Genomic DNA, 139,856 nt, shown 5'->3' with positions numbered 1-139,856 from the left:
GGGGTCGGAACTGCCCTGGGGTCCCTTCACCTGTGTCATGAGGCTGAGATCTGACTACAGAAGTTTGAAGCCAGCCCAGGCGGACAAATCAGATCCTGATCTACCAGAAGGCCTAAGTGGAGCTGAGTGTGGCTCTTGTGGCAGAAAGCTAGCCTTGAGGGACCGTGGCCCTCCCTCTGTGAAAGCTCCATTACTGGCGCCAAATATTTATTTATTTATTTTGCGCCAGTCTGGGCTTGAGCTTAGGGCCTGAGCACTGTCCTTGGGCTTTCTCAAGGCTAGAGCTCTACCACTTGAACCTCAGCACCAATTCTTTTTTTTTCTATGTATGCGGTACCAAGGAATGGAACCCGGGTTTTTGTGCATGCTAGGCAAGCACTCTACCACTAGGCCAAACTCCCAGCCCCACCAAATATTTTTTAAAAATTAGGACTTTGTTTCCCCTGGTTCACATTACAACCCCCAGATCTTTGCCTACGAAGTAGTTGGGGTTACAGGAGTGTGCCACCTCACCAAGCCAGTCTTCTGGTGTTTTTACTGAAAGCTTTAGCTTCTGCAGGCTCCAGGCCTCCAAGAGGTGGCCGTCTGTGGAGCGGTAGTAGATTTCCTGGTCCTTACTCCATCATCACTTAGCCTGCTGGACCTTCTTGCCATTTTCTGCTGTTCCTCTCCTTAGAATTCTCTGAGCTGCTTTTGTAATACAATCTACCTATCCACAATGTTAAAAATGTATATCACTTCCATTATACTGTGCACCTCCCTCTCCGCTCAGCTTTATGCAACTTGTTTATGTTGCTACATAGAATCAAATCCATCTTTCTTAAGTCAGTGTTGATTTACCAGGGCAGTGCAGTTGGGTTATTCTATTTCGGCAATTTCCAGGACTGCCCTGGTAGTGCTACAGTAGTTAGCTTTGTATCTCCCAGGCACTGGTAAGAGAAACAGAATAATTAATTGTTAAATACTGAACGAAGTACCCTTCTCTGGCATTCAGTTTCTATTCTAGCAGTGAGTATGGGACTTTCTGGTCCTCATCTTTACCAGCACCAGAACTTGGCTCTCTTTCACTTTTGCTAGTGTGATGGGTTTGAAATGATACTCATTTTAATGGACCTGGCTGGAAATTCAGTTATTTGCCTCCGGGAACGCATTAGTGTAGTGTAGCTTTTCTTGGCTTTGTGGTTAGACACTGATAGCACTTGGTTTGTTTATAAACTTCTAGAATTTCCTTGAAAGTAAGTCCTAGGTATCTGAACTTCCCAGTCTGTGATTTGATAGGATTCTTTTTGTTGCTGTGTTCGTTTATTTGTAACAAAATCTTACTGTGCAGCCTAGGTTGTATGCAAGCTCACAGGCCCCCTGAGGCTCTGAATTGCTAGGATTTCAGGAGTGTACCACCACACCTACCTTTACAATCTCTTTTTTTTTTCCCTTGTCAGTTGTGGGGCTTGAACTCAGGGCCTGAGCACTGTCCTTGGACTTTCTTAAGGCTAGAGCTCTACCCTTGAGTCACAGCACCACTTCCAGCTTTTTTCTAAGTATGTGGTGCCAAGGAATCGAACCCAGGTCTTCGTGCATGCTAGGCAAGCACTCTATCACTAGGCCAAACTCCCGGCCTTTCTTTACTTTTTTCTTTTTTTTTTTTAACTTCTGGTGGCTTGGGAGGTTTGGGAGCTAGAAATCTTGTTTTAATTGCAGATGTGAAAGCAGAGTCACCTACCAGGTTTCAACCTTGTCAGTTGCTTGGATAACCATGGTGGAATGTCACCTGGAATTCCACCTCCTGACAATTATCAATCCCTACGTGCTTCAGGCCCACGTGCTCTTGTCTCAGCCTCAGTTTCCCTCACCTGTAAAATAGAAGCCTTGTACAAGACTGCAGGTCCTTTTGTGACACTGATATTTCACAAAAACTGGGTGCTGAGAAGGCCCTGCATTTATGCTGTCCTGCCTGTAATCTGCCTTTACCAGCTCCTTATAACCTAGTGATATCTTGAGGCTGAGTGCTGGGCTACAGCGTTTACATAGTCTAGACAGTTTGGGGGGCCCAGTGGGCCCGGTTGCTCCTGCTCCTGATCTGCTCATCTGGTCTTGGTCAGGCCGAGTCAGGCTCAGCAGAAATCACGCGGCTTCCTGGCTTGCGCAAGTCTGTGGGGCACTGGCAGTTCAGGGGCCTGCTCGCTACAGCTTCCTTCTGCCAGCTGAGGGTCAGTCAGGAGACTGGGAGCCCTCCTCCACCCCATTACAGCTTCTCTAGGGTTTGGGATTTGTTTTGACGTCCCCAGGTTATGCCTGTCTCAAGTGTTGGCCCCAGATGAGCTACTTTTGAAAAGTGACTCTGGCTGGGAGCCAATGGCTACTCAGGAGGCGGAGATCTGAGAGTGGAGACTGGAAGCCATCCCTGGCAGACTCTTACTTCCATTTAACCACCAAAAAACTGGAAGTAAAAGGGTGGCTCCAGTGGTAGAGCACCAGCCGAGGATGTAAACGCTAAACAAGAGCATGAGGCCCTGAGTTCAAATTCCAGTACACACACACACACGCACACACACACACACACCTCTGGCTGCGCTACGTAGAAGATGTATGTTCTGCCTCCCATGACCAGTCAGTAGTCTCCATCCCTGTGAGCAGCTGTATCAAGCTCGTTACCAGGAGACACGTGCCAAGAAAGCATTTGTCCCGCTTCCCTCAGCCTTGGGAGGGGTCATGGCTCCCGAGGTCCCAGGCTTTCCCACCGGGCAGTGTGCTCTGACCTACATTTGTATTCGAGAGCTGACATCACGGAGCTCCATTCATTTAAACCACACAGCGGTGCCCATTTTGGGAAAGTGCCTCTTAAGTCTCCCAGTAACGTACTAATTGAGGTCTAGAGCAAAGCTTGGGAGCAAAAGCTTCTAGAACTTTCCAGGTTGTTGGCTGCCTAATTGGTCTTACTTTCTGTCAGCTGCTGAGGGCTTTGTGCTGGCCACTGCTGCAAGCCCAGGGTGGTCACTTCAGTGGGTGTGCTGGATGTGGGATTGCTGGGCCCTTGACCAGTATGGGCCCTTGACCACTATGGGCATCGCAGCCATTGTCCGGGGCACGGGAGGGAGCCCTGAAGCAGGCTGGCCCTGCCTCACCTGGTGGGAGGGTGGCTTATTGGACAGATGATTGACAGGTGGCCATGGGGGAATGCATCCCTGAAGGCTGGGGAGAGTGTCCCAGCAGTCCTTGTTTTCCTTCCTGCTTCCGCGGAGGCTCCATTGGCTGCCCAGGTCTCAGCGGTGCAGCTTCTGGCTCATACTAAAGTTGTCCCACCAGCCTGGCAGTCAGTCAGTCATGTGAAGGTGCCACAGCTGTTCCCAGGAGGAAGATGAAGTCAGGGCCGGGAGTCCTTTTTGTGTGTGGGTTTCTTTTTACCGCCCTTGGTACTGGAGCCTTGCACCTGCCCAGCAGGCTTGGGCTGGGCTCCACCTCCAGCCTCCTCCTCCCCCCCACCCCTCCCCCCGTGGGTGTTGGGGACGCTGTGGGCAGCTCTGAGCTGGCTTTGTTCTTAAGGTCAATATGACTGATCCAGAACCTGCTGAAAGCAGACATGAAACCGGGCTGACCACAGCGTGGCTAGGAATGCCGTGGACCTCCATGCCTGGCCCAGCAGGGATTTGCAACGGTGGCCCAGCGGCACACAGGGCCAAGTCGGGGAGGCGGGGATTTGCATGGTCTTGTTCTGGGGGTGCCTTGAAGTGGTCGAAACCAGAGAAGCAGCTGCCTTAATGACAGGCAGAGCTAAGTGGAGTTTTTATGGAAGGAACCTCTAAAGCTCTCCAGCCAGGTCTCACATCTTCCCACCATCCCTGGTCTCCGTCCACTCTTCCAGCCGTGGGTGTGGTCGTAGGTGTTTGGCAAAGTGTGGGCCCTTCTTGTGTTCAGACTTGTGAAGGTGCCCGCCGTGTGTGCCGGCCCTGCTGGGAGATTGGAAGAGGGCTGTGGTCATTGGTTTGCTTTTCCTACATTACAAGAGAGGCAGGCAGCTTGCATGCACATGTCCTCTCCTACATCCTCCACAGGTTTGCAGCTAGTCTGCCTGAGGGCTTTGTTAACTCTCATCCCTCTTTCCCTTCCTTCTATCATTTCCTCCTTTCTTTTTCTCCCTCCTTCCTTCTTTCCTCTATGGTGGTACTGGGGTTGGAACTCAAGGCCTTGTACTTGCTAAGAAAGTCCCCTACCCCTTGAGCCAAGCCTCTGGCCTTTTTTCCTTTAGTTGTTTCTCATATAGTCGTTTGTTTTATTGAGTGGATGGACTGAGCTGTCGTCTTCCTACCCGTCTCTACAGCCACAGCTGGAATTATGGGCACCACTTGGCCTGGCATTTTTGTTGGAATGAGTTCTCGTTCACATGCGTGTGTGCATCTGTGAGCAGTGCCCAGGCTTGAGCTCAGGATCTGGACTCTATCACTGAGCACATAGATCCACTTTCAGCTTTTTGTTGTTTGAAATAAGAGTCAAACTTTCCTGCCTGAGCTGGCTTCAAACCTCAACCTGCCTGAGTTCTTAGAATTATGGCTGTGAGCCACCAGCACCCACCTGGAGGCCTCATTTATAGGTTTAGCTCAGGCCAGCCTCAAACGTGCTGTGTAGAACAAGTGGGTCTCCAATTTACCATCCTCCTAGCTCAGTCCCAAGTGCTGGGATTATAGGCATATGCCATCCCTGCCAGCCCCAAATTCGCTTTTTTCTAAAGGCGTCAGGACTGAAGTCTTCTCGCAGCCTTCTTTGTCACTGTTTCCTGGAGTCCAGAAACCATCCTGGTCCAGGGAGTCTAAAGACCAGTTTGGCTGGCCACACATCCATCCTTCGTGTATGTGTGCACGTGTGCGTGCGCGTGTGCGCGTGCGCGCACGCCTGCTCCCGCAAGCGTGCATGCATGCATGCCAGCTTCCTCGGGCACATCCACAGGGATGTCCATCCCAGTGCATGACAGATGGATTGGGAAGGAGGAAAGGAAAGGAGGAGCGCCTCATGCTGGTGGCCAGAGACCCTCTTTGGATGTGGTGGCCTCACCTGGCAGAGGAAGAGGAGGCTCACAGAACTGGGATATAAAAGAAAGCCCTTGGGGCCGGGAGCGTGGCCTAGTGGTAGAGTGCTTGCCTAGCTTGCACAAAGACTTGGGTTCGATTCCTACAAACTTCATACCACATGCACAGAAAAAGCCGGAAGTGGTGCTGTGGCTCAAGTGGCAAAGTACTAGCCTTGAGAAAGGCCAAGGCCAGTGCTCAGGCTCTGCGTTCAAGCCCTAAGACTGGCAAAAAAGAAAAGAAAGCCCTTGCCTAAACCAGGGAAATGAAAACCAGGTTGCTATCGTGGGCAAAGACCAGGGGAGCTCTGGCCATGTCACCTCCTGACCTCAGCTCTCAGCCAGGCTCCAAGCCCAGGGCTTCTCCCCAACCCCTAGCTACAGAGCTGCTAGAGCCTCGAACCCAGCCCAGGCATGTCAGGGGAGGAGCAGCGGACTCGGATGCCGCTGTCTGTGCCTTTGGCACGGGGACTAACAAAGCCTTCGGCTGAGTGCTGAGCCTAGCGTGAGTGGGGCAGGCGCTGTTCGTGTGTACATGGTGAGGGATAGGAAATAGAGTCAGCACACAGAAGTCCCCACCACCAACAGCAGGGGTGCTGCTGGTCACAGGACCTGCCGTGACTCCCGTGGCAGGCGGCACCTAAGTGACATCTGGGTGCCTGTGTTCCCCCATCACGGAGACCAGAGAAATCCTGTTTCAAAATTCAAGTTGCCATGGGAACACTTCTATTCTGGTTAGCCCCTTAGGCGTGCGTGACCCCCTCCCCGCCCTGCACCAGGGACATGGCTGTCCTCTCAGGGGTGCCCCCCCCCCCGCACCAGGGACACAGCTGTCCTCTGCGATTGGGATGGGAGGTGTGGGCAGTGGCGATGTCTACCTGTCAGCCCTTCTGCAAGCCCCACCTTTGCTGGCAGGGTGCGCCCTATTTTCTGCACCAGAACATCCTTTCTCATGAGAAAGGATGGAACACCAAGGCCAAGCAGGATGTTGATATCTGCCCAGGAAACATTTTTTTTTTCCAGTCCTGGGGCTTGAACTCAGGGCCTGAGCATTGTCCTTGGGCTTTCTCAAGGCTAGAGGTCTATTTATGTCAGTGTATTTCCGTCCTATAACAGAAACCCTGAGGCTGGATCCTCGACGCTTGTTTTGCTCATGGTTTGGGAGGCCGAAGGTCAGCCTGTGACCCTGGCTCTGGCTAGGGCCAGTCAGCACACTGAATGCCAGCCTCCAGCCCAGGGACCTTAGGGTGGCACCCAGGCCACACCCCCCATGGTACTGAGGAAGAGTACCCAGCCCAGCTAGCCCTGGTGCTAGGTCTTGATTCCCCGCAGCCCCTTGCTTGCAGGGACAGGGCTGTATTCACAAGCTCCGCATCCTGCTCTGACATCACAGGTCCCTGATCCTTGCCGCAGTGTGATTCCCTTCAGCCCGTTCATTCCCAGTGGCTACTTTGAAGTCTCTGTGACCACTGCATGGGCAGATGCTTCCTCTGCTGGTGCAGGCAGGCGCCACCGGCGACCGGTGCCTTTACGTTTTCCACCCTGTCTCTGCAGGGTGCATTTCTGAATGACACGGAAGGACACAGGATGACAGGTCTCACGAGGCTGTCCTCCAAGGCTGTAATTTGCCCCCACCCCCACTGCAGTGCACTTTCTGTTAACTTTGGTCTGTTTCCCTAAGAAGTGGCAAACCACTTGACCTTTGGCCATCTAACTCTGGATAAAAGTCTTGATTTTATCTGCCTCTTCTCTGAGGTTAGGCAATTTTTTTTTTTCTTGTCAGACAGTGGCCATTTGTAGTTTTTCTGTGGTCTCTGTGTATGCCTTTTCCTGCTGTGCTGTTTCCACTCTTCTGGTGAGTTCTGTCTGTCTCTCATTTCCCTTTGCTGGAATTTATTTCAGTGTGTGTGTGTGTTTTGTACGCTGTCACTGTCTTGCCCAGCACAGCCTAGCCGGAAAGTCATGGTCTCCTGCGCTTGGCATGTCTGCCCAGCAAAGCCATTTGCCTATGTCTGGATGCCACACGGTCATCTGACTCACAGTCATGTGGGTACAGCTTCCTCATGAGCTACTGGAAATGCAGACATAGAGTGTTGAGCAGAAACTTTGTAGTAAGGAAGTCTCTTAGATGACACGCAGGGTGCTAGGACACTGAAGGCCCTTGCCAGTGTTTGTGTCCCCTCAGACCCAGAGAAGGGCTGCTGTGGTCTGATCAGGACATGTGCCACAGGCAACACCGAGGCAAACCTTTATCAGAACTTTCCAGAACAGGCTTGCTGCCCTCATGTTTGTTCTTTCAGAGACGATTGCTTAACTTCAGACTTTCCTGGGGTCAGTACATGGCCTCCAGCACTCTGCTTTCTGCCACCTACTGACACGAATGTGTAACTGGAACTGAAGCACGAGCTAAGTTTGGATTTTTCCCTCAAGTAGAGTTGTGCGTCTATAATCCCAGCACTTGGGAGGTTGAGGGAGGAGGTTGGAGAGTTCAAGGCCAGTTTGGGCAAAAACAATGAATTTTTGTGTCTGGGACAGTCCGTGTTCTAGGCTCTGGTGCCTGGTTCCTAAGCCACACCTGCAGGTGTGTCCCCTGAGGACATGGAGCCGCAGCCAGGGCTCAGGACGCCCACCACACCAGCTTTCTTAAGCAGTCCTGCAGCGTCAGCAACCTGGAAACACATCTGGCTTTGGGAGCTGCTTGCCTAAGATGGTGATTCATGGGGAAGGCGAGAAGTCAGTGGTCTCCTGACTGAGCAAGTTCAGAAGTCAGAAGGCCAAGGGAGTCATGTGATAGTTGCCTTTCCCAGAAGCAGAGCTTGGCCAACAGGAAAAACCAGAGAGGTGCCTAGAGCCTGGTGCCGCTGGCACATTCAACTCTGCTTCTAGCCACACCCCTCCTGGCACAAACCTAGCTTGTGTGTGCTTGAAACCTGTGGGGTGGGCTCCTGGTACATTTCCTTCTCCCCTGGGCTCCCTAGAGCACAACCCCCACCCCCAGCTCTGTATTATTCCAGATCACTTAAGGGCAAATGTATTTCAACAAATCCAGGCTGATTAGAAACAGCCAAGTGCACTTGTAATCCTGGCTACTCAGGAGGCTGAGATGTGAGGATTTGGGTTCAAAACCAGCTCAGGCAGGAAAACTAGAAGTAGCTCTGTGGTTCCAAGTAGTAGGGAGCTAGACTTGAATGAAAAAGCTCAGGGACAGAGCCCAGGCCCTGACTCAAGCCCCACAACTGAGAGGGCAAAAAAAAAAAAAAAAAAAAAGGAAGTGCCCGTGATTCACACCCCTAATGCCAGCTACTCAGGAAGCTGAGATCTGAGGATCAAAGTTTGAAGCCAATGGAGGAAGAAAGTCAGGGAAACTTACCTTCAGAAGGCTGGAAGTAGAGGTGTGGCTCAACAGTAGAGCATCAGACACTGGATGTGACTGAGTCACAGCAGAGCCTTGGCCGCCTGGAGGGGCCCAGCGCGCTGTGGTGGGGGCTGCAGACATGAGCGGCTCCTGTCCCTCCAGGCGGCACAGAAGAGGGCACTCGTGACACATGCAGGATGCGAACATTGGTTTCTCGGCATCCTTGTTTGCAGGAACCAGACTGACAGCCTCCTGTGTGCCCTTTCTAGGTGAGTCTAGAATCCAGCTTCCAGAATGTGGCGCTCCTTGACCTCTCTGTGCTGCCTGCTGCTGCTGACCAGTGCCCGAAGCGGGCTCTCCTTCCACCCGCTGTCGGATGAGCTGCTCAACTACATCAACAAGCAGAACACAACGTGGCAGGTGGGCCTCGGGGCGGCTATGTCTGCTCGTGTCCGTGTGTGTCACACACATGTGTGTCCCCTCCTCAGAACAGATCTTGTGCATGCTGGCTCCCGATAGAGGTGATTCCAGCTGTGGCCACAGGACATTGTCTCCTGGAAGGTGAAGCTCAGGACCACACCTATTTTTTCTCTGGCACATACATGCTGTGTGTATGCGCGTGTGTGCATGCGTGCATGCGTGCATGCGTGTGTGCATATGCAAGTGCATAGGGAATACAGGAGTCCACAGCCAGCTGAGCCCTGTGAAGCCCTCCAGATAAGCTGTGGGTCAGCTGTCCTGCCCGCCCCTCCCTGTCTGCCTGGCCTTGCAGCCCAGGATTGCCAGCCTGCAGGTGGCAGCACTCGGTAGGTCTCTCGCTGGCAAAAGGTGGCACCTAGGGAAGGCACCAGTGGTGAGAGAGCCATGCTCAGCCCATGGCTCTCCTGACTGTTGCCCTGACCCCCATGTCCCCTTGCAGTGGGCAGGACCCCCTCCGTCTTCCAAGCCTGGCCTGGTGTGAGCAGTGTGCCAGGGTGCCCCTCTCATGGTGACTCATGCGTGTGTGGCTCTCTTCCAGGCTGGACACAATTTCTACAACGTGGATGTGAGCTACCTGAAGAGGCTGTGTGGCACCCACCTGGGAGGGCCCAGGCTGCCTGAGAGGTCAGTGTCAGCCTGGGGGCCCTGCACCTGCCTGCACGTCTGCACCCAGCGTGCGATGGAGTCGAGGAGAAGGCCCTCTGGGTCCCCTGCCTCTCCCAGGCCAAGGGCTCAGGCCTTGGAGAGGAGGTGTGCGCAGACTGAATTCCACAGAGTTCAAGGAGCATTAACGAGCCACAGGAACTGCCACTGATGTTTTGCTTTTCTAGAAAGCTCTGCCGTCACCCAGTGCCAGTGGCTCACACTTATATTCCACTTAGATCATGGTTTGAAGCCAACCAAGACAGGAAAAAGTCTGTGAGACTCTTAGTATCTCCACAAAGTGGAGCTGTAGCTTTGAAAAAGAGAATTTCAGGGACAATGCACAATGCCCAGGCCTTGAGTTCAAGCACCAGGACTGTCACACAAAAAAGAAAACTCAGTAATCCAGGGTTTGCCTGCAGAAACCATCCTCGAGGCATCTGAACGGGTGTTCATGCGTGGGGGCCGGGTGAGGGAACAGGAGAGCCTGTGAATGGATTCTTGCAAGTATTCATTAACCCAGTCCAGGAAGGTTCATTGAATGAGAGGAATCTGCATTTTGTTGTTGTTGTTGTTGTTGTCTTTTCTTGGTACTGGGGATCAAACCCAGGACATCGTACTTTCTAGGCAACACTTTGCCACTGAGCTACAATAGGAATTCTGAAGGAAACCTCCCTGCCTACTGTCCGCTTGTCATGCCGGGCCGCCCTCTGGACGGCCCAGCTCAGTCCAAGGCCAGCTGCTCTCAGCTGTGCTGCTTTTGCAGGGCCTGCGGAGAAAGAGGAGGAGGGGATGTAATGAGCGGCTTCCTTTCTCCAGAGTGCAGTTTGCTGGGGACGTAGATCTGCCTGAAAGCTTCGATGCACGGGAGCAATGGTCCAACTGTCCCACCATCAAGGAGATCAGAGACCAGGGTTCCTGCGGCTCGTGCTGGGTAAGGCCCTGCCCGCCCCAGTTCCCCATGTGGGAGGGACCAGCTGTGAGGGGACTGGGTGGAATGACGTAACCAGGGCTGTGTTGTGTGTCTGTGTTGTGACATTTGCTGGCAGCTTCTGAGTGGCCGTCTCTCAACAAACATCTTAGAGTTGCTTTTGAATTGTGTTTATAATGCAGCCAGCAAAACTATTTGTGTGTGTTTGTGTGTGTGTGTGTGTGTGTGTGTGTGTGTGTGGTTTTTTGTTGTTGTTTTTTGTTTTTTGCCAGTCCTGGGCTTGAACTCAGGGCCTGAGCACTTTTCCTTGGACTTTCTCAAGGCTAGAGCTCTACCACTTGAGCCACAACACCACTTCCAGCTTTTTTTTTTTTTCTATATATATGGTACCAAGGAATTGAACCCAGGTCTTCATGCATGTTAGGCAAGCACTCTACCACTAGGCCAAACTCCCGGCCCACAAAACTATTTTTTTAATTAAATTATCTTTAAACTGTTGTACAAAGGGGCTTCAGTTCAGCAAATGAACTAATGAGCACACTGCATCTCAACCAGTCACCCCATCCGTCCTTCTCCCTATCCTTACGTCTCAGTGTTGTGTGTGTGTATGTGTGTGTGTGTCTGTGTCTGTGTGTGTGTGTGTCTGTGTCTGTGTGCATGTACGCACATGTATGCACCACTTCTGCAGCTTGACCTTCAGGCCTGGGCCTTGTCCTTTAGCTTTTTCACTCAAGAGTCTACCACTTGAGCCACTCCTCCACTTGTGTTTTTTGCTGGCTAACTGGAGTTGAAGGAATCAGGAACTTCTGCCTGGGTTGCTTCAAACCGCAGTCCTCCACGCAAAGCCTCCTGAGTAGGAGGATTGCAGGCATGAACCACTGGTACCCACCCTCAACTATTTGTTTTCTTTCTTTTTTTTTATTGTAATTAATAGAAGGGTTACATTATATTCACCAGATAGAAGGTGCATTACTTCACACACATTGATACCCCTTCTCATGTTTTTGTCCCCATTTTCCTCCCCTCATCTTGTTTTCCCCCCTTCCCTATCCTAGGCTTCAAATAAACTTTTCTTTTTTGGTGGGTCATGGGGCTTGAACTCTGGGCCTGGGTGCTGTCCCTGAGCTCTTCAGCTCAAGGCTACCGCGCTACCTCTGGAGCCACACAGCCCCACTCCCCCCCCACCTTTTTTTTTTTTTGCATTTTTTTATTAAAGAATTTATTGACATTGATTTTTACATCATGTTTCAAATGACATGTTTAACAAACAAGTATTCAAGAAGGGAATCTCTATATACAACCACTGGCACTTAGATTTTAGAACATAATTCAAGTTAAGCTGAATCCTCAACTACTTTTAAGAGTGCTATTGAGAGGTGTTAAGTGTTTTCCTCCTCTCCATCCACAAATCTTTTCATCTCCCCAACCCCTCCATCCTGACACTGCCTCACCCACCCCTGCACCCTCTGCTCTCGGTGCTCTACAGGTTTCATATTCCACGAGCTTCATGGAGCTGAGTGGCGCTTGGCTCAGCTCTCAGGTAGAGCTCCGGTCAGCTGGGGTCCTGCTTTCCTGGTCAGCTTGCGCTCCAGGGTCCTCGCCTGAGACCCCAGGGGTGGGAAGCAGTCACCCGGAGGTCCTCCCTTCTTCCCACAGGCTTTTGGAGCCTCAGAAGCTATTTCTGACCGGATCTGCATCCACACCAACGGGCACGTGAACGTGGAGGTGTCTGCGGAGGACTTGCTTACCTGCTGTGGCAGCCAGTGTGGGGACGGGTGAGCGTCCTGCCCGCCTGCGGGAGACCCTGGCACAGACCCTGGGTCTGCACCGTGACGCGTGACAAAGCTCCTGGCCCCCACACCAGAGAGCAGCCTCACCAGCAGAGCAGGTTTTCCTAAGTGCCGCCCTGCTCGCCCTCGGCTGGGATGCGCCAAGCCCCTCAGGGGTGTGGCCAGGCCCGAGCGTACCTGGGTGTCCACTGCTCCATCAGCCCACCTGGCCATAACCCTGGCAGTGCCAGGTGTGGTAGGAAGCCTGCTTGCTCTGCCCTGGGGGTGAGAGTCATTCCTCCGACACCACTGATCTGGAGCCATTATTAAGTAAATAAGGGCTCCCTGAGGTGCCCTCCGCTGTGCCACACCTGTGGGGCTGAGATCTGGGAAAAAAATTCCATGTAATATTTTTTGATGACCTGGGTCCCTCAAACCTCAGACATCAGAGCTGTGCTGTGTCAGGAGGGGCTCCCCACCCCAGCAACGGAGGTGTGCTGCGAGGCTGCACGGTGCTGGGCTAGACAGGACACACTGAGCCTGTTGGGTCGACTTGAACGTGAGAGCCCTGCATCTTGTGGAGAGACCCCGCAGACAGGGCGGGTCTGGAGGAACACGGAACCGGGAGGACGGGCTGGGGGAGGCCAGCCTCTTGAGGACCGTGCAGCTGAGGGATGACCTTGGCCCTGGGCCAGGCGAGGTCTAGGAGCAGCTGGGACTTGGTGTGATCAATGGAACACTTTTTTTTTTTTTTTTTTAGCTGCAATGGTGGCTACCCCTCTGCAGCTTGGAACTTCTGGACCAAGAAAGGCTTGGTTTCCGGCGGCCTCTACAACTCCCACGTTGGTGAGTGCACATGTGTGGCCTGCCTGCAGAGGCTGTGGGTTGTGGTGGCTTCCATGGCCCCCGTAAGGGATAAGGGGAAGGGGGCAGAGGGCTGGAGGATAGACAGGCCTGCCCCTGTCCTGCCTGGCTGGCCGACCTCCAGGCGGAGGCCAGGGCTCACAGTCCCCTCGTCCTTCAGGCTGTAGACCGTACTCCATCCCCCCCTGTGAGCACCACGTGAACGGCACCCGGCCCCAGTGCACGGGCGAGGGTGACACCCCCAAGTGCAGCAAGGCCTGCGAGCCTGGCTACTCCCCGTCCTACAAGGAAGACAAGCACTACGGTAAGGCCACTGGACGGGAAGGGGGAGTGGGGGCAGCCAGGAGGGAAGGGGCCAGGCAGGCCTCTGCCTGCTGCACCAAGTCCAACCACAAGGGTGGAGTCCCCAGAAGCAAGGGGCCTCTTCAAGGCTCCCCTGTGTCATACTCGGTCCCAGGCCCCGCTGACCGCTTCCGTAGGCGCCTTCCTTGACCCTTACCTGGGCCTCACCAGAAGTGAGGGGATGACAGCCTCCAGAGGGGGTGCCGAGCCCTCACCCAGCCCCCTCCTCCTCAGGCTACACCTCCTACAGCGTCTCCGGAAACGAGAAGGAGATCATGACGGAAATCTACAAAAACGGCCCGGTGGAGGGCGCCTTCACCGTCTTCTCCGATTTCCTGATGTACAAGTCAGGTGAGGGGCACGGCACGCTTGCGTCCCAGACCCCAGACGGCGGCTGGGGCTTTGTGGAGCCGGTAGCCTGGGGTCCTGGTGGAATCCAAAGGGCCTGATTCTTCTGCCTTTGCTTCTGTCCTTTATGAGCACCCTGCCACCCTGCCTGCCATGGAAGGCTAGCACTTGAGCCGCAGCACCATTTCTGGTTTCTTGCCTGGGCTGGCTTGGAACCATGATCCTCAGATCTGAGCCTCCTGAGTCACTAGGATTACAGTGAGAGCAGAGCCACCCGTGCGTTGGCTTTCGAGGTTCTTAGTTAGATAGAAGAGTCATGGACCTGGCTGCCCTGGCTGGCTTTGAGCAACCCCCCGTCTTAGCTTCCTGAGTAGCTGGGATCTAAGCGGGAGCCACCAAGTGCCTGGCTGGCAATTCTTTCTGAATTCACATCCCTGAACTCACTGGGCAGATAGATGCTGTACCACTGGTCATGCCTTCGACCCTTTCTTCCACTGGTTATTTTGGAATAGTCTTGCTTTTTGTCCACACCCACACTTGGACCACGATTCTCCTGTTTTACACTTCCCACCATAGCGGGCATGGTAGGTTCTTCTGGTTGAAACAGGATCTCTCAAACTTACTCCCAGGTTGGCCTTGTATCTTGACCCTTCTGATCTCAGCCTCCCCTGTAGCTGGGGTTGTAGGCCTGAGCTCTCATGCACATCAGATGATGGTTCTTTTATCCATGCTCTGCCCATATACTTACTGAAGATCTGCTTCCACTTTGATAGTAATTCACGCACCTGTGAGGCTTGGCTGAGTAGCTGGCCAGCAGCTTGCCTGACAGCTAACCCCAACTCCTCACCCACCTCTCCAGTGCACCCCACAGTGGTGATTTCAGTACTGTAGGTGATTCCCTGCGTGGAATCCCAGCATGTACACTTAGCGTGGTTTGTCCTCGTGAGGTGGCCTAACCTGTGTCTAAGTCACAGGAACCCCTGGGACCTCTTCCTCCCCATACCCCGTGCTGAGGGTCTAAAGCTTGGAGTCTTAACATATTTGGGAAAGGTGTCCCCGTCCATTCCCCACCCCGCCCCCTCCTGCCCACAGAGCTGAGCTGGACCTTGTGGCTCTGTGCTTCTTCTCTTGCGGGAGGGCTGTGGTCGCTGAGCCTGTCTTCTGCCCGGGGAAGCTGGCTGGGTGGAGGTGGGGGTGGGCAGTGCCTGTCGGCCTCTGCCCGCTCTGAATGGCTTTCCTTCCTCAGGCGTGTACAAGCACGTGACTGGAGACATGATGGGTGGCCATGCCATCCGCATCCTGGGCTGGGGAACAGAGAATGGTGTCCCCTACTGGCTGGCAGCCAACTCCTGGAACGTCGACTGGGGTGACAATGGTGAGTGGCGGCGCCCTGCCACTGACCACGGAAGCCGTGGACTAGAGTGGCCTGCCATGTTGGCCTCTGTGCCCCATGCATGGTGTAGCTCCAAACCCCAAGCCTAAGACTTGGTCTTGACCCCCTAAGCACCAGGGGCGCTCTGAGAGAGGGTGGTGTGTACATAGCCCTGGGACACACCTCGCACAGACTTGTGAAAAGCAGACGGGAGGTGTGGTGGAAGTGCCAGGCTGCGGGGGGGCTGCTGACTTGCCTTAAGTCTTGAGATAGTCTGGTTGTACTGACAAGGGTCAGAGCCCCAATCAGCCAGGCATGCTAGTCCAGGCCTGTGACCCCTGTAGTCACAGAGGCGTCCTCTCAACGCATTTTACCTCTCTTCCCAGGCTTCTTTAAAATCCTCAGAGGAGAGGACCACTGTGGCATCGAGTCCGAAATTGTGGCTGGAATCCCACGCACTGACCAGTACTGGGGAAGGTTCTAAGGGGCCGGGGCCCAGCTCCCCCCACATCATCCTCTAGCTGGGAGAGGAATAGCTCTTATTCTTTGAGTTCACATAAGATGCAAGCGGTGTTAGACAAAACCTGAAGGACTGAATTGAACCAAACTCACGCCTGCTGTAGAGCGGCCTTCCTGGCTGCCCCCAGCTCGCGTGGGGGTGCACCCAGTTCCCAGCTAGATGAGTGCTGGCTGTAGCCTGCTGTGCCCGGCTGTGCCGCCTCCCCCAGCCCCGCCCCCCTCATGGAGCAAGGCCGACGTGCACACTCCGGGCCGTGTGCCACTCTAAGCATGTCACCTAGATCTGTGACCCCTGCAGAAGAGCATGCGTGCAGTCCACGCTCTGCACCACGCCACCGCATCCATCCCTCGGTCCAGGAACTCTAGTCTTGTCTTTGGCTTTTTGTTGTTTTTGTTTTTAAATAGGAGCTTGGTTTGTTTTGGGGTTTGGTTTTGTTTGTGAACCTCAGCTGATCATGTGAACAAAACTAAGACTTGGGAGATTTTCTCCTCATGGCGTGGTTTGAAACAGGCCACGGGGTCAAGATTTGCTGGCTGATCCACTGACCTCAACTATCACAGTGAACTTATTTTGGGGGGAAAAAAAACAGCTTTTGCTGTTTCTTAAAAAAAAAAAAATTCACTGCTTAACCCTGTCAGTTTTTAACAAGGAATGACTGTGCCAATAAAGATTTCTCCAGCTTGAAGTCTGCGCTCTGACAGCCTCTGACGCTGCCTCCGCCAACCTCTCACTGCCAGCCGCGTTCCTGACAGGTTCCAAACGCTTCCCCTCCCTTAAGAACCTGTGGTCTGCTGTACAAGCCACAGCCAGGGTCACCTGCCTGCACCAGCCCAGGGGACCAGGCTGTACGGGGCCCCTTGGCTCAAGGTGGGCACAGCCATGGTGCTGGCAGGCCGGACACTGCTGTTTACATGGCCAGTGAAGGACTGCTTGTTTTCTTAGCCGTGGTCAAGAGCCATAAGGAACAGGAGCTGGGTTCTTAGGGAAGAGGTAACAGCACCCAGCACTCGCCCAGCCGGCCTGCTGCTGGCTTTAGTACTCCATCCCTGTGGGCTGGGCTGCCTCTTTCCAGAAGCCTGGCAACTTCATCTCCCTGTACGTCAGGCATCAGAGTGCCATCAAAAAAGCACCGAAAGCCTGGTGAGAGCTAAAGGGCATGGTTCCGTGGCAAAGCACTTGACCAGGTTTGATCCCTGGTACCACACGTTTCTGATACTCCATTTGTCCACTTCGTTTCAAACTAAGTTACCATTCCAGCTCACCCTGGAGCCAGTGGGGGGGAGAGGGCTCAGTTGAAGGGGTTATGAGGGATTGGGGTACTGTCACATTGCCAAAGAAGGAAGCACTCCAGGTAAACCTGCTGACAGCAGTGGATCACTGCTGTAATCCTAGCTACTCAGGGGGCTGAGGTGTAGATGAAGGTTTGAAGCCAGCCCAGGCAGAAAAGTTCAGGAGATGCTTCTATGCAGTTAAACACCAAAAAGCCAAAAGGTAGAGAGCCGTGGCTCTGTGGTAAAACACCAACCTTGAGCAGAAAAAGCTAAGGGACAATGCCCAGGCTCTGAATTCAAGCTTCAGTGCCAAGAAAAACAAAAATAAAAGCTGCCTTGTGATAATGCATGTAAACTACCACAGGGATGATCACTCCCCAGGCCCACTCTCCAGGAGCTCGCACAAGTAGGTGGGTGGAACAGGAGCCGGTGGCTTGCCTCTGATCCTAGCTACTCAGGAGACTGAGATCTGAGGATCAGCCTGGACAGAAAAGTCCCTGCGAGACTTATCTCCAAGGAACCACTCAAAAACAGGAAGTTGGGGCCAGGAGTTTGGCCTTATTGTAGAGTGCTTGTGTAGCATGCATGAAGACCTGGGTTTGATTCCCTCATACCACATACATAGGGAAAAAAAAGCCAGGAGTGGCACTGTGGCTCAAGTGGTAGAGCTCTAGCCTTGAGAAAGCCCGAGTAAGCCCGAGGACAGTGCTCAGGCCCTGAGTTCAAGGCTCGGGACAACAACAAAAAAACCCACTGCTGTTCAAAGTGGTAGAGCCCTTTCCTTGAGCAAAAGGGCTCAGGAACAGTGCCCAGACCCTGAGTTCAGACTCCATGAAAGGCAGGTGGGAGGGGCTATGCCTTCTCCATCTGGTGATGGCTCATCTTATACCGCACTACAACGCAGGCTGGTTCCCAGGTAGGGTCAAGTTGGAGGGATGCCCAAGCCTGGTCTGTCTCCGAGCTCGTGCTTTAGCTGGCAGCCCCATGTCACCTGGGGGCTGTTTGAATAGGCAGTTAGGATGTCATACCAGCTCTGGCTGTTCACAAGCTTTCTGTCCTAGTATTCAGAGTAGTGACATGGAAGCTTGGGAATCATTTATTTCTAAAACTGCCAAGAGTGCCAAAGAGCACAAGTGACATACACTGTGATGGTTTTGCCATGACTTCTGGGCCCATCACGAGGTGGGGCCTAGGGCAGGGAATTCTGATGTCCCTCTCCTGGGCGGAAGAGACCCTCATGCCTGGCCCTTCCTGCCTCCCCATGCAGTGGTGCCTATACACGTCCACTCCTGGATGGCAGGGTATGGACCTAGAAGTCCAAGACTGATCTGGACTTGATAAGCCTCTTGGAAGGTCCTAGCCTCAGATAGCCTATTATAACAGACAGGCAAATGCACAGAGCTGTAACACTTAACAGCTTTGAGACTGACCTTTTTCCCAGACACACCCCTAGCCTGGGGACACTTGCTCCCACACCTAGCACACTGAGTCACAAGCTCTGGCTGTGCCAGGGGAGGGAGAAGGGCATGACTAAACAATCATGGGAGAATGAGTTATCATTTGACCTCCTGCTCTGTTATCTGAAAACTATCCTTCACCTTCCTTGAGTTTCAGTAAATAAACTGGAAATTTGAGAAAGACAAAAGGAGGAAAGAAGAAAAGACCTTCAGTTTATGAGACAACTAAAAGAATGATCCCAAAAAGGAGGCTGGCAGAGTGGATGCAGGGGGCAGACGGAAGTGGACTGGTGCTGGCTCCATGCCTCTGCCAGCAGGGCTGGGCAGCTGGCTATGCCCCTCCTGGCTGGCGCTGGCAGATGGCCTTATCCCTCAGTAACCACCTGCCACATAGTAGTGACTCGACAAATGCTTAGTTAGTACACAACTTACTCTGAAAGCCTCCCAAATTTTTAAAGCGGAGCCAGCAATTCCATTACCTCTTTATGAAAGCTAAGATTCTCTGCAAAAAGGAAGCAGCCCAAACACCCCAAGTTTCCTTCACAGCCCCCATGGCAGGAGACAAGTGTGCATTCTCAGGAAACAGAAATACAACCTAGAATGGGAGCCTTCACGTGACAGGTCAGGGTGGCTTCGAATTAACTATCTTTAATCATTATAGCAGGACTCGCTGAGTGCACCCCCATGTGGCCACACTTGCAGTGCAGCGGTGCACAGGTGCCCTCAGCCTGAGGAGACCTCAGCGCCAGGCTTCCAGGGAGGGCCAGCCATTCCTTCTGTTGTCATTGTCTCCAGTGCTTCTCAGTTTCTTAAGGTCCAAGCACAGAGTTCACTGAGGAGGAAACCAAAGGGGGACCAGGGAGCCGAGGTTGCGGGCTTGAGGGTCAGTGTTGGCCGGTCTGCACGTAGTCTTCTGTGGCCTGGGACAGGGCGCTCAGGTACTGCCAGCTCAGCGCAGCCACCAGCATGACAAAGGACAGGTAGATGGGAGAGAAGTGGCTCCGTGAGATCAGCTGGCAGTTGGGAAGGTGCTGGGTCCTGATCGTGGAGATGATGTGCCTTGTCTGACTGGAACATGGGTCTGAGGTGGGGATTCTGTGATATATCTGTTCAAGAAAACGGGAAGAGTGTCAGTGCTGTGTGTGAGATCAGGGTGCATTCATTCATTCATCCATTCATTTTGTCAGCTGGGGGTTTGAACTCATGAGTACTGTTCCTGAGTTTCCTCGCTCAAAGCTAGCATTCTACCACTTTGAGCCCAAGGCTACTTCCAGTTTTATGATGGTAAATGAGTGCACGTCACCACCGAGGAAGTGGAGTACCTGGCCCAGAGCACGCTGCCCCCCAGGCCTGTGCACTGAGCAAGCGTGGCCTAGTGTGTGCACTGCCCCAGGAGCTACGGGCACCCAGAGAAAGCGGCCAAGCCATGCTGACCTTCAGACCTCCGGGTCCCTGACTTAGAGCAGACGCCCAGTAAATGCTGGCACAGTTCAACCAAAGTAACGTGGACAGGGAAAATGATCCCAGAAAGACCGGGCAAAAGCAGCTTAGAGAAGCGAGACTCAGTGTGTGGTCTGAGCCACTGCAGCGGGGTGGCCCAAGGGTCCTCCTGGAGTCCTGGCTGGATGTCCCTTCCTGACAGTCCTGAGGGAGGGCGCCAAGTGAGAGTGCGAGGCCCTGAGTTCAAAACCTCGTAGAAAGAAAGAAAGAAAGAAAGAAAGGGAAAGGGGAAGAAGGGAAGAGGAGGGAGGAAGGAGAGAGGAGGAGGGAGGGAAGAAAGAACCTATAACAAATGGGTTACCAGATTTAGCATTAGGAGGCCATCGCTCGGTGATAAGAGCTGCAATGAACTCATCTCTTCCGGGTTCTACGTGCCCACGTGCCAGTCAAAGAGCCTGGGAGGCTGAGACGGGAGGCTTACGGGGACATGCAAAAGCTGGCCCTGGCCAGGGATTCGCTCTGGTGGAGTGGGGATCAGGCTTCTGCTGCTTGTCCATGCATTACTTCTATCCCAAAGCCACAGACTGCCGAGTGCCAGCAGCACAGGCTGTTGAGAACCAGGTCAAGTTGCTCCAACACAGACAAGGCCCCCACTGCCCAGCAGCCGTCCACGTCTTGAAGACAGTGCTCCAGCACCTTGCCATGAGGCCAGAGGACACCCGGGTGACGCCCGTCCAGGTGATCCTCCATGCCCAGCGAGCCCAGGGGAGGGGCAGGAGAAACATGCCCTCCCTTTTCACTACAAAGACAGCCTTGTCAGTGAGAAGCGTGCGCGTCCAGAGCACCTATGGCCTGACACACGTCTCCATGTACTACCCTGTGTACAGCGTCCTATGCTGATATTAAAGCCATCTTCACATCTCAGTGCTCGAGAGCTTCAGATCTCTCAACCAAATCCACCTAAAAGTTAGCATTTCCTTCAGAATTCCTGGCAGTTCACTAGAGTAACTTTAAATCTGGAGCCCTAGATCACAGGGCCAAAGTATATTTTTAGCTTTCTGGGTTGCCCTGTCACAGCTGTTCAACTCTGCCCTGAAATTGCAAAAGCACACATGGTGGTAAACAAATGGATGTGGCTGAATTCCAAGAAACATCCTCATAAAAACAGGAGGCCTGCCAAGGACAGCTGGCCCTCACAACCAAATCACGAGAAGGAATACTGTCTACTAGCTAAGGAGAAGCCAGATTAAAAACACAACCTTAAATTTTGATTTCCTAAAATCAGGAGAATAAAAATAGTCTGAGAAACAATAGAAAATGTGTCTGATTCATGTATATACACGAGGACAGAGCGCCCCGAGTTACAGCGCAGTCCAGTTGAGAAGGGGGAACTGAGCCCCAGCATCTAGCTACACACAGCAAGTTCTGAAGACAGACAGACCGAGTTCACGCTGTGGCTCTTGCCACTGACACCAGCAAACAGCCTCCTGTGTGGACACCATGCCAGTTCAAAATAGCACTGGCTGCATCTTCTGAGAGAAACATGTGGTGTAACTGTCACTTTGAGTCTTTATGGCTGGCGGTCTGGGTCAGACAGCTATGTTCTGTTTTATAGGGAAGTGGAAAAGAATCTGCAGAAGGACATCACGGTATCAAGACATCATGGTAACTCATGGATGTTCCTCTCCTCTCCCTTTAGCTTACATAAACCTCAATGGGACGCTCACCCATGGCACAGTGTGGTTGGCCTCTACATCAGCTCCTCCCCACCCCCCCACAGAGAGTTCTTCCCAGAAGCACCAGCCAGGGCCATATGGGCTCTGAATTTGTCGACAACCTCTTTCCTGTGCCTGCAATTTCCCCTAAGGGAGAGCAAGTCCAGCCTCTCTAGACCATAGTGCAGTGTCAGAGTCCTCTACAAGGCAAACATGGCCTCCAACAGTGGCAGAAACTCACCTCTTCTATGTACTGGTATATCATAGCTTTGACGGCTGGCATATTGGTGGCATTCATCATGAGGGTAACCGCTTGCCCCTTCCGGATCTTCACCACCCCTTTGAACACCTGCTGATTATTATAACAGGCAGCCAACGTGGCAATGGCCATGACCTAGAGACAGCAGGAGAGGGGAGAAAAGGAGTTCATGCACGTATAACCAGGAATAACGGCAATCACCGGTGGAGACTGCACGCTGAGCAATCAATCCAGGAAAAGGCCTACAACGTAGGCCAAGACTGCTGTCTGCGCTCTTCCTCTTCTCAGCAACATGGCTTACAATATTAAATGATGCTGCTGAGCCCAGGGTTGGTGGCTCTTAGTGTGAATCATAGAAACTCCAGAGGCAGAGCTAGAGGACCGAGGTTTGAAGCCGTCTGGGCAAAAAAACCCAAGAGACTCGAATTAACTAGTACAATGCTGGGCTAGAGGAAGGCCTCCAGAAGCAAAGCCCTAGCTGCATGTGAAAAAGATGAGCCAAAGCTCAAGGCTCTGAAATTAACTTCAGTGCCAGCACACACACACACACACACACACACACACACACACACAATCTGTTATTCAGCCACAAAACTCCCCCCACCGCTTTTTTAACAAACACAAGTACATGTGATATTTTCCACACTAGATCAACAGGTTAAACTGAAATATATATTTCAAAGTGTCTAGCAAGAGCTTTTGTATTTTAGTTGTATTATCGACAATGACTATGACAGACAGACAGACAGACAGACAGACACAAACACACACACACACACATACACAAGAGAGGAAAATAACAGAAGAAGAGATGCCTTCTTGTGCTCAAAGGTAAGCTATTTCTGGGGTAAATGGAAGCCTAAGGTGGGTACATAGACTTCCGTTCCACCACAACCCAGAGCTGGTCATAAGAACCACACATCCAAACCAGACACCCATGACTCTCTTAATTTAGTCAGCAAGAGCACGCAAGCACCTAGAAATAGTGAGTCAGGTTTTGTCATCCCAAATCTCAGACAAAGCCAAGAATAATCTGGTGTTTCGAGTCTTTATGACAATAACAGCGTCCTCGTGAGAGTAAGGGTCCAGCTGGTTTGGAAGAGCAGACTCTCAAGGAAGGTTACGGAACGGCTGGATGACCGTGAGCCTGGGCTAGGTGTGCTAGGATCCGGAGTCCCTGGGGAACCCTCTAGAGCCATCTTGAACACAGCAGAGCCACTGTGCTCTCCCACCCTTCCCTGCGCCCCGGCCTGTGCCCATCCCGCGGCCCCTCGGCGGTACCTGCGGAATCGCACAGAAGTTAAACACGCTCTGGTTCCGAAGCCGTGACAGGTAGGTGATGACGTCCGGGATGTGGTGCAGAGCGTTGGTGATGAGCTCGTTCAGGCACTGCACGGCCAAGTCGATGTTCTCCGGCTTGGTGAAATCCCCCAGCTTCTTAACATACCTGCCCCAAACCTGGCCAGGCGCAAAGGTGGAAGGACAAGTCAACCTGTGCCCAGGAGACTGGGGGTGGCTCGGAGGAGAGACACACTGAGCCCAAGGGAAGCTCTGGCTTCCATCCCTGCCACCACTAATGTCACACTCTGTGCAGAGAGGCTGCTTCCCTGAAGGTCTTCACAGGATCGAGTAGTTTCACATTGATGCCCACCCACCAGCTCCAGTCCCAGCACGGGAGCGAGGTGAGATGTCAGAGTGTCCCTTGGAGACAAGTCATGCAATAGGTAATAAGTACTATCCTGATGATCTCAGACTAGAGCGAGAAGCTACCCACAAAACCGGCTGCAGTACTGCAAGAGAAGCATTACAATTCCCAAGGTAGCCAGGTCTCAAACGCCTGAAGAATGAATTCCATATTTCCTATTCTCATAAGCTGTCAACAGCTTATCTGGGGGAAAAAAATGGCTATCAATTGTAAAAACATCATCTCCCTGAATCCTATAATTTGGAAATAAAGTAACACCCTCCATTCCAACAGTGTGATTAGTTTGCTGGTTCCCCCTTGGGTTTCGTTATTTTTGTTTAGTTCTGAAACAAGGCATCACGGATCCTTAGATAGGAAGCTGGCCCTGAGCTAGTTACGCAGCACAGGATGGCCTTGAACTCTCAATACTCTGGTCTTAAGTCTCTATCACTAGCACTACTAGATGCACCCCACCATCCCAGCCTGGGCTGCCATTAGAGCGTTTCTAAGGGCTAGCAAATATTTACTTTTATTGTTAGTTCATTCAGCCCTGTCTCATAACTGGCATTTGTTTGCCCTTCCTTGGAGGTACTGGGTCTTCAAGCCCTCTCTCCTGCTTCCTGCCACGGAATTCTCCATGGAGGAATCGGCTCTCTGGCTAGTGAAGGGGGATGCCTGGGAGTCCAGCCTTCCTGGAGACATTCTGTTTTCATAGAATCTAATGCATTTGTTTTCTTTAACTGGAGGAGAGCAAGGGAAGGGGTAATTTTGTTCAAAAAGAAATGTCTTCTTTACATAACTTATGTAACTCACCATGGTAATTATGATAAAAAATTTAATGGTTTTTCTCTAGGGAATCTACCTCCACCTAACCAATGTAAATACATTTTTAAAAAATCAAAATAAGTACAAGTACATACTGAACGTCTTTCCCCAATCCCTCACTGTGCCGCCTACCTCCTGAGGCCAGAACTCCCTTCCCTCCTGCTGGTCGTCCAGATAGTCCCGGATGATGTTTGTCTTCTGCAGGAAGAGGCCCATGGAGTTGGCACACTTCGAATCCTCACCCACCACAGGGTCTTCAAACTTGGAGGCGGAGAAGAGCTGCGAAAGGCCAATTCCCACCAGCCCGGCAACATAGTGACAGTACTGCAAGACATTGTTTTTAACAGAGTTTTCACTAAAATCAAAATTCTATGTATCATTAGCTACCAAAACAGAAAACAAAAACCACCACCAACAACAACAAAAAAAGGAACACATCCACACATCAGTAGCTCACATCTATAACCCTAACTACTCAGGAGGCTGAGATCTGAGGATCATGGTTCAAAGCCAGCACAGGCAGGAAGGTCCATAAGACTCTTATCACCAATTAATGACCAGAACCTGGAAGTGGTGCCATGGTTCCAAGTGATTAGAGTGCTGACCTTGAGTAAAAGCTCAACAACAACAACAACAACAAAGTCTCGCTCATCACTGGAGTCTTGTTAGTCTCTGGAGACTTTTTTTTTTTTTTGCCAGTCCCGGGCTTGAGCTCAGGGCCTGAGCACTGTCCTTGGACTTTCTCAAGGCTAGAGCTCTACCACTTGCGCCTCAGCACCACTTCTGGCTTTTTTCTAGGTATGTGGTACCAAGGAATCAAACCCGGGTCTTCATGCATGCTAGGCAAGCACTCTAGGCCACTAGGCCAAACTCCCAGCCCCAGTCTCTGGAGACTCTTGCCTGTAGCCCTAACTATTTAGAGCCTGAGATCACAGGATCAAAATTCAAAAGTAGCACAGACAAGAACATCTATGAGACTCATCTCCAGTTAACCAGCAAGAAGCCAGAAGTGGAGCTGTGGGCTCAAGTGACAGAGCACCAGCCTAGGGTGAAAAAGCTGAGCCAGTGCCCACTCCCTGGGTTCAAGCCTTGATGTGCTCACCTGCACACACACACACACACACACACACACACACACACACACACGCACGCACAGGATCAAAAATAGTACAAATATTAAAGAACATACACACTCAGACACTCCGGAAGGGAAAAAAACAATTTTCTTTTGAAAATTAAGAACTATTGGTATTTTTATATTATAGGAAACAATGTGGCCATTCACTGACAATTTCATAGCAAGGCGGAGAGAAACTTTAAAGTTACCTTTAAAACAAGTTAATCCCATTTTGGCCTTATTTCATGGTGAGATCTCCAGGACATAGTATATTTTAATGACAGAGCATTAAACATCAAGCACCTCTTAAGAGCATATGACGGCTGGGTGAGGTGGCTCACGCCTGTTATCCTAGCTACTCAGGGGCTGAGATCTGAGGATCACAGTTTAAAGCCAGCAGCACAACCAGAAGGCCTTGCGCTGATGGCCAGCTCTGTCCTGCTCTGAGCCTCTGGAAATGCTCGCTGTTCAGGCCACTGACCTTATCCCAATCCTGTTTGGAGGTCACTTCCTTATTCAAAAATTCTGCCATACCAAATCCCATTTTCTGGCAAGCGTCAGCAATCACTGTTTGGTATTTCTCAGCCAGATTCCTAAATTCCAAGGAGATCTGAAATGTAAGACATAAAAAACAAGGAATGCAAAATGATGTACGAACAGGATACTGAACAGAAACTTACACTCTCACACATCTCAGGGGGCAGATGAGCCAGCCCCTCATTATGAAGCTACTGAGACCCTCAGTTGAAGCTGCTCCTTTAAACCCCAGTTCAATATCAGATGCCAGATTTTTTTCTTTATAAGCCCTAGCTCTGACATAAAAAGGTAGTATTCATTGGTTTTCAAGCACATCGCTTCTGCTAAAGCTACATCGTTTAAGTTCAAAGAAGCGTCTATATGTTATCAAGATACAACATAGCTGGGAGTGTGGCCTAGCAGTAGAGTGCTCTCCTAGCAGGCATGAAGCCCTGGATTTGATTCCTTGGTACCACATATACAGAAAAAACTGGAAGTGTTGCTGTGCCTTAAGTGGTATAGTGCTAGCAGCCTTGAGAAAGCCCAAAATAGGAAGCCCTGAGTTCAAGCCCTGGGACTGGCAAAAAAAAAAAAGTTAAATATAATGAATCTCTTGATTTATTTTATATGTATATTTTTGATGGGATCTGGTTAGGTTGTTGCACAGGGTCCCCTCAAACTCACAATCCTATTTCTGCCAGCTGAGTATCTGGGATTGCAGGCAAGTGCCACAGCACCTGGCTCCTCCGGAATGCTTTTTTTTTCCCCCAGTTCTGGGCTTGAACTCAGGGCCTGGGCACTGTCCTTGGAGTTTCTCAAGGCTAGAGCTCTACCAGCTGAGCCTCAGCACCACTTCCGGCTCTTTTTCTATGAATGTGGTATCAAGGAATCAAACCCGGCCGGGTCTTTGTACATGCTAGGCAAGCACTCCACCACTAGGCCACACCCCCAGCCCCCTCCAGAATGCTTTTTAAATGAAGTGCTCTGACATGGACTGCCACATGGATACATGGATGAGTGTCCATATGCATGTGTGTGTGCACGTGTGCAGCAGGACATACCTGAGGCCTGGGGGTGCACCAGCTATTGCTGAGCACCCCTGCAATTCAGAAGTCTAAACAACAAATGAAGTGCCCCCCCTCCCCAGTAAAACCACATAAAATTTAGCTGGACTTCCCAGAAGAGCTGCGCCAAGTTGAGGCCAAAGCTGCCTGGCCTGAGACAAGCCTGGGCTCTACAGAGCAGCCCAGCCTGGGGCTGGAGTTGCCGCAGGGCTCCTCCACCACCCGACACATTCCATTTGGGAGAGAACAGGCCTACGAGGGCAGAAGCAGGCACTTGGGTTCTGAAAACACACTCCACCATGCTTCCCCTTCCGAATCAGACCCACCCCCTCTTAACCAGCTGGGGAAAGTGACAGGGCGAGCTGGGCCTGTTCTTCCCCCAGCAAGCTCCGCCCTGTGACACCAGGGTGACGAGGGTCCTTCCGCTTTCCCAGGATCACTTCTAGCCATTTCAAGGGCATGAGGGCAAGGACTTCCAGGTGCCTAGGGCACAGGAAGGGGAAGCTAAGAGCCTCGGCCTACTCCCAAACAGGAAAAATGCAATTTCAGGTTCAAATCTGAAACTTTCTGGCCAGTGATGGGCACACCTTCTAGGCCAGCCACAGGAAACGCACACTCTGGTCAGCAGGTGCCCGGGGACACTGACCTACCAGCACCTCCCTCGGTCTCAGCTCTAACTCCTCTCTCCATTCTCCACAAACTCTCTGATTCGTGCCTTACTGTATCACACAATATCGACTTAAGACTCTGGAGAAGTGTCCTCGGCTACCTGAAATATTTCTGCCCAGGAGTCATCCTCAAACCTTTTTCCACAATGGGTGGGTGTCCTGTCCACCCAAATCTCTCCTCACTCAGATTTACAGACTAGACTTGTCTTAATTAATAATAAAAGCCACATAGGATGGTTCTTCTACAAGACTCAGACTACCATCTATAGAAAGACAGGTTTCCTGTCAACCAGAGTAGAAAAAGCAGAATCGGGATGCAAAGCCCGAGTTCAGTCCTGGCACTGACATGAGAACCTATGGCACTGCTAAATCACTTTCATCTTTAAGCCAGGGCAGCCTCAGTAGAGGGGGACTGGGCACACGCACATGACTCGCTTGCAGCTATTCCCATAAAATGGGAAACACTTGCAGAACACGTGGATGGACTGTTCTAAGTAACCGATGTGAAAGTATTTAGTCCTCATAATTCTGACTTCAAAGCCGCAGGGGCAGATCAGGAGCCACTCCCAGCTCCCTCCATGTGTGAGGGCACCCAGGCACATGACACACTCAATAAGGCTATTGGGCTAGCCTGAGAACCTACTTTCTTTAAGAATCTATTTTTTACAGCACTGAAATTCAATGTAAACTTCTTTAAGAATCAACACTGCAGCCAGGCGTGGTGGCTCATGCCTGTCATCCTAGCCACTCAGGAGGCTGAGATATGAGGATCAAGGTTCAAAGCCAGCCTGGGCACAAAAGAACCTGAGACTCTTATCTCCAACTAACCTCTAGAAATGGGAAGTGGGACTTGGCTCAAGTGTAGGGCGGTAGCTTTGAGCTAAAGGAGCTCAGGGACAGTGCCCAGGTCAAGTTCAAGCCCTATGACCCACAAAACAAAAAAAAAGGAGAATCAACATTGCACTTCCAAACAGTAAAGGCAGTAGATGATGCACGTTAATTCCTTTTTTTTCTCCCCAGTGCTGGAGTTTGAACTGAGAACGCTGTCCCCGAGATTCTTTTGCTCAAGGCTAGCACTCTACCACTTGAGCCACAGCACCACTTCTGGCTTTTTCTGTGTATGTGGTACTGAGTAGAACCCAGGGCTTCATGCATGCTAGGCAAGCATTCTACCAGCCCCTGTTAATTCTTAACTCACACAAAACTAAAAGGTAAGAACTACTCTAATCCCTATATTATAGACAGAGAAACTGAGTCACAGTTGCTATAAAACTAACCACCAACGGACACGCTGGGAGGCTCCCGCCCAGGCAGTCTGTGGGGGAAGCTCAGCTGCAGGAATCCCCAACACACCACGTGCCCAGCCTGTTGACCTTCGGGACTCACACACGAGACCCCGCCAATCACACGCACACGTGCACAGGAGGGCTCATGGTTCCTACCGTGGGGAAGTCCTCCAGCACCTGCCGGTCCTTCTCTTTGCTCTCCATGAAGCGCCACTCTGGCTGGTAAAGGAAGGTGTGGAAGCTCTGCAGCAGGGGAACCTTCTTCTCCACGCTGATCGTCATGTCATCCTCCAGAGTGTCCAGAGCTCGCAGAACCAGGTAAAATATGCACACCGCATGGCTGCAAGAATGGGACACCGTGACCACACCGCAACATGCACCGGAGGACGCCTGCGTCACATCTGAGCAGGAGTGGAGGCCCTCACAAACAATCCCAGCACTTGGGAGACCGAGGCAAGAGAACCGTGAGTTCAAGACCATCATGGGCCACAAAGCAAGCCTTATCTCCAATTCACCACCAAAACAGCCAGAAGTAGAGCTGTGGCTCAGCAGGCCAGCCTGAGATGCTAAGGAATAGCACCCAGGCCGTGAGTTCTGGCCCGGTCAACACACACACACACACACACACACACACACAACAACAACAACAACGAAAGGATATCCAAAGCCTCACAGTCTTCATGAAACATTTTGGTTTTTCTGTCTTAAAGCAGAGTAAGCAGACTGCAATAACAATAATAAATTAAAACCCAGCCGTTGGCTGGGTCTACTGCTTCCAGAGTGTTACAGTTGTTGTGCAATGTGGAGGGCAGTAGGCCAAAGGTTTAGATGAGCTAGTATTTTGTAGACAACCAATGTGAAAACCCATAGTAACTGCCCAGCATGGATGCTCTGGCAAGGAACAAGCGGCCCCAGCCCTGTGTGGGGGCTGTGGCGCCCGAGGAGCTGGACAGCATGAACTGGATACAGCCAGTCAAGAAAGTTGCCTGGCAGTGGGGCCAGGGGCAGCGGCCAGGCCTGCCTGTGGGGGATAAACACTCCGCCCGCCTCGGCGGGGGGCCAGGCCTGCCTGGAAGGGTGATCACAAGTAAACACGGTGCGTGCTCCCTCCCCCCTGTGCGGGGCAGGGGCTCCGGGCGGACCCTGGCGCCCCTCCCCTGCGCCGCTCTCACCGCAGCTCGCCGTCCAGCGCCTGGATGACCGCTGCGAAGCTGCGACTGGTCTGGTTCAGGTACTTGTAGCAGGTCTTCAGGCTGCTGCTGAGCGAGTCCTGCGGGCAGAGCAGAGCGGGGACGGTGGGCGGCGCGGCTGGGGGCGGCGGGCCGGCGCAGGGCAGGGCGGGGGCCCCGCGGCCCGGCCGCCCTCCGCTCGGCCGGTGGGGCGCGTCCTTGGGGGGCCAGGGGCGGCCCCGCCGGGGGGCGCCGGGGCTCAGCACCCACGTGCGCTTCAACAAGGCCATGGCCTTGGTGCTGCACACGGCGGCGGCCATGGGGAGCCGGGCCGGTCGGCACCCAGACCCCAGCCGGCCTGGTAGGGGCGCTGCGGGCGCCGGGCACCCGCGCTGGGCCGGTCCTCCGGGCACGCGAGCGGGGCGCCCCGCCCCTGGCCCCAGCCCCGCCCCCGCCCTCCCGGGACCCCGCCCTCCCGGGACCCCTTCTTCCCCGGGACCCCGCCCTCCCGGGACCCCTCCTTCCCTGGCACCCCTCCCTCCCGGGACCCCTCCTTCCCCGGGACCCCTCCCTCCCGGGACCCCGCCTTCCCCGGGACCCCGCCTTCCCGGGACCCCGCCCTCCCGGGACCCCTCCTTCCCCAGAACCTCTCCTTCCCGAGAACCCCTCCTTCCCCGGGACCCCTTCTTTCCCCAGGGACCCTTCCTTTCCCCAGGGGACCCCTCCTTCCCGAGGACTCCAACTTCCCCCAGGGGACCCCTCCTTCCCCGGGATACCTCCCTGCCCAGGGAGACCAGCATGGTTCACCCCTCTCCCTTCCTAGACCAAATTTACCCGCCAAACTGTCCCCCCAACCAGGCTGGCCTTCACCAGGCCACTCTCCCCACACCACACCCCCACAGACACAGATCACCCGCTGAGATCCCACTCTCCCCACACGACCCCACTCTCCCCACACCACACCCCCACAGAGGCTGCCCCTGAGACCCCACTCTCCCCACACCACCCCACAGACAGAGGCCAATCGCTGAGACCCCCACTCTCCCCACACCACCCCACACACAGGTGGCCTGCTGAGACCCCACTCTCCCCACCCCGCCCCATAGACACAGACGGCCAGCTGAGACCCCACTTGTCTTGTACTTGTGGGACCAGCACATAACGGAACCCAGCTGGATTCTGAGGTCTCCTTATGGCTACTGCCAATGGTTTTCTCAGTAAAATTCGCTTTCTACTGTTGAACTCAACATTGGTAAACCTCCATTACCTCTGGGAAGCTAGCTGTTCTCTTAAGATTCCTGCAAATGCTGAAATGCACCAAACTACCTTGAACCAGGGAAACAGGACAGAAGGATGCCTTGTATTATCTTTTTCTAGAAAAAAGTGCTTATTAACAACGCAAACAAGCTAGATACTGACTCCAGCCTGTAGTCCTAGCTACCAGACTGAGATGATCACAGTGTGAAGACAGCCCAGACAAGCAGGTCTACAAGCTTTCTTATCTCTACCTACCAGAAATGCCAGAAGTAGACCTATGACTCAAATGGTCATAGCCTCAAACAAAAAAAAGCTAAGGGTCAGTGCCCCCACACACATACGCACAAAAGTAAACATATTAGAAAGGATTATGGTTGATGTGTGTGCATTTTTATATAAACGCTTTTTGCAGTTTCAGGTTTACAGAAAAACTGAACACAAACTATAGTTTCTATCTTTCACATACATGCGCACACACGCACGTGCACACAATCTCCTTACTCAGAAAGAGAGAAACTTGAACTATCTAGCAACAGGAGACTTTTTATAAAATATTATTTTATTGCTATCATTAAGGTATTGTACAGAGGAGACTTTTTAAACCAATATGCATCTACTAGTAGAAAGTCCCCTGAGAGGGCTGCAAGTTTGGCCTAGTAATATAGTGCTTGCTTAGTATGCATGAAGACTGGGGTTCGATTCCTCGGTACCACATACATGGAAAAAGCTGCAAGTGGTGCTGTGGCTCCAGTGGTAGAGCTCTAGCCTTGAGAAAACCCAAGGACAGTGCTCAGGCCCTGACCTCAAGCCCAGGACTAACAAAAAAAAAAAGAAGAAGAAGAAAGCCCGGTGAAGTCCGGCTGGAATGTTACTGCCCCTTGTACCTTCAGGTGAACTATGTCCTTCATTATTTGTATATGTTTTCTACATTTCCCAGCAGAGATACATACTGTCTAAACAGCAGAGATGAAAAAAGAAATCACATAATCCTGAAAATTTCATTACTATTCTATTGCTATTTCCAGTAAAAATATTAGTAAAAACTAATATTTACTGGACACCATATATTTAAAGTGGTACCTGACACATGAAAAGTGTCCTGCAAAGGTAGATGAATACTTTTACACACAACTCAAAATGTGCAAAGACAAGAACACACAGGAAACAAAAAGAGACTAAGTTAAACTGCTTGGAGCCCCAGGACAGCTCTTTCATGGCATTTTCCACCACTCACCCCTGCCCTGCCCTGTTGTCTGTGGGTTTTCCTTTCCTTCCCTCCTTCCCTCCTCTCTTTTTTTCCATTTTTTGCTTTTTTACTGGAACTGGTACGTAACCTCAGGCCTCCACACTTTCCCTGAGCTTTTCACCCGGAACTAGTGCTCCACCATCTGGTCCACACCTACACTTCCAGCTTTGCTGGTTAACTGAAGAGAGGAGTCTCATGGGCTTTTCTGTCACCTTTAGCTCCAGTGTAGGGTTTAGGGGCTGGTGTTTAACCAGGAGTTTCAATAAATAAAAATGCATAATCACATTGGAATTGAAGAGCAACAATTTCAGGAACTACTGGAACACACACACACACACACACACACACACACAACCTCACTCCTGTGAAGGAGGCAAGCTACACAACCTGCATCTCTTACTCTTTCCCACGTGGTTATTTTCCTAAATAACTGAACAGTCATCTCAAACTATTGAGAATAACAACATTGAGTTAGTGGAGTGGCTTAAATGGTAGAGTACCTGCTGGAGCAAGCATGACCAAAAAGGAAAAGAAAAAAGAAAACTAAGCCAGTGGTTCACGCCTATAATCCTAGCTACTCAGGAGGCTGAGATCTGGAGCCAGCCCATAGCAGGAAAGTGAGACTCTCATTTCCAGTTAACCACACCAAAAAGTGGTAGAGTGCTAGCCTTCAGGAAAAAATTGCTCAGGGACAGTGCCCAAACCTGAGTTCAAGCCCCAGGAACAACAAAAGGAAATACAAAAAAAAGGAAGACTACTGTACAGGAAAACATGACTACTGCATGGAAAACACAACTCACTCCACACATTTCCACGACTTGATTCTCCTGAGTGTGTGCGGGTGAGGAGGGAGGGCTCAGGCAAGCCTCGGTCTCCAGAGTTCTCCCTGCCCTCCCTGGGGCCTCCAGATGTTTATTTCTATTGTTGACACCAGATGCACACCCCAGAGCCTCCAGGTGAGACAACCCAGCAGGAGGGCATCTGGAGGAAGGGGGACAGCATTACAGCAGGCTGAAGGGCTGGCAGGCCCCTGGGAGAACGGCCACCACCGTCCCAACCCCTACATCCTGGTTTTTGTTTGTTTGGGGTTTTTTTTTTGTTGTTTTGTTTTGTTTTGCCAATCCTGGGGCTTGAACTCAGGGTCTGGGCACTGTCCTTGGGGCTTTTTTTTTTTTTTTTTTGCCAGTCCTGGGCTTGAGCTCAGGGCCTGAGCACTGTCCTTGGACTTTCTCAAGGCTAGAGCTCTACCACTTGAGCCTCAGCACCACTTCCGGCTTTTTTCTATGTATGTGGTACCGAGGAATCGAACCCGGGTCTTCATGCATGCTAGGCAAGCACTTTAACCACTAGGCCAAACTCCCGGCCCCCCTTGGGGCTTTCTTAAGGCTAGCACTCTACCCTTGAGCCATACTACCACTTCTGGCTTTTTCTGAGTATATAGTACCAAGGAATTGAACTTAGGGCTTTCATGCATGAGAGGTAAGCACTCTACCACAAGGCTACACTCCTAGCCCTGCAGCTTTGTTCTTAATAAAACACGTTTGCCTAGCAAAAGAAAACATGAAACCTACCAAATTCAGACAAGACTAGTAACTACCATTTGTGCTAAATACATTTATTTTATTTGTTTATTTATTGCCAGTCCTGGGGCTTGAACTCAGGGCCTGAGCACTGATCTTAGGCTTTCTCAAGGCTAGTGCTCTACCACTTGAGTCACAGCACCACTTCCAGCTTTTTCTATGTATGTGGAAGTGAGGAAATGAACCCAGGACTTCGTGCATGCTAGGCAAACACTCTACCACTAGGCCAAACCCTTGGCCCTAAATACATGTGCTACCTTTAATCCCAGATTCAACTGTTAAGAAAGGGATTACAGCTGGACACTGGTGGCTCACTTCTCTAATCCTAGCTACTTAGGAGGCTGAGATCTGAGCACCACCTCAGGCAGTGAATCATGAGAATCCTATGTCCAACTAACCATAAGAAAGCACTAAAACCCACTTTAATTTACAAGCTATTTTAAACTGAAAATAACAACAAACTGCTGGATAACTGTGGTAGAGGCTGAATGTATATTAACTTTTAGTTTGTATCTGCCTCATTTTCTTTAGTCAGAAATGAAGTATCCCCAGATATAACGAAAGCCCCCTCTGCATCTCTCCCTCCCTCCCAGCACCACCATCCCCAGGCATTTTTAAGTTAATTCAGTCTTATGGAATGGGACTTGGAGAAAGGACAGCATCTGTGCAGAAGGAATGGAAAGTCCAAACATGGTCAGACCACAGTGAAGAACTGACGCTAAGGAAGAGGCTGAGGTCAGTAGAGAATCTAGACAGTGTAACATATGGCAAGTAGAGAAAGAACAATACAACTTTTGCTCACTTAAAATGGAACCAAGTACGGTATTACAAAACAAGGATTAGGCTGGGAAGGTGGCTTAGTGGTAGCACTTGCCTATCGTACATGATGCCTCGGGTTCAATCCCTTAGTACCACACAAACAGAAAAAGTCAGTGGCTCAGTGGCGCTGTGGATCAAGTGGTAGAGCACTAGCCTTGAGCAAAAGAAGCTCAGGGATAGATCCCAGGCCCTGAGTTCAAGTTCCAAGACTGAAAAACAAAAACAAAAACCAAGAATTAGTCTCCCAGGTTCTAAAGGGAGAAAGTTCCAGTTCCCTCTAGGCACACTTCCAGAAAACGCCTGAGGTCAGGATTAAGAGCTTGAGATTATGAGGGACTAGGGGTATGAGAAATGGAACTAAACATGGAAGGGAATAATGTGTATATAACACACATACACACACACACACTCGTCAGAGAGCCAAAAGCTCCATTGACACAATGTTTTCAGGTTACCTGCACTGACCTTTCCTATGAAACCAAGTGTGGAATTTTCCACTTGTCCTACCATGTCAGTTCTCAAAAAGGCTTCTGATTTTGAAACATTTCATGTTTCAGGCTATGTGTGTCCAGCCTATATTGACAAATAATTTCAAGAGAATCCCAAATAAAAATCTTAACTATTCTATTTTTTTTTTTTTTGCCAGTCCTGGGGCTTGAGCTTAGGGCCTGAGCACTGTCCTTGGGCTTCCTTAAGGACAGAGCTCTACCATTTGAGCCACAGTACCACTTCAGGTCTTTTCTATGTATGTGGTACCAAGGAATCGAACTCGGGCCTTCGTGCATGCTAGACAAGAACTCTACCACAGGCCACAATCCCAGCGGCATTCCAAGTTTAAAAATGATCCAAGCCGAGCACTGGTAGCTCATCCTGTAATTCTTAGCTACTCAGAAGGTTGAGATCTAAGGATCATGGTTCAAAGCCACACCAGGCAGGACGGTCTGTCTATCAGACTCTGATCTCCAATTAACTATCAGATGCTAAGGGTCATTCAGGCTCTGATTTAAAGCCTCAGGAATAGCAAACCAAAAAAAAAAAAAAAATCAGCAACAGTAAAATGATTCAAACAAGGCACAAAAGCAATTGAAACGTGTATTTTCCTTAGGCAGCCCTTCAAAGATTAATCTCTACCTGAGCAAGAGGCAACTTTCTCCTGCCTGGTAAGTTTCCTTATGACATTTCTTATGTGCTGACGTTCCCCCAAGGCTATCTTGTTTATAAACTAATTAAAACAGCTTTCTTCATAAAGTCCAGCTTCGTGTGTATTGATAAACCAAGAGCCTGGTATATCTGAAGAGAGCTCTGGGAACACAAAGTTAATGCACAAATGACACAACCCAAGACAGAGTGACAGCTTGTTACAAGGTGCGAAGGGTAAGACAGCCAGTGAAGTGGTGGAACGCGGTTCAGAGCCGATCGGAACACACACTGGCGTGGGGCTGTGGTGGCTCACGGGGCAGAGCGCCTGTTGCAGAAGTTCAGATCCCAGGAACCACCTCACACAGGCACATTCCCCTCTTCTCGCTTTCAGACAGACCTGTGCAGTCTGCTTTGTAAACGCACCGCGAACACGAAACAACGTGCTAGAGAAGCACGTCCTGTGGTGCCCTCTTTTTTGCGGCTGTTTGTGTGACAGGGCAGAGTGGCCCGGAACGCCAGGCCCTCCCTGCTCCTCTCCCATCACAGGTGTCCAGCACCGGGCTCGTCCTGGCAGGACGGTCGACCCCGAGTCTTGCTCGTCTTTTTCCCACCTGCCGCCCACACCGCACCCGCACCAGAACCGGTGCGCGGTGCGTGTCGGCCCGAGGGTCCGCAGAGGCGGCCGGGCTGGAGCGGGGCCTTCAAGGATGAGGACTCTACGTCACAGGAGCACATCACTCTCTTCGGATGCGAGACTCGAGGGTGTCCACGGGAAAGACGCAGAGACAAAGCGCGGCGGGAAGGCGCGGGCGGACGGGTGGACTGGACACCGTCCCGCCCGACGCCATCCACCCGGCTCTGCGGGGAGGAGGGCGCGGGAGCCCCGACCGCGCTGGGCCCACCAGACACGGCAGCGGCGGGGCGCGGCGGGGCGGCGCGGCGGGGAGGGGGTCCGGCGGGTCCGGCGGGTCCGGCGGCCCTCGCCCCCCTCCCGCCCTCCCGCCCTCCCCGCCGCCCCGCGGGGACCCAGGGATGCTGCACGCACCTGGTCCATCTTGGGAATCACCTTGCGCCCGCCCCCCATGCGGAAGCGCAGCAGGTTGTAGAACTCCTCCGGGTGGCCTAGGCACTTGACGAACTCCATGCTGGCGACGGCTCCGGGACCCGCGCTGGGGACGTGAGGAGGATGCCGCCCGCGTCCGGCCGACTGCTGCGGCGGGAGGGAGAGGCGCCGCCGCGGGGGCGGGGCCGACGCGCAGGCCCCGCCCACCGCCTTCCGGCTCCACCGGCGGCGGCCGCGGCGGGACGGCGGAGTGGAGAGACGGGCCCTGATTGGCCAGGGCCTCTCGCACCAGGGAGACGCCAGCCAATCGGCGGCGGGATGGCCCTGGCGTGACAGCCGCCACCTAGGAGCCCATTGGAGGCCGGCGGACGCGATTGTTTTCCTCGGCCGGCGGGGGCGGGCGGCCGGGCCGCGCGAGCTCCGCCGCGTTCCGCGGGGGCGCGGGTGGGTGGCGCGTGGGCCGCTCCTGCGCGCCAGCCGGGGCTCTGGCCGGGCAGCCACTGAGATCCGAGCACTGCCGTGATTGGGGCTGGGCCGGGGCCTTGAACCCAGGGCCCTCTCCCTCCAGGCTAGCGCGCCGCCGCCGTGGTGGCCGATTGGACATCCAGAGTCCCACGACTCCAATCAGGCCTCCGCGGGCGGGGATGAGGGACGGGAGTCCCCGGAGCCCACCCGGGCAGTCAAGCCACCACGCTGCCACCAAGCTGCCACCAAGCTGCCAACCGCCCATCGGGCCGTGCTGCCCAGTGGGGCTCAGCCCGGGGAAGCCCCTCTGCTCCCTGGCAGTGGGGCTCAGCCGCCCGGTGGGGCTCAGCCCGGGGAAGCCCCTCTGCTCCCTGGCAGTGGGGCCCCCCCTAGCCGACCTGCTCTCTGCAGCTCCCCCTCAGAGATAAGCCCTAATCAGGTAAGTCCTAATCAGGACTGTACACCTCACCCAGAGCCTGCCCGCTAATGAAGCTGTGGCAGGCTGAAACATCACAGCCAACCGTCAGGCCAGGTCATCAATGAATCCCATAATCCATATAACTCATGACCCTAGGGCTAAGTGTTCTTTTTTGTGGGGGTTTTTGAGGGTTTTTCTTGAGTTTGAACTCTGGGGTATGGGCTCTGTCCCTGAGCTCTTCAGGTACCCTGGAGCCACAGCACCACTTCTGGTTTTCTAGTGTTAATTGGAGATTAAGAGCCTCATGGACTTTAGTGCCCCGGCTGGCTTTGAACCACAATCCTCAAATCTCAGCCTCCTGAGAGCTAGGATTTCAGGCGTCAGCCACCTGTCCTGGCTAGAAGTGTTCTTTTATGACAAAGCCATCCTGGCACTCTTCCCTCTGTGAGGTGACGATGAGAAGGGACCATCTGTAAGTCTGGAGGGAATGCTCATTTAGTCAGCATTGACCTTGGACTTCTGAAGGCAGACCTGTGCATCTACTGCCACCCAGCTTTTGGTATTTGGTTGTGGCAGCCTCTACCTCAACCTATACCTGGACCTTGCTAGGTCTGGGTTCTTCGGCACCTGCCTTCCTCTTCAGATTTCCATTTTCCTCACCATAAAATGAGGACAGCAAAATAGAGTTTAGCCAGGTGCTAGTGGCTCACACCTGTAATCCTGGCTACTCAGGAGGCTGAGCTCTGAGCAGCACAGACCTTGAGGCTGTATCTCCTATTAATCACCAAAAATCACCAAGTGGAGCTATGGCTGAAGTGGTAGAGTGTTAACCTTCAGCAAAAAGTTCAACTGCCCAGGCAGGACTAGCATTTAAAAAAAAAGAGGGACTGGGAGTTTGGCCTAGTGGTGGACTGCTTGCCTAGCATGCACCAAGACGCGGGTTCAATTCTTTGGTACCACATATAGAAAAAGGCCGGAAGTGGTACTGAGGCTCAAGTGGTAGAGCCCTAGCCTTGAGAAAAAGCCCAAGGACGGTGCTCAGGCCCTGAGTTCAAGCCCCAGGACTAGCAAAAAAAAAAAAAAAAGCACATAGTTCAGGAGCATAGCCTAGTGATAGAGTGCTTGCCTAGCATGCATGAAGCCCTGGGTTCGATTCCTCAGTACCATATATACAGAGAAAGCTGGAAGTGTCACTGTGGCTCAAGTGGCAGAGCGCTAGCCTTGAACAAAAAGTGCCCAAGGACACTGCCCAGCTCCTGAGTTCAAGCCCCAGGACTTGCCAAAGAAAACAAAAAACAAAAAAGAGCACATAGCTCCATGGGTTATTTGGCAGAGGTAAGCACCATTGGGAGGTGAGGTCACATGGGAACACTTAATACAGGGTATTAATAACCAGTAGAGGGTATTAATCATCAATACAGGGTATTCGTAATCAGTACAGGGAGAGACGGGCTCCTGGGGGCCCCTAAGTTCATCATGAACATCCCGTCCCTCTGGGATGGGTGCAGCGTGTGTGAGCCCTCAGTGCCAGGTAAGCACCAAGTGCAGAGCCGGCAGATGACCCCAATGCATGCCTCATGTGACTGTCACCCAAAGAATCTCCCACCATGGCATGCCTCCCCCGTGGGCAGTAGCTTCAGGTGGACACAAGTGAAAGAAAGCCCTGTTAGATTTCTCTCTCATCAGTCCCTCCCTCCTCCCACCCTCTCCTGCTCCTTCCAGGGGAATTCATCTGCACAGAGAGCCCAGCTATTCCACCTGGAGACCTTTGCAGGGCAGGGCAGGGACCCTATACAAGTGCAGCAGCTCTGGTCCAGCTCCAGCATGGCCAAAAAAGAACACACACATATACTCCAGTCACTGCCAAGTGAAGATAAAAAAAAAAAATACGTTTTATTTTCATATTCATGCTCTGGTTTCAGCTAGGTTTTGCTAACCACCAGAGGAACTTTCTGTACATTCCTCGACACCTGAATTGTTCAAACATCAACAGTCAACAGTCTGTCAGGTTAAGGGTAACTGGTAACTTTCCCTGGGATGCCATGGGCACACGTGGCCCTCTAAGTGGTGGAAAGAGCAGCCGGGCATTCCCAGGAGCAGGAACGTTTTCCTGTGTCTATACATACCAAACCAACAAAGGTGCTCAAACCCAGGCCGCATCACCGGCAAGTGGCCCCGGGCACAAGCCGTCCCAGCGCTCACGTGTGCCCTGTTGCTCCAGTTGCTCTTCTCCCCACTGCCAAGAGTCTGACACAAGGAAGCCCCGAGGCTCCCAAGAATGGACTGAACCAGAAAAGGGACATCTACCTCTATAAAAGCTCTGCCTTCAGCACAACTCCAGTGACATCAAGATCAATGACAGGGACCCTCCCATCATCCCTGGCTTTCCCCGCCCTCCCCTCCCCTGTCCTCTTCGCCCACGGGTACCATCAAGTCGCTCCTGAGAGCCCCAGCTGCTGCGGCTCCTCGGGAAGAGGTTGGCACTGTGGGCACCACCACGTGAGCCTCTGGAGCCCAGCTGGAGGCCCCAATGCCTCCTTGAGGACCGGATGCCCAGAGGGACACTGCTCCTTCTGGTAGATCTGTGTGTGACGAGGTGTGCCCTGGAACTTGTCCTCTAGCCACTCAGCACTGAACTGCATCACGTGGTCCACCAGGGCATCCAACTGTGGAGGTGCCAGGAGGGCCCCGGAAGAGAGGGGGTGGATCCCGGCTCTGTACAAGGCTTCATTCTTAATGATGTTCCCTGCAACAGAGCAAGCGGAGGATGCAAGGGGGCAGAGGGGGGGAGGGTCAGATACACTACCAGAAACCATCCCCAGACGAAGCCTCCTGAATTAGCAGGTGGGATGCAGCGGGCATGTGGGAAAACCTGGCCCTGCTGTCACAGGGGGCTTGGCCATTCTCACACTGGAGGTTGCTGTGAAGAGGAAATAACGTGTGGGTGACCTGTGCCACGGCTAAGAGGTTATTCAAAGGCCCTAGCGCCTGACTCCGCCAGCTCAACACAATCCTACAACGTGGCCCCCACAAGCTCCTCGGCTGCTTTAAGCTTCCAAATCTGAATCTGCAAGACAGGCATTGCCTACCGGGCTTTTATAAATTCAAAAATGGCTTGCTTAGCATTTGTGAGATCCGAGTTCAACTCCTGGCCACGTACATACATACACACACACTCTGAGCACAGTGGCTGGCACTTAGAATTCAATAATTACCAATGGAATTAAAATGTCGAGCACAAAAATATATCACATAGAAAGAGCTTAGCAGGCATTGCTTTTCTATCCGTGCCTCCTCTCTGCAGACCCCTTGATCCCTTCTTCCAGAGTCAGTGCCTCTCCCCGCTCCCAATCTCCCCTCACCACTACTACTTCACCCTTCTCTAGGCATGTTTGTTTGTCCATTAACACACACAGTGGCCTGGGTCTGGCGGCCTTAAGGGGAGAAGGTGATGCTGGCGGGGACAGGTGGCCATGGGAAGCATTCTAGTTCAGGCGGGAAGAGATGAATGGAATGACTACTTCCCGAGAGATTCATACACACACTCTGCTTACCCCTTTCCCACCAGTCCCCACTGACAGTCATCTGGGTTTATCCCAGCCACACCAGTGGCTGCAGGGAGCCACTGGCCTATGGAACAGTGGCAGGGAGTTCCAAGCTGTGAACTGGGGATAACACCGCCACCCTGCTGTGATCATTCTTGGCAGTATGACTGCTGGACATGGGGCCTGTGCTTCTCAGCAGACAGCTAGGTGGGGCCAGTGAGGTCCTCTCTGGTCCTCATGGGACCAGGCCTTGGATGTGCAGGAGACTTCCACTTTAGAAGCTAGTTGTGGGGACCAGGAGTGTAGCTTAGTGGTAGAGTGCTTGCCTAGCATGCATGAGGCCTCGGGTTCGATTGCTGGGGACCACATACACAGAAAAAGCTGCTATGACTCAAGTGGTAGAGCTCTAGCCTTGAGAAAGCCCAAGAACAGTGCTCAGGCCTTGAGTTCAAGCCCAGGACTGGCAAAAAAAGAGAGGGAGCTGGGAAAGCTACTTGTGGCACTTCCTACCATGCCTCCAGGGAGGAAACCAACAGACTTCAGCCAGGTCCTCAGTACGTTCTCTTCTCCCACCCAGCAGAGGGAACCTGCTTCTTCTTCATGGCTTCAAAGGACTTACTGCTGACTTGATGAGCCTCTGTACCCTGAAAGCAGGAAGCTCCCACCACAAGAGCAATGTGGACCAGCACAAGGGATGGAGGCTTCCATTCCAGTAGTCCCGGGCCCAACCCTCCCTATGTGCCACTCTGCAGAGGCAGCGGGAAAGGCAGGTGCAAGGACATGACCTCTGCATGTCAGAAGGTCATGCTCCCCTGCCACTGGCAGAGTTCTTGGGTCACGGGAGAAGTCAGGGGCTGTCTGATCAAACCCCCTCAGTTCAAAAACTAGGAAAAGCTCAAGAAACTAAGTGGTCACCTCAAGATGAGCAACACTGGTGTGGAGTGGGGGTCCTGAGGTCTGGTGACCCCAGGAGGGGGTTTCTCACTACACAGCCCCGTGGCTCAGCCTTTCCCCCCGGGTCTTACCTAACCCTGAGAAGAACCTCTGGTCCATCAGTGTGTAGCACACAGGCTGGGCCTGCCTCAGAGCCTCCAGGGCCTGTCCTCGGTGGAACGCTTCAGACAAGATGTCACAGGAGGGACTGGCCACTGGGGGAGGGCTCCATGACATCTGGCAACTGTAAAATGCCAGGAAGCTGCCACCATCAAAGTGCAGGACCAGCCTGGAAGAGAGGCGGGTCATGTTCACAGCAGGCCTGTGCTGCAGTGAGCACTGCAGTCAGATCACACACAATCCCCACTGCGCCTGTCAGGCCCCATGCACACACAACCAATACTGTAGGCTGATCACTTCTGTGCGGACACAGACTAATGGAGGGTCGCCTTGTGCGGGCAGCTAGTCCTCCACCAAGAGGAGGAAAGAAGAGAACCAGAAGAACTGGAGCCTGCCTCTGACCTAGTTAGAGTCCTGGAGAGGGCAGAGGGAAGCTCAGATGGGCATAAGCAGACACCCAGCAAGAAGTAAACTGGCAAAGACTCTTAGATAAGGAAAACAGGACAGAGGAGAAATGGCAAAGAGTGTGGGACTTCGTAGCGAGGGCAGTGAGGTCTAGACTTTCTACTGGTAGGTCATAAGCACTGTGTTGCCAGATGTTAGGTTTCATAATAAGCACTACTGCGATGTGATTATAGCAGTGAGATGATGAACTGATTATTCTGTTAGGAAAGAATTCTTGAAGCAAAACTGTCCAGTTCAGTAACATTTAATGCTAATTACATTATCCAAAATTATCTGGAAATCAAATTCCAAACTGGTATAGCAACCTCAAGAATTGGGGTGGATATCACAGAAAAGAAATACCAAATAGATATATGTTTTATGTGTTTTCATTTTTTTTTGAATTTTGCTTTCTTCTTTTTTAGACAAGGTCTCACAATGTAGCTCAGACTGGCCTTCAACTTGCAATCCTACCTCTACCCTGCCAAGTGCTAGAATTACATGTGTATGCCACTAAGCTTGGTGCACCATCTTAAAGGATTCATCTCAGTGGGAGAGGGGAGAGGAGTGAGCAAAAAAAGGTTTAATTTCTGATGTTAACTAACAGAAAAATGCAATTTAGCAGCCATAAAACAAGGAAAAAAAGGAACTTGATAATTCAACAAACTTTAAAAAATGAAGTACATCTGATCAATCAAGTCAATGTAGTTCATTTGCATGTATGAAAGTAGAACAATTCAATCTGCTGAAATTGTAAGAAGGGGAATAAGAAACCAGGGGGCTCAGCTCTGTAAACCTAGCTTCTCAGGAGGCTGAGATCTGAGGATAGAGGTTCAAAGGTAGCTCAGGCAGGTAAGTCTGTGAGACTCTTATCTCCAATCAAGCACAAAAAAAAAAAAAAGAAACAAGTAGAGCTGTGGCTTAAGTGGTAGAATGCTATCCTTGAGAAGACAAGCTCAGGGATAGTGCCCAGACCTTGAAGGCCCTTGGTGGGGGGGAGGGGGAGGAGGAAGAGAACAGGAAAAATGGTGAGGGGGAGTGGTGGAAGAGGTTGATGGGGCGCATTATAAAAATGTGCAAATGTCACAACGAAATCCCACCTTGTATTTAAAAAAAAAAAAAAGCTGGAAGTGAAGTTGTATCTCAAGTAGTAGAGCGCTAGTCTTGAGCACAAAAGCTCAGGAACAGTACCCAGTCCATGAGTTCAAGCCTAAAGACTGGAACAAATAAAATTATTGGGGGAGGGGCCAAGAAGGTGGGAGGCCAAAAGAATGGAGGAAGGAAGGGTGAGGGCATGCAGTTACTATGTTCAATTTTTCTTTTAAGAGTGAAGAGAAATACTGATAATTGACCACATAAAAATTCAAATCCCAAAGGCCAAGAAGCTTCATCAATCAGAGAACCCAAACAGGGAAACAACACTGGCAACACCTATCACAAAAACTACCAGTGTCAAGAGGCTTCAAGTCCATAGCATTTATACACATGACCAAATGCTAGCGAGAACTCAATCAAGTCCGCACTTCTGTAAGACCATAAGAATGTGCAGTGGTCACACCTGCAATCCCAGCTACTTAAGGAGGTAGAGATATGGAGCACAGTAGCTTGAAGCAAACCTAGGCAAAAGTTAGCAGGAACCCATTTTAATAAGCAAACCAGGCAAAGTGGTTCAATCTCAGCTATGCTAGAAGCCCAGGTAAGAGGCCAGCCTGAGGCCAGCCTGAAGCCAGCCTGGTAAAAACACAAGAACCTACCTGAAAAAGAAAACAAATGGGTTGGAGGCATGACTCAAGTGGTAGAGCCCCTGCCCAGAAGTTCAGGACCTTGAGCTCAAACCCAGTGTCATTAGAGTGTGCAGCCTTAAGAATGTTCCCTCTCAGCTAGCAACTCCTGTAGGAATCAATCCAAAGGAAATGATCCTGATGTAGGGGAGTTTTATGCACAAAGATACTATTTTTTTTTTTTTTGCCAGTTGTGGGGCTTGAACTCAGGGCCTGAGCACTATCCTTAGATTTTTTTTTTCTCAAGGCTAAATAGAGCTCTACCCTTGAGCCTCAGCACCACTTCCAGGCTTTTTCTATGTATGTGGTACCAAGGAATTGAACCTGGGTCTTCATGCATGCTAGGCAAGCACTCTACCACTAGGCCAAACTCCCAGCCCCAAAGATACTATTCTTAACACTCACAGATTTAAAACCAGGAAAACGCTGTCCCCCGCCCCCTCCCTTTTTTGCCAGTCCTGGGCTTGAACTCAGGGCCTGAGCACTATCCTTAGACTTTTTTTTTTTCTCAAGGCTAGAGCTCTACCACTTAAGCCTCAGCACCACTTCCAGCTTTTTCTCTGTATTCGGTACCGAGGAATCGAACCTGGGCCTTAGTGCATGCTAGGCAAGCACTCTACCACCAGGCCAAACTCCGGGCTCCTCCCTTTTCCCCCTGCAAAGACCCCAACGAAACAGCACATTACCTGGGCACAGGGTCCCTCCAGTCGCCTCTCTTGTTAGCCTTCTTTGCTCTGGAGAAGTTGTTCACCCAGATGCTGCCAAACAAACCAAACCTGACCTGCAGCCACCTCTGGGTACTTGCTGCAGGGCTGTGTCCTCCCTGGTGCTTGGCACTGCTGGCTCCGCTGGAACCAGGCTCTACAGACAACGCCGCACCAGCAGAGGTGTTCTGACTGCTGGACTCCAAGGCCAGCGTGGGGTCCACAGCCTCCTCCTTCTCGGCTCCTTTCTGGAGAGATTCTGGCAGCAAGCGGCTACCAGGCGGCTCCGTTTCTTCACCAGGATCAAATCGAAGGAATAATTTCTTCCCGTGCACCTAGGAAAATATAAACGGGGTTCCAAATCCTGTGGGCCCAGAGGGGGCCAAGGACTCTGCAGACAGCCATGGCCCCACACTGTCGCCTCCTCACCCCACACATTCAAACACTGCTTATTTGGGTCTTGCCCACTGCTCTCAATTCAGTGCTCAGGGAAGCTGGCTCATGGAAGCAACTGGAGGAATTAATTAGCAATAAGAAAGCACAGCCACCCCACTATATCTGACAGGTACTACTCCCAGGTTACACACCTGTTTTTGTTTTACTCACTTGAATGGATTTTTCTATGCAAGAACTAGTTAATCAGCATGCACACACACAAACTGACTACACTCAAAGACAATACATAATAAAACCCAGTGCCTTTCCTAGCAAATCAGACTTGCCTGGCTCTAGTGGCTCATGCCTATAATCTCACCTGGGCATCGAGGAGCCACAGAGACTGAAGGGCAGCAGGGTGGAGCTTCTTGCTGCTGCCCCCTGTCTTGACCACCTGCTGGCCCACAAAGGGGGAGACCAGGTGGTGAAATTTCCTCACAGATGGTCCTTCTGGCATCCCTGTGGACAGAAACAGGCGAAAGGGGCCTCGGACTTAAGTCTTTCCCTCCCCTTCCCCTCCTTTCCTCCCCTACACACTCGCACTTTTTGTGATGCTGAGCTCCAGTCAGCTGGTTTTTGCTATCAACTGCAAGAATATATTTGGCCAAAAGAGAGCTTGGCTGAGGATGAGGGTCAGACCACAGAACGGCCAGCTTCCCATGAAAGCTTTTGTAGCCCAGCCCAGACAGCAAGTGTACTCAGCAGACCAACAGCACCCTCCACTTCAAGGGCGGTGCATCCTAGCTACTTGGTGTGTATGCAAATGATAAAGTACTGGGACTTGAACTCAGGACCTCGGCACTCTCCCTTAGCACTCTCCGTGGCTGGTGCTCTAGACTTGAGCCACAGTTCCACGATCCACTTTTGGGTGGCTACTTGATGATAATCTCACAGACCCCGCCCCCGCGGGCTCTGAACTGTGAGCCCTCAGATCTCAGCATCCTAGGAGCTAGGATTACAGGTGAGAGCCACCAGCAAGCTAGCCATTGTAACTTTTTGTGTGGATCTTGGACCTCCTAACTCATCTTCTCTAGATTTATCCCCTCTCCTTTTCACCACCACGCTTCACGCCACTCTCCTTCCCCTGGCAGTCACTTTAACCCCTGGCTGCTGACTTATTCCCCAAGATGAGGCCCTGGCCCTCTAAGGGCCCACCCCTAGGTGTGTGTGTGGGGGGGGGGGGTTGCATGAGGGAGGATCCATGCAAGCAGAGCTGACAGTTGCAATGAGCTCAGAAACAATCAGGCCTCAGCACAGGGCCTGGAGGCCGTCTCCATGGTAACTGCAGATGATTAGTTAGCCCTGTCCTCTAAAGCAGCCACCTGGGCTTTCCTGGGCTCTGCAGAGTCATCTGCGACCCCTCCCACCCTGCTCCAGTCCTCCAAGGCTCTGTGGGAGCAGGTAAGCGGTCAGAGCTGTCCCCACCCGGTCTGCCTTACCCAGGGCTCCCTCATCAGCTGCTTCGCCAGCACCAGACCCGGTTTGTTAAGGGGAAAATTACCCAGGAGTGGGCGAAAACGTATTTTAAAATGTCTTTTTTTCAATTGCAAGAACAGGGAACCTGCTTAGGCCTCCCCAGTTCCAGCCTTCTTAGAACAAGCTTCTTCAGTGGAGACCGCTGGGCAGGAGGGTGAGACAAACACTGCCCGGGAAGCCGGCCAGGCACTGAGCCCCAGCTACACCTCGGGGCTCCTGGGCATTTAGGGGCGGGGGGCCGGCGGGGGGGTCCCTGAGGCTGCAGGATGCAAGGCAGGAGTGGACGGGGTGGGGGTCCCGGGTGGGAGTGGACGGGGTGGGGGTCCCGGGCGGGAGTGGACGGGGTGGGGGTCCCGCGGGGGTCCCGGGCGGGAGTGGACGGGGTGGGGGGTCCCGGGCAGAAGTAGACGGGGTGGGGGGTCCCGGGCGGGAGTGGACGGGGTGGGGGGTCCCGGGCGGGAGTGGACGGGGTGGGGGGGTCCCGGGCGGGAGTGGACGGGGTGGGGGGTCCCGGGCGGGAGTGGACGGGGTGGGGGGGTCCCGGGCGGGAGTGGACGGGGTGGGGGGGTCCCGCGGGGGTCCCGGGCGGGAGTGGACGGGGTGGGGGGTCCCGGGCAGGAGTAGACGGGGTGGGGGGTCCCGGGCGGGAGTGGACGGGGTGGGGGGTCCCGGGCGGGAGTGGACGGGGTGGGGGGGTCCCGGGCGGGAGTGGACGGGGTGGGGGGTCCCGGGCGGGAGTAGACGGGGTGGGGGGTCCCGGGCGGGAGTGGACGGGGTGGGGGGGTCCCGCGGGGGTCCCGGGCGGGAGTGGACGGGGTGGGGGGTCCCGCGGGGGTCCGCCGCGCCCGTCCCAGGGAAGTCGCTCTCCGCGGCTTTGTGGGGGGCTGTGTGGGGAGAGGGGGCTGCAGAGATGGCGGAGGGGCCCCCAGCCCCCCTAAAAGGCGGGACCACTCAGGACCTGGGCGGAGTCCTCGAGACGCGGCGTGTTTGCCCACGAGGGAAGCGCGTGACGGCGCGGGGGCGGCGAGGCGCCTCCCCCCACGCGGCACCGGGGCCAGGGGTCCCGAGGCCGGCGGCCGGGGACGGAGGCCGGCGGGACTCACCGGCTCCGCGGGCCGACTCCACCAGCAGGAGCTCCGCGCGCTCGCTCGCCCTCAGGCCGCCCGCGGCGAGGGCCAGGAGGGGCGGGGCTGTTAGTCCCGCCCACCGGAACTCCGAAGGCGGGGCTCCCGCGCGGGTGGTGCGGAGGCGGGGTTTGCTGTTAGTCCCGCCCACAGGAAGAAGACCAATGGCCGGCTGCCTGGGTGCGTGGTGCAGGGGACGGGTTAGTTTAGCCAGTTCGGAGAACGCCGTAGGCGGGGCTCCCCACCTTGGACGGTGCCCCCCGCCCGAGGACTCTGGAGGCGGGGCTACTCCGGTGCGTGGTGCTGGGGGCGGGGCCTCCTCTCCCGAGGACTCTGGAGGCGGGGCTACTCCGGTGCGTGGTGCTGGGGGCGGGGCCTCCTCTCCCGAGGACTCTGGAGGCGGGGCTACTCCGGTGGGTGGTGCTGGGGGCAGGGCCTGCTGTGTTAACCTGGGGATTTCAAGAAGCTGAGATATTCTCTGCCTCAGCCTCTCCAGCGCCGGGATGGTAGCCGCGTGCCACTACACCCAGAAGAGTTTCCACTCTCTAGGAGGGACAGGAGTGGGGTGCGAAGGCCGCTATCCTGCAGTCGAGTGTTCTGATTTTTCGCTCATCGGCTCACTTAAAACCCATGGGCTGTCTCTTCGTGTGGAAAGTGTGATGTGGAGATGCACGAATGGTAGGGTAGCTAAATCTACTAGCGGAGTCCGAGATGTAGTAAAGCTCAATATCAGCATGCGCTTTTGCTAGAACTTGGGGCCGATCTCAGGTTAACAGCTTGAAAGCTCAGGATGCGGGCGCCCTCACATGGTGAGAGGATGCACTGCAAGCGCTGGGCCCGTGTCCCGTGGGTCAGCCAGCCCCCAAATCTGACTTTCCTTCCTTTCTGCTCCATTCAGCTTTCTCAGAGCAGCTGTTGGAGACCTTGGTGACACCAGTTTTGCAAATCCTGTCCTCGAACTACAGTGCTAACAGCTGGATTTTCAGCTGTGGGGCCTCCCTGGCCCATCAGAGGCCTTGGTGACTGCCCCAAGCTGGCCTCACAGCTAAAAAGGGAAACTACTCTGCGTTCCAATGTCCCACCAAGCACCTGGGCACGGAAGACAAAATCGAACTGGTCAGCTGGATAAACCCAGCCTCAGCTCCTCACTAACACCAGAGTCGTGGAGCAAGGGTTCTTTTTTTTTTTTTTTTTTTTTTTTCCAGTCCTAGGCTTGAGCTCAGGGCCTGAGCACTGTCCTTGGGTTTTCTCCAGGCTAGAACTGTACCACTTGAGCCACAGCACCACTTCTGGCCTTTTTTTTTCTCTATGTATGTGGTACCAAGGAATTGAACCCAGGTCTTCACATCCATGCAAGGCAAGCACTCTACCACTCGGCCAAACTCCAAGTCCCAAACACTCTTAATTAGAGGCATGTAAAGAAGCCTCTGGAGTTCAGGAAGATCCCACTCATAACTGCAGCTACTCCTGCTAAACCTGTCAGCCCAACTGGGCTAGTAAGACAACAAGGTCATTGGGTACATTTAAGAAAACAGCTGAGCCCAGCCCATGGATGCTCTTCTCTCGGTGCAGCAACCACAGGCCTGAAACGGTCCCCTGAGCACTGCCTTAGCCACCTTTCTCTTCTTCAGCAGCTCCTTATGAAAGGGGATGGAAGTGGTATGGTTCTGTTTAGGGTCTGGAACTACTAATTGCTTATGACGCAGGAGGCCTGGCCCTCCACGACTATTTATAAGCCAGCTCAGGACAGCATCAGAAAGGAATTAGAACATGCGTTTTCTTTTGATCTCTTTCTGCAGTGGCTGTAACACTGGAATAAGGTGTTTTCTAAGGTGGTTGTGCTGATGGACCGAGCTCCCTGGGGTACAGTTCTAGAGTCATCTGCTAGTCTCACTGTATGGGTTCCAGGAAAGCTTCTACTTTCCACATTGCAGGGGAGGGGGTCATTGATGCTCGGATCCAGAGATTTCCTCTCTACCAACAAGATGGTGAGGGACCCAGTAGAAGAAGCAAGCCACTGTTCTGCCACTTGTGACGCATTAGGTAGGGCTGCTGCATCTAACCCAGTGCAATCCTGGTGGGTATTTCTTGGTCAACCCCCAACCACGCTCACAGCATGACAGAGACCAAAGGGAAAGGGGAAAGGAAAGGTGCCTTGTGAGCCTCGTGCCACAGCCTGGGCAGGAGGGACAGGTGTGCATTGCTTCCTACAGTCCTCCACTCCACAAGGCTCTGTGGGGCCCATGAGGATGCCAGCTAAGACGTCCGAGGACACTCGCTGGCCCACAGGTCAAGCACGGCCTCGAAATCACTGTCACACTGCCCAGGGCATTAAAGGTTATGGATACAATGCCCCTTCCAAGAATGTACCTGCAGGGACCCAGAGACTCAGGTTGGAGGGAACCACACATTGTATCCACCCATTCATGTTCATCACCAGACCATAGACTAGAGCAAACTCCCCGGTCCTATGTGATCTTAATGATCTCTCTCCATTATGCTTGTCACACTCTTGCCACTGAGCCATCCCACCAGACCTGTTTATTGCTGGTGGTTTCTGAGGTGAGTGTCTTGCTCCCTGCCTGGACTATGAGTGCTGGCCTGGGAACTATCTGCTTATGCTATGTCTCCAGTTACACAGCGAGGACAGTATACCACCTTTCCTGGCTTTCCCTCAGGAAAGGGGCTCAGAGACTTTCTGCCTGAGGTGTCCTCAGCCGTGATTCTCATCATCTCAGCCTCTCAGACAAGTACGTGCCCGAGCTACCAGCACACACAGCACTTGGCTCTTTTTAACAGAGAGGAACTGTTAAGAGTTCTCACTCTTTTAAAAGTTGAGAACTGGGGCCAGGAGTTTGGCCTAGTGGTAGAGTGCTTGCCTGGCATGCATGAAGACCCGGGTTCAATTCCTCGGTACCTCATACATAGAAAAAGCTGGAAGTGGTGCTGTGGCTCAAGTGGTAGAGCTCTAGTCTTGAGGAAAGCCCAAAGACAGCGCTCAGGCCTTGAGTTCAAGTATCAGGACTGGCAAAAAAAAAAAAAAAAAGTTGAGAAGTGAGCATGATGGCACATGCCAGCACTTAGGAGGCAAAAGCTTGGAGGATCATTAAGTTCAAGGCCAACCTGGGCTATAAAACCCTTTGCAGAGAGGAAAGAAAGTAGAATTCACATGCAGCTATGTTTTTGATGTATGAAAACAGAGGAAAACCCAAGTGATTAGCTAGAACTGCTGAAGATGTGGGAGCCATGGTGGGAGTGGGGCACGGGTTGCTGCAGTGGCATAGCAGTGGGGCCGCTTGGGGAAGATCCAGGGAAGATGCACACTCTGCTTGAGGGTGTCACAAAGGTGGGTACCTGAGGCTTGCTTCCTGAAAGTGTTCCCAACTTCCGTCTACAGCCACCTGGGGATCTTGACTCCAGCAACTCTTTCACTGGATGAGACAGATCTGCACCCCACCCTCGGCCATGCCATCTGGAAACTGCCCCTTTTATTGTATCTTGATGGTGAGTGTCAAGTCTGCCCACGCAAAAAGGCCACTCATTCTGTGTGGGGTGAGGAACTGGACCATCGTGAGGTGATGTGATATATGGAATTTGTTCTAAAGGAAGGACACGTATTTCAAGCAAAGATTCACTCACAGGCAGGCTTATTCTTCCTGTGACCACCCCAAGTCTTTGTAGCTTTGGGGTCCGAATCTCTTTGCAGGGTTGCATGATCTATCAAATTGTCTGCAATCTGTGTTCTTGGCAGTAGCTTGCTTTCAACCTCTTTGTTTCAATACTAGGGTTTGAATTCAGGACCTAGGTATTTGTTAGACAGGTACTCTACTGTCTGAGTCACACCTCCAGTCCAGGAGCTTTGGTAAGTTTGGCTATTCCTTTGCCAAACTTTTCTGGTTTTATAGAGAATAGTTGTTGTTGTTTTCCTGCCTGCTGTGGACAGTTATTAGCAAAAGCCACATGAGAGGCAAAATGGGGACAATCCGCAAGTCTGGCCAGACCCAGGGACAGAATCACAGTGAGTGCCTCAGGACCATTCCCTCCTGTGAGGAGAGCAGTGAGCTGTCCTGTCCTCTACAGAAGTGAAGCCCTCAGGGACAAATAAGACAAAGCTCCAGCCTCATCACGTGCTCCATGGGGTCACTGGATTAAGCTAGAAGGACAAGTAGAAGAGGCAGAAGCATTCAGGACCACCTTGAAGAAGACATATGCCTAGCCAGGCCTCCTGGAGAGGGAAATGGAGCCTTGGGAGTGGAAGGAGGAGCTATAAAAATCCCCCTTCAAAGGGCGCCTCCTGCTGGGAATTGGGCTAAGGTCACACCAGTCTTCTCAAGCCCATAAAAGCCAGAGGTGACCTGACCAAGGGCTGAGCTGGGCCGTGCACTCGGCTTGCCAGCCAGCGCTACCACAGGGGTGCCAGGTGCCAACATGAAGGGCCACGCAGCAGCCTGCCCAGATCTTGTGGAGAGACTCGGTGTCCCGCGAAGGCCTTGACGGAGGGAGGGCTACAGGGAAATTTATTAGTTAAATAGTGATTGTACAGACACTTCACCTTAAGACAATGTTAACAGGATTGCCAGGGCGGGAAGGGTGGGCGGGCGTCCTCAGGGAGAAGACAGCGTAGATGATGATTAAAACAGAATCTTGGTTCAAAGATATTCTCTGCTACGGCCAGGAGGCTTGGGGGGGGGCCTGGGTGTGGGAGGGGTGGAGTAACGCCACAGCCACGGCTGAGGACGAGACAGAGAAGTCTTCATAGGGAGGGACATGGCCAGTTCGAGGACAGCTCTGATGGCCCTGGAGGCCCCCGTGCTGTCTTGTATCCGCCACCTTCTTTCTTCCCGGGAGTTTCCTTTGGCTCCGTTTGCCTCTGCTGTATCTTTGCAGTCTTTAGGTCTCACCTTGTGGACGAAGGCTCTGCAGAGGATAGCTGCAGGGCCAGGCGTGGTGGGTCTGAGCCACCAGCTGACCTGTGGAGAGTCCTGGCAGGCTCACAGAGCAAGTACGCCAGAGTCCTGGGAGCAGGGGCCCGGCGGGGGCGGGGGTCCCAGGTGGAGGGGAGCATCGCCAGCGTTGCTGGAGCAGCAGGTTTTCTTCCTCCTCCTTGGAGCCCTCTGCGTATGGGCAGACCCAAGGGGCACTGGTACCGCGCTCTCCCGTGGAGGAGGGAAGGCAAGGCTTAGTCACTGAACAGCAGAGGCCCTGCTGAGGGAGGGCTTGGGAGGGCAGAGCGGCGAAGCTGTATTCCATGGAGTGGTCCTGTGTACCAGCGCGGGGTCCCCTTCTCCACCTCCCCAGGAACGGCTCAGTGACTGCACTGCACCCCGCGTGGGGAGGCAGAGCTACCATAGGGCGTGTCTCAGGGGGAGTGTTAGGCCAGGCCCAGGCTGCCCGGAGGGGCTGGCACATCTACTTCCGGCAAGGCAGAGGCACTGCTCTACCTGCCACGGGAGCCCAGAGTCCCAGGCCGCCCGGCTGTCCGCAGGACCCCAGTCCAGTACTGGAAGATGATAGAAACCCACTGCGTTGGGTCACAGTGTCAGGAAGTAGGGGAGATGCACCCCCTTGTCTCTGTCTGGGGCAGTCAGGGAGAATGAGAAAGGCGTCCAGCCCCAGGGCTGAGATCTGGCCTGTCCACAGCAAAGGGGCTCCTGGAAAGGGCAGCATCGAGGACAGCCAGCCCTGGCCGCCTCCAACCGACTGTAGGTTTCAAGTTCTTCCAGTGGTTCCTCTGGAGCCATTCTCAGACAGAGGGGGGAGGCCGGGGGGCCCAGCCTCGCTCCCTGCGGCCCAGGTCCCACATTGGAGTGGGAGTTTGAGGAGAGGAGGGGGGTTATGCAGTGATTATGTCCCCGTGACTGTCGGTCAATACCAGGCTATTCCAAGAGTCCTGCTTGGAGCTGGCCTGTGGCGACTGGCTGACAGGAGATGCATAGCCTTGTGGGGAGAGCTTCAGGGCAGACAGGACTGGGTGGATGGAGGGCCCATGGCCAGACACTGCACTGACCGAGAATGTCTGAAAGGCAGAAAGCATGACGAAGTCAATGGGAGGCTCTGAGGGCAGAACTGGGGAGGGGAGGGGACAGAACAAGGAGTGCTGCCCTCTGCCTCCACCCCTGTGGCTGGGATGCAGGGTCTGTCATCCACTAGGGCCGTGAGCCATAGGGTTGCAAATGCTGTGGGTTCTCACAGGGTCCGAGGGCCACAGGAGACACTTTCTACAATCTAATCACCGTCTCCTCATCATCAGGGGGTGTTCTCCCTGAGGGGCTCCCAGAACTATGGCTCTATGGGACCAGGTCCTCTGGGGTTCATCCCAGCTGCAGAAAGCTCGTTAGGACATGGCGCTGCCTCACTTAAGGGCAGAAAAGAGATTGGAGAGGCAGTAGTGTCAGGAGAACAGGGAGGTGGTGACATTTCAATCCCAATCGTCTTCTATAAGAGGCGCCTGGGTCACGTGCCCTCCGACTCCCATGAGGCTGGACCTCATGAAATGGTAACCTGCCCTTACACTTACCCTCCTGTTAAGATCCTTCAGGGCCAAGGTCAGACTGAGAGTCACAGTCACTGTGCAGTGCCCTGCTCTGCTCTAAGCCAGTCCCTACAATCGGACTGCATGTAGTATGTGGTCTCCTCCTCTCTGCCCCACATGGCAGCCCCTGGGCCCCTCTCCTTATCGCCTGAGGCCGCTGAGCAGCTCCTGCACATCTGTATACCTCAGTGGCCACAGCACTACAGCTGAAGAAGAGTTGCTGAGGGAACTGAGTAACTCAGAGGCCTGCCACCGTCAGCCCCTACTCGTGCTGGCAGAGCTGCCTGGGCTCCGTCTCCCCACCCATGAACGGACCTGGGCCATGGAGCTGCTGTGGCCATAGTGAGCGGACAGCCCGGGCTCTGTCTTGATGGGGCGAATCTCCTCGCTGCTGCCGCTGCTGCTGCTGGTGGCGCTGCTGGACGTGCTGGAGGTGGGAGGGAGGCTCTCACTGCCTGAAGGACCTGGAGCAAGGCAAGAGTCATGACACCTGACCCCAGGGCAGGGACAGAGGCAGGGCGGCCCTCGGTGACTGGGGTCACCCCAGAATGGCACAACTGTCAGAATTCAAAGGGTGCTTTCAAAAAGTAGTAGCAGTAATAGTCGTATAAAAGTGATACACAGGGGTTGGGAGTGGGGCCTAGTGGTAGAGTGCTTGCCTAGCATGCACGAAGACCTGAGTTCAATTCTTCAATACCACATACATAGAAAAAACTGGAAGTGGTACTGTGGCTCACTTGGTAGAGCTCTAGCCTTGAGAAAGCCCCAGGACTCTGCTCAAGACCTGAATTCAAGGCCCAGGACTGGCAAAATAATAATAATAATAATAATAATAATAACAATAACAATAATAAAATTTAAAAAATACACCAAAGGGTTACAATTATGTAAGTCAGGTATATGATTCATTTCCCTCATGCTCTCCTAGCTTCTCCCTCCCATCCCAACTCACAAATTGTATACTTCATTGTCCACATAGTGTCTGCTGAGGGCCAGTGCTGCATTTGTTCTTTTTCTTTTTTGCCAGTCCTGGGGCTTGAGCTCAGAGCCTGAGCACCGTCCTTGGGCTTTCTGAAGGCTAGAGCTCTTCCACTTGAGCCATAGTACCACTTCTGGCCTTTTCTATGTATGCAGTACTAAGAAACGGAACCCAGGTCTTCATGCATGCTAGGCAAGCACTCTACCACTAGGCCAAATCCCGGCCCATTTGTTCACCTTTTGCCCCTTCATTTTGTTGAAGGGCCCTTGTTCAAATCCCTCCCCACTCCCCAAAATTCCAATATTGAGGCACCATACATTTTAGGATCTAAAACTTCAATTCTAAAAGTGCAAATACTACATTGTAACTCCATAGAGTGTGGGACAACAAGTCATAATTAAATTCATTGATGTCTTTACAACAAAAGATAAATAGCAAGAGTCATTTGGACAAAGGGAGATTTTAAACAAGCTGGGTTAGTTCACAGCAATCGCTTGTCTTTGTACCCGTGACAGCAGTGGGTAGTGGAGAGGCTGCTATTGTACTGTGGAACACTACAAGAACCCAGCAGGACAATGGGAGTCAGAACACTCTAGGAGGAAATGTTTCTGCTAGCAGTATACTTCTGTTGAATCTAGAAAGTTAGAACTTGACCATGACTTTGGTCGTGGAAATGGGCAATTTATCTGACTCTGTTATGCTTTCAGAGAAAAGAAAACCTCTTTAGATCAGCCTGCTGGTTGATGCATGATGAGCAGTCACGTGCTGGACTCGGTCCAGTCAAAGTGGGGAGTGCTCTGGGTAACAGGGGGCATTCAAGACCCCCTTCTTAACCTACCAAATAAGAAGACAGCATGGTGCAACAAATAGACTATTGACCTTGGAGCATCATTCCAGATCCGCTGAGGACAAACAGTTTGGTGATTGTGGTTAAGTCATCACCCTCTTTGGGCCTCAGTTTAGTCATTAGAAAGATGGAGACAACAGTGAGAAGAGTTGAGTACCCCACAGTACTCACCCAGTGAGGAAACAGGAGAGGGCCCTGAGCACTAGGGAATAAACTGCTTTGATGTAATGGCTCTGGGTGTGCCTGCCTGCCTGACCTTGCAAGACCACCGGTCAAGACCACCAGTGAAGTCTCCCTGTCACTGCAAAATAGAAGTGGAGGGGGGAAAAGGGAAGAAGGAAGGAGGGAGGGAGGGAAGAAGGAAGGAAGAAAGGAAGGAAGAAAAGGAAGGAAGGAAGGAGGGAGGGAGGGAGGGAGGGAGGGAGGGAGGGAGGGAACAGATAACGATTTCTCATAAGAGATTGGGTCTTGTAAGGACCATGGACTAGGAGACACATGAAGCAGTTTCTGAAGTGTAAGACATCACATGACTCTCGTGATGCCTTGGTTGCAGATCAGTCTGCTGGGGACGTGGTTAATGGAACTCCATCCTCCAAAGAGAACAGAAACAGTTTTTGGGTGGCCACAGCACCAAAGACAGACCAACCAAAGTTCACTTCTCCTCTAAACACCCCCCCCCACCCAAACACACACACAGTCCACTGAAAGCAGCAGTAACCAGAGCACAGCTGCTTAAGTTGAGCCTGCTTCAAACATCTTGTTCTACGGTGATAATGGTCTTCTTCTTCTTCTTCTTCTTCTTCTTCTTCTTCTTCCTCTTCCTCTTCCTCTTCTTCTTCTTCTTCTTCTTCTTGTTATTATTATTATTATTTAACTAGGTAATTCAATCTGCCTTCAGAACCAAGGATGGACCTTGATGGTCCTGGATGGGTCTGGGCTGGCCTGCCTTCTCAAGAAGACACTGTGTGCACAATCTCCAGGGCTCTTGACCATCTACCTACTTAAACACAAAGCTACTCACCTGCTGGTGTCTTAGCTTTATTCAAGTTCTTGGGCTTCCGTTTCCTGGTTTGAATTCCTTCTTTCCTCATTGCAAGAGGCCTAGGGACCTAGAAGAGGGAGTCACAGGTCAGTAGGCTTCTCTCTTGTACAGTCAGAGTACACACACACACATGTACACACACACACACACGTACACACACATACAGAGTGAGAGCATCTAAGCAATCGTCTATAAATCTGGGACCTGAGACTAGGAGCGCAGTTTTCTGCTAAGAAAGAAATCAAAGCTGTCTCCTGAGAACCATGCAGGTTATAGCTGAAAGGATGGTAGAGAGCTGGCCAGGCATGCATGGGGCTCTAGGTTTGATCCCCAGTGCTTAATGAAATTACTACTGGGCATCAGTACTTCATAGTACCTCATTTATCTTGGAGAAGTGGAGTTTCTTTCCACCACAAGTTTGCTTTAGTGAGAAAGACAGATGGGTAGAAATAAGCAGGCAGACTAAGGGGGGGATACAAGCAAACAAAGGAGAATCAGAGGTGGGGGGGCAAAACAGGACGCTATCCAGGAAGGCTTCCTTAGGTGGTGTCGCTGAGCTGTCTGAGGCTGCAGTGTAGATAGTGACACAGTTTAGACAGCATGAACACTGCGTGTAAAACCCTTATCCCCCCCATACCAGGACACCGAAAATAAATCGGGAAGCTAGTGACGATGATGCTGGCAAGGCAGGCTCTGTGGGCGGAGGAAGAGGGCATAAGGGACTGCGGCTCTGCCCTGCCTGGGGTCTGGCTGCACAGGGCGAGGGGTGGAGCTCACTGGAGGATGAGAGAGCAAGGCTGGAGAGTGACTGTGTGCATCTTCCTGCATAACCTTCCATGTGTAGGCTACGGACAATGTAATATACAATGTAACGCACTGGTTGTGCCTACATGATTTAAGAAGTTTTTGCTTCAGAAGTTCTTTTACCATCCCAAGATTATATAAACATTTACCTTACATTTTCTGTGTGTGTGTGTGTACATGCCAGTTTTAGAGCTTGAATTCACAGCCTGGGCACTGTTCCCCTCAAGGCCAGCGCTCTATCACTTGAGCCACACTTCTACTTCCAGCTTTTTGGTGGTTACTTACTAATAAGAGACTCATAGGTTGGGCCGGGAGTTTGGCCTAGTGGTTAAAGTGCTTGCCTAGCATGCATGAAGACCCGGGTTCGATTCCTTGGTACCACATATATAGAAAAGCCGGATGTGGTGCTGAGGCTCAAGTGGTAGAGCTCTAGCCTTGAGAAAGTCCAAGGACAGGGCTCAGGCCCTGAGCTCAAGCCCAGGACTGGCAAAAAAAAAAAAAAAAAAAAAAAAGAGACTCACAGGGCCGGGGGTTTGGCCTAGTGGTAGAGTGCTTGCCTAGCATGCACGAAGACTGGGGTTTTGATTCCTCAGTATCACATAGATAGAAAAAGCCGAAAGTGGTGCTGTGGCTCTAGTGGTAGAGCTCTAGTCTTGAGAAAAACCAAGTATAGTGCTCAGGCCCTGAGTTCAAGCCCCAGGAGGGAGAGAAGGAGAGAGGGAGACTCACAGGCTTTCCTGTCTGAGCTGGCTTTGAACCTTGCTCTTCACCTCTCAGTCTCCTGAGTAGCTAAGATTATAGACACGAGCCACTGGCAGTTGGAGCTCCTTAGCATTTTTGTTGCCTGGTGTTTTGATTGTATTTAGTTTGTTGCAGCATTTTATTGTCTAGCACTTCCAGTATATTGTATTTCAAGTGTGCTTTACATTTTGTGTCTTTAATCTAAATTTACTTTTAAGATAGATGTGCGAAGATATTGCTTTGCTTTTACAGTTGAGTGGTTAATTGCACCAATTCATTTCTTCTTTTTTGGGGGGGGTCGGTTGTGGGGCTTGCACTCTGGGCTTGGGAACCGTTCTTCTTTTTTTTTGTCAGTTGTGGGGCTTGAACTCTGGACCTGGACACTGTCCCTGAGCTCTTCAGCTAAGGCTACTGCCCTACCCCTTGAGCCACAGCGCCACTTCCCATTTTCTAGTGGTTAATTGGAGATAAGAGTCTCACAGACTTTAGTGCCTGGGTTAGCTCTGAGATGCTCAGATCTCAGCCTCCTGAGTAGCTAGGATTACATACATGAGCCACTGCACCTAGCTCCAATTCATTTTTTTTGCCAGTCCTAGGGCTTGAACTCAGAGCCTGGGCACTGTCCCTGGGCGTTCTCAAGGCTAGCCCTCTACCACTTGAGCCAACACTACTTCCAGCTTTTTCTATGCATGTGGTACCGAGGAATCGAACCTGGGTCTTCATACATGGTAGGTATGCACTCTACCACTAGGCCAAACTCCCAGCCCTCAACTCCTTTATTGTTAAGCTGTAGCTGTACCCATTGGTTAGATGTCACTGCGGCCTACATGGAGCACCCAGGTTCAGTGCATGGTCACAGCGCCTCCCTGTCTACAAGTGTGATAAAGGTGCAGTGTGGAGGACAGAAGGGCGGGCGAAGGTGCTGTGCTTCCCTTCCTGGTCTACGGCTCTTTCAGAAGAGCCGTAGATCTGGATCTAAGGACTGCGGATCTGGACTGTGGGGACACAAGTGAAAACTGAATGGTGGAAGCGCAGCGGGGCACTGGCTCCCAGGAGGAGGCACAGCAGGGCGCTGGCTCCCAGGAGGGGGTGCAGCAGGGCGCTGGGGGGGCACTCACCCCATGGAGCTTCATGTACAGGCCACAGGCATTGCACACTGGCTCGCCCTCGGCGTTGCGACGCCACAGCGTGGTGGTGGTGGTCTGGCAGTTGGCACAGGAGAGGCCTACTCGGCGGGAGGCTGACTGCAACACAGGAAGCAAGGCCTTGTGTCCGGTGGGTGGGCAGGAGGCAGATGGGGCAGGGTTAGGTCCCTGGGCCCTGTGTGAGGCCTGAGACCAGCTTTAGCACCTGAGTGCTTGGCTAGGCCAGCGAGTGGGGAATGACACGAAGGCCTCCGCCCATGCGAGCAGGAACGCAGGCACCAAGACCTGGCTTGAGGTCCTGTCACTCTTCTCCCACAAATGTCGCAGCAAAGAATGGGCAGAGAAGTGCAATTCCCTGGGGTGTCTGGAGCCAGTGGTGTGAGCACTTGCATGGCTTCAGATAGGGAGCCGTCAGGGTTCACTCCCTCCCCTTCTCCCTCCCCAGTGAACACAGACGTGAGTGGGTGCTGGTCCATGTCAAAGGAAATGTGGTCTCCCAGGTCCCCAGCCACAGGCCAGCCGCAGCTATGAGGCTGTGCTGGGCTTTGGGTTTTATTAACTGATCGACTGAAGATAAACCAGTCTCTGGTCGGCCTTGGCCAGGGGCTGAGCCAGAGCTTCCAGACAGCACGGTCTGGGCACGGAGGGCCGGAGCTCTGAGTGGCTGTGGCCCATCCCCTCTGCAGCATGAGGATCACACTAAGTGCTGGAGCCCTCGCCTATTGCAAGGGGCAGGATGCCACCATCTGTTCCTACCTGCCTGACTCCTCAGCCACACCCTCAAATTCCAAAATCCCAAGCTATATAAGTCCCCTCGACCAGGCACAGAGCGGAGGGAGATGCTGGCACTGGCGGCCCTAGGGTGTCTGGTGCCTGCTTACCAGCCGGCGCTGGGGCTTGATGAGAGGCCGGTTGATGCCATTCATCTTGTGGTAGAGGCCACAGGCGTTGCACAGGTAGTGTCCCGTCCCGTCCCGCCTCCACAGCGGAGTGGACATCGCCCCACAGTTGACACACTCCCGCCCTTCCGAGAAGTCATCGAACATATCTACTGGGGGAGGGAACAGAGAGGACGGGACACAGAGGTCAAGGATTGTTCTATGCCATTCGCCTTCCACCTGAAGGTCTACAAGGCCCAGAAAGAAGGTCTTTCATTGGAGTCACCAGGGACCTGGGCTGGAGGGGACACTTCAGTTTCAGTCCAGGTCTCACCTCCAGTCATGACCTCTGGGATTCTCACGTAACACAATGACCTGTTCAGACCTTTCTTTTCCCTTTGGAAATGAAGGTTACCTTTTCCACTGAATGAAAGCATGATAAATATTTGCATTAGGAAAATTAGAAAGCATTCCCAGTATTGTGCATTGGGAGGGAGGTGGTGGGGGAGGGAGAGAAAGAGAGAGAGAGTAAGGGAGTGTCATGGGGGCCAAAGCTTTTACTGCTTTTACAGAGACTAACAATCTATCACTTTGAAGCACAGATCCACTTCTAGTTTTCCGATGATTAACTGGAGGTAAGAGTTTCACAGACTTTCCTGCCCAGGCTGATTTTGAACCACAATTTCAGCTAAGTAGCCAGGATTGCAGGTATGAGCCACCAGCACCCAGCACACATTTTGTTTTATTACCGCCTTTACAGAACTTTCTATGTGGACAACTTTCTGCCTTGTTAAGATCAAGTTGCATAATGTTGAGCTTCATTTTGTTGAACATAATACCAAAGCATTTTCCCATGTTAGGAAATCTTTATGAACTCATTTTAGTACGATGTAATATTCCATCATTTAATAAATTGTGCCATGTTCTTACTCTTCATTCAAGTATTAGTGAATCTTTATCTAATTTCTGGTGTTTCTTTCCTAAAATTTGATTCGTTTCATATGTAAATTTGAGAGCTTCCAGCTATTCTTTTGGGCTCTCTCCTAGGACTAGCATTTCTAGCTCAAAAGATCTAGATTTCCACTTACATTCTTGAAATCTCCAGATTGCCCTGGGAAAGGCTTTATCTCCTCGCTTCTCCCACGTGAATGCATCCTCCTGACCTTCCTGTCCAGCAGTGGCTGGACAGCTCCCCTGGCTCATTGACAATAAAAAATAGCATTGTAATAAGCAATAGCATCTTAAAGTTGATCAAGATGGACGCTCCAGATGAGCACTAACTTGCTTTCCCGCCGGCATCCCCCTGTCACTCACTCACTGCTCCTTTCTCTTGTTGGTGGAATTTCACAACGGACACATTCCTTACACCCTTTCCCTGCCTGGGTGAGAGAGGCGAGACTAGTTTTAGGTTCCTTGTGACTTATATCATGCCGGGCTCAGAACTTCCAGAAGTCTCTCTGACTCTGTGTCATCCAAGTTTCTCATCCCTCACTCTTGTCCTGCCGTCAGTGGCGATATAGAGGGCTGCGAGTTTGACCTAGTGGTAGAGTGCTTGCCTGGCATGCATAAAGACCTGGGTTTGATTCCTCAGTACCACATACATAGAAAAAAAAAGCCAGAAGTGGAGCTGTGGCTCAAATGGTAGAGCCCTAGCCTTGAGAAGGGGAAAAAACAACAACAACAACAACAACAAAAACAAAACAAGGAAAGTGCCCAGGCCCTGAGTTCAAGCCCTGGGACTGGCAAAAAAAAAAAAATAATGGTGATATAGATCTCCCTCCCCTCCTCACCCCTGAGAATGGGGTATGCACTGGGGAGGGGGTTCTAGCACTTTCTCCCCTCAGGCCCAGCCCTGGGAGTTAGGGCTGTATATATAGGTAGGTCTATGGCCGCTGGCTGCCAGCTCTAAGGGAATGTGAGCTGGAGGAGCTCTGGGTAAGCAAACAGTCACTTGCACCTGCAAACAGGTAGCTGTGTGTGAGTGTCAAGTAAACAACGTGCAGGTGTGCGGCGCTGTTTGCACAGGCCAGAAGCTGAGTGCAGCAGGTACAGAGGCTATTTTTATTCTCGGGTCACACTGAGGCCCCTTCGCCAAGGTCACCTGTCTCCAGAACCTGCACCACCAGCTTTCAACAGCATCATCACCACCCCTGCAACCCTTGCCTGAGGCCGGCCTGCCAACCCTGCCCCTTCCACCCAGGTCCTCACAGGAGGGAAATCACAGAGAGACCACCGCCCAGAGGGACAGACTGGCGATGTGACAATTTTATTTCCAATTAACACTAGATGGCACTACATCCTCAAAATTAAACAACACCTGAGTTGTTACTAAGCGGAACTCGGGGATGGAGGACTTTTTAGGTCATCTTTCCACTAAACTGATAAGCAATGTTCCATTTTTTAAAACATTATATTCAGAAGAGGGCAGAATATAAAACCACCACCATCCATCCAGCTTTCAACAATTGGTAACCGAAGTGAATTTTTTCTCATCTACATTTCTACCTACTTTCCCCATCCTTTACTGTCAAAGAACATCTGAGATATTATGTTATTTCTCTCATGGGTCTCTGTGGTTCTTCAGTAGGTAAGATTTTACTTTTCTGCCATAAGAGCTAAGCAGACCAGCTGCTCTCCCCAGTGGAAAACCTCATGGGACCCAGCAGTCTTTGGCCATGCCCTCTGCTCAGCTTCTCTTGCCCCAAGAAACACATGGAAGTTTAGCCCCACAACTCCCTGAAGCCTACCTTAAAGAATGAGTGATTGGTTCAACTGTTTTTCTGGTCATTGATGGTTGGAAGATACGTTTTTATCAGTGAGAATTACGTACTGAGCACCTGCTACTTACGTTATGCAGCCTCAGGAGCTGAGCCTTGCTCAGGAGCCTTGCTCAGGAGCCTTGCTTTAGAATGCTAATGATATAGGTGGCAAATGGGGCCTGAGTTATCCATCAGAGGTTACAGGACCACCCAATCTATTCTCAGAACAAACACCCTCCCCTGAATCCACGACTGGTGGCAAACTGTCAGTCTAGGACAGGAAGTGTGGAGTCCATCCAGACAGAAGGGTCAGCGCTTATACCACAGCCAAAAGGAGCTGGACATGAAACCCATGCTTCTTCAAAGCCTCCCACCAGATAGGCATCAATGTTACATATCAAAACTTCAACTGGCCAGCAAAAAGCTGGACTGGAGGTATGGCTCAAGTGTAAAGATTACCATCCACAAGTGGAAAAGGTGAGAATGAGACCCTGAATTTGAGCCCCAGTACCAGTGTGTAGGTGCACACGCGCGCGCGTGCACGCCACACACACACACACACACACACACACACACACACACACAGGGAGGGAGGGAGGGAGAGAGGGTGGGGGAGGGAGGGAGAGAGATCTCATTGCTCCAAGCTGCTCCCAATCTGTATTGAGGGAGTGACTATTTCACCCTCTCATATCTGACCCACTTACTTTTTCTCCTCCTCCTTTGGGCTAAAGAATGAAAAGAATGAAAGTCCACTGTTTAGCATCACCTCTAGGAGATGACAGGGTCACAGACTGAGCCCCAGAGAAACACTGTGTGAGGCTTGCTAAGAAGGCATTGCCACTCCTCCACAGGAAGGGCGCTGGACAAGACTTCCCCGTGGGCCTGTGCAATGGTGAGGGGACAGCTCCCCAGGGCCTGCATTTGGGGAACTGTCTCACCCACCACCCGCTTAGACCAGACCAGTGGGACCCTAACCCTTGGAAGTAGGTCAGGCCATCCCCACTTGGAAAGGACAGAGCTGAAATAATAGTTGTGAAGTACTTTGCAAACAAAAGGGAAAACTTGGCCACAATGGCTGAGGAGTGCTTTGCAAACACCAAATGAGATAACCAAGATGGGTCATAGTTAGGGGCTGGGTGGAGGGCTGGGAGCAGGGGCCAACCTTTGGTGAAGGCCTTGGGGGGGGGAGGGGGAGAAGAGGACAGATAAAAAGCTAGAGATTTGGGAATCTGACCTTTTCTCAAACCAGGGGGCCCATGGTTGGAGGATCATGGCTCCAGAATCGGGCATCACGGGCTTGGCCCAAGTTTGAGACTGCAGGTTGGGAACCAGCAAAAGCAAGGCCCGGAGACCTCAGACTTCCTGATCATGGGAACTATTATTGATGATTATTTTTGTAATCAAAAGGTCAAAACAAACTGTGCCCTAGTCCCACAATTGGGGCTCTAATTCCTCCTGCCATCCAGGCCAGGCTGCTTGCCTTCCATCAGGATGTTCTCCCTAGGAACCAGGGCAAACTGGTCCCACCCAAGTGCCTGGCAGGGAAACACAATCAGAAGCACCCAAGACCCCAGCCCCAGACCCCTGCAGAGGCTGCTCCACCCTCCACCCCATCCGGACCCCAGCCACCTCACACAGGACTCCAGAAGAGGCAAGTCAGGGTTGACAGAAGGAAAATGGGGCAGGGAGAGGGGAAGCAAGAGTCCCAGGAGCATCAGGCTGGGAGCACAGCCCCAAGAGCAGAATGTGCTGGCCACAGCTGGAGAATCCAGAAGGTGCCACATGCCAGCTGGCCCTGCAGGGCCACACCTTGCCTGGCTGTGGGCGTGCCCCGAGGGCCTTTCCCTAGCCCAGGGAGAACTGGGCCTTGAGTCTGAACCCACACTGGAGAGACCTCACTCGGCTGTGGAACTGGCATTGTTTCTGCCTGACACACCACAGTGCCAATATCCACAGAAGAGCGTCTGCTCTTCGCTTCCTATGATTTCGCTGGCCACACGGGTATATTAGAAAAGTAGCAGACTCTCTGGCAAGAGGTGCACCGGTCAAGCTGTGGCCAGGCAGCTCAAAGCATATGATTCTACCAGACATGACCTCCTGCAGCAGGCCTGAGCATTAGTCTCCTCCCTTGGCTTCTTCTGTCCCAGGTCATTCTGTGACCTGTGGAGGGAGGGAAGATACACATGTACCATGTCAGTCACCCATTTCCAGACAGCTGCTTGGTGCTGTGAGGTGGGCAACTTGTCCTTGAAAAGCCAGGCTTCACTGGCTGGTCAGGGAGAGAGGAGGTTGTCTGCCCAGAGGGGCGCCCCCTACCTGAACTGAGGGGCTTCAGGGACGAAGTCCCAGCCCCACCCAGTGTCTCTTGTTGAACCCCAGGCCCACAGTGCATCCAAAGTACACCAGTGATGAGGCCTGGATTTTCTGACTGGTACAGATCTGGCCCTGTGGCTGGCGCCTGGGTCCAGGGCAGGAGGTTCAAACCAGCCCTGAGATTTTCCTGGCAGCCCTGAGCCATCGCTTCTGGGCTTTGTCAGGATCTGGGCAGCTGCCTGAGACAGGAGGCTGGCGGCGAGAGCGACAGGATTAAAGCACCTATTTTGGAAGCTTGCTGGGCTGCGGAGAGAAGTGGCTATGACATCTGCGCCTTGCTCGTGGACTCGCCCTGCATAGCTGGGGCCTCAGTCCCTGCTTGCCAGTAAACATCATGCCAGCAATTCACCCTGCCTCATGCATGCGGAGGACTCGGGTCATCAACCAACCACAAGCAGGCCCAGGCCGGGGCCTTCTGGAAGAGAGAATGAAAGCACCAGGAACAAGAAGGCAGTAAAGACCAAAGGGAAAAGGAGGGAGAAAGAGGCAGATGGAAGAGGAGGGAAGCACTGGGGACACATCACCCTTAATAGACAAGGGTGCTGCAGACGACAGGGCAAAGTGAGCTTGAGACCCCACTGGGGATCCTCAGGGAAACCTTTCTTGAAAGCCATGATGGATCCATCTGGCAAGCCAAGCATCTGTCTTTCCTCTTTGTGAACTTGCAAAGTCCAAGAGTTCTCAGATGCCTACTTCTATTCCAGCCTGGTCTGCACAGGAGGAGGGCCAGCCGGGGGAGGGGGGTGCGCCAGCCCAGGGGCGGGGGTGCCAGCCTAGGGGAGGGGGTGCCCTAGAGAAGTGTTAGTGCAGCCTGTAAACAGCCCTTACCCGGGCTGAGAGCTGCGCTGCAGAGCTGGGCTGACCCCAGGCTTGCAGCCTATCCTAGGTACCCTCACTGTCCCACTAGACTCAACTTTTTCTGGCAGGGCCAGCGAAGGCCACAGGTCCACATTCTCTATTGTTCCACTCCTCTACTCTCAGACAAAGGTAAATCTGTATGTGGGCTCTGCAGTCCACCACCTGCAGGGCTAGACTGCCACCTGCATCCCCGTCAGGACTAGACCCTGGGACTGCCAAAAAGCCCCTCCTGTGGGCAGCAATCGCCTCTCCCTAGGGTCCAAAGTGAGAACTGGCACTTGAACCTGGCGATGAGTCTGTGGTGGACACATGCTCTGCAGAGCTGACTGGATGCAGGCTGCGGGCCCTGTGCCACCATGCACATCCTGAGATGCCCACAGATACTTCAGTGCCCCAGGAACAGATACACAGCACTGTACCATACCCCTGTGCCCTGTGGCCATGGGCACCTCCCACTCCTCGGTCCACAGGCTGAGCCACAAGCACCAGAGCCTTGCTGGGCTCAGCAAGTGGACACCAGGCTGCTTCATGGACTCTGTGCCTGGGCTTGCTGTGGCCGCCCTTCTTTGAAGCCAGCCTTGCCCAGTGAGCACTCAGTTAAGAGCTCCTCTCAGTTAAAGCCCTAAGGCTCCTGAAGGCCAGTGCCACAGTGGTCCCAGGACCAAGCCAGGACTACTCAGAGGAGGAAAGCAAGGTGCAGCACTGGCAAGCGATGCTCCCGAAGGTCAGGGACCCAGTCTCCACCTCCTGCAGCACATAGTTCCCTGCCGGGCCATGCCAGCAGAGGCGCTCTGCACACAAGCTTAACGCAGTGTACGCTGACCCCTTGGGTTACAACAGAATCAGTGCTCCACAGTGTCTTGTGAGCAGCAGAATCACAGGCAAGATGGGATGAATCTGAGAGCTCTGCTCCTGCCCCAGGGCAGAGATGGATTCGTTAAGACACACACCCCACAGCTTTAGTTTTAGGGCCAAGGTTTGCAAGCGTGCAGTGGCACACACTGGAGTGGCACATATGTGGATATGGAGAGTGCACAAAGGATGGAGGTCTACAAAGGACAGCGTCATGTGGCTCTAATCACCAGCACACCCTGGCCAAAGTAAAGCCACGCTAGTAATACCCTAGAACACATTCTGTTCTAGTTTGCTTTCCTCATTTAGAGTTTTTGTTTGGTTTTTGGTGCCGTACGGGGCTTGCATTCAAGGCCAGGGAGTTCTTCCTTAGCGTTTCCTGTGAAGACTGGACCCTATCACGTGAGCCACAGTTACACCTTAAGATGCTTGGTGGTTCACTGGAGATAAGTGTTTCACTGACTATCTCCCCACACCCCCCACTACCACTCAAGACCGGCTTCCAACAGCCATCCTCAAGTTTCAGTTTCGTGAGTTGCGAAGATTGCAAGTATTAGATAGGGGCTCACTCTGTAGCCTTAGGCTAGCCTTGAACTCTTCATCTTCTGGTTTCTTCCAAGATTTAAAATGTATCTTTTAAGATCTTTATGGAAAAATCCTGAAAACAACTGGAATGCTTAAGGATAAAAGAACTAGCAAAAAGAAAAAAAAAAGTAGTTGTAGTAAAAAAAGAAATTTGAGGGTTTTTTTCTTGGGGGGGGGGCGCAATCCTGGGGCTTGAACTCAGGGTCTGGGCACTGTCCCTGTGCCTCTCTGTATTCAAAGCTAGCACTCTACCACTTGAGCCATAGCTCCACTTCCAGCATTTTCTGCGCAGTTGATTAGAGATAAGAGTCTCTCAGACTTTCCAACAGACTGGCTTCGAACCGAAATATCCTTAGCTCTCAGCCTTCTAAGTAGCTAGGATTATAGGTGTAAACTGCCAGCATCCAGCTAGGAATTTAAGTCTTCAAATGATCACGATATTAGGCTGTGTTAAGATTTTTTTAAATTCAAAACAAAGACTTAGCATTAGACTTAGCCTAGGACTTTGGCATTAAAGATGTTTATCTCCCCCCACCAAACACCTTTTCCACTCTAGGCCCAGATGTCACCCCCATCTGGCAGGTGACCTCAGAAGGGAAAGGGAAGCCCCTCCCCCTGGGTGCACCCAGTACACGTGGGAAGAGATCAAAAGCTCCTGCCAACCACCTGTGGGCAAAGTCCAGCAGGGTCCTTGCTCCTCCTGTCACCAGACGGTGCTGGCATCCTCTCCAGGCCTCCTCCCAGTCTGCCTCCTCACTTTACTATGCCTGGGGCGGGAAGGGAGGGCCGGGAACCAAGCATCATGGGTGGCAGGAGTGTGACACAGCACTGCCCACAGGAAAGGAAACCTAGCAATATCTCATCAAACATGCAAATGCCTATGCCAATAGATCCACAAGTTCCACTCCAGGAATTGATCCCGTGGATGTCTGGCTCTGCAGAGGGGGGATTTGCTGGGATACTTCTTGCTATCGAGAAGTATCGCGAAGTTGCTTGGGAGCAACTGAAATATTCTTCGCTGTGAATGCGGGTTCAAGGAGGGTGTAATACTTGCCATGAACAAGGGCGATCTATATTACTGACACTATGAAGCACCTGGAGCAAAGTAAGGAGCAATACAGATGAAGGGAGGGAGGGTGTGTGTACGAGGAGATCCTTTGTGTACAAAATAAACATTTCTGGGAAGACAGACTGCTGATACTAACTGCGTCCTGAGAGGCATTCTGGAAGATTTAGCTTGGGAGTATTTTTCACTACCTGTCTTTATGGGGTCCCTGTACTACTATGTGGATTATTCTTGTGGACGGACTATTGCCAACTATTTCATGTCGTAAAATCTTTAACCTAAAGCTAGGCAGGCTTTCGCTGAATGTGTTTGAATTGCACGTGCCTGCAATCTCAGCTACCTGAGAGGCAGAGGTAGAAGGACCTCGAGTTCAGGGCTGGCCCAGAGAGAATTTGCAAAACTCTCTATCAGAAACAAAATACAAGGGCTAAAAGACAGCTCAAGTGGCAGAGTATCTGCCTAGCAAGTACTCCAGTATCAAGCTCAGGAATGAGTGAACCAAGAATATACAGAGTTGGCCAGCTTCCTTCTTCTGAGTGTTCCATAAGAGCACCTCGTCTCCACAGCTTACCATCCACAGAAGCAACCTGTCCCCCAAGTAAGGAAATGCACCTCAGTTGCCAAGGGGTCCCTTGCCACCCTTCCCTGTGCCCTGGCTGCACCCTGTTTGGTCTCTCATACCCCGCCACATACCTGCAATAGTCCTAGATCCTTTTCTCTTCTTGGCCCACCAAAGCGACTTTGCCAGGAGAAGTTCTGGCCAGGTCAGTCTGCCTGTTGGCCTGTGCACACCTATCCGGCGAGCTGCAGGCTGGCAGGATGGACGGAAACATTGAACAAATTGACAGGACAGCTCCCTCGGGACTAAGACAATGGGTCTGGGGAAAGGCTTTTCCTTGTGGGCCCATGGCCAGGGTCACAAGGAAGCAATTTCCCCTTCTTGGAGGAAAGGCAGCAACCAGCCAGCCAACAGGGAGATTTATGGAGATATAATGTGACCTCTTTATTGCCCTGAATGCTAGGGAAGTGGTTCAGGGGAGATTTACGCCTTTCAGAAGGGGAGGGGGGCAGGGGTATAGAAATTTATCCCCGGGGAAGGTTTCCTCTAGGGCTTTCACTAGGGTTACTTAATCAATCAGGGTTAAGCTCCCATGGCCAGCTCTTAACATCTTCTTCTCCTGCTAATCACCCAGTAACCCCGGCTGCTCTGCAAGCTCATTGCGTGAAATGCAGGGTCTGCAGCGAGCAAGCGAGCTGCCAGTTAGTTCTGAATGCCCTTAGCACAAAACAAGAAACGAGGATGAGACCAGAGCCCACAGGGTCAGGAGGCGGCCCTACCGGCAGTGGACTCCGTGCTGGCCACAGCTCACCCATCTAGGCCTGGAAACTTCTTTGGAAAGATCGTGCCACACTAATTAACTAATGCCCTCCTTGGTTCAAAAATTATCTACTTTAATATCAGGTCGGAGTTAAATCTACCCATAGCTCTTGCACCAGTGATTTTTAATGTCACTCGTTGCCTCTCTCACCCTCCCTCCCTGCTCCCTCCCCGCCCCAAGGCTAGCACTCCACCACTTGAGCCATGGCAGCACTTCAGCTCTGGAACCCGGGTCTCAAGCACCAGGCCAACAGTGAAGCCATTAGAAAAGTTTGATTTCTGGCTTCCTACTGCCAGTACAGTTGGCTCCTCCCTTACAATCTACCCTCCCGACTTTCCACTGCCCATGATGACCCGAGTTCTAGTCCTGTGGATCTACACGGACCTACTCTATCTACAAAGATTCGGTTTTCCATCATATTTTACACACTTGTTTCCTGGTTGTCACAGACAGAATATCTGTTTCCCACCTGTGCCTGCCCTGACATTCACATCCTAACCCCCGGGTGGTGGCAATGGGGGTGGGGCCAGAAAACCACCAAGTGCAAACCAGACTCTGAAGGAGCCGGGCCTTGATCTTAGACTTCCTAGATTCCATAACCGTGGGAAATAAGGATGCATTGTTAAGACATCCAATCTATAGCTTTCTTGTATAGCAATTAAACTAAGATACTTGCTGCTGTATACTCTGGTTGCTTTCCATTTTTGCTGTAGTATCAGTGCTTTAAAAGGTGTCCTTGTAATTATCTGTTTATGCAGGAGAAAAGTTCACTGAGGAGCTCCTAGATTTGGGAGGGCCTTGTTCAAAAGCACATGCACAGCACAGTCCTAGCTTCGTTTTGGTGGTAGTGAATAACGTGCAGCTGCTGCTGATTTATGCTGTAACACGCATTCCCCCCAAGTCTGTGACTTACAACAGTAACGATTTTTTTTGATGTTGATTTCTGCAGCAGTTGCTGCAGTTCTAGTGTGTGTGTACATGTGTACGTGCTTCATTCTGAAATTCAGGTTGATGGGAGTCTCCTGGCAATGGACAAAGTCATACACTAGCTCTTCAGGCCTCTGCTAGGAGGTTTCACTGTGACTTCAAGTCACATGTCATTAACCAAAGAAGTCCCCAGTGTCCCCAGGCCAGGGATAATATCTCCACGGAGGGGAAGGAAGAGCCCAAAGCAATCTTCAGGGGAGGGGCAGATACCAAATATATTCTTCTGCAGCTTCGTTTCTTTATGGAAACATCATTATTTAGAATTTTTTCCATGCCTGCACAGATCTATTTCAATCTTTAAAGAAGATTTATTAGTTTTACAAGGTAAAGGAACAACATTTACATTCTACTCCCTAATTCCCACCGTTGTTTAGCCATTCTTGCCATCTGAAAGGATCCAGTTGGAGTGCCAGTCTTTTTTATGCCCCGGTTTCCCCCAGCTCCAGAGTCTTGGCTGTGCTCCAGGGGGCCATTTTTCACTTTTCCACGCAACTGCACGGCAGTGACCAGCCCAGCATAAGTTTCTGCGCCAGCACCTCTTTAGTTTGTTTTGATTTCTGATAAGACCAGTTCCCTTTTCTTAAGTCTTCTTTTTAAAAATTATCTTGGCTATTCTTGTGCAGTAATGTTTCCATGTAAATTCTATAATCAACTTGACAAGTTGCACTTAAAAATCCCATTGCGGGGGAGGGGGGATGCAGGAGTTTGGCCTAGTAGTAGAGTGTTTGCCTGGCATGCACGAAGACCCCAGTTCGATTCCTCGGTACCAATGCATAGACAAAAGCTGGAAATGGTGCTGTGGCTCCAGTGGTAGAGTTCTAGCCTTGAGAAAAGCCCAAGGACAGTGCTCAGGCCCAGAGTTCAAGGCCCAGGACTGGCAAAATAAAAACAAATAACAATCCCAGAATACAGCATCTTTTCTCTATTCATTAGTTCCTTTTTTCCTTTTTTGGGAAAGATATTGTTTTTCTTTTTCTTTTTTTTTTTGGTGTTGGTACTGAGGCTTGGACTTAGCACCTGGGCTTAGCTTTTTCACTCAAGACTGGTGCTTCATTAAAATAAATAAAAATAAGAAGTGAGAATGGGTGAGAAATAATATACTTTCTATCTGGCGAATATAACTGTAACCTTTCTATATACTAAAATTAAAAAAAAAAAAAAGGCTGGTGTTTTACCTCTTGAACCACAGTTCTACTTCTGGGATTTTACTGGATATTTAGAGATAGGAGCCACATAAACTTTCCTACTGAGTCCAAACCTGGATTTTCGGATCTTGGACACCTGCTTAGCTAGGATTATAGGTGTGGGTCACCAGCCCCAGGCAAGAATGTTTCTCCAAAAAGGTCTGACTTATTTGCTTACTGAGTTGATCATCTTTCACTTGCAAATAATGAAAATGCCACTTTTTAAATTTTTCTAATCTCGGGCCGGGAGTTTGGCCTAGTGGTTAAAGTGCTTGCCTAGCATGCATGAAGACCCGGGTTCGATTCCTCGGTACCACATACAAAGAAAAAAAAAGTCGGAAGTGGTGCTGAGGCTCAAGTGGTAGAGCTCTAGCCTTGAGAAAGTCCAAGGACAGTGCTTAGGCCCTGAGCTCAAGCCCAGGACTGTCAAAAAAAAAAAATTTTTCTAATCTCATTCCTTGTGTTTGTTTTACCTTTAAAGGTTCTAGGGTTTGAACTTGGGATCTTAAGCTTGCTAGGCAAATGCTTTACCACATTCCCAGCCCTTTATTTTATTAACAGGAAAATTTACTCCCAGCTAGAAATCTGAGCACCACAGACCAGCTCTCAGTCTTTCCCCTGACCTGGCCTAAATTCCAGTGCATCTGGCAGTGAATCTGAGTTGGAGCTGTGAGCTGTGATCTAGAGAGTGGAAGGTTCTTTGGTTTGTTGGGGTTATCTTCTGTCATCTTTCTCCAGAAGCCTCCATGGCTCCTCAGGCCATAAACACAACCTCCTTCCATTCTGTCCCTGCCCTCCTCAGTGGCTTTTGGGTGCCAGGAGGGCTGGCCCAGGGTCTCCATGGCATTCTGCCACTTGTATTTGGAATTACCTGTCTTACCCTCACTTTGGAATATCATTTAGATCTTTTGGTGGCAGCTCACTCTTGTCTCCAAGACTTCAGTAATCATGCATTTTATTCTTCTTCTTTTTTTTCTTTTCTTTTCTTCTTTTTTTTTTTTTTTTTGCCAGTCCTGGGCTTGAGCTCAGGGCCTGAGCACTGTCCTTGGATTTTTCTCAAGGCTAGAACTCTTCCACTTGAGCCTCAGCACCACTTCTGGCTTTTTCTAAGTATGTGGTACCAAGAAATTGAACCTGGGTCTTCGTGCATGCTAGGCAAGCACTCTACCACTAGGCCAAACTCCCGGTTCCCCCCCACCCTTTTTTTAAGTGGGCCTCCATCTTTTCTCCTTTATGTGACTCCAGCCTCAGCGCTCTTTAACCCAAAAAACATTTACAAATCAAATAGAAAGCAAATGGAGTGGGGCTTCTCCACCCCCCTAGGGCAGCAGGAAGATGAAGCTCAGCCCCTCCCACCTGGCCCTGAGGAGCTCTCCGCAGAACCCAGCCTTCTACTTTCACTTTCTTAGTGGTTGTCCTGAGAAACAAGGAAAGAAAGGCCCAGGGCCACAGGAAAGACACCTTTGCCTTTGTCTACTGCAGGATTTGCATCTCAAGTGAGGCAACGATAAAATGTATGCATTTGTTTTTAAAGTCACTTCAAAAAATGTTAATGAAAATCATAAAACATAATAAATATGCAGGTTGAAATAGGTCTTTTCACACACATACCCAGGACAACTTTCTCATTAGTGACACAAAGCAGGCCACCTGAGTCATGAAGATACCAGAAAATAAAAGACAGAAAAGTTCTTTTGTAGAATTCTGGAGAGTTCTAGCAATTTATGTCAATACTCTTACACCTCAGTGGTGCAGAGTCATTTGCTCTCTGTCCACTAGGCTTCTCCACTGTATTTGCATTTCCAAAAAAAAAAGTTCCCTCTTTTTTTCTGTGCTAAAAATGAATTTGAAACCTTGTGAATGTCAGGCAAGAGCTCTATCACTAAGATATATCTCTAACCTCATTAAAAAAATTTTTTTTGCGGGGCCGGGAGTTTGGCCTAGTGGTTAAAGTGCTTGCCTAGCATGCATGAAGACCTGGGTTCGATTCCTCGGTACCACATACATAGAAAAAAGCCCGAAGTGGTGCTGAGGCTCAAGTGGTAGAGCTCTAGCCTTGAGAAAGTCCAAGGACAGTGCTCAGGCCCTGAGCTCAAGCCCAGGACTGGCAAAAAAAAAAAAAAATTTTTTTGCTAGTTAGTCCTGGGGTTTGAACTCAGGGCCTGGGCTCTGTCCCTGAGCCTTTTTGTGCTCAAGGCTAGCGCTCTACCACTGGAGCCACAGTAACACTTCCAACTTCTCTTTCTCCTACATCTAACAGTCAGTTTCTGGCAGAGTCCTTACAACATCCCCAAAGTCTTACCCCACCCTGATTCTCACAGATGTCAGGGCTGGAAAAGTCCACAGACGTGAGGTGCTAGATCTAATTCCTTTATTTTGACCAAGGACACAACCCACAGGCCACCTGTACAAATCCTCTAGCATGGTCCACAAATCTCCATCTGGGCATGTAATCCTAGCTACTCAGGAGGCTGAGATCTGAAGATCTCAAAGCCAGCCTGGAATACAGAAGGACCTGAGATCCTTATCTCCAATTAACCTCTAGAAAATGGGAAGTGGGACTTGGCCCAAGGGTAGAGTGGTAGCCTTGAGCTGAAGAGCTTAGGGACACCGCTCAGGCCCAGGGAAAGGACAGCGCCCAGGTTGAGTTCAAGCCCCATGAATCACAAAAAAAAAAAAAAAAATGTAGACAGAAGCACACAATACTTGGGCCCTGATTCCACAGTTCCACAGAAAGTATATACAGGATACCACACAACTTACCAATAACTTTTCTGACTCCACTTGAAGACAGCATCCACAGGAAGCAGACAGCAGACTTAGCTCAAACTTTTATCCAATAAATTTAGTCCTGTGCTAAACCCACCAGCAACACCAGGGAAGACTCCCCTTTGTGAATTCCCTGGGGGAGGAGTGTCTCAGATGCCCCCAGGGACCAGCCTAAGAGGTGGGCCACACACAGAATTCTACATCATCCCTACTGCCCTAGGCCACCCTGCTTACTTTTGGTGCAACTTAAGTAGCTCCTGGTGTTTTTTTGTTTGCTTTCCAGTTTAAATCTCCCTGGAGATAAACAACTTTCTTGGAAGGACGGGAAAGAGAAAAATCTCACTCTTTCAACTTCTCTAATCCCAGTTAGATTCTTCCTCTGTCAGAGGAAGGCCATAAATTGACCACTGACCCTATCTGTAGACTAGGGCTAAGCCACAGGGCAAATTGTAACTTGCACATTAACTAAGCCACCCTCTCTTTCTCTTTCTTTTCTTTCTTTTTTGTGGGTCTTGGGGCTTGAACTCTGGGCCTGGGTGCTGTCCCTGAGCTCTACAGCTCAAGTCTACGGCCCTACCCTTGAGCCCAGCCCCACTTCCCTAAGCCGCCACTTCTTAGTGGAACCCAAGATGTTCTATTTTAAGTAATCACTCTCCTACTGGACTAAGCTAGCTTTTTGGAAATGAGGTACATTTTTGGTAGGTAGTCCACAATGTCCTTGAACTCGACATCTTCCTGCCTCAGCCTAGGATTCTACGTGTGAACCATGTCTGGTCCAAGAGCTAGCGTTTCAAAATGAGTGACCGGTGGTTCATGTTCATAGACAGCACATACCAAACACTGCGCTTCAGGAACACGATTGGTAATAGTGTTTCCTGACATTTTAATAACCTCACGAAAAAGCTTCTGAATTGTTGCTGTTTGTGCTGAGGGCCTGAATGCGGTCACCTGGCCTCTCCACTCAGGCTAATGCTCTACCACTTGAACCACAGTTCCACTTCCAGTTTTTTGCTGACTAATTTGAAATATTATAAAGAGTAGAGCCAGGATTTTAAAATCAGACCCCAAATCACGTATCAGACCTCGCATCAGCTCCCTTAGCCACATGGTGCCTCAGTGGTGACTCAACAAGGTGTTTAACAGCTGGGGTCTCCGTGAGGAATACAGGCAGAATAAAAAGGGTGGCAAAAAGTCTGCTAAAAGCTCACCCTTTCTGCTCAGGGCTAGTTCTGGGGTCCATTTGGCCAGCTCTCCCTTCTACCCCTCTGCCCTGTCTGGGAAGAAAGGGTCCCTATTATTAATGCCATTCCTGGAGATGTGTTTATACCCGGCAAGAAACTTAATATCAACATTCCCTAAAGGAAAGTGTCTTCTCACGTGGGTGAAGCACTTCAGGCAGGGAGGGCTTCTCCTCCAAAATCAACAGGCACTTAGGTGCTTTAAACAGAGTCTGGCAGAGCGGTTCAGTCTGCAGAGAATCCACGAACCAGTCCACCCCCCCCCCCGGCCTGTGTGTTATAATGAGCTGACCCCGGGCACAACCCTCTGTCCTGGCACCTCAGGAAGGCCCCACACACAAGCAGACGGCTGGAGCACCAGGACTCTCTAGACCAGACCCTGACGACAAGCCCAGAACTCTAACAAGGAGCGAAGGCTTCTGGGAGCCCCTGAAAGCCTAGGAGGGTACCATGAGCGGCTGCAGAGCACCATGGCACCCACTACATGCCCAGCTGGCCTTCACAAAGTAACAGGCCCTACATGATGTGCTGGCTTTCTCTGCCAGCAGATTCTCCTGCCCTCCAGGCGCTCCCTCATGGGGTGGGGGGCACGGAGCAGGGAGGAGGTCCTGGCCTCTCTTCTGAAGCTTCAGCCTGAGGCCACGATCTGTGTACAGCCACCTTCACCCATTCCAGGCCTCAGATCCCCCTTCATGCCGTGATACCTTCGACAGTGTGCCGTGGAAGTGCCCATGCTGTCTCTTACCTCCTAGCCTTCTAGGTTTTGGCAATCTTTACACAGTTTTTATGGTGCCCTCAGTCTGCCCTTGGGTCCCTCTGTGTCCCTCTCCCTGTAAAACCAGTTATTGGGAACACAGACAAGTTCAACTCTGGCCCCTTTTACAAAGATGGCTCCTCTCCTTCCTGGGGATGTCTGGGCAGCGCCACCATGCAGGTGTGATTGTGGACGGAGGCAGGTGAATGCCGGGCTTTCTCTCTTCCTTTAATGACATTTGTCTGGCATTTTCTAGATAATTGTATGACAGATCCCAAAATGATATGAGGCGCCATTCTTGTCCCAGAAACCCTTTCAGTGTAGAGCAACTTCAAGTAACACATGCACCATGGGATGCCATGGGCTGATCTCTTTTTCTTTTTCCTTTTTTTCCAGTCCTGGGCACTGTCCCTGAGTTTCTTTTGCTCAAAGCTAGCACACTACCACTTGAGCCATAGCACCGCTTTCAACTTTTCTGTGTATGTGGTACTGAGGAATCAAACCCATGGCTTCATGCATGCTAGGCAAATGCTCTACCAGTAGGCCACCTTCCCAGCCCCCAAAGGCTGATCTTGACAAGGCAGCTGGAGACCCCACCAAAAGCTCCCCACAGAGATAGAAGAGAGGCCACCTGGGCTTGACTGCACCCACAGCCAGCAGCCTTCCCCATTCTCTTTGAACTTGAGCTCAAGGACTCTTCCCCTTTTCCTCTCAGGTTTTCCAGTCAGGTGACAGGGAACAAATACATGGAGCCTCTACATAAAGTCACTAAGAAACAATGGCACCAGAGAGTGTAGCGCTGCAGGGCCTTTAACCATAAAACCTGACCTTTCTGATCACCAGCCAGACACAGACTTCTGTGCATTCTAACAAAGACCAAGACTTACCTGAACCCCAGGACTCCCCAGAAACAGTACAGAATTCACTCTTCTTGCTATCAGTAGTAAGTGAAATTTAAAAGGCCAACAGTTCTTCAAGCTTGTCTCTGAAGACGGGCCATTTGACCTCAACCTGTGTCCTCAACTGACATGGTACCAGGTGGCAGGGGCAAACGTCCCCACCACACACCCTGCCCTTGAGCCATGGCAGAGGCGAGACAGGAGGGGGAGTGAAAAACACTTTTGTAATTTCCACAATCTATTCAAATGTACCCAACTCCCTGTTCAAAGGTCCTCTAGATCTCTTTTAACCCTGAAAGTTAAGCTGGGGGGAGGGGCCTGAGTCACTGGTGGGTGGGTGGATCCCACAGAAGCTTGGAGGTGGCAATGGCCTAGATCACATGACCATCAGCAATGGCCCCAAGTCCAGGAATTCTTCCCCTCGGGCACTTCCACACCACAGGGGGGCCCCAGAGCTGGGGCGCCCCAGAGCTTCCCTAGGCCCCCTAGGATCCTCAGGAAAAGAATCACGCAGGCACCAGCTCTGGGCAAGTAATGTAGAATGCGCCCCCGACACCTAAACAGGGCCCTGAGAGGCACGGGGAAGGGTCCTGCCCAGCTCCCACCCCGAGCTCTTGTACTCCACACTATGGCAAAAGATGATCGGCGTCCTCATCCCTGGACCTCCTTGCCCAATGGGACCTGAACATGTCCCCTTACCCTTCCTCAGGTCCCATCTCGGTCACTCACTCACTGCCAAGGTCAAATGATGCCCCTGGGTGCTCCCCCAACCCCAGCCTTCTGCCTCCTGCAAACCATGACCTTTCCAAGTCCTTGCCGCCCTCCAGCCTCGCACCAAGCCACACACCTCTGCCTGACTTCCAAGGCCTTTCTTTCTTTCTTCTTTCTTTCCTTGTGGGGCTTGAACTCTGAGCCTGGGTGTTGTCCCTGAGCTTCTCAGTTCAAGGCTCGTGCCCTACCTCTTGAGACACAGCACCACTTCTGGTTTTCTAGTGGTTAATTGGAGATAAGAGTCTTACGGACTGCAGTGCCCTGGGCTGGCTTTGAACCACGATCCTCAGAGCTCAGGCTCCTGAGTAGCTAGGATTATAGGCATGAGCCACCGACACCCAGCCCCAAGGCCTTTCTTGTTGGATTCCACATTGGACTTCACCTGCTCAGTCTAAAGGGAACCAGGCTGCTGGGGGCGGAGGAGGTGGAGAAGGCCTCAGACATGGATGCTGCCATCCCCGACACCCCTCTAGGGCGGAAGAGGAGCCTGAAACCAAGAGCTAGACATATACTAGGTAAATTCAAAGGCAAAGAAAGCTCAGTGGTAGCATGCTCGCTTAAGGTCTGATCCCCAGCGCTGCACAAGGGAGGAGGGAACCACACATAAAAGGCAAGGAACTGCTGAAAACAGGCACACATGGGCTTGGGAACACTTGCCTTTGGTGAGGGTACTGGTGCCACTCTGAGGCTTCAGAGATGTGAATGACCCATTGCAATGGAGCTGCCATAAATGAGATTTTGGGTGTGCACACACGTGATAGATGTTAGGTAAGACACCATGAGGGTATAAAACGGTGCTACTGCTGTGTGAGAGATGGTACAGCAGGCCTCAGAACTCCACAGAACCCCACACGATGTGGCCGTCCTCAGGAGAGGTCAAGCTGGGGTCTTACATGGCGTATAAATGCAAGCACTGCTGGCGGTATTCAGAGGACAGATGCAGCTCCCGGGCCGTGCATGGATGAGCAGGTGAACACGGTGCGGAAGATGTCGCTATGCTGCTTCACACAGGAAGCCTGTGACACGAGGGCCTGGCAGAAGTGCATCATTGCAGGCCACCATGCACAAGACATCTGAAGAAGTGAATCCCACACAGAATCGGGGCGTGGGGGGCAGGGCTCCAGGGCTAGAGAGAAGGGGAGGTGATGGAGCAGCTGCAGCTGCGGCTGTGGCTGCGGCTGTGGAAATGAAAGGTGTGGCCCCAGAGGCTGATGATGGTTGCACAGTAACATGGATGCACGGTGGGCCCTGCATCTAGTAATGTCTAATCCCTCCCCTCTTCCACCCTATGGTGGGGGTCCAGGGTTGGCCTGGGTTTTTATTCCCTTCTTCCCCCTTCCTAGCTGCAGGCAGCACACTGGAACAGTGAATCTGCCCCAGGGCTGTAGAAACCCACCTGCCTCAGCCACAGGGAGCTTGCATTGCTCTGCAGGCCAGGGGCAAAGTCAGTCAAGAACTTTCTATTCTGATAGCAAAGCCCTAAGTCCCCCAAGCTGCTTCCACCAGGCCAGGCCCACACATTTGCGACCTCTGCTTGTCCTCTAGCTCCCAGTCCCTACTTGAGAGCATAGAAGAGTGGCCCCAGCACCATCCCCAGTCGGCATAGCCCTTCCCCATAAACATCCTCCAGCCTTCAGGATACCACTTCGTGTATACTAAGGCAAGCGCTCTACCTCTAGGCTAAACCCCTGGCCCACCTGCTTTCTTTCTTTTCTCTCTTTTTCTCCTCTCTCTCTCTCCCTCTCTTGTTCTTTTTGTCAGTTGTGAGGCTTGAATTCCAGCCCTGGGCACTGCCCCTGAGTTCTTAAGCTTAAGGCTAGCGCTCTACCACTTTGAGCCACAACACCACTTCTAGCTTTCTGATGGTTAACTGGAGATAAGAGTCATAGAATTTTTGTTGGGCTGGTTTTGAACCCCAGTCCTCAGATCTCAGACTCCTGAGTAGCTAGGATTTCAGGTGTGAGCCACTGGCACCTGATAACATGTACTTTGAGCCTCTTGCTCCAGTCTCTGAGTTGCTGGACCTCAGAGACCCTCTTGCTCAGCCAGAAATGCTCCTTGGCCTGGCTGGAGAGAAAAGGAAGCATCTGGTACCTGTGTGCACACCAGCTCTACCCTCCAGCTCTCTCCAGCTTCCAAGAACCTCCAACACTGAATGCGTCTATCGATAGTCCAAAGGAACAAGAAGCCGCCACCACTCTGAGGGCACACCCCCTGCTTCACAAAGCTGACCTGCACTTTAGCAGCTATGCCTCTCGTCGATACAGAGAAAACCAAAGGAGTCCATTGGAGGGAAGATGTCACAGACGCAGGTAGCCATGGAAACCAGCTGGATGAAGCCTGTGTGGATGCGAACTTGCTGTCCACGTAGACAGCTACAGTCAGCATGGCCTAGTCAACCCACACATCCTGCTGTGGTGACACCTGTTAAACCTGCCACAGGCTACGTGCACATTCTCTCACTTGAGTCATGCCACCCTGCTTGAAAAACACCTTTAGACACACAAACCACCCCTCTACCACTATTGCCTCTTCTTTTGGCCACTCTCCCATTTTCCCTTTATTTAAAATAAAAGCAGTCTTTGCCAGTCAGTATGGTTCACTAATCTTAAAGAAATTACCTTTCAACTGGACGCCAGGGGCTCATGCCTGTAATCCTAGGTACTCAGGAGGCTGAGATCTGAAGACGCAGTTCAAGACCAGCCCGGGCAAGAAAGCGCATGTGACTCTTATCTCCAGTTAACCACCAAAAAGCCAAAGTGGGGGCTATGTCTCAAGTGATAGAACACCAGTCTTAAGCAAAAAAACCCTAAGGAGCAGTGTCTAGACCCTTAGTTCAAGCCTTAGTAGCAACACACACACACACACACACACACACACACACACACACACACGCACACAAATTACATTCAACGCTAAGGGACTTTAAACAGTAACTATGTTTCAGGACTACTCACAATTATAGATACACACACATGCACATATGTATTTATATACTCAAGGATTAATGTGCAGCAATGGTTATCTTGGGACGGTAAAATTACCAATTATTTTTCCATTTGAGGTTTTCATTTTGGCATATTAAACATAAATTGAGTTTAATAAGATAATTAAAATGTTACTGACACAACCTGAAAAAACTATTTCTGTAAACCTAGAAAATATTTTCTTTAAAAATAAGCAGCATTCCCCTGCTAAGCGTGCCTGTGGGAGCCACATTCTTTCTGAGGGTCAAGTCAAGTTCTCCCCACAGGCTGGGGAAGGGTTTTATTTGTTGTTTGTTTTTCTCCTCCTACTCAATGTTGAGGGGCAACTTGTATTATCTGTCACCCCTCTTTACTTGGTTTGATTTATGATCTTGGAAGTCAGGTCATTCTTTCCTAGGCCAAAGAAAGAAAATTTTTAATGTCCACCTAATACCTGATAAAGTATCAGGAAAGGTCAGGACCACCTTGACAGAAACAAGCATAGCTACAGTCCAATCTGATTAAAAAAAGAAAAACCCACAACCTGAACACTTTTATCAGAAGAAAATATAACTTGCCATTTCCCAGCTCAATTGATGGACCTTAAAAAAAATTTTTTTATCTGAAACAACAAGACATCATAAGATAGGAAAAGCTGGAGATAAGAAAACAAATTGAGTTGTCCTAAATTAGATCGGATTGGTCTGCCCCCAGTTCAAACTCCCCACACCTGTTTCAAATGGGGCCATGAGCGCCTCTTGGGTCTCCAGGGGTTTGAAAACATTGCAAAAGTGGTGAACTTTGAGACTGCACCGTTTATTCTGTGATTATAATTAACCTGCTCACTTGTTGCTATCGATCAGTTCTAAATGGAGGTGATAAACTTTGACTGGATTGCTGGAAGTAGAAATGAAGATTTAAACCGGAAGAAGAAGGGGAACAAACTTAAGAAATAAAAGACTGAATTGAGTTTTAAGAAGCAAAACTTGCTCTGGGTTTGAGGTGGTTCCCAAAGCTTATAGCTTAATAACCTTCAAAGATTTCTACCCAATCTGAGTGGTAATTTTGGATTTCTTATTCTCCAAAATAATGCATGTTTGTGATCACTCCATACAGAGGGACAGACAGCTTCAAATTCCACAGGTGGAGGCGCTGTGACAATGATCAGAATCCAGGTTTGCCTGCCTGGATATACTTGCCGTGAGTGTGCAAGAAATTATTTAAAACATCAAGTCATTAGTTGAGCACCTGCAAAATGCCAAAGACCAGAAAACCAAACTCTACATTCAGATAAGGTTGGCTATCCAGGCCCAATTCAGATTAGAGAGCAAAAAGAGATAAAAACAGCAGGCTAGCCGCCAGAAACAAGAAAGGTGCTCTAGCTGGGGTTGCTTCACTCAGCACAGACCTCAATCCGTGCTCTTTTACCCAGGGTCTGTGATCCCTGCCTCAGTGACCCCTTTATTAAAACTTGTGTTCCCCATTCACCCCCATTTCTCAGCTCCTACAGCAACTAAAGCGCAATCATCAGAGACAAGTGAAGATAGAAACTTCCTGACCTCAGGAAAAGGAATTCTGAGAAAGAGGTAGGGTTCACCCATAAGCAGTTTGCAGCTCTGCTGGAGGCAGGGAGCATCCTCCAGTTTGGAGGGTGTGAGTTCTGGGGTCCTCTTTCATTCCCTGCATGCAGGAGGGAGGGGCTGGAGAGCAGGAAGTCTGCAGGACTGGGAATCCTACCAGGCATTCCACCTACTAACTCTGCGGGACAGGGCAGGAGGGACTGCGGGAAGGAAGCCAGTAGGGTGGAGAGGTGGGAAGTCTGGTGCCACTCACCCAGTGGTTCTGAAGGGCTCAGCACACTCCATGTGGCAGATACAAAATGTGGAGGAAAAGGCAGCTATAAAGAGCCTGCCTTCCCTGGCATTCTAAGGCAGAGCAGCTTACTTCATCTTTCCCCATCTGTTTCCTTCTAACAAAATAAAGGTCTCCTCTCTCCTTTTTTTTTTTTCCTTGCTCTTTTCTCTTTCCTTTCTGCCAGTACTGGAGCTTGAACTCAACCTGGGCTCTGTCCTTTAACTTTTTCTCTCAAGTCTATCACTCTACTACTTGAGCCATACCTCCACTTCTAGCATTGGTGGTTAACTAGAGATAAGAGTCTTATGGACTTTTCCACGCTGGCTGGCTTTGAACTGTGATTCTCACATCTCAGCCCCCTGAGTAGCTAGGGTTACAGCGTGAGCCACCAGCAGAACCTGACTAAGGTGCTTAAGGAAAGATTTAAATACCCCTGTGGATTTCCTCACTGACCCATGACAAAGGAGCCAATGGGATACTATACAAGGTACCCCAGCTACTAATCCTCAAAAGTTATTAGTCTGGGGTACATCAGTGTGCCCAAACTATAAACTGGTCCTACATAATTAACAGATTGAAGTTATTCCTATTATGATGGCATTCACACTATCTTCCTGGCTTCAGGAAGGCACCATGGGGTCATCAGCCTGAGAGCAGGTACACTGCCAATTCCTGCCTTATTTTCTCCCAGTGCTGGGACAGACAGGCCCCTGTGAAAATCAAAAGCCAAAGTCAGGATTTCCATTAATGATGGCACTGATCTGCCTGGCAGCACCCAGACTATGTGCAACTGCAGAAAAAAATTAAGTTCAATAAACGACAGTTTATATGTGAAAACCTGTTTCCTGTGTAGCCAGAAACACTAACTTTAGAATCATTAAATTTTAAAAAAACTACGAAGAGACACTCCGGAAGCTGATTCATGAATTACGTATGCCTGGGGTTTTTGTTAAGCTTAGTTTAATGTGCATTTTTGGAAATAAGTAATAATATCTACATTTTTTTTTTGGCCAGTCTTGGGCTTAAGCTCAGGGCCTGAGCACTGTCCTTGGATTTTTCTCAAAGCTAGAGCTCTACCACTCGAGCCTCAGCACCACTTCTGGCTTTTTCTAAGTATGTGGTACAGAGGAACTGAACCCGGGTCTTCGTGCATGCTAGGCAAGCACTCTACGACAAGGCCAAACACCCGGCCCCCATATCTACATTTTTTAATTCAAAAAGTTCTGTTTGCACTCATGCTAACAGCAGTATTATTCATAACACCAGTAACTGTTAAGTGCATGGGTAAACACAATGTAGTCTGCCTATTCAATGGAATACTATTCAGCTAACAAAAGGAAAGATGTGGCTGTGTGCTGTAGCATAAATAGTCCATGAAGGAATTCTGCTGAGAGAAATCAATACTGTGTCCTTCCACTGATCTGAGGTTCTCCGGTAGTCAAGTGCATAGGGACAGAAAGCAGAATAGGGCAAGCTCAAGACAGAGCTGGCTCTTCGTTTGTAGTGAGTTTCAGTTTTAAAAGCTGAAAAAGTGCTGAAGATCTGTTATACAAAAATGTGACCATACTTAACATTACTGAATTTTCCTTTAATAATTCAGGTAATAAAAACATTCAAACCAAACCTAAATCCAGCATTCCCATACTTCAAATATATTTTCATATTTAATTGGATTAATAACAAAGCACATTAAGCGACTAAGTTAAGATAGTTACAAAAATTTTAAAGTTCCAAATGCCTATCCTTTTATTATCTGTATCCCTCCCTACCTGTCTCCACCCCTCATCCTAAGCTGTCGGCATTACAAACTTTATATTTTAAAATTCATTATACAAGCCGCCCTGATAGTTTCTGCCTAGAATCTAGCTACTCAGCAGTGTGAGATCTGAGGATTCTGGTTCATAGCCAGCCTATACAGGGAACTCTGTAAGATTCTTATCTCCAATTAACCAGCAAAAAGTAGAGGTATGGCTCAAGTGGCAGAGCACCAAACCCTCCCCCAAACCCCAGAACAAAACAAAACCGAAGAGAGAGCACTCAGTCCCTGGCAATGGCACTCACACAATTTCCGGTTTGTTTGCAAATTATCTAAACAGACAGGTCTTGGGGAAGATACCACCCCTCTCTGCAACAACCTCCATCTTTCTATGCCCATGCAATGGGTTCTGGTGGCTTTGTGCCACTTGTGTCCAAACTTCCTGACGGGGGGATGTTTTGGTTACTTCCAGTTTGGGTTTTAATTTCCCATTTTGGGGGGGTTTTTTGACGTGAATTACTATGTGCAGTGGTGAAATTAATACGTAGCATAGAACAGGTTCACAGAAGTTGAGTATCCTACATCAAAGCCTTCTACTTTATAATCTAGCCGTTTACTAACGCTGCTCCATGAAGAATGCCAATTTACACTCCTACCTCCACATATCAGGGGCCCAGTTTCCCTATACCTTAGAGTGTTTGTTTTCTTTGTGCATTTAAGGAAGGAAAAAAGAAATAGAAGCAATGAGTGACACAGAGGAAAGTGTTATCTGAAGCTGTCTCCAGAGCATCGCTGCAGTGCGGGTGTGGAAAGTGCCTAGCAAATGTGGCCTGACCTTTTCTGGGGATATAATTGGGCAAGTGACAGGTGTCACCAGAGGCAGTGACACACCCCAGGCCACCCCAGCACACCTTTCTTATTTAATTGCTTCTCCATTTAGCACTGCAGCCCAGTTCCAGCTCTGATTGACCTGCTCAGGGTGGTAACCGGAAAGTTAAACAACTCTGGTTTTCCTGAAGACTGACAAATTGTTCTCTGGCCAAGCAGGCTACTTCGGAGTTGGCCTACAAGGTTGGTTCACTGCACAAATGAGCTGGCTCTGAAAGCAGCTGGCTTCATTGATAAGCAGTCCCCTAAAGATCCAGCAAACACTGCAGTATTTTCCACTGACCTCCCTCATAAACTCTCTGCACACCCTGCGTGCCCCACCCCACACCTAATGGGGCAAAAGTGTCTCAAGGTGAATGGTTTTGAGAGGACTGAGTGACATACACATTACATTGGGTGCCTGCTTTCACAGAACTGCAAGTGGTGCATGATTTTGGAGATGCTTTCAGAACAGTGTGACCGCTTCTTTCTCCATGATAAAAGAATCATTATTCCTTAATAAAACATATTTGTGAGTCTTTCCAGCAACACCTGCCATAAAGCTATGTCCTTCAAGACGTATTTACATATAATTTCCATCTCAGTCTCTCTGTGAGCCTTAAGTAGACACGAGCATGAACTAATAATAAAAAGAACTGCGTTGTGATATATCTATTTAAATAAGCCTCCTCTTTTAAGAGTGCATCTTCTCCAGTCAAGTGCTGATAGCTCAGGCCTGCAAACCCCACTCAGAGGATGTGCCATGGAGCTGGCCCCTGGGCACAAGAGCCTTTTCTCCAAAGAATCACCAAAAACACTGTAAGTGGAGCTATGACTCAAGTGGTAAAGACAGCCCCCCAGGCCCTGAGCTGGCAAAGACAAACCAACAAAAAAGTCTATCTCCTGCCTGGTGCACTGGCTCAAGTCTAATTCTTGTTACTTGGGAGGCAGAGATTGAGGGTTCTTGGTTCAAGACTAGCCTGGATAAGAAGTGGTTGTGAAGGTTCCATCTCAACCAATAGCTAAGTGCAGTGGCATCAGAGTGGCTTGTCATCTCTAGTGACAAAGGGAAGTACAAGTCAGAGGATGGCGGCTCAGGCAAGACCCTACCGCAAAAATGGCCAGCACAGGGTAGGGTGGTAGCCTTGCGCTGAAGAGCTCAGGGACAGCCCCCAGACCCAGAGTTCAAGTCCCATGACAGACCAAAAAAAAAAAAAAAGAATTCTAAAGAACATTATGATTTTTTTCCTCTGATAGACTCATGCACACTGAAAACTCTAATTCAAGTTAAACCTTACATAAAATGTGTTACAAAAAAAGAAAAGAAAAGACAAGACCAGCAAGGGCTGGAGGTATCCATCCAGGCTGACAAAGTACTTGCCTAGCAAGTGTAAGGCCTTGAGCTCTACCACCAGCACTACAGAGAGAGAGAGAGAGAGAGAGAGAGAGAGAGAGAGAGAGAGAGAGAGAGAGAGAGAGAGAGAGAGAGAGGGAGAGAGAGGGAGAGAGAGAGAGAACACATCTCCAGGAGTTCTGCCAAACAGCTTCACACCAATAGATGGGTAGCTTCTTAAAGAGAAGTGTGCTGCACTCTGCTGCAGGCATTTCAGTGCGCAGTGCTCTGGCTCAAGATGTGTCTGTGGCACAGCTCCCAGGACAGATGTATGTTCTCCCATGTCCAGCTCATCCCAGAGACAGCCAGCAGCATTACTGCACCATCACCAGGTACAGTCACACACACCACCGCTCTGCTCACCTAGAGCCACAGGGCGCCCCACTTCCTGCATGGGTCCCCAGGACCTGCTCCCTCCCATCCTGCACACTCTCACCTAGGTGCTTTTTTCTGTTGCTGTTTTCTGTTTGTTTTTAGAGAGCATCTTGCCCTGTCTCTCTGGTTTGCCTGGAATGCACTACGGAGCCCATGCCACCCTCAAACACAATCCTCCTGCATCGGCATCTAAAATGCTGGGCTTACAAGCATGTACCACCATACCCTGCTCCCACCTGTCTCTTGAAGGACTCAGGCAGGCACTCCATGTGGCTGGACCAGGGCAGGGCAGAGTCCTGGGGCAATTACCTCCTAGATTTCTACTCAAATATTTGCCTAGTGTCCAGCAAGTGCCAGGCACTTAAATATGAATAAGATTCTGCATCTGCCCTCTGTAAGGTCACAGAATTCCATTAATGAGTCTAATTAATGGTTTCCACAATTGTTTCAGGGTTGCAGGTCTTATTGAAGTTGGAATGAATTAAAGGGCACATGCATTATTACAGTTAGGACAAAAATCATTTCTAACCTAAGCACAGAGCTCTAGATACCCTTGTTGGCTTTTACCATTTTGATTTTTGCCTTTTCTCAGTATAAGAACTCTGGCAATATGTTAACTCTTCCTAAACAAGATAATACATTATAGATAAAGAGTACTCTTACTCATTGAAAATGAGCTAAAGATGAAGTTTATGTGGTTTTGCCTACTATGAAAAACACACCATTCTACCAAGACAGTCTGGGCCCCGTTATTTCATGGCAGCACACAGTATACAGAGAAGATGAGAGCTTATCTACCTTTTCTCTTTCTTCTTTATTTGTAGGTTCTTTCCCTCACAAACCTCTATTCATCCTCAAGATCCAAAGCAAATGTCCCACTTGAGTAAATAACCTGCAGAGCCCCAGATGAAAGGAAGAATTGTCTTTACTTTCTCTCCTCTCCTATACGTTCATTGTCCCCTATGACAATGATACTTCATTTGCTCATTTTCAGGTCCATTTAGGGAGATCAAGGAGCCCTGCTTACTGGGGACAGTTCCAGGTTTAGCACTGAAAATCCAAAGTCCAGCCAAAAAAATAGTTCACTATACAGGATAAGGACGAGTGAAGTAGCCATCCTTTATGAAGGGCCAACACCAAATATTTAAGCCTCCTGAACATCTCATTTCAGACAAAACTGAAAGCACTTACAATCCCTTTTTACAGGGAAAGAGGCTCCATGGAGAGGTGGAATCAACTTGTCCCAGGTCACAGGGGCAGCAGGCAATGAAGTGGGCTTGCCAGCTTCGTTGGAACCATCTCATTGCCGATGTCGGGAACTCCCCACAGGGACTCCGGGACGGGTTTCCCTGGGGTGCTGTCCTGGGTCTCACTAAAGCATTTCTTAGCGCTGGGGTGCAAAGCCCTGGGTTCAATCCCCAGTGTGCTGCTCTTTACTGCTTTTCCCTAGGTGCCAGGAGAGGGTGCTGAAGATCAGGGCGCCCCCAGCTGCACAGCTCCAGCTGGGGTGTGTGTGGGGGAACCGAGGTACAGGAAGGGGGGACCCTCGGGCTGCTCTTCTGGAAGGAGACGTTAGCCCTAGGGTAACACTGGAATTTGACAACACCCTCTGTGAAGGGCTTCTGCTGAGAACTTCAAAGGCCTACTGTGTGCATCACCCTGTCCTTCCCTGGAAGGTCTCCTCCATCTTCTATTTGGTGTCTCCCCTTCTCTCTCTCTCTCTCTCTCTCTCTCTCTCTCTCTCTCTCTCTCTCTCTCTCTCTCTCTCTCTCCTCCCTCCCTCCCTCCCTCCCTCCCTCCCTCCCCCCCAAACACCAAATTGTCAGCCTAGAATTAGCAAATGCCCATAATTAAAAAGAAGTCGAGGCGGCGGAGAGGAGCCGTCCTTCTGTCCTTGTCGTTTTGTCTGCATTTGCGCCTGGTGTCGTGAGACAGTCTAGCTGGGTGGCCCGGGGGCCTCAACCCCCGGTCCTCGGCCCTCGGCCTCAGCCTCCCTGGGGTACAGGCTGCAGCTCCGCGGGGGAGCTCAAGGCCTCCGGTTTGGAGAAGAACTCAGGACCTCGCAGCCCAGCACCCTGCCCGCTGGCACGGGGTCTGCTGGCCAGGCCCGGCTGTCCCGGTCCCTCCTCCCCGGGAGGGAGGCCTGGAGTCCCCAGCGGGGGAGGGGACGCTGGGAGAGGGCGCCGCTGCCAGGTTAATCTGTTTACCTGGGGTGTGTGTGTGGCTGGACCCCCTTTGGGTTAACACCACTTCAAAGCCAGGCCAGACTTGACTCTGCAGGGGGACTTAGCACTGAGTAGGCCCTGGAGCCCGGGGCTCCGTCCCCCTCGGGGCGAGCTCCATCCAAACCCGCCCCCAGGTCCCCGAAATCCTCCGGACCAGGGCCGAGCCGGAGGATCCGGGGGCGAGGGCTGGCCGGCCACCTCCCCCCGGCCTCCAGGACCCGGCCCGCCGCAGCCTGTAAACCTGCAAACCTGTAAACCAAGCCATTTCTGTCCCCAGCCCGAGGCGTGGATGAACGTGGCCAAGAGGAAGAGCCCTGCGCGCCCCCGGCCTCGGTGCGCGCCCCCAGGCCCGGCTCTACCCCATCACACCCGGCCCAGCCGCTCCCCGGGTGTCCCGGGTTCCCCGTGTGACCCCCCTCCCTCCCAGGACGCCCATCTGCCACTCGAGGGCTCTTCCAACCGCGCGGCCAAACGGCCTCGGGTCCGGGTCCAGGTCAGCACAACCGGGGGTCTGGGCCCTCCCGGCGCCGGCGCCCAGCGGCCTCCACCCGCCTTCCGCGGGGACTCGGGCCCCCAGCCCGCCCGCCCCGCGGCGCCTCCCGTACTCACCGAGGTTGGGGTGTCGGGCGGGGTTGGCCCTGCCGGGCAGGCTGTGCAGGACCGGGCTGTCGAAGGGGCCGGCGGAGGCGGCGGCGGCGGCGGCCCACGAGGCGCCCACGTCGGCCATGTAGGCCGGGTAGGGGCTGGAGTAGGAGCCCGCGAAGCCCGCGCGCCCGTACTGCTCGCGGCCCGCCAGCCCCGCGCCCGCCGCCCCGCCGCCACTGCCGTAGGCCGCGGCTTCCCGGGCGGCGGCGGCGGCGGCGGCGGCCGCCAGGGACCCGGGGGTCCCTGGGAAGGAGAAGCGCGGCGACACCGGCGGCGGCGTGTAGGCGGCGCCCTCGGCGGCGGCCTGGCTCCAGCCCGGGCTGCCCTGCTGGGTCCCCGGGCCCGCACTCGACGGGGCGGCCCCGGAGCCGGCCCCCGCCGCGGCCCCGGACGCGCCGCCGCCGCCGCCGCCCTGCAGGTAGGACAGGCCGAGCACGGAGGAGGGCACCCGCGGCGTGGGCACGTAGACCGGCGAGGACGCCGCGCCCGCGCCCGCCATGAAGGCGCCCGGGCCGCCCGCCTCGTAGGCCCCGGGCGGCGGGCCGTGGTTGGCAGCCATGGCCAGGCTCTGGTACATGGCCCCGGCGAGCTCCGGGCGTCCGAGGCCTCCCTCCCCTCGCGGGGCAGGGGCCACGCGGGGCGAGGAAACGAGAGCTGGGGCCTCCGAGTCTTCGAGGCGCGGTCGGGGCTGCGCTCCCGAGTTCGAAGCCGCCCGGAGCGGGCACGTCCGAGGAAGGAGCCGGGGTGGAGGAGAGGCTCGGGCGGCGGCGCGCCGGCCAAGACGCGGAGAGCAGGCCCGGACCCGGCTGGAAGGACGGCGAACAGGACAGTCACTCGGAACGCGCGCGCGCGCGCGGGCCGTCCGGCCGCCCGGCGCTCCGTCCCCGCGCCCGGTCCCGCGCCCCGCGGCCCAGCCGGGCTCCCTCCACGAAGGCCGCGCGGGCGGGCGGGCTCTCACTGCGGCCGCGGTCCTGGAGGGGAGACAAGCGGAGAGAGGAGGTCAGCGATCGGAACCCCCCGTCGAGGCGGCCCGGGCCGCGCCGGGGGGGGGGGGGGAGCGGGGCCCTGGCGAGGGGTCGTGTTTTCTCCTTCGACGGGATTTTGTAGGGACGGGGGTTTCGATTTCTCCAGGGGGAGCCCGGCATCCTTCCCCAGGCCACCGTCCCGAGCTTTCCAGACCAGGACCCAGGGAGAAGACGAGGGCGGAGACAGTGACAAACTTTACGAAAACCAGCAACCCGAGAAAGATTTGTTTGTAATCCTTTAAAAAAAAAAAAAAAACCACCACTAGAGGTAGAGTCTAAATGTTTATAAACGAACAAGTGTCTGCTAAGCCTCGTAAAAGGGATTCTGAAGTCTCTTAATCACACCCTGTGCCATGTGGGTGTCAAATCAGACAAGCTATGAGTTTTTCCCAAAGAGTTACATTTTGGACATTTTGCAGATGGGGACTGGGAGAGGAGGAGAAATGTGCAAGGTCACTGTATCCAACAACTGAATGAACTACTTTCCAAGGCACAGAGCCTTTCTTTTCTCTTTCCCCTGTGGAGTCACAGGTTAGCTGAAAAGCTTGAGGGGAAGAAAGAGTTTGTAGAACTTGCTTATATGCTTCCCAGCATCCTATGTTTTCGTATGACCAGGGAAAATTTATCATAATAAATAATATCTCCGCTTTCGAACACCTGTGTATCTCCACTACATAAAGGTATCTTTCCACATTTTACCGAAAAAAAAAATAGGGAGTTAAAACATGTACACTTTGTTTTGTTTTGTTTTCTGTCGGTCGTGGGACTTGAACTCTGGGCCCCAGCACTGTTCCTGAGCTTTTCAGCTCAAGGCTACTGCCCTAGCCCTTGAGCCACAGTGTCACTTCCAGTTTTCCAGTGTTTCGTGGGAGGTAAGAGTCTCGGGGACTTTTTAGTGCCTGGGCTGGCTCAGATCTCAACCTCCTGAGTAACTAGGATTACAAGCATGAGCCACTGTGCCAGGGGCTGCATGTAAGTTTTGAAACCTATCTAAAATCAAAGTACAAAGACCCCCACCCTGCAGAGCCCCAGGGGTCTGAGGTGGTTCACAACACCCACATTTTCTCTATGAAGAGACAGCTACTTTTGACAGTGGTTTGTTTTCCACTGCAACAATACAGTTGCAAGAATATAACAGACCCTACCAATGGAGTCCAAGTTCTTCCCCTGAACTATTATAGTAACTTGAGACAAATCTCTCACCCATCTTGGTGCCTCAGTTTCCTCAGCTGCCAAGTGCAAATATTTAAGGTGCCTACCTCAGAGAATCTTTGAGAATTGGGAATGAGGTTATAAATTAATGTCCATAAGACACTTATAACAAGACCTTTCCATACTGTTTTATCAGGCATGCAAAAAAAAAAAAGGTGTATGCAAAGACTGGCTATTCTTACAGATTTCTACTGAGCCACAGGAAAGTACTGGCATGTGATAAGAGCCATAGTCGTCACCTTTATTATTGTAAAAATTCTAAAAATGGAGTCCTTCATACATATACACTATTTAATGCTTTGCTATTTCGCAAGGTTAATACTAATAATAGTCAAATGACTAGGGAATAGCACGGATTATACATCACACGATATGTGCTAAATGCTTTATCACTTGCTTCCAAAACATACAGTAAATTTTTGGATTGGTGAACATTTTCTTCCAGCAAGTGTTGAGGATGGATGTAAGAAACTGACCTGACATCACCAAATCTTTTCTATGAAAATAAAGCACCTCCCTCTCCCAAATATCGCCTACTAATCTCTGGTCTTCAGTAAGTAAATATATACATTTGCCTTCATGAAATGCTCAGTATTTGACTTTTAAATCATGTAGCCGGCCCATTTCATTTATTTTCTGTGGTACTCCTGCAGTTCTGAAAGATAACGCTGTGAATTCTCGTTTCTCAAATAACTGCAGGAACAGAAGGAGATTTCGGGTTTTGTCACCTAACTTCCAGTACACAAACAGGTGCTAATGTAATCGTTAAAAAGACGAACAAACCTCACCCTGATCTCGAGTACCGCCTCTGCCTCTTCAAACGGCAGACGCCCGGCCGGCCGCGGGCCGCGAAAGGCGGGTACCCCTCAAGGCTTTTCTGGGGAGGTGAGAACCGGTTCCCCGGTCCTGCGCTCCGCAGGGGCGGCACAGCGAGAAGGCTCCCCCGGCTCCCCCCAACATCTCCAGCCAACAGGAGATGCTTTGTCCTTTCATCAACTTGGCCACCAAGTGTATTCCGATCTACTTTGGGGAGTGGGACAACCGTGAGCGCCCGGAGAGCTCGGGCCTTGGCGGGCCTGGCCCGCCGCAGGCGCGAGAGCGTCCACGGCGAATCACACGCGCGCCAGCGGCAACGATCCGGTCGTGATCTTCAGCCTTTACGACTTTTCTTTCTTTAAAGGCCCCTGGCTCCCCCGGCGCCGGGCCGCCCCGCGCTGGAGAGGCCGAGGCTTCCGGACGCGCACTCTCCACCGTCCCGGCAGCTCGGGCCCGCGGCCTGGGCCTCGCCACCCTTCCTCCCAACGCCAGCCCCCTTCCACCAGCCCTTCTTCCGTAGGGTAACGACTCCCCCGTCCCCGGCCACGGCGGGGAGCCCAGTCTCGTGGATCGTGGCCCGCGGGGAGTCTCTCGGCTCTCCTCCCAGACTGGGGCCTCCGCCGCGGTCACCCCGAAGCGCCGCGCTCGTCTCGCGGGGGTCACTGAGCTCCCGGGGCCCCGGTCCGCAGGGCGAGGAGGCTGGCTGGAAAGGAAATTGGTCCCGAGTGCGGCGACTGGGCCGCCGCTCGACGGGGGGCGCCCGCAGCCGGGCCCCGGGTCCCGCCGGGCCGTCCCCCGGCGCCCCGCGGCGTGCGAGCCAGCCGCGGGTGGTCGGGCGGCCTGGGGGGCGCCACACGGCCACCGCCGACCAGGGCCCGGCCCGGGAGCGAACGCGAGCCGGAGAAACGGGTGGGCTGCGCCCGGCTCCGTCCGCGCGGCGAGCCCAACCTGCCCCGGCTTCGATTGGCAGAAGCCCGGAGCGGAGCCGGCTTAGGGCAAATCGGGGTCGGGGAGTGCCCGGTCCCCGCTCCATCCCTCCTACACTCCCCCGGGACTCCCGGGAGCCCCGGAGCCGGTGGGCGCGGGCTGGCCGCGCGGGGAGCCACCGGAGGGAGAGGTTTTGTTCGGTGTTTTTAGATCCTACCTGCCGGGCGTGGAGCGTCCTGGAGAGGGGCGCGCGGCCCGGGCCCCGAAACTGCGACGACGGCGGCGGCGCCTCGGGCGGCCACTGTGCCGGCCTCGGGCGCGTCCCCCGGCTGCCCGCGCCGCACCCCGCGCCCTGCGCGCAGCCGCGCGGCGCTGAGTGGCTCGGGGGAGTCACGTGCGGGGCGGGGCGGGACGGGGCGGGGCGGAGCGGGGCGGGGAGGGGAGCGGAGCTCCGGGCTGCCAGCGCCCTCCAGCCGCCCGCCCGCCCGCGGGGCTGCTCCGAGAGCTCCCCGGGTAGGCAAAGTCCAGGCGCGGGGTCTCCTCGAGCACGCACGCGTGCCGGCCCGGCCCGAGTCGGTGCCACCCGCCACCGGGAGGTCGGTGCGGCCTGCACTTTTGCCCCCGGACGGCTTAGGAAAGAATTCCGTCTCTCCCTCCCCAGCCCGCCCCGGGGCGCGCGTCCCGCCGCGGGGGGCGAGGGGCGGGGCCGCCCGGGAAGGTCGTCGCTCCCGCCGCGCTCGCGGTTCCCCGGGCGCCCCGGGCTTCCCGGTGGGCGTCTAGGGGTTCCGAGCGGCCCCGGGGACTCCGGAGTGGAGACCGAAGGTGGGGGGGGGGAAGGGGGGGCGGATCAGCCGGAAGACTCGGCGGCTCCCACCTTCCATCTTATTTATGTATACAGAATCCGCACCCCCACCGAGCACGCTTCCATTTCCCCAGCGACGTGGGCCGCGCGCCGGGCTCGCCCACCCTCCCCGTGGGGGCGGGGAGGGCGTCAGACCTGGGGCCGCGAGCCGGAGAGTCCCTCCGACAGGTCTAAAGGTTAATGGAGCAATCTCCGGGCCCTATGGCCGCGTAAAAATAACCCATCGATTACCGCAGCCTTCAGCCCCAGATAACAGCCCGCGGGAGGCTCTCACGCTCCCGGCCCGGGGCGCTCGCCCGCCCCCTCTCCCTCCCCCGCGTCGGTCCGTCTCCGTCTCCCCTCCCCTCCTCGAGCACTGTTTTCGGAGTCCAGATTCGAGGGGGGCTGGCGGGGAGGTCGCCCCTCCGAGCCCTGTCCAGCTCACACGCCAGCTCCACGCCCGCTTCTGCACCGGGGAGCTGCCCGCCCGAGCCCGGCGACCGGGGCGCAGGGGACGGCGCGAGGACCGATCTGCCCCCCCCCCCCGGGAGAAGGCGTGGGGTCAGAGCGGCACGAGGAGGACCGCTGGGGTCCGGGGGGCGCGCGGAGCCGCCGAGGCCTGGCGGCCGGGCCCCGCACCCCGGGAGCCGGGGTCGGAACGTCCAGGGCCCCCAGCCGCTCCCCCCAGCGCCTACCGGGCGCCGCGGACGCGAGGCCTGCCCACGTCCGGGGAAGGATGGTTCTCGGGGCGCGGGAGCGTGGCGCCCCGGTCTGCGCCCTCCCTCCGGTGGAGACCTCATCCTTAAGGGGGGGGAGCGTCGGGCAAGAAGCCTGCCAGCGAGGAAGGGAGAAGTCTGGGCTGGGGAGACCCCCACTGGGGCCGCCCCACGCGCGGGCCCCGCGGGGCCTCTGGGGAGACCCTCAGGGAATACGGAGGGCCGAGCGAGGGGGCAGACCCCCAAAACACCCCCTGGTGTGCTGCCCCCCACCCCGGGCGGGGCAGCGGCGGGCTGGCGCAGAGCTCGCGGACCTCGAGCCGGGTTCGATCCCAGCCGCCCGCTTCCCCCCCCCCCCACCCCAGTCCTCTCCCCGGGCCGCGGAATTGCGGCTCCCGCTGGGCTGGGAGCCGCGGGGCTGAGCCTGGGAAGTGTTTTCTGCCCCCGGTGGCGCCGGGGACGGGAACATTTGTTTCTGCTTCCTGTGGCTTTTCTTCTGCGGGCCCCCACCACCGCTTTCCTCTCCCCGGGCTCAAAGGCCTGCCGGGGTGGGGGGCAAACGTCGGCGCCCTGGGGCGCTGGCCCGCCGGGCCTGGCCGCGCAGGGCGCCGGCGCCGCGTTGCCAGGCGCGGGGGGCTCGCCAAGGCCGGAGGGGTTATCGCGGCTCTCGGACGCCCGGCGCTCCCCGGCCGCGGAGGGGCAGAGGGGGCCCGCGGGCCACGACCCCACCCCGGCCTCCCGCCGCCCCAGGCCCAGGAACACGGGCCGTCCGTCGCTCGCTTCTCCCCCTCGGGTGTCTTGGTAACTGAGGGGCAGGGGCTCAGGACCCCGCGTCAAGTCCTGAGACGGTGGACAAAGGAGAATTCCTACGTGGTGTCGTCCAGAACAGGAGGAAATAAATACAAATCGCGCTTCCTCGACACACCGACAGCGCCCATCTGTCCCTGGTAGAGGCGAAACTGGAGTCCAAACCCGAGTACAGAGAAATCGGGACTGTGACTCCATCGGAAACAGATCGGATGGATGGATGCGTGGATGAATAGACAGACAGACAAACAGACAGACAGACAGACAGACAGACAGACAGACATGAGAGAGGGGGGGGGAGCGCCCGCCACGAAGGCCTGTCTTCCTGGACCCGGTTCTAGCGAGGCCCTGGCGAGACTCCGTCAGATTTGCCTTAAACCAAGTGCAGCGTGGCGGGCCGGGGTGGGGGTTCAAGCGCTAGGAAGTGAGACCCCCTCCCCTTACCACTGGTGGGAGAGGCCCTCGAGGCCACCGCACCCCGAGAAAGCCGACTCCCGAAACGATCTGCGCCCCCCGTCCCCAGTCCTCCCGCGCCCGGTAACCCCGGCTCCACGGAACCCCAGACCCTGCCCTGCGAAGCCCACCCGCTTCCCGGACCCGATTCCTACCCGACGGGCGGGCGGACGCGCCGGGTCTTGTGCGCAGAGACTCGCGACGGACGAAGGCCGCGTCCCGTCCTCCCGGGCACCCACCGCGCTCCCGGGGCGCCGGTGCCCGGCGCCAGCCCGGGGGAGGGGCCGAGCGGGAGGGCGCGACCACGCTGCGGGGGGACGAACTGAACTGCGGGTCCGGGAAGACGCACACCTTTCCTTTCTCGTCCTTTCCTTTCCTTTCGACCACCGGGAGTTCTGGGGGCGCGGGGAGCCCGGCTCAGCACCGGGGCTCGGCCAAAAGAAGTCAGGCCAGGAGGAAGTAACACGTTTAATTGTCTCGCTTTAAAAACAGTGCCCAGAGTGGCCAGGCCAAGGCTCGCTCTCCCTTCGATCTCTGCAACCGCTTCTCGTGCTTCTAGTTCTGGTCCCGAATTCCAGGCACACCTTCTCGTGTTAGAGTCGTTTCCAGACTACAGGGCACACAGGCTTCAGCTCCATTTTTCTCAAGAGAACCTTCCTGTCAGGGTAGAAAGGGGCGAGGGACAAAGAACCACCTCCCCTGTGTCAAAGGGGCCCACAGAGGCCCAGAGAGGTTAAGGCACTGGTCCGAGGTGGCAAAGCCCATGAGAGGCTCTGGCTACTTCCGACTCCAGTCTCACTTCTTATTTCCATTCTATTTAATGCCGGCCTTTTGCTATAACAGACTAGTTATATGTTTAATCTCCAGATCTTCTTTAATGAGCATGTCAGATGTTTAAAGTTGAAGATCAATTTAAAATAAGTTTGTGTCGCGTGACCTCAGAGTCCGTGGGAAGGGAATGAAAACTGGAGAACAGCAGACATTTTCGGTACATTCTGGAAGGGTGCCAGAGCCATGTGGAATGGGGAAGACACTCTGAGCCTGGGGCAGTGGAGGCCAGGAACATACAGGGTCTCTGTGCCCTGGGGTCTAGCAGAGGCCCCCAGGGGTCAGTGAGTCCGGCTCTGGGCACCGTGGCTGCACTGAAATCCAGTGTGTGACCCCTCCTGGTGCTCCTAAGCTGGGCAGGACCTGGGGAAAACAGCAGCCAGTGGGACCAATGAAGACCTCTCCCAGGGCTCAGCTACCCGCTCCTAAGCTCTGTGCCTACCCTGAACTGTGGGGACCAAGGCTGCCACTTCTACATTTCCCTTGGTGATTGGAGTCCTAACCCTTTCACTTGTGGAAAGCCCTCCCCTTCCCAATCACACTTCTAAACTTGCTGTTCCCTCAGCACGGAGCCCAGAAAATTAACATAAATAACGGATTCACTTGCTGAGTGTGTAGGGCTTCTGACCCCAGAATTGAAAGCCCAGATTCTCCTTCCACAAGGAATCCCCCCTCCCTCCAGGCAGCAGAGCACTGGTTCCTAGTGGGTGTTTGTTGAGTGTTTGAACTTATGAAGGGAGTTGCTAATTGCATCCTCAAGGGGTGCGGAGGGTGGAGAAAGAAAGGATGAAAGAATCCCAGCCGAGGGCTCTGCGCCCAGACGGGTGGCACCAGGGGCCCAGTCACAGGAGGGCTCTGGGAACCAGAACACACAGAAGACCTGGATCAAGTCTCTGTCCTAACACACTGGTCACACCCGAGGTCACTCCGAAGGGAACAAAGAGATCCCTGGGAGGGGTGGGGAAGGGATTTCTGGGCACTGTGGGGATTGGGGAAGTTGGCCTCTGCTGGAGAGGGAGGTGGTGGGGAGGCCCAGGGAGCGGGTGGCAGGGGAATTCAGTACCTGCCTTCAAAACCTGGAAGGGCCGAGACCCACAAATCCTGGAATAGCAGAGGGACTGAATCACACAGGAGACGGAGGAATGAATGAAAGAAAGGGAAAGGGGGAGGGAAGAAAGCTGGGAGAGGCGGGTCAGAAAGGAAAGCCCGCGAGCTGGGGTGGGAAGTGCGAGGAACTCTGGAGGAGTAAGCTGGGGAGGCTTCCCTCACGTGCCCATTCATTCCATTCTGCGCCAGGCTGGGTCCCGGCGCGGGTAAGGAGCCAGGAACCGACCCGGCGCCTGCCTTCAGGGAGAAGAACTCCACCACAGACCGCAAACCACAGGCCCAGTCCATGCTGTGGGGCGCTGGACATCGGGAAAATGGGGAAATGAAGCGGGGTGTGGGGAGAGAGAGCAGAGAGTAATGGAGAAGAGGGGTGGGGAGAGAGAGGGGGGCGCTCTTTAGAAACAAAGAGGCCATCATCCCAGAGGAAGTGGTCAGCGCCCGGGACTGGCGTGCCCTGGGTCCCTGGACCTGGGGGAACTTCTGGGACCCCCAGGCCCTGGCTTTCCCGGCGCCAGCTCCAGCCGACTTCCGCCTGTCTCGCCCCAGTGACCGCTGGCCACACGGCCCCAGCGGCACCTCGGCCTCCCCGCGGAACCCTAGGTGACCCGCAATCGGGAAGACGCCGACGACGGCGCCGCGGCCCAGCTCAGGACAGGAAAGCGTCTAGGAAGTGCGAAGGCCAAGTGCGAAGTCGGCGACCCCCGCGGCCCCGGCCCCAGCCAGCCTGGGGGGCCGGGGTTCCGTCCTCAGCAGGTCCTGGCCGCTCCAGCCGGGCCGGCTTCCCTTGCTGGACGGCAACGCGGCCTCAGGGACCCGCAGAGCCCGAAGCAGGTGCCCAGAGCATCGCCCTACCCGGCTCCCTGGCGCCACGTCTGGGCTGCAGGAGGAGGAGGAGGAGGAGGAGGCCGGGCGCCCCGCCTTTTTGGACAGAAGCGTGTTGAGTGCTTCCTGGATTGAGGGAAGGCAGAGGCGAGAGCCTGGGGCCACCTCCTTGGACGGCCTCGCACTGGCCCGACGCTGCAGCCCGCAGATCATCCGCCGATGGCCGAGGACAGAGAGGGAGATGTGCCATGGGGGAAAAGCCAATACTAGGCACTGGGATAAAGGGATAAATGTGCTGGCTCATACCCTGTGCTGGCGGTGGCCCTGCACCTGCAATCCTAGCTACTTAGGAGACTGAGATCTGAGGGTCACAGTTCAAAGCCAGCCCTAGCAGGAAAGCCGGTGAGACTCTGACCTCCAGCTAACCAATATCTGGAAACAGAGCTGTGGCTCAGATGGCAGCGGGTGCCACAAAAGACCGGGGACAGTGCCTAGACCCACAGTTCACGCTCCAGGCAGGACACACACACACACACACACACACACACACGTTCATTTGTGAGAGCTCATCTAGGAAAGAGCACAGATCTTTAGGCTGCTGTGCCCTGGTATCTCTTCCCTCGGTATTTTTCTTTTCTTTTGTGTAGGAACCTGGGGCTTGGATTCTGGGTTTTTCCACACAAAACTGGTGATCTAGCACTCGAACCACACCTTCACTTCTAGCTCATTGCTGGTTGCGTGGAGATCGCAGTTTGTCTGCCTGGACTGGTTCTGAACCTCAGACCTCGGCCTCGGGAGTCTCTAGGATGACAGGAGAACCTCTGGCAGCCCAGGCTCCCCGACTTTTCCCATTACTTTTCTACCAAGACTAGGATTTTAGTTGGCCAGTGGCAGGACCCATCCCTACCCAATGACATCTCCAGACCTGCCGTCAGCTCTTCACTCTTACCCCTCCCTCCAGCGGCACAGGGACAGGACCAGCCACAACACAGTTGCATCTCAATAACAATGTAAGTCGTTTGCTTTTATTCAAATGATCTGAATTCATGATCTCTCTTGACACAACCTCCATACCCTAGTTTTTATGCAGGACTTCGACATCCTGGTCCAGCAGATGAGCCAATTACAATATGCCTCAGGAAAGAAAGGCTCAATATGTTACTACTATTTTTTGTCCATTTAGGGCTTGAACTCAGGGCCTGGCCTCTGCGAGCCACAGCACCACTTCTTGGTTTTGAGTGGTTAATTGGAGATAAGAGTCTCACTGGGACTTTTCTGCCTGGTCTGGCTTTGAATCATGATCCTCAGATCTCAGCCTCCTGAGCAGTTAAGATTACAGGCATGAACCACCAGTGTCTGGTGATATTGTGTCTTAATCTAAAAAACAAAAACAAACAAACAAAAAACCCGCCCTAATCCTAGGATCTTCAAAACCTACAGCTTTAGCTGGGCACGGTGGCTCACACCTGTAATTCTAGCTACTCAAGAGGCTGAGATCTGAGGATCTTGATTCAAAGCCAGTCCAGACACTACAGACCCTTATCTCCAATTAACCACTGGAAGACCAGAAGTGGAGCTGTGGCTCAAGGGGTAGAGCAGTAGCCTTGAGCTGAAGAGCTCAAGGACAGCACCCAGGCCCAGAGTTCAAACCTCACCACTGACAAAAACAAAACAAAAAATAAACAAAACTACAGCTTCACTCATAATTGTCCCAGATTGGAAAACATACAGATGGTCCTTAAATGGAAAAGGGATACACAAGTTTAGACCCATCCAGGTAACAGAATATTACTTATTGAGAGAGGGAAAAAGACACAAAGCAACCATACTTAGTGACACAAATGCACTCTGACGTCCAAAAGAAGAGTCAAAGGACTATATGTGAAGGCTGGGAATGTGGCTTGGTGTTGGAGAGCTTGCCTAGCACACATGAAGCCCTGGGTTTCCACGCCTCAGTATCACATAAACAGAAAAGGCCAGGAGTGGTGCAGTGGCTCTAGCCTTGAGCACAGAGAGGCTCAGGGACAGTACCCAGGCCCCGAGTTCAAGCTCCAGAATGGGGGTGGGGGTGAGGGGTGAGAGAAAGAGTATATGCAGAAATCATGCATGACGTTCTGGAGAAACCAAAACCTAAGAGACTGAAAACAGAGCTGAGAGCCTGTCAGGAAGAGCAGGAAGGGAAAAGTCAGAACTCGTGTGGGTTGTGTGATCTGTTCTGATACCTCCATTACCTTCACAGTTGCATAATATGTATGTTTCTCAAAATGCACAAAACTGTACACTGAAAGGAGTGTGGGTAAATCTGTGTGCATAAAAAGCAGGGACAAGGTAAGCTTTTTCAGCCTTCTTCCTCCACCCCGTTCTCTATTAGGGAATCTCCACATTCCTGGTACTCAGGTCTAAAAGGCTTCAGAACACTGCCTTCTAAGCAAAAGAAACGTTCGCATTTCTTTGGAAGGATTGGCTGCCAAGATTGGTCTCCCCCCACCTCGCACTGCTCACCCACGCCCTGCAGGAATGGCTACAGTGTCTAGTCAAGCACAGATGACAGGACTTCAGTGGTCAGCAGACTCTGGGGAGGGAAGCATGGGAGGGAGCAAGAATATTCTGTTTGGGAAGTGCCAAATCACACGGGAACTCTGCTGCCCCAGGCAACCTTCAGGCTCCCAAAGAGAAGGTACCGGGTGGGCGTGTGGTCCCGAGAAGCCAGTGTAAAGGGGGAACACGGTAGAACTTGTATGGGGAATAGGATTGGATGGATTAAGAGGAAGACATTTGGTGAGACAATTCATTTCCAGCACAGTGTATTTATTACATCCTGATGCTGGCCTGGCAGAGCAGTTTCTACAGTTCTGATTCTTGTTTTCACTCAGGTGCAGTTAGGGGCTCACATGGGTGGAGGGCCCAACAGGTAAAAAGTGCTGTGGTTGCACCCAAATGTATAGATTTTATCATGTGATGGCATCACATAAAAACTCGAGAGCAGACTACCTGGGCTGTGAGGTGGTTTTTCCCTGTGGGACAGGTCAAATCCAACCCTTAACCAGGCTGATTGCTCAGCCTTTGAGCTCCTACCCCAGTGGTAGGCTTGGCAACTCCTCCTCCCTAAGTGTGCAGGGGGAGGGGGAGGGGAAAAGGTGAGTGTTAGGGCTAACACACACTTTCCTTCCGTGGTTTTAATTTCATCTTTTACACTAGAATTTAAAATATGTAAAACCTCAGAGACATTTGAAAAACAAACACCACCATCACAAAAACAAACCAGTAACCAATCAGTTTGGTGGCAGAGCTCAGCTCCCCAACGCCTGGAGAGCTTGCTAAATGAAGCAGCTAGGGAACAAAAGTTGAGAAAGCACAGGCGAAGCTCTGGTCCTCCAACAGGGCTGGCGGCCAGCGGGGAGAGATTCGGGGACGCTAAACGGAAAGGGCTTCCCGAGGCCGCCGGCCCAGCCAGATCCACGCTGTGAGCCTCCCCTCCTTGGGGAATGACCTTGGCCTTGGAGATCTATGATTTCTTTCAGCCTCGGTGTCCTTGGAAGCTGAATTATTTGAATTCCTTTACAATAGTTGAAAGCCATGGGGCTTCAGGCCCTTAGTTCAAACGCCAGTACGGCGCAAAAACAAAAACAAAAAAACAGGCAATTCCTGCCACTCGTGTGCTCGGCTTCGTGCAGGCCTCGGCGGTGCTGGGACGAACCCAGGTTTCTAGCTCGAGCGGTGCGGAGCCGGGAGGAGAGGAGTCCTGGGGGCCGAATGGGGAGAAGAAATGGGGAGAAGACGCTGAGCCGGTAGACGCGGGAGGAAAGCCAGCTTCCCTTCTGGGGAGAAAGGTAAGCGAGGCGGAAGTGCGGTGTGGAATACGGAGACAATTCTACACAAGTGTTTCTCCGCATTCACCCTCTCTTCCGCCCCCCCCCGTCCGTGCACGCGCAAACACGCGCACACACTCACACGCGCGCGCACACACGCGCGCCGGCCGCAGTTCCGGGCAGGAATGGTGCAGCCCCCGCGTGGCTTGCACGCATCCAGAATCTGCGGCGCGCACGGCCGGGCGGTGGAGCAGCCTCCGTGCCGCGGCCGGCGCTGTCTCATCCCCAGGCCCGCGCGCGCGGGCTCCCCACCGGGGCAATTCACTGCGTGTGCGGATCGCGTTCATGGTCCCCGAGCGAGTGGGGTCAAGTCGAACGATTGTGGACGGACAGCCAGCTCGGTGGATTCGGGCTGGTCCGCCCGGCTCAGACCCGCGCCACGGGGGCCCACGGGAGAGGGGACCCCGCTGGCGGGTCCCCAGGGGTGGGGGCGTCGGCTCCCGGGTCCCGCGCGCCCAGCCCCGCCCGCCGGCCGCCGGCCGCGCCGCCCGGGGTGATGGATGGCCGCGGGGCCGGCGGCCTGTCACGGCTTATTGATGGGGTGCGCGCTGACGGCCGCCCGTAACCCGAGGCGGCGGGAGGCGAGCGCGGGGCGGCGGGCGGGCGGGCGCAGACTCCGCGGCGCTCGGGGTCAGCCCCTGGCCGGCCGCCCCGCCCCGCTGGCGCGCCCAGATCCCGGCTCCGCCGAGCGGCGGCGGGCGAGGAAGCGTCTCCGGGACCTGGCGCCCGGGGCGCCGGCCCCGCTTCCTTCCCCGCCCCGCGCGTGCGAGTCCCGGCGCGGCCACCTCCCCGACCCGGCTCCCCACGCCGGCTCCGCGCGCCCGGGGCCCACGCTCTTACCCACCGCGGTGTCCGCGTCCCCGGAGCGCAGCGCGGCCCCGGGAAAGCGCCGCGGCCGCGGGAGTCCAGACCCCCTGCGCCCGGACGTCCCGCCGGTGACCGACGCCGCGCGCGATCGGCGCCTTCCAGAGCACGGGAGAGCGTGCTGTGGGAGTTCACGCGCGTGTTTACAACCCCGAGACAGATAAGGTAGATCTGGGCAGAACAGTGAGTGCAGCCACAGGTGAGGGCGGCCAGGTCCCCCGCGCCCGTCCCCTTTTTGCGCGTTCCTTTTTTTTTTCCCCTCCTTGACCCCGTCCCCTCCGATCCTAAAGAACACCCTAATTGCGCTGCCAGAAGAGGGGTGCAGGGGCTGCGTCCCCTCCCAGCCGCCGGTCTTTTCTCCCATCTCTGCCTTCCTCCATCTTGGCTCTGCCTCGTGTGGGCCGCCCAGGTCCCGTCTGGAAGTAAAAGAAAGCCGGCCAGGCCGTGGTTATCAGAGGCTGGCGGCTGGAGATTAAGATGCCGGGACTTCCGCCTGCCGCGTCAGCCTTTCGTGCTCTGTCCCAAGGACCCCAAGGCCACCTTCTCTGTGGGTGACACAAGCGCCAGTAAAGCACTTTCGGTTAAGGAGAAATAAGAGCGTGGTGTGGCCAGGGGTTCGCGTTTCCACTTTGCCTTCAGGGTTAGATCTTGCTGAGGGGGGGGCGGGGGGCCTAAGAACTGGGACACAGAGATATTTCCGCAGGGCACAGAGTCAGGAGAGGAGAGAGGGCTCCCAGGGCGGGCTGGGTCCTGGTGACACCAGTCCTGGGGGCTCTGGATTAGTGGTTCTGCTCCTGTGGCTGCCACCAGATGAGATGGTGACCACAAGCGAACTTCCCTGGGCCCTCGGTTCTTGTCTGTAAAATGAAGAGATTGGGGTAAGTGTCTGCAGGGTCCCTTCCTCTACCAGTGTTTTGTGGCGTTGAGTGACAGATTGATTTTTGCCAAGTTGGGAAAGGTAAGTGGTTCTTTACCACAAGGCTCGTTCTGGGAACACAGGCCTCTAGATCTGAAGTCAGTCTTATTCCCAGATAATAAATGTGTTCTATGAGGAACTCAAAATGGGAGGCCCATTTGAACGGGCATGATAAAGGCTTGGACTGCAGGTGAAGACTTCAATCCATTTACTAGACATTTTTTGAGAAATACCTAATACTGGGCATTACTATTTGTCTGGCATGGTGCCAAGGACGTTGCATGAATTATCTCATTTATCGACACAATCTGTCTCCCATTTTACACGTGAAGAACCTAAGGAAGACCTACTACCTGACCATCCAGCTTAACCAGCAGTGAAGGCAACCACTCAGGTGCCTGAATTCCAGAGCTCAAAACCTGCCCCTGTAAGCCAGTCACAGGCCTGTAATCCTAGCTACACAAAAGGCTGTGATCTGATGATCCTGATTTGAAGCCAGCAGGCAGGAAATTAACCAGCAAAAAGCCAAAAGTGGAGCTGTGACTCAAGTGGTAAAAGCATGTTAGTTTTGAGCCCTAGATCTAAGTGACAGCATCCAGGTCTTGAGTTCAAGTGCCAGTACTGGAGCAAAATAAAGAAAGAGAGAGAGAAAGAGAAAAGGCCAGCTTCTCCTGGCTCACATCTGCAGTCCTAGCTACTCAGGAGGCTGAGATCTGAAGATTGCAGTTCAAAGTCTGGACTGGAAAGTCTATGAGACTCATAGTTCCAATAAATTCCTTAGAAAAGGCTGGATGCGGAGCCATGGCTCTGTGGTAGAGCACTAGGGACAGTGCTCAGGCCCTAAATTCAAGCCTTAGGACAGGAAGGAAGGAAGGAAGGAAAGAAGGAAGGAAGGAAGGAAGGAAGGAAGGAAGGAAGGAAGGAAAAATCTGGCCCTCTGAGCCTGGTACCTATGCTATGGGGGAAGAAGGGAAGGTGGGAACTTTGTTATTCAAGGCTAGCTAGCCACAGCTCCACTTGTGGATTTTTCTATGTGTTGCTGAGGAATCGAACCCAGAGCTTCATGCATGCTAGACAAGCACTTTATCACAAGGCCACACTCCTGGCCCCCCAACATATCGTTTTATTTGGGGAAAAGAGAAACAACATCCATATCTGTTCCAGTGCCCTCTCCCCTCCCCCCATTGCTCAGGATCCAATACATTAGGTTTCAATTTAATCTCTGCGTACATCTCTCTCTCTCCACCAAATATCAATATCCTTGAGGACAGAAATCCTGCCAGATAGCTCAGTATTTTCTGAGATGTTTTGTGAAAGTTCACTGCCTTAGACTCAGGAAACTGGGCTTCCAGCTTGTGTTATATTAAGTAAGTCCCACCTTGCACTGCTGAGATATGGTCGAGACACATAGGCCAGGATCCTTTCTGCTGGATGCAGCCAGAGGATGCCCTGTGATGTTGCATCAGCCCCCCGTAGCCGGAGTCCCTCGTTGGTAGGCACGATCACCTACCTTTGGCCTGATTCGTCAGGGGCAGCCTCGTTCTGACATTGACACACACAACTCTGGAGCTGCCCTGGACTTGTAGGATACTGGTCCAGTCCAGATGAAGCAACAGACATCTCCAGAAGTCAATGAGCCCTTGAGGGGCACAGCTGGGGATGTGTGTGACCGGCCAATACTAGGTGTCTTGAGTGGTCCTACAGCCTGCTTCTCCACTTCAACCTAGCGGGGTACTGCTATCTCTCATCATAAATCTGAATCCCAAGGCCAAACTTTCCTCACTGCAATGCAATCAGAGTGCAAGGGGATTAGCAATTAGTGGTAAGGCAGCTCTGGACTCCAAGTAAATCCTGGGGGCCTGGGAACCTAGTGGAGCTCCCACCCTTTGCAGAGAGCCAGTGGCAGGGATGGGTGGACCACGGTGGAGGATGGGGGTGGGCGCCATAGATGGCAGGCGCTGAACTCCCTCCTTAGACTGGGCAGGCCTCACCAAGTGGGCACTGAGCACAAGTGACGTTGTAGACTCAGTCTGTTCCTAACCTCCTGTGGATGTATAAACATGCCAGCCTTCAAAATAAAATAAAAAAGCCAAATGTAGTGGTGGAGGACACGACAGCTTTGACTGGGGTCTTAGTTTTCTTCTCATTGTATAGGGTGACCCACTGTCCTGAATCACCTGTGTCACAACTAGTGAATGCCCGCCATGCTGTGTAATTCTTAGTGGCACAGGCGACCGCTCATAATTTACCTAGATTATATTGTTTCCTTATGTATAAGTCACTAGAACTAGTTGAGCTTCGCTTTCTTTGGGGACCGAGTTAAACATTTTGAATAAATGCAATCCATGATTACTTTGCTTGAGAACATGCATGTGACTGCCTCCTGCCTGAAGACCCAGACCAGACTGGGTAGAGAAGGTGAATGAGGGGCCATGTGCTTTTCCAGCAGCATCTCAAGGCTTCTTGCACAGGTGGCTGAGAGCAGTCACTTATTAGATTTGTGGCTGCTCTGTCCTGAAATTGAACTTTGGGCCTGAGACCCATTGCTAAACTTGATTTGATAAAAATAAAAAGAAACCAGCTCACAAAACAACACCTGAGAATTCGTTAGTGCTCACCTTCTTGACAAGCAAAATGGTCTGTTCATGCATTTTCAACCTATTTTACAAATATGTAGTAACAGATGGGCGGATGCCATCCATTTCTCCAACACGCTGTTTGGGCTTCTTGGGGAATTTCAGATTAAGTGTTTAATTGCACTTAATTCACACTCTCCTTGGTGCACCCCATTCTTAATATGCAGCATGCTGAGGGGACAGGGACAGAGCAAAGCCACCTCTTCCTGTAACTCTTTGCAGCTCTTGCAGCCCTCCTAGGCAGTCTTCCCCTGTTCCAGGCACCTTTTCAAAGCTCTATGACATTGATCTCCACTTGAAGTTGGCCCAGGCAGTGAAGTCCAAGAGACTGATATCCCTAATTAACCACCACAAAAGAGAAAAGCTTAAAGTGGAGGTATGGGTCAAATGACCTTGTGTGGAAAAAGCTAAGGGAGACCATTCAGGCTCTGAGTTCAAGCTGCAGTATATACAAAAGCGTATATACTTGTGGGGTGCAGATAATTTTCCTAAATATTTCCCTTATTCACATCTCAGGATACCTTGGGCAGAGATGCATTATAAATGGGTCATTTTATTTTCGGCATTTTGATCTCAGATGTGGGAATTTTGAGTTGCTATTTGCTTCTATTTATAACGTGCATGTTGGAGGGGCTGGGTGATAAATGAGAGACGAATAATTCCTTATTGCTTCTTATCAACCCGATCTATAAACTAGTGTCAGCATTTACTCACTTGGGTTTAAACCTTAGTGCTTGGTATACTTATTAACTTGTTTAAAATAAGCCATAAAAGTGGGCTTGGTTGGCAGGTCTTTTAACTAATTTTTTTAAATGACATTGGTCATTTTCTACTGACTCCTGGCATCCCAGGAGTCCCCTAACCCCACGTGCCACACCCAAGAAATGCTGGAGGATGGGTCGGGTTTGGCCAACTCCAAGAACTTGGTAGCTTGCTTCCATGATTTTCAGATGAGTAAATTGAGGGACCCTGATAATACCTGTTAGAGCAATTGTAAGGAGTGGCGGGCGGGGGCAGCCACTTGGTTATTAGAGCAGAGCCCTGGAGTTTAATTCTGTTACTTATTAGTAGTATGACCTTTGGCAGGACAACACTTCTGAGTCTCAGTTTCCTCAACTATAAAAGGGGCATAATAAGTAATAATACTCAGGCTGATTAACCCTGTGCATGGGTGTTGCTGGGAGAATTCAACACACTTGGTTACACCATAAATGTTACTCATTGTTCTCAGCATACATATGAGGCAGACCAGGCTAGGTTGAAGCAGCTAGAAGGGAATGAAGTCTTTTTCAAGGACAGATGTATGCACTCCTCTCAATCTCCTCCCTCCCAACAGCCCTGGCTTTGGGACACATCCTGGTCAGAACAGGGTCACCAAAAGCTGCTCAAGGGTTAATCAGAGATGGGATACAGAGGACTTAGATGGCAGAAAATTCAGTTAGCAACTCTGAACAATAACTAGAGAACAGTTTAACAAATAAAACCCAGGAAGCTGAAGCATGATTTTTTTGTGAGGTGAACAAGGAGAGGAGGAGCAGATGAATGGGGAGAGGAAGCCAATATACTCATTCTACTCTCTTTACATGTATGATAATCGACCCACCATAACTTATTATTTTTTTTGCCAGTCTTGGAGCTTGAACTCAGGGCTTGCACACTGCCCTTGGGCTTCTGAAAGGTAGTGTTCTATCATTTTAGCCACAGCACCACTTCTGGCTGTTTCTGTGTATGTGGTACCGGGCAATCTTTGTGCATTGTACCAGGGTCTTTGTGCATGCTAGGCAAGCACTCCAAAACTAGGCCCAACTCCAGGCCTAGAACCATCATAACTTGAGGGAATGGAGGCGTGTAGGGGAGAGATGGGGGAGAATGATGCCAGGGGTGACAAGGACCAAGATGCACTATATGGAAGGGGTAACAATGTGTGAGAAGTAATGCACTACTACCTGGCGAATATAACTGTAACCCCTCCATGCATTACAATAAAAATGCATTCCACTAGCCAGGAGCTGGTGCCTCACACCTGTAATCCTAGTTACTTAGAAGGCTGAGATCTGAGGATCATGGTTCAAAGCCAGCCTGGGCAAGAAAATCCATGAGACTCTTCTCCAATTAACTACCCAAAGCCAGAAATGGCACGATGGCTCAGAGTGGTCGAGCACCAGATTTGAGTGTCCTGAGTTTGTGTCCCAAGATTGGCACACACACACACACACACACACACACACACACACACGATACATTGTACTTATTAATTGGTTGAATTAAAATCACCTGTATACAATTATTTATTGTTAATCCTTTTTTTTTTTTTTTAAAGAACTTGCCCTGTGCAAATCAATCTCCAAGACAGTACCTACCACCAAGCTACTGTTGTGCACAGGGCTGGCAAATGTGGCTGGAAGATAAAGCTGCAGTTTCACTCCCTGTTGTCTTGTTGACAGTGAAGGGAGGTGGAGCTGACTTCTGGCTACAATAACCTAACATTCTGCAGTTTGCAACAATCATCCACCCACCCACATAACAAACAAAAGCTAACCCCAAAGTAAAAAAAAAAAATCGATTGTAGAATTTGGAGAAAGAGAATAGTTTTACCTGTATATCCTCTGCTAGGCTCATAATACCAATTCCTTTGTGAGAACTTGTCTGCCAAAGTAATAAATGTAACAATGTTACTTGTAATTTTTTTCCACTGGCTGTGTGTGAGAGATGGAGACAGAGAGAGAGAAAACAGGATCTTCTGAAGATTCTATAATTTATGGATTTTTGCGGCCACATCTTGTTTCCTTCTCCCTTCCCCCTCCCATCCTTTTGACAAGGTGAGAATAAGGCAGCCTGAGCCTCTAAGTTGCTGCATTCAACTTCAAAAGTAGCACGCGAGCATTATTAATAGCTGCCTTGCAGCTCCTTTGGTCTCCAGGCTCTGGAGTGCTAGTTGGAACTCTGCGGCCTCCACTGGAGAGTTCTTTCTGAACAGCCCCAGGCTGCTTGGCACTGCTGAAGGTCTGACTTTCCCTCTCCCCCAGGCTCCCTCCTCCTTTCCCTGGGCCTGGGCTGGGATAATCAGCTTGCTTTCCAGCTGGCCTAGCACCTGGCCTCACATCCTCCTGCCAGCCAGGGCTGGGAAGGTTACAGGAGCCCCACTATTGGTTGCAGTTTCAAGGTTGTCAGGGAAGTCTAGGCAGTCTGGATGGTGGAAAGTCCTCCCAGAGCAAGGAAGTGCAGTCTTGGAGGCCAGCAGTCTCTACCTCTGCTCGAAGCAGCCTGGGAGTGTGGTGGAGACTCACAGTTTTATTAAGTCTTTGTTATGAAAACACAGAGCCAGAAGGTCCTCGGAAGCCTGTCCCCACACTGCACGGTGGATCAGTCCTTCTCATCCCTCTCAAATTATTTGCTTTTCTAAGTTTAAATAAATAGTATTAAAATAGTATTTACCATTTGTAGTTCATCTGGAAATAGAGAAAAGTGTAACGAGGAAAAGCAAACTCATTCTTAACCAATCTCTGGAGAGAGACCCTGAAATCACTAGGCTTCTGTCTGCTTTCTCGAGCTTGTCCTCGGTCCTGTGTGTGTGTGTGTGTGTGTGTGTGTGTGTGTGTGTGTGTGTGTGTGTAATTGTGTGCATGTATGGATTTTATCAATAAGCCAGGTATGGTGGTACACATTTGTAATACCTATACTCAGGAGCTGAGGCAGGTAGCCACCTTGGGCTACTTATAAAATGTCTCAAAAATATAAAAACAGGGCTGGGAGTGTGGCTAGTGGTAGAGTGCTTGCCTAGCATGCACAAAGACCTGAGTTTGATTTCTCCGTACCAAATACACAGAAAAATCCAGAACTGGTACTGTGGCTCAAGTGGTAGAGCTCTAGCCTTGAGAAAGCCTAAGGATAGTACCCAGGCCCTGAGTTCAAGCCCCAGGACTGGCAAAAACAAAACCCCCAAACTGTAAAAACAATTAGTAAACAATTAGTGTGTGTGAGGCCAGGGTCTGGGCTCTGGCTCTCATCAACAAACAAAAATCTTCAAAACTTTTTTCTTAAAAAAAAGAAACTTGCTGGTGTAATTCAAATACCATAAGGAAGCATAACTTGTCCTGAATTTAGCACAGTTAATCTCAAGTGAATGTTAATTGTCTAGAATTTAGGTTATTACCTATTCTTTACTATCATAAATACATCTTTGATGTGATTGTGAAACCATGAATTTTCGTAATTAAAGAATTTTATAAAACTCTCTTCTCCCTTCCTCCTCTTCCTCCTCCTCCTCCTCCTCCTTTTCTTCCTCCTCCACCTCATTCTTTTTTTTTTTTTTTTGCCAGTTCTGGGGACTGACCTCAGGGCCTGAGCACTGTCCTTGGGCTTTTCCTCAAGGACAGACTCCTAACACTTGAGCCACAGCACCACTTCAGGTTTTTTCTATGTATGTGATACCGAGTCTTCGTGCATGCTAGGCAAGCACTCTACTGCTAGACTCCTGGCCTGAAAACTCTTTTCTTTAAGGAAAATTTCTGGTCATGGGAAAAAGACCATGAATGATTTAAACACTTCCGCTTTTATCTTCACATTTCCAAAATGTCTTCTACAACTCTGCACATCCTTCCTCACAACCACCAGCAACACTCAACTTTGGGTAAGAGAATAAAAAAGCGTGTTTATGAATTTGTCATTCAAATTACGTTACATATTTAATTTTTGAAGAGTTTTGAAGTCTAGATTAAGAAACAAAACCAAACCACATTATAAACACATTTTATTGCAGATATGGGCTCAATGATTGGGATTATTTGCTTACAAATCAAGTTGTATAAGGATTTTTCCATTTGTCTGCCAGTCCTAGAAACTGAACTCAGGGCCTGGACGCTGTCTCTGAACTTTTGTGTTCAACGCTAGTGCTCTACCACTTGAGCTACAGCTCCATTTCCTGCTTTTTTGGTGATTAATTTCCTGCTTTTTGGTGATTAATTGGAGACAAGAGTCTCAGGTTTTAAAGCATTAGAAATCCAAGAAGACAAATATTAAAGTCATTTGCCTAGGTTAACCAGCCAGTGAGTAAGACATGAACATGTGGCTTAGGTCATATTATTCTAACATTGAAGTCTAAACTCTTACCCAGGGACAATATACACTTATTATTGCATTGGAGCCAAAAGCCTTCCAGAATGTCCTTTGTGGTAAACTTATTGTTCAGAAATTGCTCTCTTTGTAATTTTAGATTATATATTAGGAACAATTTTATCATTGAATAAAGGTGGCAGGCCCAAAGTATGAGGAGGCCACTGATACATTGTGTTTTTAGAATATGCTGGAAATAGAAATAAAAGGGCTTCTTCAAGGTCACTTAGCTTGTTGTTGGCTGTGCCGGAATGAGAATCCAGACTCAAGCAATTCTTCTGCAAACTTCCTAGCATGGACTCTAAGCAGACAGCTAACGTCCCCTACAGTCAGCAGAGGAGGGTCAGCTTGCTCAAAGTCTGCCTTGTTTTAAAGTTTCAAGGGGCTCAGCATCCAGCACCTGGGACGCTTCCATTTCCAGCATCTGGCTGGGTTTGTGGCCAGCAGCCACAGCTGAGGCCTTGGTGACCCCCAGGGAAGGGGCTTTGCACTCTGAGCTCAGGCTTGGACAAGACTGGACCTTCTTCCGCAGTTCACTGTGAGGAGCTGGAGGCTCCCCAGCTGGTGGAAGGCAGAGCAAGGCCCCAGCCCCTGGCCTTCTGGGGAGGGGATTCCTGCATTGAATGGAAGGCTGGACCAGATAACCTCCACCGCCCTTCCCTTCCCCGCTTCTCTGATTTGTGTGTCTTGGGGGAGAGAAGGGAGCCGTCATGGGACTGGAATAGTTGATTTAGGGTCCCCGCCCCGGTGACCAGCATAGTCCTCATCTTGGGCAAATAATTTAACCTGTCAGTACAAGGCACAATGCCTGCTGTGGAGAAAAGCTTTGTAAATGTTTGCAGAATGAAAGAATGGGTGGATGAATTTGAGTCTTAAGGAATACCAGTCCAAATTGGAATCTTACAGGGTTCTCCTCTGAGCTTACACGAGTTGAGGTGGAGCACAAAGGAAAGTGACCCCATCATCTCAAAGGGTTCTTCTTCTTTGCAGTGACAGGACAGATCAGACATTCTGATCAGACTGATCAGAATCAGGAAGCATAATTCACCGCGATGAGTGTGAGCTCTACGGACAACTCCCCATTTCATTTGTCCCCCTTCCCCCTGCAGGGTAGCTCTCAGAGCCTTCCCGGGCTGGGTGGGACAGCCAAAGCCCTTCCTTCCATCCCCCCCCCACCCCAGATAAATGCAGAAGTCTAATGGATTGTTCATGCTGCTGCCTAGATTAGATAGCAGGGCCTCTGTTATCGAGGCTGGAGGACGCCCCAGTGGCCACCACTGAGTTTTCCAAGACAGCCCCAAGGGAAAGCTAGGGGACAGAGGAAGCTTGAAGCCTAGAGAGCTGTGGGAAAGCCTGAGTGACGGAGGCACTTTCCACTGCATCCCTATTCCAGAACTTTCCCTGGACCTTAAGTCTTCCCCCACCCCCATAGCTTTTAATGAGGCCAGTACCCTGGCCAGTAACTTGCTGTCTTCTGCACTGGAAGGAGTACTTGGGAGACAGTAACTCTTGCATTCTCCTTGTCAACCTTCAAAAAGCCAGGAACACTCATTTTCTTAAGAACCCACCCACGATTTTTGTCTACACAGGGACGACCAACCCCAGCAGCAGGCAGGGACTTTCCTAATTTATGTCGTTCTCTAGCCACGGTGGAGGGGCAAAGCCGATTCTCTCCCTCCCGTTCTGGATCTGTCAAGGCCAAGTTTTTAATGTCCAGTTTTCAAATTTCCAGTTGTTATTATAGAGGTCACGTACAGAAGGGCTACAGTTTTGTAAGTCAGTTAATGAGTACATTTCATTTTGGACAGGGTCACCCCTTCCTGGGCCCTTGCCCTCACCTACAAGTTGTATAGTTCATTTTCCACGCAGCGCTGATGGCGCCCTGCTGCATCTGTTTGTGCTTTGCAGGGTCCAAATTTTAATATTATTATTATAACTCTAAAATTGTGTTAGCCCTGGGATTCGAACTCAGGGCCTAGGTGCTGTTCTTCAGCTTTATTTTGCTCAAAGCTAGTCCTCTACCACTTGAGTCACATCTCTGCTTCAGCTTTTTGTGTTGAGGACAAGGGTCTCATGCCTAGGCTGGCTTCGAACTACAACCCTCAGATCCCATCCTCCTCACACCACAAGTGAGAGCCACCAGAGCTCATCCAGATTTTTATTTTTTTTAAAAACAATCTTGTTTCTTAAAGGTTTCATAAGCATTTAAAAAGAACAATGTTTTCTTTGTTTCTTAGGGGGAAAAGCTTTTAAAGGGCTTTTATTCCCCTGTCTCTAATCATTTTCTGAAAGTAAAACCTATCTTCTATCTACCAACACTATTGCATCAAAAATTCTCCAGTGTGATCGAACAACAAATTTAACATAAAGCAAACACTGAGCACTCAAAATCATTATTTATCTACAAGGAAAGACTAATTGTTCTATCATTATTATGATAGAAGTACTGAGATCTAACAGAAAGCAAATAAAATCTTAGCTGGGGAACAAGGAAAACTTATCTATTTGAACCATATCAATTTCCTGTAAATCTTTGGGATTAGTAGAAAAACCATAATAAATATTGTGGCGGGTAAATCATCGGGCTCGGTTTTATAAGTTTATACAGCGTTAAAGAGCTCTTACATTCCCATTTAATCAGATATACCCACCCCCAAATTATTTCACTGGCGTTTTGAAAAATTATTAGAGTTGGATAGTTATTCACAGGTGGACATTTATGCAACTCCCGAGGGCAAACGAAATAGCTGCTGCTGTGGTTGACTCTTCAGAAACAGTATGGACTATTCACCAACAAGAGAGCTTCGGCTTCGTCCGACCCGAGGTCTTTAGTGTGCGACACATTCACGACTACAACGAATTGGCGTTGGAATGGGGAGAGACCCAGCCCGACGCGGAGGGCCCGGCTCCGTCTCCGGAGGCCAAGGACGGGAGGATCACAGGTGGAGGCCCGGGGGGCGCGTGTGGGGCGGGGTGGGTGGCCGCGTGCCGTCTGCAGAGCGGCCAGCAGCAGAGAGGGAAGTTCACCCGACCCCGCCGGCAGCGAGGGCTCCCCGCGAAGCTGGGGTGTGCGGGAGACGTGGGGTCCTCCTTCCCCGCGGGCGGACCCGGCCGGAGGGTCGGGAAGGCCCGGCCGGCGGGCAGGCGACTCCCCTTCCCTGCGGCCTCGCCCGCGGTCCCCACGCCCTCCGCGCCCCGCGGGTCCCACGCGGCTCGAGGCTGCCCGAGTCGCAGACGCCCCCAGCCTGTGGGGCCCGCCGGCAGGATGGACCGGGGAGAGGGGGGTTCGCCGTCGGGGGAGAGGGAGCCCCGCGTCTGGGGTGGGGCTCAGCCGAGCCCTGCTCCACGCGAGGCGTCGCCGGCCCTGAGCCTGCGCAGTGGCCGGGCTGGCCGGGTGGGGTGCTGGGGGACCCCGAGGGGAGCACGAGGGGGAGCCGGGGACCCCGCGGCCGGCACGAGCCCCGCTCCGGCTCCGCGGCCGGTTCTGGTTCAGCGAGGTGCCGACTTGAAAAGGCTCCGGGCGCTCCAGGTCCAGGCCCGTGGCCGGGCCACCGAGGGCTGGCGGCCCGGGCCGGGCCCTGGGGCGGGGGCTCCCGGGGCAGCGGCCTGAGCCGGGGGCGCAGATCCCCGGCCGCCCCTGGAGAGCTGGGGAGCCCGGGGGCTGCGCTCCGGGTGACTTGGCCCGCAGGGCGCCGCGTGGGTTTGGAAATCCGCCCACAGCCAGCCTCGCTTTCTTGGCGACGGAGGGGTGAGGGCGAGCCGGGCTCGGGGCGTCGAACCCCGGGGGCCTGGTGGGTCGCACAGACCAGGCCGCTCTGGGGCGCGAGGCCCGCCGGGCCGCTGCTCGTTAGAGGGGCGCAGGTCTCCAGCGGGCTTGGCCGCCCCGGCCGGGCACCGACCTTCCGCCGGCGCGCGGCCCGGGCGTCCTCCCCTGGGGTGACCTCGGGCAGGGGAGCGACCCCGGGAACTGCGGGAGCGTCTGCGGAGAGTGACGCCCCCCTGGCCCCGGCTGGCCCCGCGCTCCCCGCGCCCCGCGCGCGCCCGGCGCCGGCGGGTCCACAGCCCGGAACCTCCCCACGTCCACCTGGAGAGAAAGTCGGTGCCCTGGACGAACCCCTGGCGGGCAGAGAGCCGTGCGCCCGGGCGGACGGGTCCCCGGGCCCCCCGGGCGGGCCCAGCCCGCCGCGCCCCCGCCGCGCAGGCGCCCCGCACGCCCTGGATCCCATCAGCCCCCCCCCCCCTTTCCCGCCCGCGGCCCCGACCCTCCTCCCGAGCCTGACGCCGCCGGGTTTATTGACCTAGGATCGGCTCCGGGCGTTATCAGACCGCACCGGGCGTCCCGCGGCGCCCGGCCCCCGCCCCGACGCGACGCCCGCCCTCCCCCACGCTCCCCCAGACCCCCATCGCCATCTCCGACCCCGCCGTCCACCCGACGGCGGGCCGAATCCTCCCCGCCGGGCGCCCGCAGGCCCTCGGTGGCTCTCTGGTCTAGATAATCAGGTGAAAGTCCCCCCCCAGTGGTTCGGATAATTGCCTCGAATCTCCACTCTCCCCGTGTTTAGACAATCGGAGATGGATGGCTCGGATTTCTTTAGTCTCTGAGCTGTCCCCAGCCCTGAACCTTCTCCTCTCCACACCGCGGCTCTAAAACTTCTCTCAACCACACACAGGCCAACTGCCGTTTCCCCTCCTGTAAATCACTCGGCAAATAGAACGAGGCATTAGAAAGCCATTTGAAATGTGTAGTTTATTGGCGTGGAGGGAAAGAACGGGGATAAAGAGCAACTTAGCATCTCTTTAGCACCAATCACCCCCCCCAAAAAGTCTTGAAGATTTGTCCTTCCTAACAAATGACCCCAGGAAATGGAAAAACATTTTCAGAGACAAATCTTTCGAAGGAAACTGATGACAAAGTCTATGTGGCTAGAAATGAGCCCGGTAAAAAAGCTAATAAGCTGGACTTCCAAAAACTTTTACTCTCAACTAACAGAGACAAAACACTTAATATTACTACTAATAAAAAGATACAAAATAATAAGATGCAGAAAGCAAATCTTGGATAACAAATCACAGGATTCTACCAGCTTTGACACAGCAAAGTTTACAATTCAAATGGACACTTTTTTTATTTTTTTTTAAGCAGGTAAATTCCTTTCAATTTTCCTTAATTTAGAAGCAGGAGTGAGGATGATTGGGGTAGGGGAGCTAGAGATGTGGGGACATGAGGGTCCATTTTGAGATGGCTGGAGAGGGGAAAATGGCCATGACATAACCTCTTTGTCAGTACAGAGGGACCCAGAGAAAGACTTGCACCGAACTAAATCCCTCCCAATATTAGAGGCTCTTCTCCTAGTTCTAAGGTTACAGACCTCAGAATGCTATTGCCCATTTCCAACCAAAACTAGGAGGCACAGACAATTTAGGAGGGTGAGACTCCCACAGCCTGAGCTACAGACTGGGGCTTCCTCTTTTTCCATCAGGCCCTCTCAAAGCTAGACTCTACTTTTCTGCCTCCTTCTTTTTCAGATTTGCTCTCTTCTCTGCTTCTCAGTTGCAGATAAAAGCAATGTCCCTTTTCTCACACTTGGGCTTTCCAGGAAGAAAAGATGAAGTTGGAGTCATTTGCCAATATATGCCCAGCCCAAAGCATGGGCCATCAACCCAAGCGGGAAGAAAGCAGGCTCAGGAAGAAAAGCTTGCACAGGTATGCCTGCAAAACTACCCGTTCTCCTCCCCTCTCACGGCTCCTCCAGAACGAAGGTTTAAACCGACATCAACTCTGGCTAAGCCTTGCAAGCAGGCAGAGAAAATTGTCAGATCAGGGCTAGGAGACCTATTTGCTAAGTGATCTAGGAGGCCCACAGGAAACGGCATGGAGACTTTCTGCCCAGAACAACTGTGGGCCAGCTCCAACATAGGCCAGGTCTGAAGGATTTGCCAATAGGGTTCTAGGATGCCAACAGCAATTCGATCTGGGTTAGCTTGGGGAAGCAAAGGTCCCTGGAGTCCAGCCGTATCTGGTCCAAAATCTGATTTATTCGGTTAGCTTTATTTTGGGAGGGGGGCAGGCTTACCTTTCCATTTCTAAAACTAAAGTATCAGCCAACAGTAAAAGAGACAGAGAGAAGGAATCCGAGTGAGAAAGTGAGACAGGAAGTCATTTTTGTGATTTGGCCTTGAAAACAACTCCTTCCTTTCTCTTTCTACAAAGATGGGAGAGCCTCCTACAGGGCATTGGCGCTCCTTCGCTGACTCTCCCTCCTCTTTCCCTCTACAAATGAGCCTTCAGCCTTCCATTTCCCTGCCAGGTCCTCCTGGCCCCTAGGGCAGAAGGACCCCTGGAAGTATCAGGAGAGGACTCACCCATGGTGGCTGCAGCTAGGCCCAGTGGAGGCGAGTTCTCAGAGGCAGGATTCCAAGCTGTTTTCAGCTGGCTGGGAGGGAGACGTGAGCTGTGTCTCCCAGCTCCCTCAAGCTCCCAGCTTTCCTCTCAGAATTAGATAACAGGAAAAATAGATAAGAGAAGTGGTTCATTAATTCAGCAAAGCCCAGTGGTTTTTTTTTTTTTTTTTTTTTTTTTCCCTTTTGGTATGTGTAGAAGTACAAGGAAATCCCGCTAGGGAATGGAGACTGGCTGGATTGTTTTTTTTTTTTAAGCCTCTGCTCATGGAGTTCCAGAGCTGCTGCTTTTCAAGGTCACTCAGAAGGAGCTGGAGAAGGGCTGGGAGAAGACTCATTCCTTCTGGCGGAGGCACAGAGGCACTGCCAGGCTGCAAGGACCTCTTGATGAATTTGCTTAAGGCCTGACTGCAATGGGCTAGAAAGAATAACAGCAGTGCTACACCTGGCTTGGCAACACTTGATCTTTTCTTCCCCTGAGCTCTGCTGGTCCGCTTGTTAGGGTTCCTCACTGCTATGGCAGGTAGACCGAGCTATACACCTTGAATGAGGTAATGGAGCTCCAAGAGACCAAGTCACACACAGTGAGGAAGGCATGGAGCCCAACCTGGAGTCCAGATCACTTGAGCGGAAAAGAAACCAATGGATTCTTATAGGAAGGGATTCCAACCTCTCCCCCAAAGGTGATGTCTGCACTACTGAGTTGTGCTGGTCGCGGGGCTCAGGGTTGCTCTGCTGGCCCCCAAGTCATGGCAGGGCCGGGCACACACAAAGGAACACAGGGTGTCATAGGGACATCATTCCCGTGTCACCATGATTCCTTGCATGCAAGAGATCGGACAAGTTAGTACCTAGCACCAGAGGTACATCAGGAATCTGGAGGAGAAAAACCAGGGTGATTGTTAGATGTCAGAGAGCCAATGAGTGATGGGAAAGAAACTAGAGCTGGGAGAAGGGAGAAGAGAAGACACACAGGAAGAGTTTTCCCTTCCAAGAAGCTTCCTTATGAATATTTCCTTCCTTCTTTCCTTCCTTCCTTCCTTCCTTCCTTCCTTCCTTCCTTCCTTCCTCTTTCCTCCTCCCTGCTCCCTCCCCCTTCTTCTCTCTCTCCCTCCCCATTATCCCTCTCCTTTTTTTTTTTTTTTTTTGAGGTCCCAAGCCACTTGAAATCTCCAGAGTTTCATTGGGTTGAAGTTTTTGTTTTCTATTGCGATTATACAGAGGGGTTATAGTTACTAGGTCAGATAAAGAGTACATTTCTTAGCCAGGAATGGTGGCTCACACCTGTAATCCTAGTTACTCAGAAGGCTGAGATCTGAGGATCATGGTTCAAAATCTATTAGACTCCAATTAACCACCAGAAAATCGGAAATGGCACTGTGTCTCAAGAGATAGGGCAGCAGCCTTGAGCTGATAGGGCTCAGAGACAGTGCCCGGCTCAGAGTTCAGAGCCCAAGACCAACAAAAAGAAAAAGAAAGAGTACATTTCTCTTTGGTCAATGTCACCCTTTCCTCATTTCTCCCAGTTGTAGAGTCCCTTTTCAACCCAGTGTCTACTGACTACCCCTGCTGCTACATGTTACCCTTTAGCCGTCCATTTCTGTGCAGCACCCACCCTCCCAAAGACAGATAAATGAACAAACAAGACAAAAAGAAAAGGAAAATGAAAGCTGCAACAAGGGAAAAAAATACCTTGGAGTTCATTTTGATAAATATTATTCTGTATGGTCAGATTCTCCCAGGCATTGTCCTCTGTGTTCCTCACCCGAGGGTATCTTCCTTTGGTCTCACTGTGTGTGAAAGCCTGGGGTCCCAGTGTATTTTAGATCTAGCTTCTGCATATGAGAGAAAACATGGGATTTTGTCTCCCTGAGCTTAGCTTATGTCACTTAACATAATTTGTTCTAGATCCATCCATTTCCTTGCAAATGACATCTTATTCTTTCTAATGTCTGTGTAAAATTCCATCGTGGGAAGGTACTATATTTTTTGGACCCACTCATCTATTGCAGAGCATCTGGGCTATTTCCACAACCTGGCTATTGAGAATAATGCAACAGTAAACATGGGTGTGCAAGTGGCATTATGGCACCCTGGCTTGTGGAGTTCTGGGTAGGCACCCGGGAGTGCCATGGCTGTGTTGTAAGGAAGATCTGACTTCAGATCCAGTGTCACATCCTCAGCATTCATCGACGTGGTCACACACATCAGCATTTCTGCCCTTTCTGTGGCCGGGTGACGTTGTCCTGTGTGCAGACCCCATCCATCTATCTGTTGATGGCTGTTTGGGTTGTTGCCACTTTAAGCTATTGGAAATGATTCTGCTACGAGCATGGGTGCAGAGATATGTGTTCCAGTTCCTGTTTCCTGTTCTTTTGGGTATATTCCCAGAAATGGGATTGCTAGATCATATGGCAATTCTATGTTTCATATTTTGAATAACTGCCATAAAAATTTCTACCTTTTATGGAGTTTGGATCTAAAAGCTGGAGTGCAGAAATATCCACTTATCCTAACTGTTGTTATACTGAGGAGCAGATTATCCTGCCTGCTCAGATGTTTTGTAAAGAGAACAGTTGTGTTGGATCACAGAGAATGCGCACTTCGTACTGGAAGACTTGCATTTACTCTAACTCTGGCATTTCCTTGCCTCAGTCCTTTCCATGGACTCCAGGAGGCTGGGTCCTTCCTTATACCAGCCGAGGGTCATCAGTGGCCAGCAAAAAGCCCCAAAGCATAGCAAACATGTTTCTGTGCTGCAAAATTAAAGGAAAAAGAAGAGGCAAATATAGGAGCCAGTTGTGATTTATTCTCTAAGATTGAAGGAAGTTCTAGACCTCCAGCATTCTACATGTTTTATGTGTTTGGGGAACTTGACACTCCACCATCCTGAGGCATTGCCTGCGGCTTGGTTGATTGAGCCATGCCAGTGAGAGTCTTTGTGGGGAGACAGTGGAGGTAAGGCTCAGGTAGAGATAGCTCAGGTGGGCCAGGCCCCCTGGCACAGAGCTAGTGAAGCTGCCTGCCAGTGATTTTGGAATGTGTCTGGCATTGGAAAAGGCTGGCTGTCCACTAAGTCCCTGTGCTTATCCTTTTGGTTCACGTTGTGAGCCTAGGGATGTGGATGGTGGAATTGTAGCTATTGACAACAGCAGCCAGAGCTTCATTTTCCCCACAAACTCAAGAGGACAGAAAGACATGCTGGGGAAGTCATGCATGAGGTCCCCTCTCCTATAAACACACACACACACACACACACACACACACAAATGCATACTATGTTGATTGGGACACACATTCAAACATGTAAATGTACACATAAATCTTTTCCTCTCTCTCTCTCTCTCTCTCTCTCTCTCTCTCTCTCTCTCTCTCTCTCTCTCTCTCTCTCTCTCTCTCTCTCTCTCTCTCATGGGGCTTGTACTCAGGGTCTGGACGCTGTCCCTTAGCTCTTAAGCTCAAGGCTGAGCCAGTGGCACTCCACCACCTTTTTTTTTTTAAATTGAAATGTTGCATGTTTATTGCTAAACTCAAAAGTAGTATAGAAAACAGAAAGATACAGAGATATAGGCTCTTACTTTTGGCCTTTTCCCCTTGCCAGATGCCTCTTCCATTCTGACTGCCTTTCAAGGACTGTCCTTTTGCTGGAATGTTTGACATTGCGCGTATGAGTAAGTGACACCTGCAGAAATGACATTCCTACCTCTAATATGAGCAGATTATCATCTAAATCCCCAGTTTTCAAGTCTATAGAATAGATGCAATAAGGATTCTTATTTTAAGCTGGGCACAGTGGCTCACGCCTATAATCCTAGCTACTCAGGAGGCTGAGATCTGAGGACTGAGATTCAAAGCCAGCCCGGGCACTAAAGTCCATGAGACTCTTATCTGCAACTAACCACCAGAAAACTGGAAGTGGGGCTTCCAGGGTAGGGTAGGGTAGTAGCCTTGAGCTGAAGAGCTCAGGGACAATGCCCAGGCCCAGAGTTAAAAGCCCCATGACCGACTTAAAAAAAATGTCGTATTCATAGAGGTCCTAGTAAGGTTTTATATGACAGCCATGAGAATCATGTGGTCTGATGCCAGGTACTTGAAAATAAATCATTCCCTATTTTTGTTGTTAGTATTAGCAGTGGGGGGAGGGCAGGCTTGTCTTTAAACTCGTGACCTTGCTCTGGCCTTATATTCCAGCCTGTGTCCAGGGCAAGAAAGCCATGGACAGCTGGTGTCTAGTGTTAGCCAGCTATGACCACAGTAGGATGAGGGGCCCTGTGGAGTTCTCTGTGTCTTGTGGACATGGCTAGGGGAAGGAGGTCCTCTCGTGACTGACACCAAGACCTTGCACGTTCTTTGCAAAGCTCAGCAGCTCTTGGATTTTCCAGAGTTTCTAAAGTATGGTCAGAGGGGAGGAGGATCTGGAAGCACGAGGCTGGCGGGGCCAGACTCTGAGTTCACTCCTCACTTCTGCTCTCTTCTGACCGATTCAGCTTGCCGCACCTCACAATTTAAAAATGGAAATATCATTCACCCATCCGAAGCTTCATTCTTGAAACATTCACAAGCCTGTGCTTTCAGTGTGTCAGAAGGGGATGCAGCCAGCTTCGTACCTAAAGCCGAACATGCGTCTCCCCTGGGGCTATGATCTGGTTGGATTCAAAAAAGTGTTTGCTATAAGTTTCTTACATAACGTTCCAGGCATCGAGTTAGACAGTGCACGTAGCTTTGTTAGTCCATCTCCAAGCTGGCTTGAGGCTGTGGGTCAGTCCCCAAGTTACCCCTACTCCATGTCCCTTCTGTTCATCCATGCTGCTGAACCAGGGCTACTGATACTCGTGTGGCTCACAGCTTTGGTCCCCAGATGCTACACAAAGAGCTCTACCTATGTCCTTTATCTGTCAGTGTTTAGTTGCTATGACAAATACTTGAGAGCAACACCATAGAAAGGGTCCAACTTTTTTTTCATTTAAAAAATTTAGTAGTACTGGGACCGGGAGTTGGACTAGTGATAGAGTGCTTGCCTAGCATGTGTGAAGACCTGGGTTTGATTCCTGGGTACCACATACATAGAAAAAAGCTGGAAATGGTGCTGTGGCTCAAGTGGTAGAGCTCTAGCCTTGAGAGAAGTCTAAGGACAGTGCTCAGGCCCTGAGTTCGAGCCTCACAACTGGCAAAACAAAAAGGTAGTTGCAGGAAGAGGTATCAATCCCAGAAGTCAGGTTGTGAGCACAGAACATCTTGGCCTGTGTCAACTCTTCCATCATTCCCAGGTCCCTCTGACTTGTGGCTGAGAGGGTTAGTCCACAGTCACTTGGCCACATGGCTGTGGAGCTATTGTGTAGCAGAGCATCATGACCAAGAGGGCATAGCAGAGAAGAGAATTTCACCTGATGGTGTCTCGGAAGGGGTGTGTGTGTGTGTGTGTCAGACAGACAGACAGAAACAGAGACAGAGAGACAGAGGTGAGGAATGATGAGATGAGGTGAGATGAGATGAGGGAGGTAGGTATGGCTAGGTGTCTTTCAGTAGGTTGTCTCCAGCAACCTATTTCAGCCAAATAGGCTCTACCTGCTACTTTCTGCCACTTCCACCGTAGTGTGAGTTCATCAAGGACTAATCTATTGATGAAATGAAAGTTCTCAGGTCCAGTCACTTCCCAGTGGCTCTCAATGTTTGGGACTGTTGGGGGGATACTTCCTATCCATACTCTCTGTCTCTCTGTCTCAAGGAAGTTCAGGGCCTGTGCCCTCCGCAATCTCACTCTGGGTGAGACGCACTCAGCTTCACGTGAATTGTCGCCTGTCAATTGTCTCACGTTACAAGAAGACCTTCATTCTTATCTTCCAGCCCGACTGGGCTGGCTCTGACTTAGCCCTCTTCTTCTGGACTTGGATTCTCTGTTTAGATTCTTTGCTAAGCAATGTGAACAGCTATTTGCCCAGTGGTGGACAGTTTACAAAGTGTTCACCTCTGTTTTCCCATTTGATCCTCCCATCAACTTGTGTTTGAGGGGCAAATACTTTCCATCCCTTCCCTCCTTTGAACCTGCTCCTAGGAGTCACTCGGACCAGACTCACCCCCTCCCAGGCCCTCAGGCCCTGGGAGAGCAGCACAGCATCTTAGAGATGGATCGATACCTGCTCTTGAGGTTGAGGGTCAGCTCCCTGCACATTCATGACCCCTCTCTCTTGCTGGTGTGTGTGTGTGTGTGTGTGTGTGTGTGTGTGTGTGTGTGTGTGTGTGTGCATTCATTGTGAATGTGGGCTCATCTTTTCATTCCCTGATGATATAGCGTCTGGAGGTTTCCTATTTAAGGACTAAGAGAACTTTTGTGAAGGGTTGGTTCCAGCAGATGGCCTCTTGTGATTTTTTTTTTTTTTGCCAGTCCTGGGCTTGAGCTCAGGGCCTGCGCACTGTCCTTGGACTTTCTCAAGTCTAGAGCTCTACCACTCAAGCCTCAGCACCATTTCCAGCTTTTCTTCTATGTATATGGTTCCGAGGAATCGAATCAGGGTCTTCGTGCATGCCAGGCAAGCACCCTACCACTAGGCCAAACTCCCAGCCCCCCTCTTGTGATTTCATGTAGCAGAATTCTAAGAGATGGACCCAACCACTCTCAGTACCCCAAGTCTGAATACCTTGAAGAGCAACTTAGATTTCTCCTGGGCTTTGCAGCCAGGGATTATGGCAAAACCCTTATATACATTAAGTTCTGAAGGTGGTGGAATGTGCACCTTTGAGCCCCCCAAAACATATATTTGGAGTCTCTAGATTCATTGGTGTCTTAATTAGGTTAACTTAATTTTCTTGACATTTGAACCAGGAAGAACAATGACAACTCATATCCTGTTGATGGATTGGCCATCTACAAAAGAAGACTGCAGATACACAATCCTCCTATTTTAATAGCATACATCTCTTCTTATTGAAATGTAGACACTGGTTAGGGACAAGAGTAATGAATGCACTCTTTCAAAAATTCTTTTGTCAGTAATGGGTCTTGAACTCAGGACCTGGGAACTGTTCCTGAGCTCTTCCGCTCAAGGCCACTTTGAGCCACAGCACCACTCCCAGTTTTCTGGTGCTTTATTGGAGATAAGAGTCTCACGGACTTTCCTGCACAGGCTGGCTTTGAACTTCGATCCTCAGATCTCAGCCTCCTGAGTAGCCAGGATTACAGGTGTGAGCCACTGTGCCCAGCTTTTTTAAAAAATCCTCTCTGCTAAATCCTATCTTGTAATTGTTTTATGAGCCTGTTTATGTAATTATTTATAGTTTATCACCTTAGTTGGTTCCCTTTTTTTGTGCTGTTGCTGTTATTGTTGTTGTTGTTGTTGTTGTGTGTGTGTGTGTGTGTGTGTGTGTGTGTGTGTTTCCTCCCTGCCTTCCTGTGGAGGATATTTTAAAATTGCACTTTTTCTTCTCTGTAGTTTTTTTTGTTTTGTTTTATTTTTTTGGTTGTGGGGCTTGAACTCTGGCCCTGGGCATTGTCCCTGAGCTCTTCAGCTCAAGGCTACCACCCTACCCCTTGAGCCACAGAGACACTTCTGGTTTTCTAGTGGTTAATCGGAGATAAGACTCTCATGGACTTTAGTGCCCAGGCTGGCTTTTAACCTCAATCCTCAGATCTCAGCCTCCTGAGTAGCTAGGATTACAGGCGTGAGCCACTGTGCTCTGCCTCTGTAGAGTTTTTGAATGTGCATCTGTGTATATCTTTGTAGCTGGTGCAGTAACTATTGCATGATATATACTATCTACTGATATCAACATTTTATCAGTTTGAGTGAACTACAGGAACTAGCTTCCTTTATCTTTCTTCATTCTCTCCCACTTACAATTATCTTCAATGAATTCCCTGTACATCAACTGAGGATCATAATACCACTGCCACAGTTGTTAGTTCAACTTCAAATGAAATTTAAAACGCTTAAGAAATGCCTATGTTTGCTTGTGTTTCCCTGGTTGTGTCTTTCTTCCTTTCTGATGCTTCAAGGTTCCTTCTTTTGTTATTTTCTTTCTGTGTAGAAACTATCCTATAGCCCATCTTCTCCTCCTCCTCCTCCTCTTCTTCTTCTTCTCCTTCTTCTTCTCCTTCTTCTTCTTCTTCTTCTTCTTCTTCTTCTTCTTCTTCTTCTTCTTCTTCTTCTTCTTCCTCCTCCTCCTCACTCCTCCCCCTCCCCTCCTCCTCCTCCTTTTCCTCCTCCTCCTCTTCTTCTTCTTCTCCCTCTTCTTCTTCTTCCTCCTCCCCCCTTCTCCCTCCTCCCCCTCCTCCTCTTCCTCCCCTTCTTCTTCTTCTTCTTCTTCTTCTTCTTCTTCTTCTTCTTCTTCTTCTTCTTCTTCTTCTTCATCATACATAGCTAGAATTTTCTCTATTAAATTACTTCCATTAAAATGACTAATGTAGTGGTTTGCCTCCTAACTGGTCTCTAACTAGAATAAAATCCCAAAATAGATTTCAATATGACAGCTAATTTTATTTTTACCAGTCCTGGGGCTTGAACTCAGGGCCTAAGCACTGTCCCTCAGCTTTCTCAACACTAGAGCTCTACTACTTGAGCCACAGCACTGCTGCTGGCTTTTTTCTATGTATGTAGAACCAAGGAATCGAACCTGGGTCTTTGTGGATGCTAGGCACCCATCTACGGCTAGGCCAAAATCCCGGCCCTGACAGGTAATTGTAACCTATCTTTTTAAAAAGTATAGTTTTCATGCCAACAGCAACTAAGTTAGGAATCGTGAATTGCTTATCAGGATGCTGTGGTGAGCCTAGGCCTTGTCTTGTGGGTCGTGTGTTGATGGGGTGACGGGGAGTTGGAGGGTATCCTGCACAAGACACAGGCTGGATTAGCACACTGTGAGCATCCAGGGTGGAAAAGATGGGCTTTGGTGGGGTCTTTCCAGAACACTGCCAGCAGGGTAAGCGTAGTGTCCGCTGCACCCGCTATCCTCTAATGATTGCTTATTTGAGTTTATTTTGAGTTCCTTCATGCCCTGACCCAGATGTCTCCAGGTCTCCTTCCATCAAAATGACCTGTGATGAAACCAGAGGTGGCTGAGTCGCTGAGGTTGTTGTCCCCCGAGGCTCTCCAGGAGGAGCCAGGCGGAGTCAGCATCCTAGGACAGTGTCACCGTGCAGGTGTCAGGTGGGTGTACTCTGCTCTCACAGCTCACAGGGCTGTCTCCTGGTGGCTCCACTGGGAATTTGTCCTCCTGCCTTTTCTGGCTTGTCGCCACAGCACAGTGTGTGCTTGTTTGTGGAAGTGTGATTCTGAGGATTCCCGCCTCCACCTTTGAATTAACAAACACTCAAATACCCTAGTGGATGCCTGAAATCGCCAACTATTGTTTTCCCCATACATGCCTCCACACCCATGGCACAGTTTAACTTACACATTAGACACGATAAGACCGAGGGTGGACTGACGTGGGACGGGCCCGCCATGTCATCACGCTACTCAGAAAAAACATGAGACTTAAAACCTATGAATGGCTTATCCGTAGTACGCTCTTGTTCACAGTCCGCCATGGGTGACGGGGATGGTGGAATGCGGGGTGGGCGATGGGAGAGTCACAGACAGCTCATTCCAGACACATCATTTTTGTGCAGTTGCAGTTGTGGGCTGTAAACTTTTGTATATTTTGTTGTGTTGCTTCACGTTTGATCACGGCTGTTTCCCTGTGTGACTATGATTTCTTTCTCAGGCTGACCAGGGTACTGTGGCTCTGGCTGGAGACACCTCTTCCTTAACCAGCAGAGGAGGTGGATGGGCCGTTAGTTTATATTGGGTGAGTTCCTATTTTTTGCTGGGCCTTGTTTTTTTTTTTCAGTCTGAAGAATGAAGCACTGGAGGTAGGTTCTCCCTGGAGTCCCTTCCAATTACCGTCTTCCCTTCATGGAACACATCATAAATAAGGATCATTTGGACATAATTCTTTGTAAATCTTTATTTAATCCACCAGCCTTTCCTGTTTTAATATCACTTGGCGTTATGCAGGCCATTTATCTTCATGATAGATGTGCAGTGGTGGATGGAACGCTCTTTCATAGATGGAGAAACTGAGTCTGGAGGTGTGTGATGACTGGCTACAGTTTTGGCCTCTTATCAGCACTGCCCTGGGTTCAGCTCCCCCATTAGGGCTGATGAGTAGCAGACAGAGCTTAGTTGGATGGTTCAATAGATCAATCACTTCCCTGCCACCTCCCTCTCTTTCCTCTTTGGACTTCAAATCACCCTGTTTCTTGGTGGCATTTCTTCAGGACGTGTTCAGGAACAGAGACGCCCCCCCCGTCATGTGTATGCACCACACACGTATACACAAACATCCCACAATTTGGTCACACCTAAGACTTAGATAAAGCCGAAGGGAGCCTGCAAAAGAATCTATAGATAAAAAGTCCAGTATCTGGGCAGGTAACACCCAATTACAACAGAGATGTGTTGACTTACACGTTTCCTTATCGGGGGAAATCAGGTATTCATGTAAATCAGAAAGAGATTTGATGGATGCCAGGTCCTTGGCGTCGCTAGCCAACGAGTAGGTTTGGTTAAACAAAATATATATTCTCCTTATCTCCAGTGGCGACTATCGCTACAACTCCCCGGCTCCCCTCGACTCCTCCGAGTTCTCTAAAGACTAGGGTCTTATCTAGAGTTTGTAAAGAGCCTCATTCTCCGGGGGCCTGTGCTAAAATCACTCTGACAACCCTGCAACCTGGAATGCTCATTCCGGCAGATAGATGATCCTGACTTCGCTGCATTTGTCCTGGCAATAAATATCTGTTTCCAAAGATGCTTGTCCAGACTATCTGTGGGAAGGGACAGGTACTAGCTCCTCCCTCCCCCAGGGTGGGGGGATCCTGGAGATTTGGGGTTCTAAAGACTAGCCACTGGTTCTGTATGGCTGGAGGGCCAGGGGAAGAAAGTATGGACTCAGTCACATTGGGCTGTAAATGTGTAAAAGAAGGAAAATACGAGAAGCAGTTTTCAAGGTGGGGGCTTGGGGAAGACAGGAAGCGCCGGGCTGGGTAATAAAGGAACAGGTATGAGGAGACATGGAAAAGGCAGAGGGCACCAGGTGTGCAGCTTAAGTAGAACCTGAGGAAGCTGCTGACCTTCGGGGGCTGCTGGTTAAAGATGACATCTTCTTGGAGCTGGGAGTTTGGTCTAGTGGTAGAGTGCTTGCCTAGCATGCACGAAGACCCAGGTTCGATTCCTCAGTACCACATACGTAGAAAAAAGCCGGAAGTGGTGCTGAGGCTCAAGTGGTAGAGCTCTAGCCTTGAGGAAGTCCAAGGACAGTGCTCAGGCCCTGAGTCCAAGCCCAGGACTGGCAAAGAAAGAGAGAGAGAGAGAGAGAGAGAGGGAGGGAGGGAGGGAGGGAGGGAGGGAGGGAGGGAGAGAGAAAAGGAAGGAAGGGGGAAGGGAGGGGGAAGGAAGCAAGGAAGTAAGGAGGATGTCTTCTCTGGAGATTATTGGGAGCAGGCCTGTGACAGCTGGGAGATCCAGTGGAGTGGAGTCAGAGACCAGGTAGGACCGAGGGGTCTGCTTTGGCCACCTATCTCCCTCTTGGTCTTCACAGCTGGTCTTCTGGGAGAGTGGCCCTCATCTATTCTGGATATTAATCTCATAATGGACATCCATTATGAGATTAGCTTCTCTTCTATTGGATGCATTTTCATTCGATTCTGTGTGTGTGTGTGTGTTTGCGCGTGTGTGCTCGCGCGTGCATGCATACATGTTTGTGTGTGCGTGCCTGCCCGTGAGCACGCACTCCTGTGCATGTGTTTTGTTTTTACTGCTTGTTCTAGGGTTTGAAGTCCAGGGTCTGGACACCGCCGTTGCACTCTTTTGCTCAAAGCTTGAACTCTAGTACTTGAGCTACAGCTCCACTTCTGGCATTTTTTGGTACTTAACTGGAGATGAAAGTCTCATGGATTTTCCTGCCCAGGCTAGTTTTGGATTCTAATCCTCCAATCTCAGCCTCCTGTGCAGCTAAGAGCACAGGCGTGAGCCACCAGCGCCTGGTGTGGGCACTTCTGGTCTGTCTCTTCTTACAAAGCCACCAGGGTCCAGCCTCGGAGACCCTGCCCTGCTGACTTTGGGCAACGCTAGCCACCTCCCCCAGAGGGTTCATCCCTAACTTTCATAGCTGGATCATTTCCACCTCTCCAGTACCACTGGCAGATGACTCTGGGGATTAAACTCTTGAATGACTGGGAGGGGGGAACCATACGCAAAGCCTGACGGGATGGCAGTGGCGGCTGAGCTGGAGGTGGAGTGAGGTGGCCTGTAACGCTGGATGTCTCCAGACAGACAGAAAGTCCTCGTGGAAGCAGACAGGCCTAGGCTCTGCAGGGCCTCTTGGGTACTTGTCAAGGAGGTGAAAGGGGAGAGAGTCACTCTGAACTTGGGAAGTAGGGCACCTCCCTACCTCTCCCCCCAAAGGGAGTGCCAACGGCCAGCTGGTTATTTCTTTCTTTCCAATTCTGTTGTTTTATGGGGCCCTAAAAGAGGACAGCAGGGAATTAATAAGAAAGGTGGAGCCAGGACAAACAGCAGAGTCCTTGCCCATGTGGCACCAGCAGTCTAAAGGTGCAGGTGTTGCAATCTGCACCACCATGCGCGAGCTGGGCGGTGCTGCCTGCCCTGCCCTAGGCAGCCGGGATGGCGAGGGCGGGGGGGACGGGGGGAGGAGGGCCCCACCCTCTGGATGACTGACAGGAGTGCCTTCTCCCTGAGCAGGAAAGGGACGGATGGCAGGTGGCACTGGTGGGCACAGGTGGATACAAATCACGTACAAATGCGAGTACATGTGACACCGTGAAACTACCTGTACAGAAGTTTCCAGGACTCCATGTCACCCAATGGCGGGATATGGTGGTGTGTGCTGTGAATCCCAGCAGCGCAGGGGACACCAGCAGGAGGACTGCAGGTCGGGCTAGCTCTGCATTATCATCTCATGGGGGCCACCACTACCACCACTCCTCCCACGAAAGGACGGGAGCCATGCTTGAGCTCACACAGGTCAGAGGCGGCACGCAAGGCAGTGCTGGTCAGCTGGTGTCAGGCCCTCTGGCCCACACAAAGCTAATGCCAGGCTCAGCGGCCACTAGTTGCCCTGCTGGAGCAGGAGAGGGGTGCTGGCCTCCGCTCACAGGGCAGAGTGACCCAGAGGCGAGGAGCTTGTGGCCAGAAGCAGGAGGTCACGTGGGTGCTTTTTCTCCAGGATGTGAAACATCTGGGCTCTAGGAACCAGGCAGATGGTGGGAGGGCTGTGAGGAACATGGAGTGGGAAATGAACTTATCCTCTGTCCCAGGCATCTGGCGAGAGTCGTGGGAAGTTGCAGAGAGGTCGGAGGAGTGGGTGCCTGGGTCCAGACAGAGCCTCCTGGTGCACCCAGGACGGTGCAGTGGACTTCACCCCTGGCAGTCCTGAGAGAAGGGTCTTGTCCTAGGGTAGGGAGGGGTCAAGCAACAGAGAGGCTGAGCAGGGCCCTGAAGAGCTCCTGGAGAAGCAAACAGAGGGGCTCGCACGCTGGAGGGAGGGCGCACAGACGCGGCCCCTGATGCACATCTGGGCCCCAGAGGGGCTCCATCCCTGGTCCTGAGAGCAGGACGAGCTGGCCAGGAGAGCCCTAGCGGGACTTCTTCTGTGGGAAGGTGTGGGATGTGGGCTTCTGGGCTGAGTGTCCTCAGATCCATCTGAGCTTCCTCTGTGCTGACTGATGACGGGGGCTGCTCCAGGCAGCCGTGTCCCGCCCAGGGGGCCTGGTGGTGCCATTTCTCCTTCCAGACATCACGTCAAGTGCAGTGCAATGGCACAGGGGCCATGCCACTCTGGGGTCCCGTGGCCAGCTTGGGAGAATTCTGCTGAGGACCTTTCTTCTCAAACCCCGCCCCCCCACCCCACTCTGTGCTGTCCTCCCTTGCCAGGAGCCTCCAGGCTGCCTTTGCTCTTTCTGCTCTTTATCTCTTCTTAGCTGGTTGCCTAGAAACTCAAAATTCCTCCCACTTTATTACACGTGAAAAGCCAGCTCTGCTCAGCCAGGACCATGGCAGCCTCCTCACTAAGAGAGGGCATGAAAGGTGACTTTACAGAAGCCAAGACAACGGCGTTGACACAAGGAGAGGTGTCTTAGACCAGGAGCCACCCTCATGGCTCTGGTCTGGGCAGGCGTAGGCTGGAGCCTGTGGCAGGACCCTGGGAGCAGGGACCCCAGAACATCCCAGGACATCCCAGGACAGCCTCTGTCTGGGAAGTGGGGCTCCTCTCATAGTTTTGGGGTAGTGCTCACGGCTCAGCAGGCTCAGCCTGGGGTGAGTCAAGAGCTCCATCAACCAGGCTGGAGATAGACTTTGACTTTGCATTTGATCTGAGCTGGGTGTCGGCCTGAAGGTGAGGTGACACCATGATGAGATTCTAGGCTGTCAGCACGGGATCCTGGAGTGCCTCACCTCAGCTAGGTGGCCAGGCCACCAGAGGCCCCAGCTCCATAACAACCATATCCTACCCAAAGCGTTGGTTGCAAGGATTAACAGAGCTACTCCATTTGAAGGAGTTTGGCACAGTCAGTGTTCAGCAAAGCTTACTTACTACTCTAATCCATACTTTCTGGCTTGGACTCACAGCTGCTAGGGAGGCTAGAGAGGCGATATCTTTTTGTTATTGATTGATTGATTGATTGATTTTGGTTGGTTGTGGAGCTTGAACTCTGGACCTGGGTATTGTTCCTGAGCTCTTCAGCTCAAGGCTACTGCCTTACCCCTGAGCCACAGCCCTATTTCCTGTTTTCTAGTGATTACTTGGAGATAAGAGTCTCATGGTCTTTAGTGCCTGGGCTGGCTTTGAACCTCGATCCTCAGATCTCAGCCTCCTGAGTAGCTTAGGATTATAGGCGTGGCTGAGAGGCATGTCTTTAAGGAAGTGGAAGGTTGCTCCTCCCTGTTCCTGGTCTGTCCTGTGCTTGGGACTCCGTCCCCTGGCCCTGCCGCTCCTCTCCTTGCGTCCCTCTGCCTTCTTCTTCGTGCAGGTGAGCATGGCTAAACAGTCATGCCAGCATTCATCAGACGCTGTCCAGGAGTTGAGGGGAACAGGACCAGCCAGGGAGACCCTGGCAGGGGATTTGGGGGTGGCTTGGCACAGTTGCCAAGAGGCTGGGCGTAACTGACAGGCCCTGACTGTAGCAGCACTGGTGAACTTTTGTTGGACAGGAGAGAGAGAGAGAGAGAGAGAGAGAGAGAGAGAGAGGGGAGAGAGAGAGAGAGAGAGAGAGAGAGAGAGAGAGAGAGAGAGAGAGAGAGAGAGAGAGAGAGAGAGGGGAGAGAGAGAGAGAGTTGTGTTGTGAGGACAGTTCCTGTTGTTGGGGGGCCATTTTGATGTCTCAAGCCCAGGAGAAGCCTTGCATCCACCCACGGGCATCACTGTTAGACTCTTGGGGTCATGTGGACATAGGGAAGCGTGCCTGAGGAAGAAGAGGAGGGTTCTGAGGGAAGAAGAGGAGTTCAAAAGACAGCTGTGGAGGAGGCCTTGTATGGAACACCCCCGGTCTGCTCAGGCACTGGCCCTAGAAAGGCTGTAAATTGCATATTGCTGTAGCAAAGAAGCCAGGTGAAGTGGCCTGTGGCCTAACGAGTGATGAAAAAATGCTCAGTGTCACTAAGTATTGGGGGACACAAACTAAAACCACTTCACATCCATAAGAGTGACACCAACCTCAACAACTTAGAGAATAAATGTTGATGGGGAGATGGAAAAATGAGAACCCTGTGCCCTGTCGGTACAGACGTAAAGTGTTAACAGCTGTTGTAGAAAACAGCATGGGGGCTCCTCAAAAGATGAAACAGAATTGGCGTGTGCTGCAGCCAATTCTATAGTCTCCTAACCAGAGACGCAGAAGAACTGACCCCAGGATCGCAAGCAGGTTCATTGTTCACAGTGGTCTGAGGATAGAATCAACCCAATCAACCCGCGTGACCTTCAGTGGATGAATGGGCGACAACACATAAAATGTCTATATAATGTTCTGAAAAAGGAAGGAACTTCTGGCACGCGCTCCAGCATGCTCATACGAGCGTACGGGAATGCTGCGCCCATTTTCACAGGCATACGCTCACCTCCACGTGTGGCATTGGAGACAAGGCTGAGGGGCCGGGCTGAGGGCCGCCTTCTGCTCCGGTCCTCAGGATGAGTAAATGGTGAGTGGTCCCTCCATTGGTTCCGGGCAGCATTTTCTCACTAATGGCTCCGTGGTGAGACAACTCCACATGTCAGGACCTGATTGCCACCTCGGAGGCTGCAACTTGAACCACCTGGAGGCGGCTGAGCCAGGATTTTGAAGATCCCTTTGGAGATTTAATGTACAGCCAGATCAGGAGCCCAGCTGGGCCCAGGCTTGCTGGGAGGAGGAAGCCATGCAGTGTGAGAGAGGCTACCTGTAAGCTGTTTATTACCTGCTTGAATGACTGGGTAAATATTGACCAGAGGCTCCAGTGTCCCACGAGCTACCTGCTGTTCTTCAGGCGCATCCTTAGCAGGATGGAGGCAGATCTGTCTGGTTTGGGCCTAGGATGGGAAAACTAGAGGCCAAGCTTCCCTGAAAGACTGGGCTTCAGACGCGTCGCTCTGCGGGACAGAGCGGGTGGGGTAGGGATGTTTTGCTTGGGAGGTGTGGGAACCTGGTCTTCACGGCTGTGTGACAAGGGTGGCAGCAGCCCTAAGCGGCACCCCCGTGAGGATGCAATGGCTAGCTGGGGGCAGAGCACTGCAACTGAGCAGTTACTCGATATGGGTGCTTCTCTTTTTCTGGGTAAGAAGACAAGATGGCTGCTTGGTCTATGGGAAGTGGATTCTGTGTTCTTGCTTGGGGAAGTCAGGTTCTGTCAACCCAGCAGCTGTCTCCTGCCGCCTTCCTCCTCTTCCTGTGCTGCCACACCTGCTGTTATTCCCGAGGCTCAAGCTCCGACACCCTTTCCTGACTTCAGAATTCCGCTGTCTTTGGGGATGGAGTCTCTGCAGAGAAGGAATGAGATAGTTATCCAGCCTAGCTGGGGCTCTCTAGGAAGAGATTAGGACACAGAGACACAAAAGGAAGGTCACCTGATGACACAACAGTCTTCCAGCCAGGGAGAGAGGTCTCGGGAGGAACCAGCTGGCTAACTCCCTGGCTTTGAACTTCCTGTGTCTACAGCTGTGAGGAGGTAAGTCTTTGTGGAAGTTGTCTTGTCTGTGGTGCTTTTTTACAGCAGCTTAGCAAATACTATACCTCCCCACTCCAACCCACAGGGGCCCCTGCCCCACCCCTGCAATCACACACTGTGAATGCAGCCAGAATTTTCCATTCCCCAAGTTCCCTTAGCATAGGCCCCACCTGAAGGGCCAATGTCTTACTAATTTCTCTGAGATCGTGGCTCTGAATCTCTCTGACTCTCTCCCATCCCACGCCCCGTTAAGCACCGGTGCTTTCAGAGCACTTTGTGAAGCTTCTTTTTCTTGGTATGCTCTAGGTGTCCTGGATGTTGGCGCTGCAGCCGTCCATTGCAGTCTCTTCCCCCTGGCTTGAGGAAGACTTGTTCCCTCTCATGGTCTGTCCCAAGCTGTCTGGTGGCTTCTCTCCATGTGTGCATCTCCCCAAGTGCAAGACTCAACTCCTAACAGAGCAGGCCCGGAGCCTCAGCAGGTGAGGCCTGGATGTCTCTTCTGATAGCTACACAATTCTAGAAAAAGGTCACTCCTTTTACCTGGCAAGCTACCCAAGCTCCAAGTCTTTCCAACCACACCATTATCTACTATTGTTCCCTGTTGAAAGTAAAGCTCCTCAGCGTTAGCATGTGATGCATGTCTGTGACCCAACCCTCAAGAGGCTAAGGTAGGAGAACCATGAGTTCCAGCCTGGCTTGTCTTATTCATTGAGAGACTGTGTAAAATGATCAAACATTCCCCCAAGCAAAACAAGACAAACTTTTGTCAAAAGGGCAGTAGAAATGTGTGTGTGTGTGTGTGTGTGTGTGTGCGCGCGCATACTTGGGCTCGCACACGCCAAGTTAAAGTTTACCTTCCTATAAACCACAGCTCATGAACTAACGTAAGTATGTTTCGGCTATTGCAGAGGACACCTCTTTGCTGGCAGGGTTTCATCATTTGTCTGAAAGCCTTTCAGTTGAACTGGGCGTCTTGTATTTTTTTGTGCTCACTTGGCAAGCTTACTTATTGCCCATTTACAGCTCAGGCTACATGTGCCCGAGGCCCTTTAGAGAGCTGGCTCATGTGGGGAGAGAATGGGCAAGTG

At 52.0% G+C, this 139,856-nt stretch overlaps 4 protein-coding genes across 8 annotated transcripts; 1 reads left to right on the top strand and 3 right to left on the bottom strand.

Moving 5' to 3' along the window:
• The first annotated feature begins 8,655 nt into the window (after nt 1-8,655).
• Ctsb (cathepsin B) lies at nt 8,656-16,364 on the top strand. The gene is made up of 9 exons (XM_090353701.1): nt 8,656-8,831; nt 9,430-9,515; nt 10,353-10,467; nt 12,121-12,239; nt 12,994-13,079; nt 13,258-13,401; nt 13,674-13,790; nt 15,034-15,162; nt 15,546-16,364. The coding sequence occupies exons 1-9, from the start codon at nt 8,706-8,708 to the stop codon at nt 15,641-15,643; spliced, it is 1,020 nt and encodes a 339-aa protein (XP_090209827.1). The 5' UTR covers nt 8,656-8,705; the 3' UTR covers nt 15,644-16,364.
• A 2,471-nt stretch (nt 16,365-18,835) lies between these two features.
• On the bottom strand, nt 18,836-37,421 carry Fdft1 (farnesyl-diphosphate farnesyltransferase 1). 2 transcript variants are annotated; one of them, XM_090353700.1, is made up of 8 exons: nt 37,238-37,421; nt 30,154-30,251; nt 29,138-29,321; nt 25,929-26,057; nt 24,463-24,654; nt 23,103-23,279; nt 21,804-21,956; nt 18,836-19,513 (listed from the first exon to the last, which is right to left on the bottom strand). In XM_090353700.1, exons 1-8 carry the CDS (start codon nt 37,334-37,336, stop codon nt 19,292-19,294), a joined length of 1,254 nt encoding a protein of 417 aa, XP_090209826.1. In that variant the 5' UTR covers nt 37,337-37,421; the 3' UTR covers nt 18,836-19,291. The 2 variants fall into 2 exon arrangements, with proteins under 2 accessions (XP_090209826.1, XP_090209825.1); XM_090353699.1 differs by lacking the exon at nt 37,238-37,421 and having other exon boundaries at nt 30,154-30,528.
• A 3,119-nt stretch (nt 37,422-40,540) lies between these two features.
• Nucleotides 40,541-48,744, bottom strand: Neil2 (nei like DNA glycosylase 2). Of its 3 annotated transcripts, none has more exons than XM_090353817.1 (5): nt 48,680-48,744; nt 46,420-46,559; nt 45,648-46,000; nt 42,709-42,905; nt 40,541-40,884 (listed from the first exon to the last, which is right to left on the bottom strand). In XM_090353817.1, exons 2-5 carry the CDS (start codon nt 46,555-46,557, stop codon nt 40,568-40,570), a joined length of 1,005 nt encoding a protein of 334 aa, XP_090209943.1. In that variant the 5' UTR covers nt 46,558-46,559; nt 48,680-48,744; the 3' UTR covers nt 40,541-40,567. The 3 variants fall into 3 exon arrangements, with proteins under 3 accessions (XP_090209943.1, XP_090209945.1, XP_090209944.1); XM_090353819.1 differs by lacking the exon at nt 48,680-48,744 and adding an exon at nt 48,535-48,588; XM_090353818.1 differs by lacking the exon at nt 48,680-48,744 and adding an exon at nt 47,602-47,695.
• Nucleotides 48,745-53,204: 4,460 nt separating this feature from the next.
• On the bottom strand, nt 53,205-92,913 carry Gata4 (GATA binding protein 4). 2 transcript variants are annotated; one of them, XM_090353815.1, is made up of 6 exons: nt 92,188-92,913; nt 61,672-61,841; nt 60,764-60,889; nt 58,080-58,167; nt 55,548-55,696; nt 53,205-54,716 (listed from the first exon to the last, which is right to left on the bottom strand). In XM_090353815.1, exons 1-6 carry the CDS (start codon nt 92,798-92,800, stop codon nt 54,534-54,536), a joined length of 1,329 nt encoding a protein of 442 aa, XP_090209941.1. In that variant the 5' UTR covers nt 92,801-92,913; the 3' UTR covers nt 53,205-54,533. The 2 variants fall into 2 exon arrangements, with proteins under 2 accessions (XP_090209941.1, XP_090209942.1); XM_090353816.1 differs by having other exon boundaries at nt 61,672-61,838.
• Nucleotides 92,914-139,856: the final 46,943 nt, after the last annotated feature.

This window comes from Megascapheus bottae, chromosome 20 (assembly GCF_031878675.1).
Source record: "Megascapheus bottae isolate mThoBot1 chromosome 20, mThoBot2.hap1, whole genome shotgun sequence".
Taxonomy (NCBI): Eukaryota; Metazoa; Chordata; class Mammalia; order Rodentia; family Geomyidae; genus Megascapheus; species Megascapheus bottae.
The sequence above is the reverse complement of the archived record's forward strand: the minus strand, read 5'-3'. Positions and strand labels throughout refer to the sequence as shown.

Bases quoted from the DNA above. Each gene is read 5' to 3' on its own strand.
- Ctsb (XM_090353701.1), top strand. From the start codon at position 8,706: ATGTGGCGCTCCTTGACCTCTCTGTGCTGCCTGCTGCTGCTGACCAGT. The intron at 10,468-12,120 runs GTAAGGCCCTGC...TTCTTCCCACAG, and splicing joins GTTCCTGCGGCTCGTGCTGG to GCTTTTGGAGCCTCAGAAGC. The intron at 15,163-15,545 runs GTGAGTGGCGGC...CTCTCTTCCCAG, and splicing joins CGTCGACTGGGGTGACAATG to GCTTCTTTAAAATCCTCAGA.
- Fdft1 (XM_090353699.1), bottom strand. From the start codon at position 30,470: ATGGCCGCCGCCGTGTGCAGCACCAAGGCCATGGCCTTGTTGAAGCGC. The intron at 29,322-30,153 runs GTGAGAGCGGCG...CCATTCTTGCAG, and splicing joins GCGCTGGACGGCGAGCTGCG to CCATGCGGTGTGCATATTTT. The intron at 26,058-29,137 runs GTAGGAACCATG...CTTACATTTCAG, and splicing joins TGCTGGAGGACTTCCCCACG to ATCTCCTTGGAATTTAGGAA.
- Neil2 (XM_090353817.1), bottom strand. From the start codon at position 46,557: ATGCCAGAAGGACCATCTGTGAGGAAATTTCACCACCTGGTCTCCCCC. The intron at 46,001-46,419 runs GTGAGATTATAG...ATATTTTCCTAG, and splicing joins TGTGGCTCCTCGATGCCCAG to GTGCACGGGAAGAAATTATT. The intron at 40,885-42,708 runs GTAAGACCCGGG...GCTCTGTTGCAG, and splicing joins GAGGTTCTTCTCAGGGTTAG to GGAACATCATTAAGAATGAA.
- Gata4 (XM_090353815.1), bottom strand. From the start codon at position 92,800: ATGTACCAGAGCCTGGCCATGGCTGCCAACCACGGCCCGCCGCCCGGG. The intron at 60,890-61,671 runs GTAAGCAGGCAC...CCTGTGTTGCAG, and splicing joins TCAAGCCCCAGCGCCGGCTG to TCAGCCTCCCGCCGAGTAGG. The intron at 58,168-60,763 runs GTGAGTGCCCCC...TCCCTCTTCTAG, and splicing joins TGTACATGAAGCTCCATGGG to GTCCCTAGGCCTCTTGCAAT.